Raw genomic sequence first — 144,179 nt, forward strand, 5'->3', positions numbered from 1 at the left:
CGCCCATTCCAGATACAGGCTCCACACCCACTCCCAGCTCCACACCTACACCAGGTCCTGGCTCCCAGCCCTGCCGAGTTTTCACCATGCCCCCGACCTCCCCTCTCCCGGCGTCCCCAACAGTACTTTTCCACTGACACTCTCATTCGTTTGGCTGAACTGGTCCTCACCCTTAACAATTTCTCCTTTGAATCCCCCCACTTCCTCCTGACCAAAGCGGTAGCCACGAGAACCCGAATGGGCCCCAGCTGTGCCTGTCTTTGCTCACTACATAGAGCAGTCCATCTTTCGTAGTTACACTGGCACCACTCCCCACCTCTTCCTCCACTACACTGATGACTGCATTGGCGCCATCTTGTGCTCCCGCGTGGAGGTTGAGCAATTCATCAACTTCACCAACACCTTCCACCCCGACCTTAAATTCACCTGGACCATCTCAGACACCTCCCTCCCCTTCCTGGACCTCTCCATCTCCATTAATGACGATTGACTTGACACTGACATTTTTTTACAAACCCACAGACTCCCACAACCACCTGGATAACACCTCTTCCCACCCTACCTCCTGCAAAAATGCCATCCCATATTACCAATTCCTCCACCTCTGCCGTATCTGCTCCCAGGAAGATCAGCTCCACCACAGAACACACCTCCTTCTTTAGAGACCGCAATTGCCCTTCCCACATGATTAAAGATGCCCTGCAACGCATCTCGTCCACATCCCGCCCTTCCGCCCTCAAACCACACCCCTCCAACCGTAACAAGGACAGTTTTCCCCCCCTGTACACACCTTCCACCCCACCAACCTTCGCATAAGCCACATCATCCGAAGACACTTCCGTCACTTCCAAACGGAACCCACCACCAGGGATATATTTCCCTCCCCACCCATTTCCACTTTCTGCAAAGACTGTTCCCTCCATGACTACCTGGTCAGGTCACACCACCCAACAACCCACCCATCCTTTCCAGGTACCTTCCCCTGCCACCACCGGAATTGCAAAACATGCGCCCACACCTCCTCCCTCGCTTCCATCCAAGGCCCCAAAGGAGCCTTCCACACCTGCTCATCCACCAATATCATTTGTTGTATCCATTGCTCCCGATGCGGTCTCCTGTACATTGGGAGACTGGACACCTCCTAGCAGAGTGCTTTAGGGAACATCTCCGGGACACCCGCACCAATCAATCCCACCGCCCTGTGGCCCAACACTTCAACTCCCTCTCCCACTCTGCCGAGGACATGCAGGTCCTGGTTCTCCTCCACACCTGGAGGAAGAACGCCTCATCTTCCGTCTCAGAACATTTCAACCCCACGGCATCAATATGGATTTCATCAGTTTCCTCATTTCCCCTTCCCTCACCTCACCCCAGCTCCACCCTTCCAGCTCAGCACCGCCCTCATGACCTACCCAACCTGCCTATCTTCCTTTCCATCTATCCACTCCACCCTCCTCTCTGACCTACCACCTTCATCCCCACCCCCATTCACCCATTGTACTCTATGCTACTTTCTCCCCAAACCTCCTCTCATTTATCTCTCCACTCTGCAGACACCCTGCTCTTTTCCTGATGAAGGGCTTTTGCCTGAAATGTCGATTTTTTTTCCTGCTCCTCGGATGCTGCCTGACCTGCTGTTCTTTTCCAGCACCACTCTAATCTAGACCCGCCATAATACTAGAATCCTGACGGTGTGGAAACAGGCCATTTGGCCCAACAGGTCCACACTGACGCATTCCCCTATTCTATTACACCACATTTACCCCTGACTAATGCATCTTCTATGGGGAATGTAATAATTCTATCAGGAACAAAGAGATCTTGGAGTGCAGGTTCATAGCTCCTTGAAAATGGAATCACAGGTAGATAGGATAGTGAAGAAGGTAATTTGGTATGCTTTCTTTTATTGGTCAGAGCATTGAGTACAGGAGTTGAGAGGTCATGTTGCTGTACAGGACGTTGGTTAGGCCACTTGGAATATTGCGTGCAATTCTGGTCTCCTTCCTTTCCGAAGGATGTTGTGAAACTTAAAAGGGTTCAGAAAAGATCTACAGGGATGTTATAGAACATAGAACAGTACAGCACAGATCAGGCCCTTCAGCCCACGATGTTTTGCTGACCATTGATCCTCAAATATGCACCCTCAAATTTCTGTGACCATATGCATGTCCAGCAGACTCGTAAATGTCTCCAATGATCTTGCTTCCACAATTGCTGCTGGCAACGCATTCCATGCTCTCTCAACTCTCTGAACCCGCCTCTGACATCCCCTCTATACTTTCCTCCAACCAGCTTAAAACTATGACCCCTCGTGTTAGCCATTTCTGCCCTGGGAAATAGAGTCGATAGCCAGAAACTATCTATGCCTCTCATTGTCTTGTATACCTCAATTAGGTCCACTCTCCTCCTCCTCCTTTTCTCCAATGAAAAAGGTCCGAGCTCAGTCAACCTCTCTTCATGAGAATAAGCCCTCCAGTCCAGGCAGCATCCTGGTAAACCTCCTCTGAACCCTCCCCAAAGCATCCATATCTTTCCTATAATAGGGCGACCAAGTGCAGTCTAACCAAAGTTTTATAGAGCTGCAACAAGATCTCACGACTCTTAAACTCAATTCCCCTGTTAATGAAAGCCAAAACACCATATGCTTTCTTAGCACCCTGTCCACTTGGGTGGCCACTTTTAAGGGATCTATGTACCTGCACACCAAGATCCCTCTGTTCCTCCACACTGCCAAGAATCCTAACCTTAATCCTGTACTCAGCTTTCAAATTCAACCTTCCAAAACGCATCACCTCGCATTTATCCAAGTTGAACTCCATCTGCCACCTCTCAGCCCATCTCTGCATCCTGGGTTGGAGGATTTGAGCTATTTGGAGAGGTTGAATAGGCTAGGGCTGTTTTCCCTGGAGCATCAGTGGCTGAGGGGTGACCTTATAGAGGTTTACAAAATTATGAGGGGCATAGACAAGATAAATAGACAAGGTATTTTCCCTGGCATGGGGATCTCCAGAACTAGACGGCATAGGCTTAGGGTGAGAGGGGAAAAATATTAAAAAAGTCTTATGGAGCAACTTTTTCACACAGAGGGTGGTATGTGTAAGGAAAGTGCGAGAGGAAGTGGTGGAGGCTAGTGCAATTGCAACATTTAAAAGGCATCTGGATGCGTATTTGAATAAGTAGGTTTTAGTAGGGATATAGGCCAGATGCTGGCAGTTGGGACTAGATTGGGTTGTGATATCTGGTCGGCATGGGCCAGTTGGACCAAAGGGTCTGTTTCCGTGCTGTACATCTCTATGACTAATTCACCTGACCTGCCAGTTTGGATTGTGGAAAGAAACTGAAGCACTCAGAGGAAAACCACACAGTTAGGGAAGATGTATAAACTCCACACAGACAGTCTCCTGAGGAGGGAATTGAACCCAGGTGTCTGGCACTGTGAGGCAGCAGTGGTATCCAATGAGCCACTGTGCCACCCAAATTAAACTAGTCCCACCTACCTGCTCCTGTCCTGAATCCCTCCAAATCTTTTCTATACAAGTATCTTTCCAAATGTCTTGTAAACATAATTGTGTCCGCATCCACCACTTTCTCAGAATGTTCATTCCACATGTGAATGACCCTCTGTGTTTGGATGTACAGGAAAATCTCTGCTGGATATGGAAAGAACTTTTGGGGACTTGGATGGAGGTATGGGTGGAGGTTTTACTACCTCCTGCAGTGGCAAGGGAAAGTGCTGGGTGTGGAGGGTGGGTTAGTGGAAGGAATGGGCTTAACAAGGGAGTCATGGAGGGAAATATATCCTTGGTGGTGGGGTCTGACTGTAGGTGACTGAAATAGCAGTTGTACAGGGCAACTCCCGTATCTGCTGGTCCTGTTATCGCGGTTTCAGTCACCCGCAGTTTACCACAGCCCAAACATATTACATGGAACATTCCAAAACCAGGGGTGCCGGAAAGGTAAATTTCCCATTTAAATGAATGGGTTTGCTACGATCCGTGGGTTCATGCTTCCGCGGTACGTTTTGGAAAGAATCCCTCACAAATACAGGAGGGCTTGTCTCCAGATTGAATTATCTCTGTGTTGGTATGTCTTGGACTGAAGTATTCCCAGCAAACCTTGCTTTTTGGCAGATTTCTGTGCCTCGTTTATTTCGGTTGCCTTGCCTGTATATTACTTGCTTTATGATTGTTGTTAGTGGTTACATTTTAATCATTTTATTTTACTTGAGCAGTCAGAGGCTGCTACATCGCTCCTCCTTGAAAAGAGCATTAGCAGATGTCATTTGTTTTCTAAAGGTACAAAGCTGATTTGGGCTTGTCATGAGAGAGAAGTGTTTATGAGGTAAAGGTGATCTGTAACATAAGCCATTGTAGATGTGAATCAGGTACTTAAATGAGCATGTAAAATAAGTGTGGCACATCACAGCTACACATACTAATTTTACATGGTTACATGTAACAGTAAGTCATTGCGATACTTCACATTATTGTAATACAGTATTCATAAAATATCACTCTATACTGTACATAATTTAGAATTTTAAAAAAACTAACATAATAGGAAGGATAAAAAAAATCAAGGGAGTTTCTTGTATCCTAGGATCTCCTAACTTTTGGCATATACATTATTTAGATTACTTAGATTAGATTACTTACAGTGCGGAAACAAGCCCTTTGGCCCAACAAGTTCACACCAACCCGCTGAAACGCAACCCACCCAGACCCATTCCCCTACATTTACCCCTTCACCGAACACTACGGGCAATTTAGCATGGCCAATTCACCTAACCTGCACATTTTTGGATTGTGGGAGGAAACCGGAGCACCCGGAGGAAACCCACGCAGACACGGGAGAATGTGCAAACTCCACACAGAGAATTGCCTGAGGCAGGAATTGAACCCGGGTCTCTGGCGCTGTGAGGCTGCAGTGCTACCACTGCCCATGGTGATTGTGTCAACCTTATGGAATACCTAGTTATTTGTCTTTATGTTTTTAAATATCAAATACATTGAAGTAACTGTAATTATAATGACAGCCAGATAGGAGAGGAGATGGATCTGAATATCATCTGCATTCATTGATGAATAATTTGAAGACGGTTGTGCCGAGGACTGTACTTTGAGGAACCCTGCAGAGATGCCCTTCAACAACCACAATTTTTTGTGTCAGGGATGACTCCAACAGTGGACAGTTTGTCCCCAATTCCCATTGACTCTGGTTTTGCTAAGGCCCCTTGATGCCATGCTCAATCAGTGCAGCCTTGGTGTCAAGGGCTGTCACTCTTCCCTCACCTCCAGAACTCAGCTTTTGTCTATGCTTGAACCAAGGGTGTAACGAGGTAAGAAGCTGAGTGGCCCTGGCAGAGCCCAAACTGAACATCTCTGAGTGAGTGCTGCTTGATAGCACTGTTGATGATATCTTCCACCACGTTACTGATGATCTAGAGTAGATTAGTGGGATGATAATTGGTAGGATTGATTTGTCTTGTTTTTTGTGTACAGGGCATATCTGTGCATCTTTCCACATTGTCATGTGAATGCCAGTATTGTAGCTGAAGTGGAACAAGTTGCCTTGGGGTGCGGTACGTTCTAGAGTATAAGATTTCAGCACTATTGCTAGAATGTTGTCAGAGCCCACAATCTTTGCAGTCTCCACTGCCTCCAAGCATTTCTTGATATCACGTAAATGAAGACTGGGATCTGTGATGCTGGGGATCTTTGGAGGAGGCCAAGATGGATCATCCACCTGGCACTTCTGGCAGAAGATTGTTGCGAATGCTTCAGCATCATCTTTTGCACTGACATGCTGGGCTCCCCCATTATTGAGAATTTGGCTGTTTGTTGCACCCACCCCTCCAGTGAGTAGTATAATTGGTGACTAGCAGCAAGTCTCCTTGCCCAAGTTTGTCATAATGCCATGAGGCTTCATGGGGTCCAGCAGATGGAGATTAATTTAGATAAATGTGAGATGCTGCATTTTGGAAAGGCAAATCAGAACAGGACTTATACATTTAATGGTAAGATCCTGGGGAGTGTTGCTGAACAGAGAGACCTTGGAGTGCAGGTTCATTGTTCCTTGAAAGTAAAGTCACAGGTAGATAAGCTAATGAAGGCATTTGGTCTGCTTTCCTTTTTTGAACAGAGTATTGAGTATAGGAGTTGAGAAGACATGTTACAGTTGTACATGACATTAGTTAGGCCACCTTTAGAATATAGCTTGCAATTCTGGCCTCCTTCCTATCAGAACGATGTTGTGAAACTTGAAGGGGTTCAGGAAAAAATTACAAGAATGTTGCAAAGATTGGAGGATTTGAGCTACAGAGAGAGCTGAATAGGCTGGCCCTGTTTTCTCAGTAACATTGGAGGCTGAGGGGTGACCTTAGAGGTTTATAAAATTATGAGGGGCATGGGTAGGATAAACAGACAAGGTCTTTCCCTTGGGATGGGGAATCCAGAACTAGAGGGCATAGGTTCAGGGTGAGAGGGGAATGATACAAAAGGGACTTAAGGGGAAACTTGTTCATGCAGTGGGTGGTGCGTGTATGGAGTGAGCTGCCAGAGGAAGTGGTGGAGGCTGGTACAATTATAACATTTAAAAAGCATCTGGATGGGTATACAAGTAGGAAGGGTTAAGATGGATATAAACCAAGTTCTGGCAAATGGGACTAGATTAGGTTAGTATATCTAATTGGTATGGACGAGTTGGACTGAAGGGTCCGTTTCCGTGCTGTACATCTCTATGACTCTGACTCTTGCAGCAGTTGCCTCTTTACTGTCTGCCAGGTCAGGACAGATGATGATGGTGTAGTCTGGGATGTTTTGTGCATCATATGATTCTGAGTATGACCATGTCAGGCTGATTGACCTCCTTGCCATTCAAAAAAAATCTCTCAGCCTTGAAAATATATTCAATTTTCAAGTCTCCATTGCTCACGGAGGGAGAGAATTCTAAACTTGAACAACTCTCTCAGAGAAATTCGTCCTAATATACTACTTGCTATATCTGCATGCTGACTTTTTGTGATTAGCATACAAGACACTCGGATCTGTCTATGATGCAGGACTCCGTAGTCTCTCTCTATAAATAATGTTCTTCTTTACTGTTCTTCCAAGCAAAATAGGCCATCTTTCACTTTCCCACATTACACTTCAGCTTGCACACTCACTTAACCTATTTTTGTTCCTTTGCAGACTCTGTGACCCTCCTAACATTCAGACCTTTTTTTGCATTATCAGAAACTATGGGTACAATAAAGTTGGTTCTTTCATTCAAATTATTAACATAGATTGAACAGTTGAGGTCCCAGCGCTACAAGAATTCAAATCAATCTGTCAAATATGACTCCCTTTCATAAAGCCGTATTGACTGTTTCTAATTTTTGAAATGTTCTGCTGCTACAATGTTACTTTGGAATTCTAGTATGTGTCAATGGCAGACATTGGGCTAAATGACCTCTCATAGAGACGATAGATTTGCAATTTTCTAATCTGGGAGGACCTTTTCAGAGAATTTTGCAAGATTACTAATGCATCCACCACGTCAGCAGTCACTTCTTTTGAAAGCCTAAAATGTAGGTCGTCAGATCCAAGGGATGTGGCAGCTTAATATCCAACAGTTAACCCATTACATTTTATCTGATGATAATGAATGTTTTAATTTCCCTCTAAATCTCCACTACTCTTGAATAGCATTTTGTGTTTTTACTGTGAAGATGAAATCAAAATACTTGTTCAAATCCTCTTGTATTTCCTCATTTCCCATTAATGCCCACAAAACGAAAGACAAATGAGTAAAGTAACTGATGCTCATTGTTACTTAATGAAAACCTAACAAGATCATCGTCCTGTCTGAGCCCAAAGCACAAGGTTTCTGTGTGGAACTGAGACACATTGGCTTTTCTGGAGCTAAAACATGTACCAAATTTTAGAAATCATCTCATAAAGCCTTCATAATTATGACAAGCGGCAAAAAACATGCAAACATGAATATTTGTTTTGCCAATTATAACACTTTGATTTGTATAAAAGAGATGCAGAATACTTTCTTTAATGACATGATGTAATACAAGAACTTATGGGAACAATAAGTCATTGGAATCTTTACTTCAGTTGGTCAATAGGTTGCGAATCACCTTATAGATTTAGATTATGATTAAGACAGGGATTAGGAAAATGCACTGTACTATCCTATTGACACAAGCACAATCTTGCACAAGTGTTTCTTTAAATTCTAAACATTTAGTAAAATCCAGAAATTGAATGCTTGATGAATAGAACAATCACTTCTACCTAACAACATAATAGAAGACAAGAGAATACTAAGCTGGGAAAGTGCTGGAGAAAGCAGAATTCTTTCAATCAGTTTATTGATGATTAAATTATCCCATTAAATTAACTTGAGTGTCCATTAACATACATTTAATTCTGAAAACCAAACAGTGTAGCAGAAGAAAATTTATTTTTAGAACTGCTTTTCTGACTCTCTGACTATTCATCTGGAAGGTAAAACTCAAAGTGAAAAATTGTCATAACAAAGAAGCTAAACATTTAACATTATTAGTAATTTCATCCAGTATATTAACAAGGTGTAAATTCAAGCCAAGCTGAATATGTTGTCTGTTTATACAAATGTTGGAAGAATCAGAGTTATTTTTATCATTCATATTGATGATAAAAGGGATTTGCATCACTGTTTCAAAAGAGAGAATTCTTGTTAAAACAGTACAGACCACACCTAGAATACTCTGAACAGTTTTGATACCCTTATCTAAGGAAATATACCATGGCATTGGAGGCAGTGCAGACATTCACTACGCTTATTGCAGGTATGGAGGGGTCACAGATTGAGTACATTGAGTCTGTACTTATTGGAGATTAGAAGAAGGAGTGCGGCCTTATTTAAACAAAGTTCTTTAGCTGACTTGACACGGGAAATGTAAAAAGGTTGTTTTCCCTTGTGGGAGATTCTGGGAACAGAGGGCATAATCTCAGACTATGGGACATATATTTAAAACAGGGATGAGGAGGAATTTGTTTTGTCAAAGGGGAGTGAATTTGTGGAATTCTTTATCACAGGCTGGAAAATTAAGAGTGTTGAAGGCTGGGAAAGACAAATTTTAGTCAATAAGGGAGACAATGATTTTCGGAAAAATGCAGGTAAATGCAGTTAAGGATTATCCGTTTAGTCTTGATCGCAGTAAGTGATAAAGCAGCCATGATGGACCAAATGGCTGCTTCGATCCTAAATCTTATTGTCTGATGACCAGATGTTGAGGGTCTACGCCATCCTGTTCTTCCACTGGAAATTGTATTTCTTTCTTTATATTCTGAAGGGTTTCCCTATATAGAAATTTCACAGATTAAATCCCAAATATCAATATACACTAAACATGTCTATGTAAATAAACTGTACAAAGGAATCTATTTGCAATATATCGTGACAATAAGATGTAACGTAATATCCAGCATCATATTTTCTAAACTTGTGGGGTTACATTCTCTTTTCCTTACCAGGCATCCTCTGATATAGCATAGTGTGTTGGGACTGCATGAAAACCATTGAACATGGTTGAGGTGCTGATGGTGTATGCTCCATTGTTTCGAAAGAGCAACCAGTCTCCAATCTCCAGTTCAGGCAGCTTCCAAGTATCGGAAATATGATCCCATGCATCACAGGTGGGTCCCCAAATCCTGGTGTTATACAGCTTTTGGTCAAGGGAGTGTTTCTGTGAGAAACAAATACCAGGTCAACTTTCCTAAAAATGTAATCTGTGGGTAAGAAAAATATGGAGAGATGTAAAATGTAAGGCTGATTCACTACCACCCATTTTGCATCAGCACGCAAAGACAAGATCCTGTTTATGTTGGTCATTGCTATTTTCTTTCTCATTGCTATAAATTTATGGGTTCTCATTCCTTTGTTAATTACTGTATGAGCATGTTTAAGTTACAAAGCTAAATACAGATGGCAAAGACTGTTTCCCAGCTGAGCTCAACTTTGCACCATGTCACTTGAGAGCATTCTCCTACCTCCTGAATACTCCAGAGTTTTTTTTTAATGTCCCAAGTATCTGTTCATTATTCAGATTATCATGAATTATTTTCACATATAGAAGGTCATTAGAAAGGCATTTAGCATGCTTGTTTTGAATGCTGGGACCTTTGAGTATAGAAGGTGGGACATTACGTTGCAGTTGCACAGGATGTTGGTGGTTGGTGAAGTCTTTTCTGGAGTACTGTGTCCAGTCTGGTCACCCTGTGATAGGAAGGATATTATTAAGCTGTAGAGGGTTCAGAAGACATTTACCAGGATGCTGCTGAGAATGGAGGGCTTGAGTTATACAGATAGGCTGGGATTTCTTGCACTGGATCATAGGGAGTTGAATTATGTGAGAAAGGTTTATAAAATAATAAGGGCTACAGATAAGATGAATGGCAGGTTTCTTTCCTATATGAAGGGGGATTTCAAGATGAGGGGGATTATTTTTAAGGTGAGAGAAGAAAGATTTTAAAAAGACATGAGAGGCAATTCTTTTCCACAGAAAATGGAGCATGTGTGGAATGAACTTCCAGAGGAAGTGGTATATGCAGGTATAATACAGCGTTTAGAAGTCTTTCAGGTAAGAACGTGAAAAGAAATGTTTGGAGGGATATGGGCCAAGCACAGACTGGTGGGAGTAGTTTAGTTTGGGAATATCGGGAGCATGAACTAGTTGGACTGAAAGGTCTGCTTCCCTGCTGTATGATTCTGTGACTCTATCATTGCATACTAGGTTCTTGCCCGTAAGTATTTTATGCCCAGGTTCCTTTGTCCACTGTTGTTGAATGCGATAAGCTCAAGAGGCAGGAATAGGCCATTCTGCCCATTGAATCCATTGCATCATTCAGCATGCTTGTGGCTGATCTGATGATCCTCAACTCTACTTTCCTTTCTTACGCCCGTAACTTTTGATTTCCTTTCTGATCAAAAATCTGTCTGGATCAGACTTGAATAGATACTTAATAATCTAATCTTGACCTGCATGGTAAAACTTTCCATAGCTTCACCATCCTCTGACAGAAAAAAGATTCTTCCTCATTTTTGTCTGAAATGAGGATTTCTTACTCTGAGATTTCACCTTCTGGTCCTAGACTCTCCCACAAGGAGAAAGAACCTCTTCATGTTTACCCTGCCAATCTGATATGCTCTGATAAAGTCTCCCCTTATTTATCAAAATTGCCAAGTGTGGGTTTCAAAAATGATGTATTGGCAAAATAGCCCTCACCCTGATGCATTGTCCTCCATGCCTTGACAGTATTGATGACTATTGGGCTATGGCAATATTCTTTAACTATTCTCATTTTATCTAAGAACAGCAGGCTAATAAGGGGGCATCTTGCCTGAGATGTTTCGATGTCCAGCCAAAGTGAGTGAGGGTCCCCCCGTGTCCAATCATTCAAGTAAGATAGCAATGAGCTTAATGGATATTGATATTTGAGAGGCCCACTCCTCCCAGTCTGTAAAGTAACAGCAATTTAGTCAATTTAATTAGGGGCCGCTTGCGATATCAGATAAAAGAATTAAAACAGCTGTTCCGTCTTAAATATTTGCTTAGTAAAAAGCAGAGGAAGTATTCACATAGGAAACAACAGGCGAGGCAGAATGTTCAGTTTAATGATGGCTATCCAAGAGATTGGAAGTACCTCCCATTTATGAAGGTCCTGCTTGATTTTGTCGAATAAATGTGCAAAATTGGCTTTAAATAGCTGATCAAAAACGGAAGTAATAAATATACATATATAAAGAAAGCCTTCCTGCGACCCTTTAAGAGGAACCAAGATCCGTCTTCAGGATCAGACACTCTCGGGAGACCGAGGGCATGGCCTCTGACTTCGCAAAATTGATCTTACAACCCAAGAAGCCACCAAATAAATTGATACATTGTATCATGTTTGGTACCAAGACTGTGGGTTTGACATGAAGACAAGAACATCATCCATATACAGTGCAATCTTATGTGACTTCATTCCCACTTCTGGAATGGTTATATTGGGATCTCTGAGTATTGCCTCTGCCAGTGATTCGATCACCAATGTGAAAAGCAATGGTGACAAGGGACAGCCCTGTCAACTGCCCTTACAAATATTAAAATTGCTTGACCGTACACCATTGGTGAGGACTGCGACAAGAGGATCACAATACAAAACCTCTAACTACCTAATGAAGGTCTCTCCCAGGCCAAACTACTTCAATGTATGAAAAAGATATGGCCACTTGACCCTGTCAAATGCCTTTTCAGCATCTAAGGAGATCACCAATCCCTGTACTGATTGCTGTTGACATACGTGAATCATGTTAAGTAATCTCCTGACATTATCCATTGATGTGCGATCCTTTATGAACCCTGTCTGGGTCCTCTTTAATGATGGTGGGCAGTACAGTTTCTAACCTTAATGCCAGAGTCTGGGATAGAAGTTTGAAGTCAACATTCAGGAGTGAAATGGATCTTTAGGAAGCACAGTCCTTCAGGGCCTTCCCTTGTTTAAGAATGAGAGAGATGTTTGCCGCTCTTAGAAATGGTGGGAGGCGGCCACGACTATGTGAGTCGTTAAGCATGCTAAACATTGACCCTGACAATATACTTGTAAATTCCTTATAGAACTCATTGGGGAGACTGTCAGGACCCGGCGTCTTCCCATTCTGGAGCTGCCTAACAGCCTCCTGCATCTCTTCCTCTGACAATGGGGCATTGAGGAGAGACTCTTGTTCAGGGCTCACTCCCGGAATGTCTAAATTTTTGAAAAAAGACTCCATCCTAACCCGCCCACTCTCTCAGCTTTCAGATTGGTATAAGTAAGAGTAAACATTCCAGAATGCTGGATTAATCCTTTTAGAATCGAAAGTCAAATTTTCAGTGTCGTTTCTGATTGATTGAGGTAATGGCTTGAGGGAGCCATTATGCTAGATACTTGCCCAACTTACCCCCATGCTCAAACAGCCTTTGCAAATGTAAGCTCCCGCTTGACTGTCTGTGAGAATATGGAGTTCAGTGTAGCCCGAAGCGCCGTGATTCTCTGCAGTTTAACCACCGGAGCGCCTGTCAAAATATGCCTCTTCAGCTACTTTCAGACACGTCTCGAGCAAGTGTTGCTGTTTGCCCATCTGTCGCATCTTACTAGCTGAATAGGAAATAACCATCCACCTAGCAACGGCAAAGAATGGTTGGGCTGCTAGCTGAGCCTGAATGAACATCTAAAAAAGTCCTGAACACAGTAGAAAATAAGGATAGCAAATTTATTGAATTGAGGACGAAGAGGTCCAGTTGTCAGTGCCTCCAGCCTACCACCATATCTTTACTCCTATCCACTAAATACACTGGGGTGTGATTGGAAATAGTGATATTGCCAATTGTACATGACGCCACCAAGTCCAGATGTGCTGCGAGGGTCAGATAAAGATCAATCCTGGTTTGGCATTTATGTGGGTTCGTAAGGAATGTAAAATCCCTGCCAGTACGGTGAAGGGGTATACAAATATCTATCAACCCCAATTCAGCACATGAATCCCTGAACTTTTTCGATCGCAAAGAAGATACCAGTGGGCCTTTGGGCAATCTGTCTACCATAAGTTCTATGAGACAATTGAAACCCCCTCCTATGATGATATGTTGAGTTGCAAGGTTGACTAGTCTAGAAAGTGTGTATGTCAAGAATTTAAGGGGATGGGCCGGGGGACAATAAACATTTAAGATCCTGTATTCTTCGCATGTGTCAAAGTTTTAGGGATTACAAATCTCCCATGTGTGCCTTTAGTGTACGCTAATAACTTAAATGGGAGTTTCATATTAACTAAAATGGCCACCCATCTACTCGTATTGAAAGATGAGAAATTAACCTGGTCATACCCATTTTGTTGCAGCTTCAAATGTTCTGTATCATCCAAGTGTGCTTCTTGTAATAAGGCAACATCCGCTTTCTCCCTTTTAAGGCTGAAAAGTACCTTCTTCTACTTGACAGGCAAATGACTCTACTTAATATTCCAGGTGTACCACTTAAACACATCCATGGCTATAACCTTCCAATGCACCATCTAGACTCCAGTGAGGAAGAACCCGAACTGCAGTTTGCTGAGCTTTAATGCCAAAGAATCCACAGAACCCCAAAACTACACAGACTAAAATAATCGACAAAACTTACAAAAATTACGTACAGCAAAAACAGAAAAACAAAATATTGCCAAAGACACTGATTTGAGGAAGTTACCCCCCATTTAAAAGGGGTATTTACATATCCTACAATCCTACTAACCATCCCAACTGCCCTCTCAACTTCTACCAGATAGGGTCATGCCACATAAACCAACCACCCAGTAGAGACAAAAAAAATCCAAGAGCAAGGTTAGTACTATAAATAAGTAAACTAAAAATAAATATGTCACCAATCCCTTAACATAACCTAGAAATTAAAAATAAATACTCTATCTGCCCTGGACATCATTTCACGCAACTTATTACCAGACAGGAGACTCCACCAACTCCTTGTTTTAAAAAAAAGCAAACCCAAACAGCTCTGTCCTCTACGCCTATTCAGCTGTTTGACTTAAGTCAATGTGTCCACAAAGTTCTTCGCTTTCTCTAGTGAGTTGAAGAAATGTATGGATCCATTATGATTGATCCGAGGCACTGCTGAATATTTTAAAGAATACTGGATACCAAGCTCTCTCAATCTCCTCTTGATGCCAACCTAGGACTTCCTTTTCCAGACCACTGATGCTGAGAAGTCCTGAAGAAACATGACCCTGGAGCCGCCACATACCAATGCCCTCTGATCCCTCCCCTGCTTGTCTTTATCATGATTGAACCTTACCAAGACAGAGCGTGGGCACTGATCCACATCTGGTTTTCGTGCTGCAGTCTGGTGGGCTCTTTCAATTGTTATCCTTCCCTTTTCAACCTCCAACCCAAGGAATTCCAAGAACCACTTCTTGAAGAGCTCTGCCGGCTGCTCACATTCCGTCCCCTCCAGTATGCCAAAAACGCACAGGTTCTTTCTTCTGCCTGTTTTTGAGATCGTCTACCAGATCCAACAGACCATGGACCTGTGTTTCCAGGGCTTCAATCCAGCTGTTTGAGGAGTCAGTCTCTGGCTGTATCCCTGCAGCCTGGCGCTCAAATTCATCGCTCCTTTTTCCCAAGTCTTGCAGCATAGCAGATACAGGAGCCAGCTTCTCCTCAATTTTTTCCTGGATCTGCTTCCTCAGGACCTCGTGAGATTTAGCTAGCTTCTCAACCAGGGTCTAGTGAGTAAGCAGGCCCGCTACTTCAGAGGGCTGGACCATGGCCCTGGCCCAAGGCAAGCTTCTCCATTTCTTTGGCAATTTCCAGCTGCAAGATCATAGGTAAGTAGATTTTTTTTCAGGTTTCTAGCTCCTCTCCTGTGATTTTACTCACAGTTGTTTGGGATGGGTTCTGGCTCTGTCATGTCAATGTTGCAGGATGCCACCATCTTGGATCCCCATGGTCACATTATTTACTCCTTCTGTGACATATGTGTCAGCTGATAAAGCTTTCCTTCCTTCTTAAGAAGGAATATTCCCTACTTCGAATATTCCCTAATGTCAAAGAGTGCATTTTCTGGCAACCAATTAATTAAGTAATTTCAATTAATCTTCAATAGTTTTAGGGTTAGGGCTAACCTCTACCCTTACTCCTATTGTCACAGCTTTTAAATTGCTCTCTGAAAAATATTCCAAAATATCAGGGAAGCATCTACAATACAATATTTTTGTTTGTTATTTCTATGGTCCTATATGTGATCCAGCACAACCTCAGGTCTATTTCTGTACTGGACCAGCTCATCTTCACCATCCATATCCTTGTTCGCTTGACTATTTCAATACTGTCTTAGCTGGTTACTTCTATACTCTGTAAATGTGAGCTGTTTCAACATTCGACCTCCTGTTCACCACTGGGCCTACATTGTACCGAGGACAGGAATATTTTGATTTTAAAATCTTCATCGTTGTTTTCAAATTCTTCAATGGCCCCATTCTTCTTCATTTCTGTAACCATCCAGCTTTACATCCCTCACTGATCACTGAGCTCCTCTGATTCTGGCTTCCTTTTTTGTGTCTTTTTCTTACATAAGTCTGATTTTAATTCTTCCAATATTCTCAGCTGGAACTTCAGCTGCCTTGGACTTAAGCTTTCAAAGTCCCTCAAAAAACAGTGCAAATTTCCCAATCTCTATTTTAATCTCTTTTAAGAAGCTTCTAATAACCTAAGTCTTTGAACATGTTTTTGTTCACTTCTTGTTGGTGCTAAATTAGTAGAAATAATTGATCTTTAGTAGGCTGTAACAATTTACAACGATACATTATCCTTATACAATACTTATAAAAGTTTTTTCTAAAATTCTTACTTCATAGAAGGTTGGCTTCAATAGTTCACGATATTTTGCAAAGTTATTGAAAGAACCATATACTCCGTCATTTAAATAATACATCATGGTCTTCTCATTTCCGGCCTCCTCATCTAAGGAAAAAAGACTTATTGTAAGACTCACAAATAGATTTCTAAATTGCCATTGTGATGGTCAAAAAGGATTATGAAGGTAAAGAAGAAAGTTGTTCTTTGTTGACATTTGTGCAACCTTGTCTCCCACAATCAGGAAAGATGATTGGTAGAACAGGTGCCTGATTTTTATTTTAGTTTCTAATGTTTTCCATTTCTGGAAGGAATTGTCTGCTTGAGTGCTGCCAAGATACAGCATTACTTCTCAGTTGTCATTGTTTACATGGGCTGCATGTGTCCAAATTACTGGATTGTGAACTAGAAAGATTTAATGATAGTAACACATAAGTGGAAAAGGACTATTGGTTCATTTTGATGTTGCACTAAACAAACAGCGTATACTCTTACCCTCAGCTGACACATCTTTTTATGCAAATTACAATAGGCTACATTCATCTACTATGTAGAGTTTGATAGGGTAGGAGAAACAATTTTCATTGTTAGTTTGACAAAAGAATTGAATAAATTCTTGAAAAGAAAAGAATTGTAGGGTTATGAAGAAAAAGAACAGTGGGGAATGAAACTAATTAAAATGCCAGCACAGACGCAGTGGACTGAATGGCCTCCTTCTTTGCCATATAATTTTATGCTGGATGCATCAGATGCTAGTCTGATCCTGTCTGTTTCAGAAAACACATTCAAAATAAGTTACTGAACAACAATGAAGGAGTGAGAGCCTGACGAATTTTAAAATCAGATTGCAATCCCTTGCTACTGATTTCCACTATGACAAGGCACTGTCAATACTTCTGAATCCAGCCTCTTCAGAAATGTGGAGCAGACCAAATACCAGCATCCTCCTTCGTCAAGGAAACCAAGCCTGCTCCCTTATGGCACTAGATGGCATATTCTGGTATTGGTTCAATCATCAGCATATTCAAATATTTTCAAAGAATTTCAGCAGCTTTCCACTGTGTTAGTGAATGAATGTGAATTGGTGAGATGGCATGATGGTGGAATGGCATGTTGGCAGCTGGATGGGTTGGTGAAGTGTTTGGCGGTATTGGGTAGAGTGGCAGAGAGTGAGGTTGAGTTGAGGAAGATGGGATGAGACATATGGTCAACATGAGGATTTGGAGGAGGGCATATAAGATTGGAACGTCAAGACAACAGGGGTTTGAGGAAGTTGGAAGGTCAGAGGGAGCAGTTGGACCGTCAGAGGTCAATTTTCAGCAAACAGGTGTCGGGCTCAGGAATGCAGCTTATCGTAAATATGATTCTTTTCTTCTTATATTGATGACCACCCAATTCTTTATTCATGCAAAAGTGACTGTGACAGTGGCGGCCGAGGTGGCTGGTGAGCTCTGAGCGGGTCTGTGGCAGCAGTGTCAAGGAAGGATCTGGCAGAGGAGCAAGCACACAGCCAAACATCAGCTGCATTAATTGAGGCAACATCGGCCCAGTGGCAAAAGATGGTGCCTGTGGAGCAGTGCACTGGCGTCACTGGCAAAGCAGTGGCAGAAGGATTACGGGCTCTCTTTTAAGTGTATCACTTTTTTTGTTATTCTTAAACTATTTTAAATGGCACTGGATTATGGTGACAATGGAAACTTTTCACTTGAATTTTACAGTGAAAAATATAGTAAAATAATGAGACAATAAAATCCATCTGTTTATCCCTTTTATTATGAGCAAGAACAGCTAATCTTTGCATTCCTTTATATTCACTTTGGTAGGTGCTTCCATTTAAAAAAACAGAATCTTCCTTTTACAAAGCTATGTTGATGCTTCATGTTGATCATGTTATGAGTTTCTGTCAGTTGCTATAATCTCCTTTAATAATGGAATTCAGCAATTCCCCAAGGGATGTTAGGCAATGGCTACCTACTTCCTTGAACAGAGATGTGACATGAAATATGTCCCAATCTGGTGGCATCCTTCCAGAACATAAGGAATTTTGATTAAACCTAAGATTAAAATCCATTCATTCACTACCTCAGCTGAGATTTTACAGTCGTCCTAGAAAGCAGGGCACCCAGTCCTGGGGACTTTTCAGTCGACTTGTTGTTTTCTGAGCATCTGTTCTCTCTTGTAGATTGCTCCCTCCCATTCAAGCTTCATTTTCAAATATCTTTGAGAAGTCGTCTTCAGTGAAGACAACTATATAATTACAGCTCCACCATTTCCCTACTTCCCATTATCAATTGACGTGTTGCATTCCAGAAGTGAGGCAAGGCTGACAACTCTTGACATCAAGAGTGCATTCCCCTGAGTGTGGTATGAGGGGGCCCAAACAAAACTGTAATCAATGGGAATCTGGGAGGGGGCGAGATTTATTGCTCTAGTTGCTCTTGAGAAGGTGGTGATAGACTATCTTCTTGAACCACTGCAGTCCACGTGTCAAGATATAACAACAATGCTATTAGAGAGGGTATTTCAGGATTCTGATTCAGCAACATTGAAGGAATTGTGATATATTGCCAACGTTAATGGTGAGTGCCTTAGAGAAGAATTTGCAGGTGGTGTTCCTATGTATTTCGTACCTCTTCCTTCTAGATAGAAGTGGTTTTGGGTTTGGAAAGTGCTGACTAAGGAGCTTTAGTGAATCTCTGCAGTGCATCTTGTAGATGGGTGTACACTGTGCCACTGAGCATCAGTGGTGGAGAAAGTGGATGTTTGTGGATGTGATGCCAATCAAGCGGGATGTTTTGTCCTGAATAGTGTCATGCTTCTTCAGTGTTGTTTGAGCTGCACTCATGTAAGAAAGTGGGGTGAGTTCCATTGTACTCTTGTGGATGGTGGACAAGCCTTCGGGAGTCAGGAGATGAGTTATTTGTACATAGGAATCCTAACCCTTGATCTGCTCTTTTCCCTATTGTATTTAGTTTACTTCGTGGTGAAAGGTCAGTGGACTCAAATTGTTAACTGTGATTTCTCCCACTGATGCTACCAAACCTACTGAGTGTTTCCAGCAATTTCTGTGTTTGTTTCTAAATATCAGGTAAGCAAGATCTCTCCCAAACCCCTCTAACTCCGAGATGGAGACATTTGCACAGATCCTGGCATTTTGGCTTAGTGGTTAACACTGCTGCCTCAGAGCGCCAGGGACCTGGTTTTGATTCCAGCCTCAGCAGTCTGTGCAGACACCACATGTTCTCCCCGTGTCTGCGTGGGATTCTTCTGGGTGCTCTGGTTTCCTCCCTGATCCAAAAATGTGCAGGTTAGGTGAATCGGCCATGCTAAATTGTCCAGGTGTTCAGGGATGTGTAGGTTAGGTGCATTAGTCAGAGATAAATATAGGATAATAGGGGAGGGTCTCAGTGGGTTACTGTTTGGAGGGTCGGTGTGAACTTGTTGGGCCAAAGGGCCTGTTTCAACACTAGGGATTCAATGATCCGTAAATTTTCATCTTTTGATGCAGATGGAAATTACCATTGGAGCTGGCGTGAGAATTTTCAATTATTTTTCTAGCGATGATATTTACAACCAGTGTGAAAGATGAGGTCACATAATAACGGCCTGGTTCAGCGATTATCTGTACTTCAGTTTTGTCAGGAAAATAAATGTCCAATGCAGGATTGATCTCAGCTGCTACCTAAAACGAGGAAAATAATGAGAGATTATGGTCAGATATTCATATTTTTGGATCATTGGAATCTCTTTTGAGGTACAAGTGACCTGTACAAGAAGGACGGATTGCACCTAAATTGGAAGGGGACTAATATGCTGGCAGGGAAATTTGCTAGAACTGCTTGGGAGGATTTAAACTAGTAACAGAGGGGGGGGGGGGGGGGGGGGGGGAGATAGTGAGGAAAGAGATCGATCTGAGACGGGTACAGCTGAGAACAGAAGTGAGTCAAACAATCGGGGCAGGCAGGGACAAGGTAGGAATAATAAATTAAACTGCATTTATTTCAAAGCAAGGGGCCTAACAGGGAAGGCATGGTTAGGAACTCAGGGCATGGTTAGGAACATGGGACTGGGATATCATAGCAATTAAGGAAACGGCTCAGGGATGAGCAGGACTGGCAGCTGAATGTTCCAGGATACAAATGCTACAGGAAGGATAGAAAGGGAGGCAAAAGAGAAAGGGGAGTGGCATTTTTGATTAGGGATAGCATTACAGCTATGCTAAGGGAGGATATTCCTGGAAATACATCCAGAGAAGTGATTTGGGTGGAACTGGGAAATAAGAAAGGGATGATCATCTTATTGGGATTGTACTGTAGACCCCCTAATAGTCAGAGGGAAATTGAGAAACAAATTTGTAAGGAGATCTCAGCAATCTGTAAGAATAATAAGGTAGTTATGGTAGGGGATTTTAACTTCCCAAACATCAACTGGGACTGCCATAGTGTTAAAGGTTTAGATGGAGAGGAATCTCTTAAGTGTGTACAAGACAATTTTCTGATTCAGTATGTGGATGTACCTACTAGAGAAGGTGCAAAACTTGACCTACTCTTGAGAAATATGCAGGGCAGGTGAACTGAGGTGTCAGTGGGGGAGCACTTTGGGGCCAGTAACCATAATTTGATTTGTTTTAAAATAGTGATGGAAAGGGATAGACCAGATCTAAAAGTTGACATTCTAAATTGGAGAAAGGCCAATTTTGATGGTATTAGGCAAGAACTTTCGAAAGCTGATTGGAGGCAGATGTTCGCAGGTAAAGGGATGGCTGGAAAAGGGAAGCCTTCAGAAATGAGATAATGAGAATCCAGAGAAAGTATATTCCTGTCAGGGTGAAAGGGAGGGCTGGTAGGTATAGGGAATGCTGGATGACTAAAGAAATTGAGGGTTTGGTTAAGAAAAAAAAGGAAGCATATGTCAGGTACAGACAGGATAGATCGAGTGAATCCTTAGAAGAGTGTAAAGGAAGTAGGAGTATACTTAAGAGGGAAATCAGGAGGGCAAAACAGGGACATGAGATAACTTTGGCAAATAAGAGAATCCAAAGGGATTTTACAAATTTTTAAGGTCAAAAGGGTAACTAGGGAGAGAATAGGGCCCCTCAAAGATCAGCAAGGCGGCCTTTGTGTGGAGCCACAGAAAATGGGGGAGATACTAAATGAATATTTTGCATCAGTATTTACTATGGAAAAGGATATGGAAGTTAGAGACTGTAGGGAAATGGATGGTGACATCTTGCAAAATGTCCAGATTACAGAGGAGGAAGTCTTGAAACAGTTAAAGGTGGATAAATCCCCAGGACTTGATCAGGTGTACCCGAGAGCTCTTTGGGAAGCTAGAGAAGTGATTGCAGGGCCTCTTGCTGAGATATTTGTATCATCAATAGTCACAGGTGAGGTGCCGGAAGACTGGAGGTTGGCAAACGTGGTGCCACTGTTTAAGATGGGTGGTAAGGACAAGTCAGGGACTATTTCCTGAAGAAGGGCTTATGCCTGAAACGTCGAATTTCCTGTTCCTTGGATGCTGCCTGAACTGCTGTGCTTTTCCAGAAACACATTTTCAGCTCTGATCTCCAGCATCTGCAGACCTCACTTTCTCCACTATAGATCAGTGAGCCTGACCTCGGCGGAGGGAATCCTGAGGGACAGGATGTTCATGTATTTGGAAAGGCAAGGACTGATTTGGATAGTCAACATGGCTTTGTGCATGGGAAATCATGTCTAACAAACTTGATTGAGTTTTTTGATGAAGTAACAAAGAAGATTGATGAGGGCAGAGCAGTAGATGTGATCTATATGGACTTCAGTAAGGCATTCGACAAGGTTCCCCATGGGAGACTGATTAGCAAGGTTAGATCTCATAGAATACAGGGAGAACTAGCCATTTGGATACAGAACTGGCTCAAAGGTAGAAGACAGAGGGTGGTGGTGGAGGGTTGTTTTTCAGACTGGACGCCTGTGACCAGTGGAATGCCACAAGGATCGGTGCTGGGTCCTGTACTTTTTGTCATTTACATAAATGATTTGGATGTAAGCATAAGAGGTACAGTTAGTAAGTTTGCAGAGACACCAAAATTGGAGGGGTAGTGGACAGCAAAGAGGGTTGCCTCAGATTACAACAGGGTCTTGACCAGATGGGCCAATGGGCTGAGAAGTGGCAGATGGAGTTTAATTCAGATAAATGCGAGGAGCTGCATTTTGGGAAAACAAATCTTAGCAGGACTTATGCACTTAATGGTAAGGTCCTACGAAGTGTTGCTGAACAAAGAGACCTTGGAGTGCAGGTTCATAAATCCTTGAAAGTGGAGTCACAGGTAGATAGGATAGTGAAGAAGGCGTTTGGTAAGCTTTCTTTTTTTGGTCAGAGTATTGAGTACAGGAGTTGGGAGGTCATACTGTTGCGGCTGTACAGGACATTGGTTAGGCCACTGTTGGAATATTGCGTGCAATTCTGGTCTCCTTCCTATTGGAAAGATGTTGTGAAACTTGAAATGGTTCAGAAAAGATTTCCAAAGATGTTGTTAGGGTTGGAGGATCTGAGCTACAGGGAGAGGCTGAACAGGCTGCGGCTGTTTTCGCTGGAGCGTTGGAGGCTGAGGGGTGACCTTTATAGAGGTTTACAAAATTATGAGGGGCATGGATAGGATAAATGGACAAAATCTTTTCCCTGGGATTGGGGAGTCCAGAGCTAGAGGGCATGGATTTATGGTGAGAGGGGAAAGATATAAAAAAGACCTAAGGGGCAACATTTTCATGCAGAGGGTGGTACGTGTATGGAATGAGCTGCCAGAGGATGTGGTGGAGGCTGGTACAATTGCAACATTTAAGAGGCATTTGGATGGGTATATGAATAGGAAAGGTTTGGTAGGAAATGGGCTGGGTGCTGGCAGGTGGGACTAGATTGGGTTGGGATATCTGGTCGGCGTGGACAGGTTGGACTGAAGGGTCTGTTTCCATGCTGTACATCTCTATGACTCTAAGTAGACTAGGCATCCCCAAAACTAGTTTTTATGATGATAGTGAGCAGAGTCTTGGCCACTGATAGGAATAACCTGCATGGACCATTTATGAAAGTTTTCCAAACAGTTAGCACATTTCAGTAAACATGTGATTGCTGTATCAGAAGATGTTGTTTCTGAATTAATCACAAGACTTTTAGTTTTCCATTGTCTAACCCACAGGACTAACAGAGTATCAGAAAATGATAACTTGAAAGTAATTTGCCATATTTACTTCACAGTTTCAGGTCTTGACCTCCTGCTCTTTCAAATCTGCAGAGTCCCCAACGCTTCCCAGTGAATTGTACAGCCATGCTACTGGCATATTTGCACCTGGGAGGCACATGTAAAATAGGACGATGGTAAACGATCCGACTTTCTACTCAGTCACAGCTCCCCTGCCCATCAAATGGAATACTTTTGGGAAAGTGGAGCATCGTGCAGCCTGTTCCCTCACAAACCAATCAATAGCCAAATTAAATGTCTGTATACAGACCTGCTGTAATACAAAGTAAGGCTGAGAAAGGTGCAACGAAGAAGGCAAGCCCACCATTTTATCATCCCAGCTATAAAAATGGGAAGGAAGGGCGTAATCTCCACTAGTGGCTGCTGTATTCCAGTTGAGGTTCCCCTCTCCCAGGACATTCCTTCCCCTTTCACTTTAGCCTCTTAAACCTCACTGTGCCTCCCATTCTTCTCAGGCTTTCTAAAGTCTCTGATTCCTTCTTGACAATCAAACATGAACTCACCGTAGACTGGTATACATTTTGGTCTTCCTTCTCAAGATGTCTTGTAGTCTCAGCAGTAGCCAGTGCTAATCCTGACACTGCCAGGACTGTTCAGAAAGAAACTTTGAAGATTAATTCAAGAGTAAAAGGGCAAATGGAGCTGAAAACAGAGGGTAATGTGAAGTTTAAAAGAGCAAATGTGTGTGTGTATGTGCTTGTGTACACATTCAATTTCAAATGTTAATAAAAGAATATTAATGCAACTTCAATATTATTTTAAAGATTTGTATTCTATGTTGAAATATATGTCTTTTTTGTAGTGTTTAGATTTTAAACTAGTGATATTTTTGTGTAAGGTTTATAAATTAATTCGGTCAATCCTTCCAGAACCATGAATTTTACAGCAGTTGTGTCAGGGAGCAGGTGACTGCAAGGATGCCAAATGTTAATAGGAGTCGAGATTGTGATTTGGAAAAGCACAACAGGTCAAGCATCATCCAAAAAGCAGGAGAATCGATGTTTCGGGCATAAGCCCTTCATCAGGAATGAGCCTCAATCTTATGCCCAAAATATCTATTCTCCTGCTCCTTGGATGCTGTCCGACCTGCTGTGCTCTTCCAGCATCACACTCTCGACTCTGATCTCCAGCATCTGCAGTCCTCACTTTCTCCTCCGTGATAACAGGAGTTTGCTAACACTGAGGAGGTTTACCACGAGAAAGAAAAAACCAAGCCATCAGAATACAGATTTTGCAAGCATTTGTTTTGATATCGTCAGATGTTTTGGTTCAGTTTGATGGAGACTTAATTGGGTTTGGAAGTTTGTGCAGTTTATCCTAGACAAGAATCTTGTTCAAAGCAGTTAAAGAGAGTGAATGCCCCCAGTGAAAGAGTGCAGTTTGTGAACCATCCCTTTGAATTTTGCAATAATTAAAAGTTGAAGGAAGTTTAGTCTCTCAGTTGTGGGAGTATTCAAGGAAAAAGACTTCACAATCTACACAGCAGCAAGTGAGAAGGAGCAGTTAAGTCAAATCTATAGACTGAATAGGAAGAAAAAAGTTATTGATGAAGTGTGAAGGGATGGTTAAAAATATTGGACTTTTTTTGCTGTGTTTTGAATCTTTCGAATTTTATTGTGTTTGGATTGCTTGGTTTGTTAAATTTTATCTTTATTCTTTGTGTACTAAATTTCTGTTTTATAGTTAAAATCACATCTGCAGCCTTGTGTGCTTATGTTTCAATGAAAACATGAACAAATATGAGCAATCAAGCCAGGTATCATTTTGGCATCATAACTGTTCTACCTCTTCAAATGTAACTTTGTCTTCTGCAATTCCTGGAAAACCACCGCCAATATCAAGTAAATACATCTGAAATCCAAGATGAATCTGTAAAATAGGGAAATAGGTATCCAATTTGGACATAATAAATAATGATCAAGCATCAGATTTTCTCTGGTTTCTCATGCAATTATACACCACGGTTAATGGGATTCACAATGTTGATTCATCACCTCCATATCAACCCTCATTGTTTGTAAATTTAGTGGATGGTTATTGCAGTTGGTTGCCCTTCTTGTTGCTAATACTCTTTCATTTACCTCGGCTGGGTTCAGCAACTGCAATATAATCACCTGGATTTATCGTTAATGTAAAATTTACTGTTTTTGTCTCAACCACCAAGTGTTGTAGTTTCAAAGTTCAAGAGGTTATAAAGTTTGTTTTTTTAATAATTGTAGCAAAAGGATCATTATAAAATAAATGCACCGATTACTAAAATGACACAAACGTATCATTGAAAATTTTTTCTTGTTCATCTTTCAAATGAAACTCCAAGTAAAACATACCCCAATATCAAAGACAACATGTGCATCAGCTATAGCCTGAGCAAAAATCTTTGGATCAGTACAGCCACTTCCAACATGAAAACTGTGAAAAGAAGAGATATCATCAAGCTCCAACTGAAATCCAGGACTTTTAAAATTTGTTTCATGAGATGTATGGTTGCTGGCTTGGCCAGTATTTATTGCCCACCCCTAATTACCCAAGTGTTGATATGGGCTTGGAGACAAAAATAGGCCAAGCTGGGTAAACATGGCAGAGTTCCTTACCCAGAATTTGTGAATTAGATAGGTTTTGCAACAATCAATAGTGTTAAATTGTCAGCGTTAGACAAGCTTTTTTATCGCAGATTTTTATTGACAACAAACATCACTCTCTGTCATAGTGAGATTCAAATCCATATATCCAGAACATTAGTAAGAAGTTCTGGATTACTTGTTCAGTGACTATGCCACCACCTAAGGAATGTACAGACATTCATTTTCTCTAAATGTGTTCAGCATCAGCGTACGGTTTGACTGGAACTCTTAGCCACACATATCATTTCTAAACTCAAATGTAACTTGTACCTGCCAGCAGTGCACACAAAGATGCCCAAATTCCCATATTTCAAAATATAGCACACTGTATTCGACCTTAATCTTCTCCATCTATTTCAGAATCCTACTTTCCTCGAACTACACCCGCTGCATATCAGAAATAGAGGGCTGCATTTTACAGACAGAGTCCAGAATCAGACCTCAAGTAGTTTTCTGGATCCAAGTTTGCTCATGGTCATTGTGCAGGAGGCACCCAATTACTGTTTCATCTCTTCAGTTATCACCCAGCTCAGGATGGCAGCCACATTCAAGAGGCAAAAGCTTCATTGACAGACCCTTTTAGATGGACCTCCATCAGCTGTCAATGTGGCTGTAGGCAGATTGATTAATAACTAAGCGTACAAGACTCTTTGTGGTCACGGAAGTGCAGATCAAAGAAGCAGCGTAAACTACCTCGAATTTATGTTAGGAGGAGTAAAAATTGCGAGAAGTGTATTATTTCTGGAGAACAACAGGAGGAAGCTATCCAGCCCGAGTAGTAGGGCACACATGACTAAAGGATGTTAAAGGAGTGAGAGGTGACAGTGTGTGATCAGTATCTGCATTAAATGCAGGAAGTCCCTCAATTCCTCTCTGATATACCACAAACTGAGTAAGATGCTGGGCCCAGTGACAGTCATGAAGTAGCTGCATGATCTGAACCTCACCACCTAACAAAGGAGCAGTTCTCGGAAAGTTTGTGATTTACATAATCCTGTTGGACTGTAACCTGGTGTCATGTGACTTCTGACTTGGACTTCACTGAGCACCAATTGGATTTCACAACAGCCATTGCATGTGTGACCATGTAAACCTCACCTGAGGGAAGGTCTCACTCTGCTGCAGCAGTTTGAGAACATTGACTACTTGCTTGAATTAATACATGCAAATGTGTCTTGTGATGATCAATTAGAGATTATTGCAGCCTTAAAGACTCTTGATCTTTACACAACAGGGATAAAGAGTATGTAATACTGGCCAGAGGAGTGGGAATGGGCAGCTAACCTCACAATTTTAATGCTGAGAGGGGAAGAGTGTTTACCTGTAATTGGCTTCTTGCAATAGGGCCTCGTGTAACAAGGCAATAAAATAAATAATTTTGTAGCATTTGCACATCATCATTGTAAATGGTGCAAATCTTGTGATTGAAGCAGCATTTTCCCACAAAGAGGGAATAATAACACTGATAAACTCTTACCTGGTGTATGTAAAATCATAAAAGCGACCCAGTAAATTCAAGAGTACATACAGATAGGCAATCAATGCTGGCTTTGCCAGCGATCCTCACTTCCCATGAAAAAGAATTAAGAATGAAAAAAAGCAAAAATATGTGTCCTACCTAACACCAATGATGTCCAAATTCAAAGCCTTTGCATATTCCATTAGCAGTCTGCACTCACTTAGTGATGCTCCAAACTTTTCACTCAAGGGCGAATGGGATGTAAAGTCATTTACAGCAATGCGCACAACCATTCTGAAACAGCAGTCGGAAAATGAATTTAGCAAAGAATCATCTCAAACATGGAGATCAAACCAAAATGAATGACAGTGTTTATTACCTAGCATGCCTCTGTAATGTCTCTCATATTGATTTCTGCTCATCTTACAATGCGCATTCCTGAACAACTTGCCTGTCTGTCAAAATGTTGGCACCTCTTACATTTATGCCATGTTTAGAAAGCTACTGTCCTCCTGGATGAGCACTGGCAATCCAAATTTGCGCAGCTCAAACAGAGGTGCAGTGGTAACATGGCAGAGAAGAGTTATTAAACTGGAGAGGGCTCAGAAAAGTTCACCAGGATGTTGCTGGGAATAGAGGATTTGAGATTTAACAATAGACTGGATGGGATGGGAATTTTTTCCACTGGAGCTTAGGAGGTTGTGATTTAAGATCATAAGACACAAGAGCAGAAGTTAAGCCATTCAGCCCATTGATTGTGCTCTGCCATTCAATCACGGCTGATAGATTTCTCAACCCCATTCTCCCTCTTTCTACCCATCACACTTGATCCCCTATCTATCTCAGTCTTAAATACACATAATGACCTGGCTTCCACAGTCTTCTGTGGCAGTGATTCACCATTCTCTGACTGAAGAAGTTTTTCCTCATCTCCATTCTAAAAGCTCTTACTTTTATTCTAAGGCTGTACCCTTAGGTCCTAGTCTCTCCTACCAAAGAAAGAATTTTCCCTGCTTCCACTCTGTCCAGCATTCAGTATTGTGTAAGTTTCAATTAGATCCCCCCTCATCCTTCTATACTCCATCGTGAATAATCCCACAGTCCTCAAATGTTCCTCAGATGTTAAGCTTTTCATTCCTAGGACCAAACTCGTGAACATTCTTTGAACATGCTCCCAGGGCCAGTACATTCTTTCTGAGATATGGTACCTAAAACTCCGCACAATATTCCAAACGTGGTCTGACCAGAGTGTTACAGAGCCTCAGCAAAGCATCCCTGCTTTTATATTCAAATCCTCATAAACTTAATGCCATCATTGCATTTGCCTTCCACTACTAACTCAACCTGCAAGTTTACGTTGAGAGAATCCTGGACCAGAACTCCCAACTCTCTTTGCACTTCACACTCTCAATTTTCTCCCCACTGAGAAAATAGTGGGGATGCCTCTTCTTCCTACCAAAGTGCATGACCTCACACTTTTCCATGTTTTACGCCATCTGCCACTTCTTTGCCCACTCTCCTAACCTGTCTAAATCCTGCAACCTACCTGCCTCCTCAATGATACCTGTCCCTCTACACATCTTTGAATCTTTTGCCAACTTCGCCAGAATGTCTTCCGTTCCTTCATTTAAATCATTAATGCATTAAGTGAAAAGTTGTGGTCCCAACACTGAACCTTGTCACTGGCTGCAATCTTGAGAAAGATCCCCTTATTCCTACTCTCTACTTACTGCCAGACATCCAGGCTTCTCACCATGCCAGCACCTTGTCTCTAATACCATGAGCCCTTATCTTACAGAGGAGCCTCCTAAACTGCATCTTATCAAAGGCCTTCTTGAAGTCCAGATAGATAACATGCATCGACTCTCCTTGGTCTGACATGCTCATTACTTCCTCAACGTTATGGTACTTTTACGTAACCACCTGATGAAGAGACAGCACCTCAAAAGCTACTGCTTCCAAATAAACCTGTTGGAATATAACCTGGTGTTGTGTGAATTTTATCTTTGTGCACCCTTGTCCAACACCGGCATCTCCAAATCAAAGAATTCTATCAGATTTGTCAGGCATGATCTTCCCTTGATGAAACCATGCAGAATTTGCCCAATTTTACCATATTTCCAAGTATTCAGAAATCTCATCTTTCACAATGAATTTCAGTACCTTACCTACAACCGAATTTAGGCTGATCAGTCTGTAATTTTCCATCTTTTGCCTTACCCCCTTTTTAAACAGGGTTGTAACATTCACAATTTTCCAGTCCTCTGGGACCCTCCCTGATTCTAGCAATTCCTGAAAGATCACCACAAATACTTCCACTATCTCTTCAGCTATCTCCCTTAGAACTCTGGGGCGTAGTCCATTTGGTCCAGGTGATTTATCCACCTTCATGTCATTCAGTTTTTCTAGCACCTTCTCCTTGGTGATGGCCACCATACTCAGTTCTGTCTCCTCACTCTCTTGAATGCTTGGGATATTACTCATTTCTTCCACTGTGAAGACTGATGCAAAGTCTTTGGTTCCTCAGCCATTTCCTTTTTTCCCACTAATATGTCTCCAGTATCAAAACCAGCGATCCAGTGTCCATTTTAGCCTCTCTTTTGGCATTTATATATCTAAAGAAACTCTTACAGTCTTCCTTAATATTATTGGCTCGCTTACTTCATATTTAATCGTCTCCCTCTTTTTTTGGTTGCTCTAAAGTTTGTGAGAAGATTTGTAGCTCGGGTGCTCGTTCGCCGAGCTGGGAGTTTTTGTTGCAAACGTTTCGTCCCCTTTCTAGGTGACATCTTCACTGCTTGGGAGCCTCCTGTGAAGCGCTTTTGTGCTGATTCCTCCAGCATTTATATTGGTTTGAATCTGCCGCTTCCAGTTGTCAGTTGCTGTCCGCTGCAGTGGTCGGTATATAGGGTCTAGTTTGATGTGTCTGTTGATAGAATTCGTGGATGAGTGCCACGCCTCTAGGAATTCCCTGGCTGTTCTCTGTTTGGCCTGCCCTATAATGGTGGTCTTGTCCCAATTGAATTCGTGTTGTTTGTCCTCTGAGTGTATGACTACTAGGGATAGCTGGTCGTGCCGTTTCGTGGCCAGTTGGTGTTCATGGATGCGGGTTGTTAGCTGACTTCCTGTTTGTCCTATGTAGTGTTTTGTGCAGTCCTTGCATGGGATTTTGTACACTACGTCGGTTTTGCTCATGCTGGGTATCGGGTCCTTTGTCCTGGTGAGTTGTTGTCTGAGAGTGGCTGTTGGTTTGTGTGCTGTTATGAGTCCTAGTGGTCGCAGCAGTCTGGCTGTCAGTTCAGAAATTCTCCTGATGTATGGGAGTGTGGCCAGTCCTTTGGGTTGTGGCATGTCCTCATTTCGCTGTCTTTCCCTAAGGCATCTGTTGATGAAATTGCGTGGGTATCCGTTTTTGTTGAATACCTTGTATAGGTGTTCTTCTTCCTCTTTTTGTAGTTCAGGTGTGCTGCAGTGTGTTGTGGCCCTTTTGAATTATGTCCTGATGCAACTTCGTTTGTGTGTGTTGGGGTGGTTGCTTTCATAGTTCAGGAATGCTCTGTTGCTTTGTTGATCTTTGTAAGCTTCCCAATCTTCTGGTTTCCGCCTTCCCCTTTGCAACAAAGTAGGCTTTCTCGTTTGCTTTCACGCTATCCCTGATGTCCCATGTCCGCCATGGTTGCTTCATCCTCCCTGTACTGTGCTTTTTTTTCCTGGGGATGAATTTCTGCTGTGTCTCCTGAATTACTCCCAGACACACCTCTCATTGCTATTCCACTGTCTTTCCTGCTTGGCTCCTCTCCCAGTCAATTTTACCCAGCTCATGCTTCTATAACTGCCCTTATTCAACTGTAATATCGTTATCTCTGATTCTATCTTCTCCCTCTCAAATTGCATCATAAATTCAATTATTATCACTGCCTCCTAAGGGTTCCTTCAACTTCCGCTCCCTAATTAAGTCTGCCTCATTGCACAACACTAAATCTAGTCTTGCCTGTGTCCTGTTTGACCCCACCAAATATTGCTCAAAACCAATCTTGTAGATATTCCCCAAATTCCTTTTCTTGCAATCCACTACCAACCTGATTTTCCCAGTCCACCTGTATACTGAAATCCCCCATGATTACTGTAACTTTGTCTTTTCTACACATCTTTTCTATCTTTTGGGTGTGTCTTGCACCCCAGCTCCTGACTACTGTTTGGAGGCCTGTACATAACTCCAACTATGTTTTTTTTAACCTTTGCAGTTCCTCAATTCTACCCACACAGATTCTACACCATCTGACCCTACTTCATTTCTTACTATTGATTTAATTTCATTTCTTACTAATAAGGCAACCTCACCCGGCTGTCACCAGCCTATCTTTCCGATAGGATGTATATCCTTGAATATTCCGCTCCCAATCCTGATCTCTTGCAGCCACATCATACTTGCCAATTTCAACCATGCCACGAGCTCATTTAGCTTGATCCTTATACTGCGTTCACTCAGAGAAAACACATAGAACATAGAACAGTACAGCACAGTACAGGCCCTTCAGCCCTTGATGTTGCACCTGCCATTTATCCTACTCTAAGGATACCTACATACCCTTCATTGTACAGTCTTCCATATGCCTATCCAAGAGTTGCATAAATGTCCCTAATGTATCTGACTTGACTACAACTGCTGGCAGTGCATTTCACACACCCACCACTCTCTGTGTAAAGAACCTACCTCTGACATCTCCCCTAAACCTTCCTCCAATTACCTTAAAGTTATGACAGACACTTCCGCCATGGGAAAAAGCCTCTGACTGTCCACTCTATCTATGCCTCTCAACATCTTGTACACCTCTCATCTTTCTTTTCTCCAATGAGAAAAGCCCTAGCTCATCAACCTTTCTTCATGAGACATGCCCTCCAGTCCAGGCAGCATCCTGGTAAATCTCCTCTGCACCCTCTCTAATAGGTCCACACCTTGCCTATGATGAGGTAACCAGATCTGAACACAATATTCCACATGTGGTCTAACCAGGGCTCAAAAGAGCTGTAGCATAACCTCACAGCTTATAAACGCAATCCCCCTCCAATGAAAACCAACACACTATACACCTTCTTAACAACCTTATCAACTTGGGTGGTAACTTTGAAGGATCTATTGACATGGACCCCGAGATCCGTCTGTTCCTCCAGACTGCCAAGAATCCTGCCTTTAACCCTGTAATCTGCATTCATACTTGACCTTCCAAAGAGAATTACTTCACACCTTTGCAGGTTGAACTCCATCTGCCCAGTTCTGCATCCTGTCAATGTCCTGTTGCAATCAGCAACAACCCTTCACACTATACACAGTGCCACCACCCTTAATGCCATCGGCAAATTAACTAACCCACCCTTCCACTTCCTCGTCCAAGTCATTTATAAAAATCACAAAGAGCAGAGGTCCCAGAACCCATCCCTGCAGAACACCCTGGTCACTGAGCTCAAGGCTGAATACTTGCCATCCAGCACCACCCTCTGTCATCTATAGACCAGCCATTCTGTATCCAGATAGCCAGATTTCCCTGTCTCTTATCAAACTATGGTTTTCCAAGTTATCATAAATCCTGTCTCTCAGAATCCTCTCCAATACTTTGCCCACCATTGACGTAAAACTGACTGATCTGTAATATCCGTAATTATCTGTAATCCCTTTCATGAACAAGCATCACCACCCTCCCGTCATTTGGTACGTCTCCAGTGGACAGTGAAGACGCAAAGATCATCAAAGGCGCAGCAATCTCTTACCTCACTTCCTGTAGTAACCAAGAATATATCCTGTCTGATCCAGGGGATTTATCTATTCTGATGTTTTTATAAATTATCAGCACATCTCCCTTCCAAACATAAACCTGTTCTGGCATATCAGTCTGTTTCACGTTGTTCTTAGAAAAATCAAGGTCCCTCTCAGTAGTGAATACTGAGCAAAGTATTCATTAAGGACTTCTCTACTTTCTCCGACTCCGAGTGCAAGTTCCCTCCGCTATGTATGATCAGTCCTGCCCTCATTCTGGCCATCCCTTGTTCTTCACATAAGTGTAGAACACCTTAGGGTTTTCCTTCATCCTACCTGCTAAAGCATTTTCATGCCCCGTTCTAACTCTTCTAAGTCTAGTCTTCAGTTCCTCCCTGCAATCCCCATTCCTGTCCACTAGGGGAGCAAAGCTCTTGAACCTGTTGAACAAGGACAGGGGAGGACTCTCCTGCACCTCTATCTCTTGGACCCCTCTGCCTGTCTCACTCACAGCCACACCCTCCTGTCCTTGACCATAGGACAATTTGGAGTTAGTTAGTCTAAGAGGTGTGACTGTCTCCTGAAACACAACATCCAGGTAACTCCTTGATATGTGACAATGTTTGAAGCTTAGACTCCAGCTGATGACTCTGAGCAAGATTTCTTCCGGCAACCAAGATTCACTAGAGAGCTGGTCACTGGGAACTTCAAATGGGATCCACCAGCTCCCACATCACGCAGAAACAACACGTCACCTGACCCTCCATCATTTTTTTAATTGGGAATCTTTAAAAAGAACTTAACTGTTTTTATATCTCTACAAGGGTGACTTTGTAGAGGTTTATACAATCATGAGGGATGTAGATAAGATGACTACCAAAGAGCGTATTTTTAAGGTGAAGGAGAAATATTTAAAAAGACATGAGGGGCAACTTTTTTGACACAGAGAGTGGTTAGTATGTGAGATGAACTGCCAGAGGAATGGTAAATGCAGGTACAGTCAGAAACATTAAAAGACATTTGGTTAAGTACATGAATTGGAAAGGTTTGGAGGGAAATGGGCCAATTGCAGGCAGGTGGAATTAGTTTAGTTTGGGAACATAGTCAGCATGGACTGGCTGGAGTGAAGGATCTGTTTCTATGCTGTATGAATCTATGGCACTCTGTGTAGAACATCAATACTTCTTGATCTTTTGGAGAATGGAGAAACAGAGAGGTTGGAAATATCAGACTCTCTGGATTCTTGGCTGCTTGCAAATGTCTCTGCAAGTTCCAGCTAAATGGGGAGAGGTAGAGGAATGAAGGCTTATGATTCTATCAAAGTGCAGCTGATGAGTAACTATCCCATAAATTCATGTTTTGCTGGGTTGCCATCATCCAGCAAGCTGTTTGTCCTGAAATCTATGCCATTAATTTTGATATGTTCATATTCATCTATAGCAATTTCCCCAGGTGGTTTCCTCTCCTGTATCCTGGGAGCTGGCATATATCTCCCTACCCCAATACTGTATGCTCCAAGCCCATGTCACCCTCACTGCTATTTTAAGTTTGCCAATTTACTGTCTCTCCAACTTGCTGTTCTCACAGGTTCATCAACGACTGCTCACCCTCATCACGCTTCTCATTTCCTTCCCTTTACTTCCCCCTCATCCAGCTCTGCCAGCATTGCCCCTGCTGGCAGAGCTGGATGAGGTGGAAGTAAAGGGAAGGGTGGATCCCATTGTGGGTTCCAGTGACCAGCTCCTCTCACACCCCAGCATCTCACCATGTCAAGTCTGCCAAACTCTCCAGCCCTTCTTCTTTTATATGTCTGCCACTCAGCCCCACTATCAATCCATGAACATGCTGACATACCAATTTCAATGCCAAGGAGACCTTTAAATTATTTGTCACCTTGAGCATGTCATGTCAGTGAATTTCACTCGGAATCTGGAGGCCACCTTGGAACAGGAGAAAGAGGAGGCAGGGGACTACGGAAGCAGCAGGCATTCACTCCCGACAGACTGTTCAAGAGGGCTTGTGGAAACTCTGCTCCTCATGTAATAACTTCCTTTTTGCCACTCTCACTCCATTCTTTTACTGTTTTGATTCCTGTAAATTTTCTTGCATGTTGGCTGCCAGTGTCTTCTCAAATCTTTTCTTTACTGTTTTTGCAATATTATACTGTTTTCCTTATATTTCTATACTCAGTGATAGTGGAGTATCACATTAACTTCATAATCCCAGTTTAGGGAGAAAGTTGAACAGTCAAACTGAACTTTCACTCCTAAATTGAAAGTTTTCATACCGACTTTAAGGGATGTGATCTGATCATTGGCACCCACTGTTCAGTAGCAAAAGTCAAGAATGACAACTTAACAAGTATCATAACTTGCAATTACATAGTGCCTTTCAAAACAGAAAATATCTCAAATCATAGAATCCCTACAGTGTGAAACAGGCCCTTTGGCCCATCAAGTCCACACCCACCTTCTGAAGAATAACCCACCCAGATCTATTATCCTACCCTATTTTTCCTATAGTTACCTCTGACTAATACACCTAACCTACACATCCATGAACACCATGGGCAAGTTAGCATGGCCAATTCAACTAACCAGCACATCTTTGGATTGTGGGAGGAAACCAGAGCATGCAGACACAGGGATAATGTGCAAACGCCACACAGATGTTCACCTGAGGCACACAGACATTCGCCTGAGGCTGAAATCGAACCTGGGTCCCTGGCATTTGAGCAGCAGTGCTAACAACTGAGCTACCATACGACCCCAGTGTGGAGGATTTGTAGTGGAAGATTTTGGTGAAATGTCAGAAAGCATTTTGAGAAGGGTTTACGAAGAGGGGGAATGTCGTGAGGCATAGAATTTACAAGATAGAGTTCTAGAAAATAGAACATGACAACTGATGTTTTCTGCCATTTGTGACAGGGAATACAGAGAACTGTGCATACGAGATTGGAATTGAAGATGTGAAATCTAATGCGACCTGGATTTTTTCATTTGCAGTTCAAAATTATGATACAGGAGCAGAATTAGGGTGTTCAGCCCATCTTGTCTCTCCTCCATCTTTTATTCATGACTGGTCTGATTCTTAACCACATCACCCTGCCTCCTCCCCAATAACCAATCTATCTCTGTCTCAAATACACTCAATGACTTGGTGTCTACATCCTTCTGCAGCAATAAGTTGCACAGATTCACCACCACATGGCTGAAGCAGTTCCTCTTCATGTCAGTTCTAAGGGTCATCCCTTCACTCTGAGGTCATGCTCGTGAGTCCTAGTCTCTCCTACTAATGGAAACATGTCCACATCTAGTCCATCCAGGCCTCTCTATAAGTTTAAATGTGATTTCTCCCCCTCCCACCTCATCCTTCTGAACTCCATGAAGTACAGACCAAGAGTCTTCAACTACAGCTCACACCACAAGCCTTTCAACCGCAGGATCATTCTTGTAACCTTCCTCTGGACCTTCTCAAACGCCAGCACATCCTTCCTTAGATAGAGGGCCCTGAAATGGCTCACACTATTCCAAATTTGTGGTCTGACCACAACCTCAGCAATACATTTCTGCTCTTATATTCTAGCCCTCTCGAAGTGAATGCTAACATTATATTTGTCTCCTAACTGCCAAATGAATATAAGTGTTAACCTGAAGAGAATCCTGAACTAGGACTTGCAAAGCCCATTGTACTCTAGTTTGTCCTCATTTAGAAACCACAGTGTATAACCTCAAACTTTCCCACACTCTCTTCCATCTGCCACTTCTTCACCCACACGCCTAGCCTGTCCAAGTCCTCTTGTAATGCCCCTGCCTCTTCAACATGACCTAACCTCTAACCTTTATGTTATCTGCAAATATAGTGACAATGCCCTCAATTCCTTTGTCCAGATCATGAATGTATAATGTGAATAGTTGTGGTGCCAACACATACTGCTGTAGAACTCCACTTGTCACTGCATGCCATCTTGAATAAGATCTCTTTATACCCACTCTCTGCCTTTTACCATTCAGACAATCTTCTGTCTATGCCAGTATCATACCCCTCACACCATGGGCTGTTATTTAGCAGCCTCCTGTGCAGCATCTTTTCAGTGCGGTGAGTGAGTTCGTAGTCCCGAACAAAGTTTCTCATGCTTTCTTTAGTTTTCATCTATTTTAATTATGCAACTGAGCTGTTGTATACAATTTACAGGGAACCCTGTGATGGGAAGACAGAAGTCCTCAGCAATGGTGAGACCTCCTATATTATATGCATCTGGGAGCATGCCTAGTTGCATTGCATGCCTAATGCTGGAAGCCAGGTTATACCTCTTCAACTGCCGTGCTTGACCCTGAATTTAACAGTGATGTAGATGAAAGGCAAAGCAGCTGCTACTTCCAGGTCAGAGATCTGGAGGTGCTGGACAGGAGGGCTGTTCTTGTTTCTGCAGACTGATAAGGAAATCATGTCAACAGACCCAGCCAGGCTGGACCCAAACAGCAGCATGTGTTAGTGAGAACATCACCGATGTCCTGCCCTCTCTGAGGATACCTTCTCTTTAACTCTGCCAATGCACATCTTAACTGGTTTGGCAAGAGAAGAGCCCAGTCACTCATTTGGATATCGGGACAGTCCAGCAGGCAATCGACCCACTCAGTCTCATTGTGATGTGCTGTGCAACTCTACCATTACCACCAGTATTAAGCCATTCTAAAAAATGCACAATCTTTCATGCATCTTCCACAACTAAACCCCTTTCTTACGCAAGCAGCACCGGCATTCAGCGAACTGCTGCTTAGATGAGGCCTGCACTGAGCAACCTCAGCTCTGGCTCCACCTTCAGGAAGCTAATGAACCGTCAGAGGATGCACTGGGAAACCTTTCACCTGCATCCTCCAAAAGCTCAGCAAATTTCATCTCATCTTTGTAGATAAGTCTAGTCAACACAATCTGGTGATTACGCCATTGATATCTCTCAGCAGCTGGTCAAGGAAGGTCTCTGACAGTCACAGACTGCCAGAGGATTGGTACACCTCCCTCTTGCTGCTGTTTCTATAGTCTACATACCAACAAGAATGTGCCTATAGCTGGCCAGGAGACTGTTAGCATACCTGGGCCATCTCGGCTAAAAGGTATTGGTGGATGACCTATAATATCATCAAGTTCAATAGGGTAAACCACAGAGGAAACTCCCTCCGTGCTGATACACATGACAGCATTCACGCCAACTAGTCCACATCAGAAGAATTGAAGCTGGCCTTTGAATCCTGTCCTTATGTATTCTTCAAAGTGAAAAACACAATGTGCCAATATTTTGGAAATATATTCTGCAGGAAATGGCTTGCTGTTTAACTTATTGTCTTTGTAGTTTCAACACCACAGACTAGTCTGCTTTGGATTTCCTCTTTCACCTTTGAAGGAACATTGTTGGAAATTCCTTTCACATCCACAGGTGTGACATTTTGTGGGTATCTCTCTCTGCAGACAGCTATGTATTTTACATCTACAACCATTTTTGGCTGTACAAGCCCTCTTTTAAAAACATATTTGGAATTACAAGTGAAAAATTTCACCAGCACTTCAGGGCTGTGATCCATGGTCATGACCTGAGCATTGCTTATCTCTCATATAGACTGGAGGAAGCTTCAAATGTCAGGTATCCTTAAATACTGACATTGAGGACAGCAGCCAAGGTGTTCACTTTTCATGAAGAAATCATGGAAGCTAAACACAATCAGTGGAGACTTTACTGGGGCTTAGTCAGACATACCAACATATACACCCACCTCATGAGTGAGAATACAGAATCAGTAATGATATCTGCAGTGGAGACTACATTTTCTGTCACAGCTTTCAAGGCAGACCACTGGCATTCAAGGTGGGGAGATGTATAATGGGCAGTTCACAGATCCATTCACCTCAGTACAATTGTCAGCCAAGAGCAACTGGACAAGCTGCTGCATCTCACAGGTTTAATACTGCCCTGGAAAATGCTGAAAGCATTTCAAATTTAGCCGTCTACACAAGATGTAAAATCTGAAGGGTTACTGATGATGGAAGAGACAAAACAAAATTTCTCAGGATTTCTGACAACCTGGTGGCAATGATTCTTGAAATGATACTCCGATATCATAGCTAAACAGATGTAAGAGCTACATATACTTAGATCCATGCAATGTTATTGAACTGTCTTACTACTTTTCCATAATGTTCATGCAATGTATCCATGTGCGGATATATCTGAAAGTAGGATCAGATGAGTGGTTCATGTACTCAATCAGATGGATGTCAAGGCATTTATTCAGCAACATGAAAGGTCAAAGATGGCTAAATAATAACAGCAAGGATCTCAGTGCTTGGGCTGCTTGACTCTCTTCAACAAATGAGAAGAACTTGAACAGCCTGGGGGGATCCTCTGGTCAATGCAGTTCACCTCCATTATCCTGACTTTGGTCTACATCCCACCCAATGCCATAGTGAAGAGTTCACTTGATAAAATATACAATGCTGCCAACAGTCTTGACATATAATTGCTTGAAGCCTTGTTCATCGTAGTCAGTGACTTCAACCAGACCAACCTGAGAAATGTGCTACTAAAATTCCACCAACACCTCTCCTGTCCTACCAGTCATCCAAACATCCTTGACCATTGCTTCACAACCATAAAAGATGCCTACCCTCTATTTCCTGTCCGCATTTTGGAAAATCAGAAAACAATGCTGTGCTCTTCCTCCTGATTTATAAGCAGAAATTGAAGCCTGAGGACACAGTACAGAGAGTATTGCAGTGCAAGGCTGAGGAAACAGAAGGGCTTCTATGGGACTGCTTAGAGTCAGTGAACCGTGCCAAAGTCAAGAATTCAGTGACTAACCTAAACAAGTACGCCATTACTATTACAGAATTCATTAGTCAGTGTATAGTTGACTGGATGCTGAACTTGTTAATTCAGACATTATTTGGATTAACCTGAATATTTACATCCAGGTACAATGTTCATAAGCCCATCAGAAATGCCAAGAGGCAATAACAAACTAAGCTTGAGATCTAGTCTAATCACATGGACACCGACCATTTTATGCCTAGGCTTATGTATCATTGCAGCTACAAAACAAAATTATACAGAATCATGGGCATCAGTTCACCCCTACCTGAATGCATTCTACGCTCACTTTGAACTTAAAGACAGTGAAACGATGTCACCTGTCCCACTAACTTTGAATGCACCTGTTCCTATTAGATTGGACTTCTTCAGGGTGAACCCACGGAAAGTGACCAGCCTAGATGAGGTGCCCAGCTGTGCACTCAGCTCTTGGGTGGACCAGCTGGCTGGAGTATTTTCAGACATTTTCAACCTTTCCGTAGTACGATCCTTAGTAAATCCCCACCTGCTTCAAGAAGACAACCATAATCCCAGTGCCAAAAAAAAACATACAGCATGTCTCAATTACTCCCTCAATATTGCTCTGACATCCATAATTATGGAGTGTTTTGAGACGTTGGTCATGGCTCACATCAACCCCAATCTCCCAGTCTCTTGATCCTTTGCAATTTACCTATTGGCGCAACAGGTCCACGGCAGACATTATCTCCCTGCCCTTACACTCATCCCTGGAACATCTGGAGAACAAGGACACCTACGTCAAGTGCCTACTAATTGACTTCAACACCATAATCAATACCATAATTCCAAACAAACTCACTTCCAAACTTCTTGTAATTGGATTCTCAACTTCCGACCAACAAACCTCAGCCAATAAGGAGAGGCGACAACACCTCCTCCCAAATAATCTTCAAAAACCGATGTCTGTTAACAAGACTGTGTAGTCAGCACTTTACTATTCTACTTATGTACACAGGACTGGGCAAATTCTGCACCAACTCTATTTACAAGTTTGCTGACAACACCATCATTGTAGGTTGGATCTCAAACATCGAATAGACCAAGTACAGCACGTAAATAGAGTGCTAAACAGCACTGTGAAAAAAACACAAATTTCTCCATCAATGTCTGTAAAATAAGGGAACTGGTCACTGACTTCAGGAAGCGGAGTGGAGGGCATGACTCTGTGCATCAATGATGCTGAGTTGAAGGTGGTTAAGAGCATCAAGTTCCTGGGAGAAATCATCACCAACAATCTGTCTTTGTCCACCCACGTTGACACTATAATCCAGAAAGCACGGCAATGTCTCTACTTCCTCAGGAGTTTAAGGAAATTCGCAGGTACATAACGATTGTTATAAATTTTTTGTAGGACGATAGAGAGTATCCTGCCTGGACACGTCATAGCGAGGTATGGCAACTGCTCTTCCCGAGACCGAGAGAAACTACAGAGCGTTGTTTTAATCCATCACGCAAACCAATCTCCTATCCACTGACTTCATCTATACTTCCCACTGTATTGCTAAACCAAACAGCATAATCAAAGATCCCCCGGCATCCGCTTATACACTCTTCAATCCTCTTCCATCGGGCAGAAAATATAAAAGCTTCTGTTCACATTTGAAAAGATTCAAGAACGGCTTCTTCTCCACTGTTATCTAACATTTGAATGGACATCTTTAAAGGCATAGAGTCAAAGAGATGTACAGCATGGAAATAGACCCTTCGGTCCAACTCATCCATGCTGACCAGATATCCTAACCCAATCCAGTCCCATTTGCCAGCACTTGGCCCATATCCTTCTAAACCCTTCATATTCATTTACCCATGCAGTCACCTTTTAAATATTGTAATTATACCAGCCTCCATCACTTCTTCTGGCAGCTCATGCCATACATGCACCACCCCCTGCATGAAAAAGTTGCCCGTTAGGTCCCATTTATATCTTTCTCTTCTCACCACAAACCTATGCCCTATAGTTGTGGACTCCCCCATCCCAGGGTAAAGGCTTTGTTTATTCATGTCCCTCATGATTTTATAAACCTCTATAAGGTCACCCCTCAGCCTCTGATACTCCAGGGAAAAAAAAGCACCAGCCTATTGAGCCTCTCCCTTTAGATTAAATCCTCCAACCATGGCAACAACCTTGCAGACAATTTCTGAACCCTTTCAAGTTTCGCAACATCCCTCCGATAGGAAGGAGACCAAAATTGCATGCAGTATTCCAAAAGTGGCCTAACCAATGTCTTGTACAGCTCCAACATGGCCTCCCATTGCTGTGACCAGTAAAGGAAAACATACCAAATGCCCTCTTCACTATCCTATCTACCTGGGTTTCACTTTCAATGAGCTATGAACCTGCACTCCTAAGTCTCTTTGTTCAGCAACACTCCCCAGGACCTTATCATCAAATGTACAAGTCCTGCTCTGATTTGCTTTTCCAAAACGCAGCACCTTGCATTTATCTAAAATGAACTCCATATGCCACTCCTCAGCCCATTGGACCATCTGATCAAAATCCCATTGTACTCTGAGGTAACCTTCTTCGTTTTCTGTAAGTGTGTGATCCTGGTGTCACATAGAAATGTGTCCATCTCCTGTCTGACTGTTTAGTACTCCCCACAGTCACAAGCTGCTTTCGTTTCCATCTGCTCCAAAAGCTCCAATCCACAGAGAGAGGCTAGGAGCCTGTAACTGAGCTCCATGGACCTCGTGCACCAAAATGTGACCTACATAGAGATTGTCAGCCCATAGGCTCATGCTGACGTCATTGTGCTCTAAGAAAATAATATGAAGTGGATAGTCTGGCAACTTTCAAAGAAGCACTGAAGTTGTGAGTGCTAAGAAGACAAAGTAGGAGACAGTAAATACATGACCATTTTAATCAGAAAATTTCGTGTCAAAAATCTTTGCACATTAATGTGACAGACCATGAAGGGACATGCACACTAGAATGAGCCATCCACATCAAAAATACAGCAGACCAAGAAAAAGAAAAGTCCATCCCTACAAGAAAACTTCGACAAGCTCACACAGAAGAACACCACAGAGAATTCAGAAGCTTGGAAGAAGAACCTATCAGACCGACCACTAACAAACACGGAAAAAGCCATCCTAGTAAGAGGATGTACAGGGGTGTAGACAAAAAAAGGACTTCTTCGCAGCATTACCTGATAAATACAGTCCGCCGATTCTGAAACAACAAGCCCAAACAAGTAAACACAACATAGGCAGCAACTCTAGCCACACTACCATACATCAAAGACATCTGAGAAATGAATACCAGACTACTCTGACCCCCTGACATCCTGGTAGGCCACAAACCTACCATCACACTGAAACAGCTACTAGTGAATCTAAAGGTCCCTACACCAACAACTAGCAAAATAATGTCATTTTCAAAATACCCTGCAAAGACTGTAAAAAAACACTACATCGGACAGACAGGCAGAAAGCTAGCCACCAGGACACATGAACACCAACTAGCCACCGAAAGACATGACCCACTATCACTAGTATCCTTACAAATAGCCAAAGAAGGACATCACTTCAACTGGGACAACACATCCATACTAGGACAGGCTAAACATAGACACGACATGAATTCCTAGAGGCCTGGCATTCAAACCAGAACTCCATAAATAAACACATTGATTTAGACCCTATTTACCAACCTCTGAGAAAAAGAACTGGAAATGATTTCACTCACCTTAACAGACCAAGACACATAAATAGAAAGTGGGACATAATACCAGTGCTTCACTGGAGTCTCACTGATGATGTTACCTATCATGGTGACAAAACATCTGAAAACAAACCTGCCAGCTCAGCAAGCAAACTTACAACTTGAAGCTCAACCTGAACTAACAAATCTTCTCAAAATTCACAAATGACCATTGCAGCGTGAAAGATGAATGACTGTCGCTGTGTACAAAGTGATCTGTCAGACATTTAAGTCATTGGTGTCATTGAACTCCAAAGTGTTTAAGGGCTTAAGTGGTGTGTGAGTTGGTCCCACAGCAGGCACAATGAGGTGATGAGACTGATGGTTTGTGAATACAACTTGCATGGATGTAGATTCAAGGAAGATGATGGCCATACAGCATGCAGCAGTGTAGTTCAGTAGAAGTTTATGATAGCCAAGGCAAGCATTCTACAAGCTGGAGTCACTAGGTACCCCGTCCCAAATTATCTATTGAGAATTTGCACCAATGATTCCTTAGTGGAGGAGAGGAGGATTGGAAGTGAGGTCTGAATAAGGTGGGATTTTAATGAGGTGCAGATGCATGAAAATATTTTTCCACCTTTCGTAACACTGATCAGGCCACAACAGAGAGAAAAACTCCACTAATAGTTACTGTTTACTGATTCAAGGTGTTGCAGCGATATGTAAATAAGAATGATTACAATGCATTTAATATGTTCTGCACAAAGAGCAGAGAAGGTATGCAAGAACAGGCATATATCACAGAACTAAACTGAAATTGCTGAATTTAACATGCAATTCAGGCAGACAGAGAGATGCTGCCAACTTACTTGGCAGTTGGATAGATCATTGCAACTTTGAGCAGTTCATCTTTGTTATCAAATGTCATCATCTGCACTCCACGGCTCACAGCATATTTAATATGAGAGACCTCCTTGCAGGGATTTGCATAAATGATTCTCTCTGCCGGTACACCAATATCTAATATTGTCGCAATTTCATTCTGGTTGGGAAAAAAAAGCAAGTTAGTTTACATAGTAAGCAGTGTTGTTCCTAGTTTTGAATGTGCATTTGCCACATATTAGAGCCAGGGAAAATAATTTGAAAGGGATGTGGAAACCATAGACTCAGCATTCACAATACGGTGATCTAAATGAGTGGTCACATGGGGCCTCGGAGTCATGCACCATACAACACCTCAGGGTCTGCTTTACTGTGGTAATTCCTTTTGATGAGATGTAATGAAAGGGATATGATGTGAAGCAAGTATTGGAGATGGTATGTAATCGATTGTTCTTCCGCATTATATATCCTCCACAACAGGCAGCATCTTTAAGAAAACAATTTCAACTTAGAAAGCCAATCAGGCACTGTAATCCTTTTTTGATTGGTAGGTTTATCCAGGGTTAAACAACAACCTTTGCCACTATGATAACTATAGTGATTGTAACGAGGTGAATCAGGTAGGTTTCATAGAATGAGTTCCCAATTTGGACTGTTAATCTGGTCCATCAAGGAGCCCTGTCTGATAGATAAAATCAGGAGTGTTAAAGGTTCTGTTCACTCTGAAAGCTGTCTGTAAGGAAGCTGGATCAGTGTCAAGGACTCTCCACATATAAATGAAGGGTGACTTGGTTACAGGATACCAGCCTTTGCAGAGTTATTTCAATAAATTTCTTTAATAAGTTCAACAATAGATGTGAACTTTTGTTTTTAATTCATTCATGAGATGTGAATGGTGGTAGCTAGGCTAGCACTTATTGACATCTCTAATTGCAGTGAAGAAGGTGGTGGTGAGCTGTCTTCTTAAACTGCTGCATTCCTCACGGTGTTGGCACACACTATTCATACTAGTTGGAAGAACACTGCAGAATTTTGACCCACTCACAGAGAAAGAACAGCAATGTACTTCTAAGTCAGGATGGTGTGTGGCTTGGAGGGCAACTTGGAGACAGTGGTGTTCATAAACTTGTTGTCCTTGCCTGTATCGATGATACAGGTTGTGAGTTTGGATACTGCTAATTCACCTAGCTTTTCCTAATCTCTACATTCTTGTAGACTGTAAGATTGTGTGATTTAGACTTTGGCCTGCAAGTCAGGCTAATTAAAAGTAACAGTGAAAATTTTATTTGATTAAAGAATCTCAAACTTACACCTTCTCGATATAAGAAGGTAAAATTCTGACTCTTCACAAACTGTTTTAATCGTAAAACCCAACCAAGAATCATTGTTTATGTATTCACACAGTTTCAACCATCAATACAAATTATAGTCTACCTCTTGATGAGCTGAGGTGAACTGATGATTTGTTGGATTTGTTGGCTGCAGTTGAGGTCGCTCCATCAAACATTGCCTCCTTGAAGGCAGGGGATTTCCCATAACCTGGCAGATTGTATTACACCAAAGATCACAGGGTCATTTCTGGGGTGACCATGTTCATTCCTGGGCAAATTTGGGAGTACTTTTTGAAACCCCTGCATTGAGAACTCCAGCATGGATAGAAGGATACCTCAGGACAGCTGATCTGAATGGTAGAGAGGTGCTCATAAATCCTTTTTGCACTCCTTACAGAATATCAGCCACTCCACCATGCTTTTGTTGTTTGCCAACCAACCAGTAGACACTGCTGCCACTCACGTTGAGGTGGCGCAATGAATACATTATACCACAAAAAGGAAACTCATTAATTAACTTCTGGCAGGACAGTAAATCCCATGTCACACCATTATTTACATCCTGCTCTTGGCATAACAAGAATTTTCACAAGAACCAGTACAAAAACATCCCAAGTTCCGATCGATTCACTCCTCCCCAAATAAATTGAGTAGTAACACCTCATATTGTCACAATCACTTTTCTAATGGATTTTTAGGTCTTTAATCCACAGGAACTGTCTTCAACCAGAGGACATCCCCCTTCCACAAACTGCTTCTGTAGTTTGCATAGAATTTGCAGTTTCTTCTTTCTGCTAAGCACACTGGCTGTTGTCCTCATCCAATATGTACAGGTACTCAGTATACAATACACACTCAGCTCAGGCAAAAGCTTCAAAATATTGCCTCTGATTGAACTGTCATTTTTCATTATTTATACATTTTTGATCTGCACTGACTCACAACACTCGACAACGCTGCCAAAAGAACTTCAGGCTCCAGCAAAGACCGAGATTTGACTGACTGACTACCAAAGTTTGGAGCATTGCAATCACCAACAGCATGATATCACAACAAAACCAAATATACTGCGGGACAGTCACCTCATCAAATCACCTCTTCATCCACAGAATTTGTTTCTATTTGGTTATAATTTATACCCAAATTTCTACAGAACTGTTTATGCTGTCTGTGCTATTTGCATGTGAATCAATGGATGATGGATTTAAAGGGGATATAAGTCTGCATATTAATAATTAACAATTCCTTTTTTCTACTTGTTAAAGGACAAGACTTATTTTCTTCTTTATTGATGAAGCCTGATGTGAGTCACTTTATACTAGTCAGCAAACAACATCTTAGTTATTCAATTGGTCACGTATATATTTGTGGTAGATCATGGAATAATGGAGCATGATTATCAGCACAATCTTATCCCCAGCATATTGCCAATCCAGTACATATACATAACCTGGACATGGTGCACAGAGCATGATGGCATGGAGTGAGGGCCAAAGTTCAGTCTCCTCACATACTGAAGGACCCCTTATCTATAGCCAACAAGACCTAGACAACATCCAGGCTTACAATGATAAAATAGTGAGTAATATTCATGCCAGGTAATATACATCTCAAATAAGGAGTTTAAATTATCACCCCTTGACATTCAATGATTTTTACAAATACTGAATCATCCTGGAGGGGTTGCTATTGACCAGAAGCTTACTTATATTTATATGGGCCTGATGTGAAGGTGCTGATGTTGGACTGAGATGGACAAAGTCAGAAATTTCACATCACAGGTTATAATCCAATAGGTTTAGTTGAAATTACAACCATTTGGAGCATTGCTCCTTCATTGGGTGAAATTCACCTGATAAAAGGAGCAGTACTCCAAAAGTTTGTGATTTCAAATAAACCTGGAGGGGTATAACTTGGTATCATGTGATTTCTAACTTTATATGTACCAGTTATGTTCATACTGTGGCTACAAAGAACCAGTCATAGGCTAGGAATTCTGTGGCGAACAACTCACCTCCTGTTTCCACAGTGACTATCCACCATCTACAACTCTGGAGTCAGGTGTGTGATCTAATACCTTCCACTTATCTGGAAAGTTCCTCCATCATCTCAAGAAGCTTATCTCCATCCCAGATAAAGCAGCCCACTTGTCTGGCCCCATTCCATTACATTCAGTCTCTTCACCACTAACACATAGTGGCAGCTGTATCATCTATGAGATGTACTGCAGTAATACAACTTCTGGTGGCATTTTCTAAACCTCTGAACCCTCTCCTTGGAAGGACGTACCAGCACCGCAAGATGGCTTTCAAGGCATGCATCAGCCAAGTGTGAAACTATCTTGTTATTCCTCAATACTGCTGGGTTAGCACCCTGGAATTTTATTCATAGTATTGTATGCACCTATACTGCTCGAACTGCAGCAGTTCAAAATGGCAGCTCACCACCACTTTCTCCTGGGTAGTTAGAGAAGGACAATAAGCACTGGTGCAGCCATTGATGGCCACATCTCATGAATGAATAAAAGAAAATTCATGATTTTAAAGTCCTCTATTTTATGTTTTGTGTTGAATCTAATGACTTTTTAGCTAAGTCTGAGTTGTGCTGAAGTTTTGGGGATTTTTCACCATGAGGCTCTGCTAGTTTTTTTTTATTAAAATATCCACGTTCATTGCCTTATAATGTTTCTTATACCCGATTTCTGTTCATCTTACAACTCACATTCTCATAACTTACCTGTCTGTGCTTTTCTGCCAAAAAACTGGCACCTCTTACATCTGTGCCATCTCTAAAAAGCCACTGTGCACCTGGATGAGCATGAGCAGTCCAATGCTGCCCAACTCATTCAAAGACAGAGTTGGAACATGGTAGAAAAGCAAAGGATATTATTCAACTTAAGAGGGTTCAGAAAAGATTTACCAAAATAATGCCAGGAATGGAGGGTTTGAATTAGGAAAATAGGCTGGATAGGTTGAGACATCTTTCACTGGAGTGTAGAAAGTTCAGGGGTGACTGTTCAGAGGTATATAAAATCATGAGTGACATAGATAAGGTGAATAGCAAAGATCATTTCCCTCAGTGGGGGAGTTCAAAATTAGGGGGTGTATTTTTAAGGTGAACAGAGAACGATTTGAAAAGGACATAACGGCAACTTGTTTTACACAGTGTGGTTTGTGTGTGGAATGAATTGTCAGATGCAGGTATAGTTACAATGTTTAAAAGATATCTGGGCAAGTACATGAATAGGAAAGGTTTGGAGGGATATGGGCCAAAAGCAGCTAGATGGAACGAATTTAGTAGTGGAAAATGGTCAGCATAGAATAGTTGGACAGAAGGATTTTTTCCCATGCTGTATGACTGCGTCTCTATAAAAATAACCTGGAGGTCAGGTGAATTGGCCATGCTAAATTGTCCGTAGTGTTAGGTAAGGGGTAAATGTAGGGGTATGGGTGGGTTGCGCTTCGGCGGGTCAGTGTGGACTTGTTGGGCCGAAGGGCCTGTTTCCACACTGTAAGTAATCTAATCTAGTCTTGGTGGTCTGGAGGAGAGGTGTCGTCTTTCCAGAGAACTGGCAGAGGAGGCTGTACTGTCTGCCCCTGCCAGCCTAATCAATGGTTGCCACCTCAGAATTGCACTAAGCATCTTCTCTCATTTGTTCTCACCCCGAACCTCCCACGCCATCAACCTCGAATGCCCTCAGTGCTGCCTCCTCATTGCTTTGGGAGACCTTGTTTTTCCTTTATTCATCACTGGCTAGACAGCATTTATTGCCTAGGCCTTATTGCCCAGAGGGCAGTTAAGAGTCAATCCATTGCTGTGGCTCTGGAGTCACACGTAGGCCAGACCAGGTATGGTTGGCAGCTTCCTTCCCTGAAATACATTAGTGTGCCAAATGGGTTTTCCCAACAATTGGCAAGGATTCATGGTCATCATTAGACTCTTAATTCCAGATTTTCATTGAATTCTAATTCCACCATCTGCTGGGGTGAGATTCGAACCTGGGTCCCCAGAACAATGGCTGGATCTCTAGATTATCGGCCCAGCAACAATACCACTAGGTCATCACCTCATCACAATGGCCCACATGCACCAGGACAGTCAACCATCTCACTCATTCCTCCTCTTTCTATTGATAGAGAATACAGCCCAATGCTGAACAGCATAAACTCATGTGGGTGTCCACATCCAGATCCTCAACCTTTATGAGGAGAGAATCCTTGTCCTTGCAGGAGATAATGGGGACCATTCCTTTGTCATTGAGATGGCCATGTCCTACCAAATGAGTAGGTATCATTCTTCATTCCTTCGCCATTCTCACAGTAACAATGCTGTCAGTCTCATTCACTGCACATCACTTCAAACCACTGGCCACAATACCATCTTTCTCTTGTTCTCTGACCTCTGCAGAGAAACAGCCCGATCCTCTGGAAGTGCCGTCCTGGAGCTCTGAGGATGGAATTATTTAAGGGTCAGAGGAAGCTCTCTTCTGAAGGAATGCTCCGGGGGAATAATAATCAGAGAGAGTGTGGGAGCACAATTTGGTGAACACATCACAGCGACAGCTCTACAGAAAGTGGAGCTCTCGATGGAGGTCTGTGCTGCGAGTATACTACTGCATCAACTGGAAGTAGGGAAGGTACAATGTGTAGGCAAGGCTTCGTGCCATGTTGAGACCTTTGATCCTTCTCACACAACATCCCAAACAGTCCCTCTGTGTGTAAAGGTGTACCCATCAATGAATCAATGCTGAGGGATGTCCAGGAAGTAGGCAGCCTGCGTGCTTGTGTGCTGTACATTGTGAGGGTCTATGACCAATGTTCTCTCCCTTTCAGAGCGCTATGATTGGTGGTTGCAACAGACCTTCCCTCACAGGTGAGTCAAATCCAGGTGGGTTCAGCTATTTTCTTCCCCATTGAGCACTTTCAGTTGCCAGCACGATGTAAGGTGACATTGAGTGTTCATTTACCTCAGCTTGAATGTATTGGTGAGCCGCAAAACATGCACATCCCCTTTCTATTAGCTCATCCTGAACACCCACAGACTTTACATTGCCATAAACCTCCACTCTAACTTTCACATGCCCCTATAGCTGCCTATCTTTAACACCCAGACATTGGCATATGAGGTAACCATACTAGGTGCAATCATATATTGCTTCTCCCACTGAAACCAGGTATTCCTGACTATGAATGACATCCACCACCCACATTACACTCTATCCAGCCATATTTTAATGTATTCCCCTCCCCAACCCATTGTTCTGCTACCGTTCACAATTGTACTTGAAATAACTCCACAGAGGCTGGTACCCTGTCACCAGGTCACCCTCTTGATTACACATGCATAGTACCTGACACTGACCTAGCTAGCACAGAGCTAGCTCCTAGGTTGAGCAGTAATCCTGTCAATCCTGTTTATATCTGTCAGCCAGGATTCCGTTATTGAACCAAGTTGACTGCCCCAATCAGGAAACTCATATTCTATGAGGGCCACCTGACTGACCTTGTTCCAATCACAATAGCGACCCTTGCTCTACATTCTGGGTCATAGGTCCATTCTTTTTCCAGTGACATCCTCTGAGGCATTTTCACACCAATCTGATGTCCCTCACTCAGCCTTAGATGCTGTGGGCATGTACCAGACCTTAGCCCACCTCTTGCACCTAGAGAGTCTCAACCAAATATCATCTTCAGGGAATAACAGTGTCAATATTGCAACATCTGCCATGTCGCTCTGGTCCTCGGAGTTTCTTTGATGCTTGGCAGACAGGAAGAACCCATGGGTTCTCTCAGTCTTGCCAGATGTTCAAGGGGCCAGGTGTGTTTTACTTCTGCCCTGTTTGTATGGTTACTGCTTTCATGTGGTCTACGTGCCTGTTCAGGTCTGTCTCCTCTGCTAGAGCTTAAGCTTGCATTGACCATGCCTCTTACCCAAGCAGGGTATTCCCATGGTTTCTACACCAACTTTCATCCCCTGAAGAAAACTGCCTCCCTCACATAGATGGGTCTTGTGCCCAGCACTGGCATTCCTGATGGTGTATCACTGTCCGCCACAACCCACACAGGTCCAGGAAGATCAGGTTTGACCTGATGCGGAGTCTTCTCCCTATTAGTAACTTTTCTGGAGCTATCCCTGTAGTTGAATAACATGTATTCCAAATAGAAACCAGGACAGTTTGGCTTCTTTAATCGTCTCAAAGTTTGGACTTCTCTTTCTGCCAGACCTTTGGACAATGGATGGTATGGAGGTGTCCTTGAATGTCTTTTGGAAATCATTGAATTCCTAGCTGATAAATAATGGCCCATAGTCTGTGACCAATACATCCGTTTGTCTATTACAAAGGATATTCATGGTGACTAAGAAAATTAAGCGCATAGAAGGACCGTCAAAGTTGATATGTAACGAAATCCAAGGTTTACCTGGCCATTACAACAAATATGAGGGACCTGCTGATTGTGATTTTTGACCATGTTGCACTCTTGGCACTGCCCTACCCCATCCTTGCAGCTATGACCGCATCCAATCGTGACTACAAGGCATAACCTCTCAACAACATCTTCATTTTGGAAACACCTCAATGACGCTGATGGAGTTCAGCCAGTACTTGGTGGTGTTATTTGCTTGGGACAATTATTCTTGCTCCTAATTACATGCAGTCCTCTATGATGATCTCGTCTCGACACGTCCAGAAAGGTTTCAGTTCTAGTTGCAATGACAACTTCTGTTTCCCCCATCAACACCAGCTATTTTAGTTTGGCCAGGATGGGACCTTTTGTGTCCACAATCTAATATTGTCAGCAGTGACCGTTAAGGAGTCCAGAAAGTTTAAGACCAGACTGGACTCTTCCAGTCGTGTCACCAGCAGTGGTGTATCTGCTAGTGGAAATCAGTTCGAGGCATTTGCCACTTGGCCATCTGACCACCTGGACGGTGTTCCAGTTTGTAATTGTAAGCACTCAGAATAGGAGCTTCCCACTGAATTTGACCTGAATCTATGGGCAGCTTGGCCCTGTCCTTTTAAATAGCCCAAGCAGGGGTTTGTGGTCCGTCACTATTACAATTTTACATCCTTTAAAGGTATCGCAGGAACTTTCTCACATCAAAGATGACTGCCAAACTTTTCTTGTCTATCTGGGCATATTTTCATTTAGCATTAGCCAACCTCTGGGGAACATATGCTATCAGGCATTCCTGTCCACGGGTCCACCAGTGAGCCAACACTTCCCCAATATCATATGGGCAGGCATCACATGACAACACCATATCTTGCTTGGGATCATGTGTGCCAACACCTTTGATAACACTAGCTGTTTCTTGACTTCTGTAAAGACTCCACCTTGGTTATGAGACCTTTTGTAAGAATGAAATTTTTGCAATAGCAGATTTCAGCCTGCCACAATGGAAGCCAGGTTACATGTGAATTTTCTGTAATAATTCACCACCCCAAGGAAAGACCTAAGCTCCAATACAGACATGAGAGCCGGGAACCTTTGATCAGCTTCATTTTATCTTCCAACGAGTATAGCCCAATGTAGTCGACTGCGTAATCCAAGTAGGTCATTTCAGTGTCCGGAACACACAATGTTTCCCTTCTAAGGCATATGCCCGCTTGGGAGAAATATTTGAGCAACAACTTCCCCAAGTGGTCTTTAGTGGTCTTCCCAGTCATTAGCACATCATCCAGCAAACTAGCTACCTGGGATTGACATTGTAAAATATTCACCATCATCCCGTGGAAAATGGCACAGGTTGATGATACCCCAAAAGGCAATCTCTTGCACATTGGTACAAACCCTTCTGGCATACTCTTGGGAATCATCATCGAACTGCATTCCTGAAGAAGGGCTTATGCCCGAAACTTCGATTCTCCTGTTCCTTGGATGCTGCCTGACTTGCTGCGCTTTTTCAGCCACACATTTTCAGCAGCTGCAATTACAAGTACACAAGGCTCATGTTTGGCTTTCTTAAAAACAGGACCCCAGCTAGTTTTGTGTATAAATTATCCACGTGTGGATTGGGTATTTATCCAACTGCAAAAAGTGGTTTACCGTTTGTTTGAAATCCCCACAAAAGCGAACCAACCCATCAGACCTCATAATCGGTAAGACAGTGCTGTCCATTCTGCGAACTTATTGGTTTGATGATTCCTTCGCTTTCCAGCCTTCTGATTTCTGCCTCTACTTTTGCACATAAGCCAAATGGCACTGTGTTGGCCTTGCAGAATCATAGTATACTTTTTGGTCAACCAAACTTGAAAAAAATGGTGTCCCTTCAGAGAGAAGTGGAAGATCAATTGAGGCCATTGAACATTATTTCAAAAGGGAAGATGGTTAAAAGTGGGAGGGGGCGCAGAGTGGGGGGAGGGGGTCGTGAAGCTCACAAATTAGGGAAGAAATACAGAAGAAAGGGATATCCCCCAGTATTGGAACAGAAACAGGAAGGAACCAAGCTGTGAGTTATAATCAACCGTAACCTGTGCTTGTGGGGTTGTACAGTTAGAGACCATTCAGATAAGGTGCAGCAAGACCATAAGAGGGATTTGAAAATGAGGAGAATTACCTTAAGTTCTGTTTACGAGACACACCTAGCAAGTGTAGAAGACATGAACTGTTCAAACTCTGCATATATGATTGAATTTGTGAACAGTAACCTCTCACAAGAAGAGCATAAAGGAAATCACTTCTTGACATGAAACTGGGTTTGACAAGTGGAGGTGTGAAAGTGACAAAATCATCTTAAGTAAATACAGACATAATTTTGCCAATGTCACTTATATAGTATGGGAAGTATTATACGATGTGAAAATAATGTAGTTATCAGACATTCACTTCTGTAATTTTCTAAGCTTTTTACCCAGTCCTACCTTACTGGCACAGTCAAAGCCGAGTCCCATTTGAGCAAGAATCTGAGCCACTGGTTTGCTGTTGTTACATTTCACAGCGTAGAAAGGTTTCACTCGGGGCAGAGCCTTCTGCCATCGCAGATGCTGATGTACAAGATCACCCAGATCAGCAACAGAGAAAGCATCTGTGTTCTCCTGTAATAACAGAAACTACACTCAACTCAATATGATACACATACTTCTTCAGTGTTCCTGTGTTGTACAGTAATTGTTCTTCACTGGACATCATAATTTCAATGCAAAGTAATGAGTAGGTGATGAGAACATAATTATTCAATTCAGCATTTCAATGGTTTTATTAAAATAATTCCAGATGTTCGTTCCAGGACTTAGCTTGTAAATTTGCTGCTCATCAAGGAACTCAAACAAAGGTCGGAATGGTGCTAAGATAAATCTGTGAGCTGTTCTGGATTACACTTTACCATTACTAACTTGTTAATATTCTTAAATAGGCTGACTTGAATTAACCTGTGGATGACGGCAGGTTTATAAACTTGACATCTGGAATACTAAATCAGACACAGCCTGTGATGAAGGCTGCACAGTAGAAATACTGAAAGTACAATCTTTCAAGATGGCAGTTACAGTCAGAATACACTCCTCTGTTTTATTCATCCTTTTTGTCCTTTTGTGTAGTTTCTTCAGTATTGTTGGAACTGCACTAACACAGGTGAGTGAAGAGTATTCTACAGAATTCTCATCCTCTTAACTGTTGTTGTCAACATAGAATAAATGTAACTGTTAAGTTCAGTTTCTGGTGAATGTAACCTCCAGAATGTTGATAATGATATTTTCTTTGCGGAATCCCTCATTAAATGTCACAGAACATCCAGATCTTGTTGTATACGGATATGGACTGCTAATCAAATTATGGATGGTGTTGGAACATTGTGTAATCATCAAGTGAACATGCCCATTCCTGACCTTATGATTGATGAAATGGCTGAAGATGATTGGGCTGAGAGCATTACCCTGAGGAACTCCTGCAGGTTTGTTCTGGAGCTGACATGACTGACCTCCAACAACCACAAACATCTTCCACCTAATTTCCATTGATTTCACTTTTGCTAAGATGCCTTGATGACACATTCACAAAACGGACATAAATAGGAATCAAAGGGAAACCTCTTTGCTGTGGTTTGGGCAAGAGATGCAGGCGAAATGTGAAAGAGAAAATTTTATACAGGGGCAGTAATAATCTTGAATCTGCTGTCTACAAAGTTGGTGACTGCTGAAAAAATAAGAAATCAAACATTTGAAGAGGAAATCTGATGGGCACTTGAAAGAAATCAATGTGCAGGGCAATGGGGATTGAGAAGCACAGTGGGACTGACTTGATTGCTCCATGTACAGCTGCCATGAATTGAATAGAATGAATGGCCTCTCTTTCTTTGCCATAAATTACTCTAAGATTGAATGCCTTTTTTTTAATTCACTTATGGAAATGTGGTCACTGGCTGGCCAGCATTTATTTTACATCTCAGGTTGCCCTTGAGAAGGTGGATGTGAGCTGCCTTCTTGAACCACTGCAGTCCATGAGCTGTAGGGTGACACATAATGCCTTTAAGGAGAGAATTTCACAATTTTGGCACAATGACAGTGAAGGAACAGAAATATTTTTCCAAGTCAGAATGGTGAATGGCTTAGATGCAAGCTTGCAAGTAGTGATTTTTCTATGCATCTGCACCCTTGTCCTACTGGATGGAATTGGTCGTGGATTTGCTATCTAAGGATCTTTTGGTGAATTCTGTCGTACATCTTGTAGATAGTACATAGTAATGCTACTGAGCGTTGATGCTGGAGAAAGAGAATACTTGTGGATGTGATACCAATCAAGCATAATGCTTTGTCCTGGATGGTATCAAGCTTCTTCAATATTGTCAGAAAGTGGGGACTATTCCATCACACTTCAGGAGTCAGGATGTGAATTGCCTGACACAGTCTTCTTCTGCTTCTGACCTGCTCTTGTAGCTACTGTGCGTATGTGATGAGTCGTTAGCTTCTGGTCAATGGTATATTGATTATGGGGTATTCACTGGTGGTAACACCATTGAAAGTGGTTAGATTGTCTCTTTTGAGGTAGTCATTGCCTGACATTTGCGTGGCGCGAATGTTACTTACTATATTTCAGTGCAAACCCGGATATTGTTCATATCTTGTTACATTTGAAAATGGACTGCTTCAGCACATGAGGAGTCACAACTGATGCTGAACAGCAAGCATGTATTGGTGAACATCCTTATGATGGAGGAAAAGTCCCTAATGATGCAGCTGAAGATGGTTGGGCTTAAGACACTATGCTGAGGAACACCAGTAGAAATGTCCTAGAGCTGAGATGACTGACTTTCAACAACCACAACTATCTCTCAATGTGCCAGCAGAGAATTTACCCCCTGATATAAATTTATTCCAGTTTTTCTGGAACTCCTTGGTATAATACTGAGTGAAATGCAGCCTTGATGTCAACGACTGTCACTCTCACCTCACCTGTAGAATTCAGCTCTTTCGCTCAAGTTTGAACCAGGGCTGGAAATCAGGAGCTGAATGGCCATGGCAGAACCCAAACTGGGCATTCACTGAGCAGGTAATTGGTGAGCACGTGCTGCTTGATAGCATTATTGATGACACCTTCCATCACTTTACTGATGATTGAGAACAGACTGAAGGAGCATAACTGGCTAGGTTGGATTTGACCTGCTTTTTCTGTACAGGATATACCTGGTCACTTTTGAACATTGTTGGGTTGATGCCAGTATTGTAGCAATACTAGACAACTTGGTAAGGGGAATGGCAAGTTCTGGAGCACAAGTTTTCAGGACTATTGCTGGAACTTGATCCAGGCCCATTGCTTTTGTAGTATCCATTACTCCAACCATTTCTTGAAAACGTGAAGTGAATCGATTTGGCTGAAGCCTGGAATCTGTGGATGCTGAAGACCACTCGGACAAATCATCCATCTGGCACTTCTGATTGAGGACTGCTGCTGGACATGGTCATTCAGTTGGTTAAGGGCACCATTTGGTTTCGAAATGTATGTTCTGATGTCTCCCTTAATAGTGGCATCCCTAGACTATTTCTGTGACCTGAGATCAGTGCTGTTAATGGTTATTTCTGGTCCTTCATAATCTCTGTTTGGTGCAGTTTGAAATGTTACTTCAGTCTTGGGGAAATTGATATAGAATCTGATGTTTTTGAGAGCCTTTGTGAATCTCTTTGACGTAGTCTGGATGCCTTCACTGTTGTGAAAAGCTAAGGGACAGGAATCTGTTTTCAGACTGTCTGTCTTTGTTGCCTCTGTGACCTTGGGGGGACCTGCAGAGATTGAATAGCTGCCTTGGACCAAATGTAATGTTGGCTGCTGTAGGTCTGTCATCAGTGTCATACGTGTTACAGCAAAGGAGAGGTTCAATGAGAATTTAATTAGAATATAGATAGAAAGAATATAGCTGAAATAAATGCTAGTCACTTAAGAATGGGAATTAATAATGTGAAACAAAGAAAGGGCAGCAAACTAAGAAAAATATTTTGTCGAATTTTACAGTGGAAGACACTGAAAGTGTTTCAAAAATAGTAGATAATGTGAGAGCAATTTTCACCTGAGAAAAAATGTGAGATAAGTTCAGAGACCAAAGGCTGACATTTTCCTGGTTTTGATGGCTTGCTTCTTAGGGTCTTAATATGGCTAGAGAGATAGTGGATGCTTTAGTTATAATTTTCCAGAATTCCCTAGAGTCTGGAAAGATCCCTGTGGACTGTAAAGCCACAAGTATAACATCTCCATTCAGAGAAGAAGGAAAAAACAAACCAGGAAACAATAGACCAGTTTGTCTACTGAGAACAGTAACCACTGCTATTCACCACTGTACAGTCTGCAGAGAGCTCAGGAGGACAAGAGTTACCAAGTCAAAGAAGAGCTTCATGTGAAATAGGATCCTCAGACTTCAATGTAGCTACCTCCAGATGAGTGACTGCCAGAGCAGAACATGCCTCAGGATGATCCATGTCTCTGCCAAATGCTGGTCAAAGTGCAGTCACTACCTGGTTACCCTAAAGGTAACACTGCCCTTTGTTTCGGAAGCTGCTGGGGGCCTCTGTAGCACTTGGTAGATACCACCTCTTTCAGACCTCACTGATTCTCTCTTCACAAGAACTGACTACTGAATTTATTTTAAACAAAAACAGACGGTGCTAGAGAAACTCAGCAGGTGTGGCAGCATCTGTGCAAAGAAAGCTTATGATGAACAGTTACCATACTCCAAAAGTCAACTCTCCTTTCTTCTAGGACATATTTTATTAATTTAGCCACTCAACTCATCTTTTTTAAATGTCTCTTGGGCCACTGCAATTCATGAATTGTCGCTTCCATGTCAACCATCATTTTTGTATTTCAAGGTTTGTTTTTAAGTGTATGCCCTACTTGCTGCCACCCTCCCCATTTATATGTGGACTCGAACTGATACACATTGTTTTGCCTGCACTCAATTTGGACTCTGTCCCAACCAACAAGTCCTGGAGTCAGACTTGAATCTGAAGACTTCTAGCTGAGAGGCAAGAAAGTTACCACTTTAGTTCCTGCTTCTTCAGTTTACACATAAAGCTAAGTGAGTTAATGAATAGTTAACTGAGGAATATTTATTGTTGTATATGTAGGTATTACTTTTTTAATACAAAGCGAGATGTTATATTGTTATAAAAGGAGTCAGGAACTGTACTGTTACGTTGATGTAAAGATATATCTCCAGAATGCCACATTAAAACAAGCATTGTTCCAAACATATGAAGAGTTCCGAAGAAATACACTTGACAACAGCTTCAATGTTTGTGTCTAAAAGTGTGACTATTTTAACCTTCTACCATAAGACATAACACACTTTACATTGACAGGATTATTGGACCTCTGTTCAGAAAAGTACAGAAGTTTTAAACAACTGTTTGATTCCATTGAACTAATGAAACAAATTACTTTGCATAAAGTGTTAATACTGTGCGTAGAAGATCATTTACTTTCTCAATATTTATCTTTTCATCAACAAGCTGCAAATCCCTGCAATTTCAAACATTGCAGAAAATGGTTCAATTAAAGATTTTGAGAGGAAAGAAAAGCTACAATGAGGAGAAAGAAAGAAGACTGAAGCAGCCTACTCTGCTGCCATCTTGAAACTACTAGGCTATATTACTGGAATTTCAGATGTTTTGATAAAGTTGAATGAATATTAATCAACCTACTGATCATGCCTAACAATGAAAATTAATAGATTACTGCCAGCAATTACCATTGTATCAACACTCACCCTAAGCATTTGCTCTTTGATCTTTTGATCAATGATATCCATTATAGTGACACCTTTCTCCAAAATGACAAATTCAGATCCATTCATGATGTTTTCCATTTCTCAGCTTGCAAAGGTTTGACTTCAGACTGTAAAAGAAATTAGAAATTCTGAAAAATCCAAAACCATTTGTAGTATGACAATAGGGAACAGAAGTAAATGTTTACTAAGCATCTAGCTTTATATTCCAGATAAAGCTTCTCCCTCCCACTGTTTAAAGATTGATATGGAATACAATGCAGTTTCATTTCAGAACATTTGAATAGTAGGGTCCTATGAGTGTTGCCAAACAAATTGACCTTGGAGTCACTGGTAGACATAGCGATGAAGAAGATGTTTGGTACTTGCCTGTATTGGTCAGTGCATTGAGTTTAGGAGTTGGGATGTTATGTCGTGGCTGTATAGGAAATTGGTTAGGCCATTTTTGGAATATTGCATTCAGTTCTGTTCTCTCTGCTATAGGAAAGATGTGAAACTTGAAAGGGTTCAGAAAATATTTACAAGGATATTCCCAGGATTGGAGGTTTGAGCTATAAGGAGAGGCTGAATAGGCTGAGGCTAATTTCTCTGGAGTGTCAGAGGCTAAGGGGTGACCTTATTGAGGTTTACAAAATCATGAGAGGCATGAATAGCCAAGATCCTTTCCACTATGGGGGAGTCCAAAATTAAAGGGCATAGGTTTAAAGTGAGAGAGCCGTAAGGGGCAACTTTTTCATGCAGAGGGTGGTGCGTGTATGGAATGAGCTGCCAAAGGAAGTGGTGGACGCTGGTAGAAGTACAACATTTGAAAGGCATCTAGATGGGTTCATGAATAGTAAGGGTTTAGAGGGATGTGGGCCAAATGCTGACAAATGGGACTAGATTAATTTAGGATATCTGATCAGCATGGATGAGTTGGACTGAAGGGTCTGATTCTGTGTTGTACATCTATGACTCTAAATGATCTCTTCTCGACCAGAATATACAATTGTATGCATGACAGCATTTTAGATATAACAAAATTATTACAAGAGGGCTTAATATATCTTCTTAATTCTATGGTATCTGTAGCAAGCCATTTGTGCTGTCCTATTAAAACTTGTTTGAAATTATCTAAAGAGAGTTTCAGTCAAACATAAGGTTCAAGATAAATTGTTATCAGAAGGAACACCAGTTACTGGTGCTTCTGCTGTGTTTTTTTTTTGTAAACATTTATGGAATGTAGGTATGAGGAATGCCCCTGTATGAAATTAACATAAAATGGCTGAAAGTGGTTCTCAGTTGACATAAGTGCCTGGGGAAGATTTTTGGCTGAAACAGTAACTCGCTCATTCTGCTGTTTCGAGTCAAACTGCAGGGAGTATATACTTGGTAATAAGATTAGAATAACATTCAAAGGATCTTATGAAATGCATACAATGAATTTTGTTGAAATAAAAAAAACAGCTGCCTGTATAAAGGTTGTTTGATAAGGTATAACCTTGGAAAATGCTGATAGAAACCTTCATACCAGATTGGTCCAAGGTTAACATCCCCCCGACGCCTGAATCATAGCCACAGATGATATATTTTTAAAAATGGAGTTTTAAGTGTGCAGGCATTAAGAAATTTGACTGCATTCTCATGGATTCTCAGACTAGGGTAGAGAAGCTCCCTTTCATTGAGTAGGTGGGTACTGAATAACTGGTGCAGAAGCTAAAGCCTGGAATATAGTTGAACATGATGTATTGTGGAGGCCCAAAAGTAAAAGATAAGCCTGTCTAGTAAACATAAAACCATGGGAAGTGCGAGAACTGCCCATCAACAGATTACATTGTCACATGATTAACCTGATGGATCTATATGTAATCAATTAAAAATAATGAGTGGTTTGTAACAACCAAAGGCAGGCTAAAAACAAAAGGATAAAAAGTATATTTCCCTTTGTCCAGGGGAGCATTGGTTCTGCACTGCCAGAGGTTTCTTCCCACTGGTGTAAAATGATAAAACTGTCTGTCACTAGAAGTGGACCTTGGAGTTGAGTGGTTCATTTCGTCATTTTGCCCTCAAAGTAAGTATCATTGGAGAGGTCAACATTTATTGCTTATCCCGAAACTAACTGGATTGCTTGGTTAGATAAAAAGGTATTGAGCTAATTACATCGTTGCTTGTCTGTAGTTACATTATAAACAGATCAAAGTGAACATGTTCACATATTCCCACATTATACTCCATCTGTCAACATTTCCTACTCACGTAACCTATCTATATCCCATTACAGACTCATGGTATCATCTTCCATACTTATTTTTATGTCATCAGCAAATTTAGCATCTATGTATCAATCCTTCCTTCCAGGTAATTTATATGGATTATAAATTGTAGCAGTCCCTGCACTGATTCCTGTGGCGCTCCACTTGTTACATTTTAACAGCCTCAACATGAAGTATATATGCTTACTCTCTGTTTCTTGACAGCTAACCAATCCTCCATCAGTGCTAGCATTTTATCCAGTCTACCATGAGCTTTTACTTTATGTAGTAACCTTTCATGTGAAACCTTATCAGTTGTCTTCTGGAAATCCACATTTATACATTCCCTTCATCCACCTTGTTTGTTTACTTCCTCAAATGAATTCTAATAACTTAGTCAAACAGTTCTGTATTGCAATGTCACAGTCTTAAATTACAAATCTGTATAAAGCTATATTTCTCTTTAAATAAAATCTCTTTGAATTTATTATCTGAACTTATGAGTTTAAAGTTCATTCAGATCTGAGCATTTAAATGAATTGTTGGTGAATAGGTTTGATCCCAATTTGGCAGCCATCTAAAAATCATTACAAAATATAATTGGAATTATAGCTACAAATTATAAAAGCTGGGTGTCCTGTTTTGAAAAAAAACTTTGGTGATCTTATAGAGGTCTTTACAATTCTGGAAGGTTTTGATAGTGTCAGTTTAAAGAGAATGTCTCCTCTTCTGGGACAATGCTATCCAATAGGTATAATGAAATCCAACAAGGAATTCAGTAGTTACAGCTTCATCCAAAGAGCAGTAAGAATGTGGAATTCTCCGCCAAGAGAGTAGCTGAAATGAATAATGTTGATGCATTTAAGGGGCAATTAAACATATATTCGAGGAGGAAGGAACAGATGGTTAACAATAACAGATTTAGATAGGAAAAAGATAGGAGAAGACCCAACTGAAACTTAAACATTTGTGTGGACAGACGGACCGAATAGCCTGTTTCTGTGCCATATATCCTATGCAGTCCTGAGTAATCATAAGTCGAAGCATCTGCATTACACTGCGTCAATCTTCAACAATCCCCAGTTCAATTCCCAATAAACATGTTAATAATATTTCTTGCTGCATTCCTGACACAGCACCCATAAATGAACTGTACCTCTGCAGAAGTGCTTTTTTTTCTCACCAAATCAATTTATTTGGGGAAAGAATCCAGAAAAATGTTTAACAGCCAGGCAAGACTTTTTTTCTGAGTTACAGTGCTATGGAATAGTGGGAGCCTGGGGTGTCAGATAATATAGGAACATAGAAGTAAATAATTCATCCCCCTCCATGGCTGATTATCCAGGGCAGTGCCATATTCCTACACTAGCTCCATATTCCTTGATGTCGTTAGTAAGTAGGAATCTATCAATCTCTGTCTTGAATTTACTGAATGACTGAGCTTCCAGAATCCTCTTGGATACAAAATTTTGAAGATTCTCCGTCCTCGGAAGTTCCTCCACATCTCAGTCCTAAATAGCTTAGTTTACATTCTGAGATCTTGTCCTCTGTTTCTAAACCTTAATGGTCCGGGGAAACATCCTTTCTGTATCTACTCTGTCTAGTCCTTTAAGAATTTCATAATTTTGTATGATGTTGTCTTACCTTTTGTTTTGAAGTCCAGAAAATATAAACCCAGATTCCCCAATCTCTCCTCCAAGAAAGACCCACAATCCCATGAGTCAGTTTGATGGATCTCTGCCCAACCCTGCCTATCATAAGAACATCTTTCCCTATTCAAGGGAACCATATTGCACACTCCATGGGCAATCTAACTAATGTTTCAGGCAATTGAAGCAAGATTATTTTGCTCCTGTACTCAAACCAGCTTGCAATAAAGGCTCACATACCATTTGTAGTTTTAAGTGACTTATAAACTGAGGTCTCTTTCAACATCAACATTTCCCAATCTCTCACTATTTAGGAAATACCCTGCAAATCCATTCCTTCTTACAAAGTGGATAATCTCACACTCACTACATTGCATTCCTTCCTTTGTTCACTTAGTCTGTTAAATCTCCCCGAGCATCCTCATTACAACTCATATTCCCACAAAGTTTTGTATAATGTGCAATTGATCCCCACATCCAGATCCCCCAAACAGATTGTGAAAACTGGACCCATGCATTTACCCTTGTAGTCCACCACTGATCACAGCCTGCCAAACTGAGAATGATCTATTTGCTCCTATCCTCTATCTTTGCTGCTTAAACAATCCTCAATCCATTCTAGTATAACCAAAACTCTGTTTACTAATCTCCTGTGAGAAACTTCATCAAAACTTCTGAAAATCCAAATACATCATATCCATTGGTCCCTCTACCTGGTTCTGCTAGTAACATCCTCAGAAAACTCATCAGTTTTGTCAAACATTATTTCCCCTTCATTAATCCACTTTGACTCAGTCTAATCAGAAAATTAGTTTCTAACTTACAATAATTACGTCCTTTGCAAAAGATTAAAGCATTCCTAGCTCGCTGTCTATTCCTCTTCCTCACTTTTGATGATTTGCATTGTCTTTAATGGCCTTTGCACATAAATTAATCAATTAGGAAACATGGTCAATTTACTGGTGGTGGTGGTTAAAGGAGGAGAAAGTAATCACCATGGATGATTTGGTGATGGGGAAAAGAATGTTCAGTTGTGTGCACGAGCACTTCTGGATATAGAAAAAAGATAAGATCCTAGTATTTTCCATGTTACCGATGTCAGGCAAGTAGGTCTGTAATTCTCCCTTTACACCCTACTTCTTTTGGTGCATTGCCAACCCTCTAATCCATAGACACCATTGCAGAATAAATAGCATTTTGAGAGATGATCACATGCACTCATTAACTCTGTAGCCATCACTTTCAGCAGTCTACGGTGAAGGTAATTTTGTATCAGAGATTTTTAACTTTAGTTTCCATTCATTTCTCCAATGCTGCTGTCTTACTTATATTTTGTTTCTCAGTTCTAAACTTTTTGGGCTGCATCCTTCATTTTTTTTGGCTGAGTGGACTGTTTCTCACGACGAAGCCTAATGAGATAAATTGCTGTACCTTAACAAAATCGTTAAATACCTACTCTGCCCTTATGATTTGCATTTATGCTACTCTGGGCTGCATTTCAGATCTGTCATTGGGAAACAAGTTGAACCAGTTGATTTTACCCAGATGACATCAATCACTGTCCTGATGTATTTGTGGGAGCATGACAAAGAGATCCCACACAGATCACCCATCTTTCTCTGGAAGGAGCTAACAGACAGAAGTTCAGAGCAGCAGTCACCTTCACTGAAATCATAAAAGGATGGCTCCCCACTCCTGCTGTCCTCAGGTCCCGCTCTAGCATCTGGCACAGTTCCACCATAGTGTTCTTAAACATATGGAGTCTGGGCCAAAAAGCTTTGGTCCTCTGGCAGATTCCGTGAGGCTGTGACCTGTCCCTGGGCTGGCTTTGTGACAGCTGCCCACTGCTTCTGGAATTGTCATTGACCCTGGTCCCCCTGCATCCACCCTCACCTTCCCATTAAGACAGCCAGTTGTACCTGGAGCTAATTCAGATTTAAGTCAGAGTCAGACAGACATATCTGGTGAAGTGGAAAGTTCAGTTGAAGGTTAAGGACAAAAACCATCCTTTACAAGAAACCTTCTCCTCAGTCTTAGGTTTCACCATATTCTAAAAGTTTGAGTCAAGCAGGGAGGTACCCTCTTAGAAATAGGTTAATTACAATTTTTTAAGTTAGGTTTGCAAATAATTGGAAAAAGGAGATGTATTTAAGTTGTAGTTAAGATGCTTATTAATCTTTAGCTTCTATGCATCAGAGGAAACATTCTTTTCCCCATTCTACAGACCATTCTAAAATTAATAAATTACTGAAATATCTTTTTTGATCAAGATGTTCAAAATCACAAGGGATACTGGCGGAGTAGAGAGGGGGAAAGTGGTTGCACAGTTGGAAGGATCAAGTACAAGAGGGCACAATTTTAAGGTAATTGATAAAAGAAGCAATGAGGACATGTGAGAAATCATTTCCAGGGGACATGAGTGGTTTGGATCTGGAATGCAGTGTCCAAGAATGAGAAGGCAGCTTCAATCAAGGCTTTTGAGAGCAAATTGGATTATCTGAAAGGTGAGAGGTTACATAATGAAGGTCAGGGATTAGCTTAAGGTGAACTGATCATTTAGTATAGTCAGTGTAGACATGCTGAGCTGAATGGCCTCCTCCTGTGCTGTAACCATTGTGCGATTCTCTTAGTCAACCTCTCAAAAGCATTACCTGCAGGAGGGTCAACTATGTGACGTTTGATCTAAACAATGACCATGAAATTTTTAGTTTTAAACAGCTATGTATGGTAAATAGAAAACTTTATATCCAGTTTTTGTTAGCAAATGTGGAATTGTGGCTGGGACAACGTACCATACGCACCCCTTACCAAGGGCAGCACAGTGGCTCAGTGGTTAGCACTGCTGCCTTACAGCGCCAGGAACTTGGGTTCAAATCCAGTCTCAGGCAACTGTGTGTGTGAGTTTGCACACTCTCCCTGTGTGGGTTTGTTCCCATGGTCTAAAGATGTGCAGGTCAGGTGAGTTGGCCATGCTAAGTTGTCCACGGTATTAGGTAAATATAGGGGAGGGGAATGGGTCTGGGTGGGCTAGTCTTTAGAGGGTCGCTGTGGACTTGTTGGGCCAAAATCCAATCTATACAACGAGTGAAAATGCACACTATTCTAAAGGGATCCGTGCCTGGCTTGACTGAACACCCGTCCATACAAACAAGCTCAGGACAGTGTTTAGCATGAAGTGGAAGCCCAGTTCTGTTCAACTATTTTGTATCAGATGTAGCACTTCTCTGTGCATCAAGTCCAAATGTCAGAGCTACCTGGTTATTTTAATTTCTTACACTTCATTTATATGATATAAAGCACTTTATCAAAATAAATGAGGTCTTTTATCCCTGTTACTGTTTTCAGTTCTAACATCAGACTCCTTGATGGTGAGTGAGAGATACAGGAGAGAGATTTGCATTCACTGTACATGATCACCCACTTTAACTCCCCCTCCTACTCCGCCAAGGACATGCAGGAGTCTTCCGCCTAGGAACCCTCCAACCGCATGGGATGAATATAGATTTCTCCAGCTTCCTCAATTCCCATCCCCCCACCTTACCTCAGTCCCAACCCCCGGATTCAGCACCGCCCTCTTGACTTGCAATCTTCTTCCTGACCTCTCCACCCCCATCCCCTCTCTGACCATTCACCCTCACCCTCACCTCCTTCCACCTATCGTATTCCCAACATCCCCCCCCACCCCCCACCTTTTATCTCAGCCTGCTTGGCACACCAGCCCTCATTCCTGAAGAAGGGCTAATGCCCGAAACATTGATTCTCCTGCTCCTCAGATGCTGACTGGCCTGCTGTGTTTTTCCAGCACCAAACTTTTCAACTGAGATGTATCCAAGGATATTGAATGGAGTGCAAATGAAAATTGTAGAAATACTAGTCATTTTTCCTGGATTCAGGAGTGGTGCTGGAGAAGTGGAGAATTTGGAACGTAATTCCCTTGTTCAACAAAGCTTGTAAATACCACTTCAGCAATTATAGACCATTAACAGTCTGTATCCCAGTGAGAGACAGCACTGACACTAAAACACTGTATCCTAGTATGAGACAGCACTGGCACCAACACAGTCTGTATCCCAGACAAAAACAGCACTGGAACTAATACAGTGAGTATCCCAGTCAAAGACAGCATTGGCACTAACACACACTCTATCCCAGTGAAAGTCATCACTGGCAGTAACATAGTCTGTACCCCAGTCAGAGACAGCACTGGCATGAACACATTCTGTATCCAAGTGAGAGACAGCATTGCCACTAACACAGTCTATATCCAAGTGAGAGACAGAACTAGCATTAACAGTCTGTGTCCAAGTGAGAGACAGCACTGACACTAAAACACTCTGTATCCCAGTGTGAGACAGTACTGGCACCAACACAGTCTGTATCCCAGACAAAGACAGCACTGGAACTAACACAGTCAGTATCCCAGTGTGAGACAGCACTGGCACTAATGGACACTGTATCCCAGTGAAAGACAGCACTGGCCATAACATAGTCTGTACCACAGTCAGAAACAGCACTGGCACTAATGCAGTCTGTGTCCCAGTCAGAGACAGCACTGGCACTGATGCTGTCTGTGTCACAATGAGAGACAGCACTGGCACTAATGCAGTCTGTATCACAGTGAGAGACAGCACTAGCATTATCATTGTACCCCAGTGAGAGGCAGAACTCGCATTAACACAGTCTGTACCCCAGCGTGAGACACCACTTGCTCTCACAGTGTAAGTCAGTCAGAGACTGCTCTGGCCCTAATACAGTCTGTTCTGAAATTAGGGACAATAAATAAACATGAAACCAAGGCTGAGTTCAGTGATTTTCAAGGGCTAGGCAGTTTGGAAATTTCCCTTTTGTAATGCAAAAGACTGGAAAATAACGGCAATCCTGGGAGCACTGTTTCGAGATGGTATCAGCAACTGATATCTCATGGTATCAGCAATTGGTTCCAGATGGTGTCTCACAACCTAGGAATCAAATCAAAGCTCTGCAGTCTTGCTAAGGCTCCTTGATGCCACACTTGGTCGAATGCAATGTTCATGTCAAGAGCTGCCACTGCCATCTCACCTCAGAATTCAGCTCTTTTGTCCAGGTTTGAATGAAGGTTGTCATAAGGTCAGGAGCTGAGTGGCCCTGGTGGAACCCAGACTGTACATCACTGAGCAGGTGCTGCTTGATGACACTTTCTATCATTTTACTGATGATTGAGAGTAGACTGATGGGAGATAATTGGCTGGGTTGGATTTGTCCTGCTTTTTGTGTACAAGTCACATCTGAGCAATTTTCCACAGTGCCGGTTGGGTGCCAGTATTGTAGCTGAATTGGCACAAGTTGCCTAGGGATGCAGTAGGTTCCAGAGGACAGGTCTTCAGTACTATTGGGGTGGCATGATGGCTCTGTGGTTAGTACTGCTGCCTGACAGCACCAAGGTCCCAGGTTCAATTCCTGTCTTGGGAAATCATGCTTGACTAATCTTCTGAAGATGGACGAGGGAGATCCGGTAGATGTAGTGTACCTGGACTTTCAGAAAGCTTTTGATAAAGTTCCACATAGGAGGTTCGTGAGCAAAATTAGGGCGCATGGTATTGGGGGCAAAGTACTAACTTGGATTGAAAGTTGGTTGGCTGATAGGAAACAAAGCGGAGTTATAAACGGCTCCATTTCAGAATGGCAGGCAGTGACCAGTGGGGTACCGCAGGGATCAGTAGTGGGACCGCAGCTTTTTACAATAAATGTTAATGATATAGAAGATGGTATTAGTAATAACATTAGCAAATTTGCTGATGATACTAAGCTGGGTGGCATGGTGAAATGTGATGAGGATGTTAGGAGATTACAGGGTGATCTGGACAAGTTAGGTGAGTGGTCAGCTGCATGGCAGGAAGGCAGATTACAACCTAAATGGAATCACTTTAGGTAAAGAGGCAGTACAGAGAGATCTGGGTGTTCTTGTACACCAGTCAATGAAGGTGAGCATGCAGTTACAGCAGGTAGTGAAGAAGGCTAACAGCATGCTGGCCTTCATAACAAGAGGGATTGAGTTTAGAAGCAAAGATGTTCTTCTGCAGCTGTACAGGGCCCTGGTGAGACCACACCTGGAATACTGTGTGCAGTTCTGGTCTTCAAATTTGAGGAAAGACATTCTGGCTATTGAGGGAGTGCAGCGTAGGTTCACGAGGTCAATTCCTGGAATGGCGGGATTACCTTACACTGAAAGACTGGAGCGACTGGGCTTGTATACCCTTGAGTTTAGAAGACTGAGAGGGGATCTGATTGAGACCATATAAGATTATTAAAGGGTTGGACACTCAGGAGGCAGGAAACATGTTTCCGCTGATGGGTGAGTACCGAACCAGAGGACACGGCTTAAAAATATGGGTTAGACCATTTAGGATAGAGATGAGGAGAAACTTCTTCACCCAGAGAGTGGTGGCTGTGTGGAATGCTCTGCCCCAGAAAGAAGTGGAGGCCCAGTCTCTGGATTCATTTAAGAAAGAGTTGGATAGAGCTCTCAAGGATTGTGGAATCAAGGGTTGTGGAGATAAGGCAGGAACAGGATACTGATTAAGGATGATCAGCCATGATCATATTGAATGGTGGTGCAGGCTCAAAGGGCAGAATGGCCTACTCCTGCACCTGTTATCTATTGTCTGTGTGGAGTTTACACATTCTCCCTGTGTCTGTGTGGGTTTTCTCTGGGTGCTCTGGTTTCCTTCCACAGTCCAAAGATGTGCAGGTCAGGTGAGTTGGCCATGAGAAATTGCCCATAGTATTTGGTGCATTAGTCAGAGGGAAATGGGACAGGGTGGGTACTCTTCGGAGGGTCGGTGTAGACTTGTTGGCCTGTTTCCACACTGTAAAGAATCTAATCTAATCTACAGAATGCTGGCAGGGCCTTAAGGCCTTTGCAGTATCCAGTGCCTTCACCATGTGGACTAAATCAAATTGGGTGAACACTGATTTCTGTGATACTGGGGATCTTTCGAGGAGGCCAAGATGGATCATCCACCTGGCACTTCTGGCTGGAGATTGTTGTGAATGCTTCAGCCTCATCTTTTGCACTGACATGCTTGGCTCTCCTGTTATTGAGGATTGGATGGTTTGCGGAGTCTACCCCTGCAGTAAGTTGTTTAATTGCCAATCAGCAGCAAGTTTTGTTGTCATGCTAACGTAATGTCGTAAGACTTCATGGAGTCCAGAGTTAATGTTGAGTACTCCTACTCATACCGGACAGCATGATACACTCCTTCACTCCCAACACGTGCACACCATCAAGCGCAACCCCCATCACTACCAATGGCACTTCCACTGCAACCACAGAAGGTGTAACCTTTCCTCCCTCCTCATTATCCAAGAGCCACATTTTCCAGCTACACTTCACTCAATCTAGTCGACTGCATTTGCTACTCACAAGGTGGTTTCCTCTACATTGGAGTGACTGCTTTGCAGAACACGTATATTCTATATTCTGTCCAAAATAAGACCCTGAACTTCCAGTTGCCTGACATTTCAACACACTACCATGTTCCCTGGCCAACATCTCTGCTTCAGGCTTGCTGTAGTGCTCCAGGGAAGCCCAGTGCAAGCTGCAAGAACAGCACCTCATTTTCCACTTGAGAACTCTACGACTTCTGAACTCAATATTGAGTTCAACAATTTTAGGGCATCAGGCACCTTCTCCCTTGTCCTTACTGCAACCCTAACACACCGGGCCTTGTTATCACATGGTCTGCTATTTCACACAACTCAGCCCCCAGTAGTAGCTATTCATCCTCCAAGACTGATTGTTATACACTCTTTTGTCTGACCAACTGATCTTCTCTCTCTTTGGCTCTATTTTCACTCATCCTTTACACCTTACCCCCTCCCCACCCCACCTTCTGCATAAAAATACATTTTTTTTCCTCACTATCATCAGTTCTGAGGAAGGATCTCTGGACCCAAAATATTCACTCTGATTTCTCTCAACAGATGCTGCCAGACCACTGCATTTTTCCAGCAGTTTCTATTTTTGTTCTCTCCTGATTGTCTATGTTAGTGCCACCGGGTCTTCAGGGATGGTGTTGGTGTTGGTGTTGGTCTGGAATGTTTTGTGTCAAGTATAATTCTGTAATATGCCTCCTCCAGACTATTGCTTGACTAGTCTGTAAGGTAGGTCTCCCAATTTTGGCAGCAACATCCAGGGGCTAGTAAGGAGAACTTTGCAGATTCAACAGAGCTGTGTTCGCATTTGTCATTTCTGGTGACAGTTGATCAGTCTTTTTTTTTGTTTTTTCCTTCACAGAGTCATAGAGATGTAGAGCACGGAAACAGACCCTTCGGTCCAACCCGTCCATGCCAACCAGATATCCCAACCCAATCTAGTTCCACCTGCCAGCATCCAGGCCATATCCCTCCAAACTCTTCCTGTTCACACACCCATCCAAATGTCTTTTAAATGCTACAATTGTACTTGCCTCCACCACTTCCTCTGGCAGCTCATTTCATACACGTTCCACCCTCTGCGTGAAAAAGTTGCCCCTTAGGTCTCTTTTATATCTTTCCCCTCTCACCCTAAACCTATGTCCTCTAGCTCTGGACTCCCCCACCCCAAGGAAAAGACTTTGTCTATGTAACCTATCCATGCCCCTCATGATTTTGTAAACCTCTACAAGGTCACCCCTCAACCTCCAACTCTCCAGGGAAACCAGTCCCAGCCTGTTCAGCCTCTCCCTATAGCTTTCCAATAGGAAGGTGACCAGAATTGCACACAATATTCCAACAGTGGCCTAACCAATGTCCTGTACAGCTGCAACATGACCTTCAACACCTGTACTCAATACTCTGACCAATAAAAGAAAGCATACCAAACGCCTTCTTCACTATCCTATCTACCTGTGACTCCACTTTCAAGGAGCTAGGAACCTGCACTTCAAGGTCTCTTTGTTCAGCAACACTCCCTCGGACCTTACCATTAAGTATATAAGTCCTGCTAAGATTTGCTTTCCCAAAATGCAGCATCTCGCATTTATCTGAATTAAACTCCATCTGCCATTTCTCAGCCCATTGGCCCATCTGCACCCCCCAGGTCATCTCCTCTGCACAGAAGCTCTTCAGCCGGCCTATCACCCCCACCTTGACCTCCTTCCACCTATCCCACCTCCATCGCCCCTCCCCCTAGTCCCTCCTCCCTACCTTTTATCTTAGCCTGCTTGGCTCTCTCTCTCTTATTCCTGATGAAGGGCTTATGCTCGAAACGTCAAATTCTCTATTCCTGAGATTCTGCCTGGCCTGCTGTGCTTTGACCAGCAACACATTTGCAGCTGTGATCTCCAGCATCTGCAGACCTCATTTTTTACCCATCTGGTCAAGATCCTGTTGTAGTCTGAGGTAACCTTCTTCGCTGTCCACTACACCTCCAATTTTGGTGTCATCTGCAAACTTACTAATTGTACATCTTATGCTCACATCCAAATCATTTATGTAAATGATAAAAATTAGTGGACCCAGCACCAGTCCTTGGGGCATTCCACTAGTCACAGGCCACCAGTCTAAAAAACAACCCTCCACAACCAACCTCTGTCTTCTACCTTTGAGCCAGTTCTGTATCCAAATGGCTAGTTCTCCCTGTATTCTGTGAGATGTAACCTTGCTAACCAGGCTCTTATGGGGAACCTTGTCGAATGCCTTCCTGAAGTCCATATAGATCAAATCTACTAATCTGCCCTTATCAATCCTCTTTGTTACTTCTTCAAAAAACTCAATCAAGTTTGTGAGACATGATCTCCCATGCATAACTGAGTGGTTTCCTCAGCCATTTCAGAGGCACATGTGAGGTAAAATTGCCATGGGTGTAAAGTCACACGTAGACAGTTTGTTGGTATCAGGTAATGAGTTTGTTTAAAGTCCACATAGTTTGGCCACACACAAAGTAACCATTTCACATCAGCAACTTGTGGGTCTTTGTACTTCCCGAACTATTACAGCCTTGGGAATCATTTACATTTGAATTGCTGTTTCTTTAACTATGGGAATAAACGATTAGATATTTAAAAATGACTAGAACTCCCTCCACAGTTGTGGCAATGTACTTTAGCTTTTAAAGTCACAATGTCCATGTTACACAGCAACTTGAATGATTAAATCTAGGTAACTTCCCTCAAGCCCGGATCTACATTTCTGGAGTTTAGATTGATCATGTCTCTCCAAACATCTTGCTACTTGTTTATCTTTGGAATCCAATTCTCCTGAAATGTTTGTTTCTCAATCACAATGAGCAGCATCTGAAATTAAAATAAATCCTCCCAAATCTCTGAACAACTGTGATAGAAGCCCAAATCTTTAAATCCTTAAACTTTGCGACACATTTTAACCCCAAAGTCTGTCCAACCAATGCAGAATTCGTTACAATTACTCCAACATTTAAACACATTCATTTGTTTCAGGTGGAAAAGCCGAGCATGTGTTTTGAAAATGAATGAAAACAGACAAATCAATCGTGATAGCCTAAGCAGCAAACTGCTTTAAAACCATATCCACAATGTCCCAGAAAGGGAACACACATGGAAGTGACAGACGATGACACGCAAACCACAAAACTACAGAAGCTGCTTCTCGCCCTAAATGGTTTTAACCGAGTGTTTCAGATTCAGCGGCAGCCTGTAACAGTCCGTCTCTGGCGTGTATTCACCGCGAGTAATTGATTTCTCTCTGCTCCTGTAACTTGCCTTTACAACTACCTGGGATTCAGTCACATCATGCATGTCTTGCACTGAACTCGTCTTTCGACTGTAAACCCCGATAGGTGGCCTCTCTCTCTCTTTCTCCTGTTCTATTTGAATATTTTCTCATTCAGCTCCCTCCTTTCATCGATATTGCAGCACTTCAGGAACCTCACTTTGCCAGCTCACTGATCTGTTCGGCAGTTCTGAATCAGTCTGTGCCTCGTTTATCCCTTCCTTTCTGGAATAGATCCTGCACAAAGAGACAAAACATCGACACAGAGACACATAAACTCTTTTGTCTTTTCCAAAGTACTGAGACAGCCGCGGTAGTTGTATGAAGATAATTTTTCACAGCCTTTGCCAGACTCCTGTGTGACTTTGTTTTAGCTCCTCTTCACCCGCTCCCCTCCCCAGACCCTGAGATTCCAAATCGTTTTCTTCGTTTTATCTATTAAAGTTGTTCTTTAATCCACCTGAAATGTAGTTACTGAGACCTCAGTTCCCCAACTAAAGGTGTCATCTTAGACATGGCTCTCATTTCGCCCCTTAACCACCACCCTAAAAATGACCTTCACTTCTGGCTCTGTCCCGCGATGATTCTCGATCCTGTCTCACAAAAGTTACTTGATCTAGCCGCTGCTGATTCTGGATCCGAATTGTGGACGTGGGTTCACTAAGTTGGCGGATCCGCCCAACTATGTGTTTGTCTCCTGATATGCCTCCGCCTTCAATTTCACTGCCAACTGTCCTCAAATCTCGCTGCCTGACAGACTTCAGTCTTTTTGTGAAGGAAGTAAAGGCACTCCTTCCTTTCCGCGTCTACTTGCTTCAAAGTGTCAGCTCAGAGAGCTCTATCATGTTTACTCTGCCAATTGATCGATTCTAACGTGATACTGCAGTCAGAGGCAGTTTATTGAAATAAAATAGGGCAACGGGTCTATCCTCCACCCACACACTGGGTTTAGGACTCCAACAGACTGCTGCCTCCCTGAGCGTCATTTGAGTCACATATTACTGCACTTTACAGTCTCATTGGTTGCGCAGGTTTCTGTGGTATCATAATATGGTAGCATAATGTGCAATGAGTACACAGTTTGCAAAGTCCTTAACAATATGTCTGCTTAATGTGTTGTATTCTCCTATCCTGATGGACTTTCCTCAGCCCTGACTCCCTCTTTGTCCTGATAATGGAGCCCCTGAAGTTGTGCATTCCACAACAGTGGGCATCCTGAATGTTTTAGACAGCACCCCACCCCACTCATAATGAAGACCATAAGACAGAGGAACAGAAGTAGACATCCAACCCATTGAGTCTACTCTGTGATTAAACAGTTTGTACTGATGTGATAATCCTCAACTCCACTTTCCTTTTCCAGTCATAGAGTCATACAGCTGTACAGCATGGACACAGATCCTTTGGTCCCACTCGAATTTGCCGACTAAATATCCAAAATTCATCCAGTCCCATCGCCAGCATTTAGCCCATATCCTTCTAAAACCTTACTATTCATGTACCCTTCCTTTTTAAATGCTGTAATTGTACCAGCCTTCACTACTTCCTCTGGCAGCTTATTCCATATACAGACCATCCTCTGCATGAAAAAATTGCCCCTTAGATTCCTTTTAAATCTTTCCCCTTTCACCTTCAACCGATATCGACCCCCCCCCCCCCCCCCACCCTGGGAAAAAGATCTTGGCTATTCATCTTGTTCATGACCCTCTTGATTTTCTAAACCTCAATAAGGTCACGCCTCAGCCACCGATGCTCCGGGGAAAATAGCCCCAGCCTGTTCAGCTTCTCCCTATAGCTCAAACCCTCCAACACTGGCAACATCCTTGTAAATCTTTTCTGAACCTTTTCAAGTTTCACAACATCCTTACTATAGCAGAGAAAATAGAATTGAAGACAGTAAAAGTGGCCTAACCAATGTCCTGTACAGCTGCCACATGACCTCTCGATTTCTATACTCAGTGCACTGATCTATTCCTGAGATGCTGCCTGGCCTGCTGTGCTTTGACCAGCAACACATTTTCAGCACTGGTCAATAAAGGCAAGCATGCCAAGTGCCCTCTTCACTACCTGCTCTACCTGTAACTCTACTTTCAAAGATCTATGAGCCTGCACTCGAAGGTTTTTTTGTTGAGCAACACACCACATAAGCTTATCACTACATGTACAAGTCCTGTACTGATTGCATTTCCAAAATGCAGCACCTCATATTTATTTAATTAAATTCCATATGCCACTCCTTTGCCCATCAGCCTATCTGATCAAGGTCCTGAGGTAATCTTCTTTGCTGCCCACTCCACCATAAATTTTGGTGTAATGTGTAAATGTGGATGTACCTACTAGAGAAGGTGCAAAGCTTGACTTAATCTTGGGAAGTAAGGCAGGGCAGGTGACTGAGTTGTCAGTGGGGGAGCATTTTGGGGCCAGTGACCATAATTCTATTAGTTTTAAAATAGTGGTGGAAAAGGATAGACCAGATCTAAAAGTTGAAGTTCTAAATTGGAGAGAGGCCAATTTTGATAGTATTAGGTATGAACTTTCAAAAGCTGACTGGGGACAGATGTTCGCAAGTAAAGGGATGGCTGGAAAATGGGAAGCCTTCAGAAATGAGATACCAAGAGTCCAGAGACAATATATTCTTGTTAGGGTGAAAGGAAAGGCTGGTAGGTGTTGGGAATGCTGGATGACTAAAGAAATTGAGGGTTTGTTTCTGAAAAAGAAGGAAGCATATGTCAGGTATAGACAGGATAGATCAAGTGAATCCTTAGAAGAGTATAAAGGCAGCAGAAGTATACTTAAGAGGGAAATCAGGGGGCAAAAAGGGGACATGAGATAACTTTGGCAAATAGTTAAGGAAAATCCAAAGGGTTTTTACAAATACATTAAAGACAAAAGGATAACTAGGGAGAGAATAGGTCTCCTCAAAGATCAGCAAGGCGGCCTTTGTGTGGAGCCACAGAAAATGGGGGAGATACTAAACGAGTATTTTGCATCAGTACTTACTGTGGAAAACGATATGTAAAATATGGAAGGTCAGGAAGCAGATGGTGACATCTTGAAAATTGTCCATATTACAGAGGAGGAAGTGCTGGATGTCTTGAAACACATAAAAGTGGATAAATCCCCAGGACCTGATTAAGTGTAACCTAGAACTCTGTGGGAAGCTGGGGAAGTGATTGCTGGGCCACTTACTGAGATATTTGTATTACCAATACTCACAGTGAGGTGCCGGAAGACTGGAGGATGGCCAACGTGGTGCCACTGTTTAAGAAGGGTGGTAAGGACAAGCCAGGGAACTGTAGGCCAGTGAGCCTGATGCGGTGGTGAGCAAGTTATTGGAGGGAATTCTGAGGGACAGGATGTACATGTAGTTGGAAAGGGAAGGACTAATTAGGGATAGTCAGCATGGCTTTGTGCATTGGAAATCAAGGTTTTTGAGGAAGTAACAAAGAGGATTGATGAGAACAGAGCAGTTGATGTGATCTATATGGACTTTGATAAGGCGTTTGACAAGATTCCTCATGGAAGACTGGTTTGCAAGGTTAGATCTCTTGGAATACAGGGAGAATTAGCCATTTGGCTCCAGAACTGGCTCAAAGGTAGAAAACAGAGGATGGTGGTGGAGGGTTATTTTTGAGACTGGAGGCCTGTGACCCATGGAATACCACAAGAATTGGTGCTGGGTCCACTATTTTTTGTGATTTATACAAATGAAACGGATATGAGCATAAGAAGTACAGTTAGTAAATTTGCAGATGACACCAAAATTGTAGGTGTAGTGGACAGTGAAGGAGGTTCCCCCAGATTACAACGGGATCTCAATAAGAAGGGCCAATGGGCTGAGAAATGGCAGATGGAGTTTAATTTAAATAAATGTGAGTTGCTGCATTTTGGGAAATCAAATCTTAGCAGGATCTATACACTTAATAGTAAGGTCCGAGGGACTGTTGCTGAACAAAGGGATCTTGGAGTGCAGGTTCATAGCTTCTTGAAAGTGGAGTTGCAGGTAGATAGGATAGTGAAGAAGGCATTTGGTTTGCTTTCCTTTATTGGTCAGAGTATTAATTACAGGAGTTGGGAGGGCATGTTGCGGCTGTACAGGACATTGGTTAGATCACTATTGAAATATTGTGTGCAATTCTGGCCTCCTTCCTATCAGAAGGATATTGTGAAACTTGAAAAGGTTCAGAAAAGAATTACAAGGATGTTGCTACTCTTGGAGGATTTGAGCTAAAGGGAGAGGTTGAATAGATGAGGGCTTTTATTCCCTGGAGCGTTGGAAGCTGAGGGGTGACCTTATAGAGGTTTAAAAAATCATGAGGGACATGGATAAGATAAATAGACAAAGTCTTTAACCTGGGGTGGGGGAATTCAGATCTAGAGGTCATAGGTTTAGGGTGAGAAGAGAAAGATATATAAGAGACGTAAGGGGCAACATTTTAATGCAGAGGGTGGGACGTATATGGAATGATCTGCCAGAGGAAGTGGTGGCGGCTAGTACAATTGCAACATTTAAAAGGCATTTGGATGGGTATATGTATAGGAAGGGTTTGGATGTATATGGACCAGGTGCTGACAGGTGGGACTAGATTGGGTTGGGATATCTGGTCGGCATGGACAAGTTGGACCAAAGGATCTGTTTTTGTGCTGTAGATCTCTATGACTCTATGAGTCTACTGAACATACTTCCTATATTCACATCCAAACAATTTATATAAATGTTGAAAAGCAGCGAACCCATCATCTATCCTTGTGGTAAACCGTTGATTACAGCCTCCAGTCTGAAAAGCAACCTTGCACCACCACCCTCTGTATCCGACCTTCGAGCCAGTTCTGTATCCAAATGGCTAGTTTTCCCTGTGTTCCATGTGATCTAACCTTGTTAACCAGTCTACCACATGGAGCTTTGTCAATGCCTTACCAACGCCAAATAGATTACTTGCACCACTCTGCCTTCATCAATTCAATTTGTTACTTCTTTACAAAACTCAATCAAGTTAGTGATACATGATTTCCCATATATAAAGCCATATTGACTATCCCTAATCAGTCCTTGCTTCTCCAAATGCATGTAAGTCTGTCCCTCAGGATCCCCTCCAATAACTTGCTCACCAGTGATGTCAAGTTCACCAGTCCATCGCTCCCTTTACCACCTTTCTTAAATATTGGTATGATGTTAGCTAACCTCCAGTCTTCCAGCACCTCACCTGTTGTTATCGATGATACAAATATCTCAGCAAGGGCCCAGCAATTACTTCCCTAGCTTCCCACAGAGTTTTAGAGTAACCTGATTAGGTACCGAGAATTTATCCACCTTTCTGCATTTTAAGACCTCCAGCATGTCTCCCTCTGTAATATGGACATTTGTCAAGATGTTGCTATGTTATTTCCCCAAGTTTTCTAGCTTCCATACACAATATTCAAAAAGGGAGGTAGACAGAAACCAGGGAATTATACACCAATTTCCTGAACATTAGTAGTGGGGAATATTCTCAAATCCATTATATAGGAGTTTATAGGAGAGCATTTAGAAAATGGCAGGATCAGACAGAGTCAGCATGAATTTATGAAGGGGAAATCATGCTTGACAAATCTATTGGAAATCTATGTCAAGAGTGTGGTGCTGGAAAAGCACAGCAGGTCAGCCAACATCCGAGGAGCAGGAAATCGACATTTTGGTCAAAAGCCCCTCATCAGGAAGGACTTTTGCCTGAAACATCGATTTTCCTGCTCCTTGGATGTGGCCTGACCTTCTATGCTTTTCCAGCACCACACTCTCGATTCTAATCTCCAGCATCTGCAGTACTCACTTTCGCCCTGTTGGAATTCTATGACAGTGTAGCTAGTAGAGTCAACAAGGGGGAACCAATCGATGTGTATATTTGGACTTTCAGAAAGTGTTTGACAAAGTCCCACATAAGAGATTAATGTGCAAGATTAAGGTTCATGAGATTGAGGAAGTGTATTGAGATGGATAGGAAACTGATTGGCAGAGAGGAGACAAAGATTAGGAATGAATGGGCCTTTTTCAAATTGGCGGGCAGTGACTAGTGGAGTGCCATAGGGATTTGTATTGGAATGCCAGCTATATATATATCACAAAATATATTAAAATGTTTGGAACAAAATGTAACATCTCAAAGTTTGCAGATGATACCAAGTTGGGTGAGCGGATGAACTGTGATGAGGATGCAGAGATCCTTCAGCATGGTCTGGACAAGTTGAGTGAGAGGGCAAATCAATGGCAGATGCAGTATAATTTGGATAAATAGGAGGTTATTCATTTTGGAAGTAAAAACAAGAAGGCAGATTACTACCTGAATGGCTGTAAATTGGGAAAGGGGAGCATGCAGCGGGTCCTTGGTGTACTTGTACACCAGTCACTGAAAGGTGCAGCAAGCGGTAAAGAAGGCATATGGTATGTTGACCTTCATTAGGTTAGGAATGCAGGAGCAGGGATGTGTTGCTGCTTTTATAACGGGCCTTGGTGGGGCCACACCTAGAATGTAGTGTGCAGTTTTGGTTTCCTTTCCTGAGGAAGGATGCCCTTGTTCTCGAGGGAGTGCAGCAAAGATTTTCCAAGCTGATTCCAGGGATGGTGGAATACTGAGGGACTGACGAATGAGGAGAGATTGACTCGGCTTTAATAAGCTGTGCTGGACTTCCGATTAATGAGGGGGGGATCTCATAGAGACTTATAAAATTCTAATAGGACTAGACAGGGTAGATGCAAGGAGGATGTACCCAGTAGTGGGTGCATCCAGAATCAGGGGTCACAGTGTGAGGATTCAGGGTGAACCATTTAGGAAGGAGATGAGGGTATTTCTTCACCCAAAGAGTGGTGAGCCTGTAGAGTTCATTACTACAGGAAGTAGTTGATGCAAAAATATTGAATGTATTCAGGAGGTGGCTAGATTTAGCACTTAGGACAAATGGGATCAAAGAATTTGGGAGAAAGCAGGATTAGTTGGATGATTTGCTATTGAGTTGGATGATCTGTCATGATTGTGATGAATGGTTGGAGCATGCTCAAAGGCCCAAAAGCCTCCCCTTGTTCCTATCTTCTATGTTTCTATTTTTCTCCACAGTAAACACTGCAGCATATTCCTTTAGTATCTACCCCATCTCCTGCAGTTAAGTGATCATGCTGATCTTAAAGGGACCCTATTCGCTCCCTAGTTATTCTACTGTCCTTAATGTATTTGTAGAATCCCTTTTAATTTTCCTAAACCCTATTTGCCAAAACTATCTTATCTGCCATTTTTTCCTTTGAAGTATACTTCTACTACCTCAGTCTTCTAAGGATTCACTTGATCCCTACTGTGTATACCTGACGTATGCTTCCTTTTTCTTGACCAAAATCTCAATTTCTCTAGTCATCCAACATTCCATACACCTACCAGCCTTTCCCTTCACCTTAACAGGAACATACTAGCTCTGGACTTCTGTTTTTGAAGGATTTCCACTTTCCAGCATGACCCTCTACTTGCAAACATCTGAACCCCCCATCCCCCACCAACTTTTGAAACTTCTTACCTTATACCGTCAAAATTGGCCTTTTTTTCAATTTTTAGACTTTGCGATCCTTTTCCATCACTATTTTAAAACTATTATGATCACTGGCCCCAAAGTTCTCTCCCGCTGACACTTCAGTCACCTGCCCTACCTTATTTCCCAACACTAGTTAGTTGGATCCACATGTTCAATAAGAACATTTTGTTGTACACACTTAACACATTCCTCTCCATCCAAGTCCTTAACACTATGACAGTCCCAGTTTATGTTTGGGCAGTTAAAATCCCCTACTATAACCACCCTGATATTCTTACAGATAACTGAGATCTCCTTACTTCACAATTTCCTGCTGATTGATGGGGGATCTATAGTACAATCCAAAAAGGTGATCATTCCTTTCTTATTTTCCACTTCCACCCAAATAACTTCCCTGGATTTATTCCCAAGAATATCTTCCCTAGGTACAGCCATAATGTTATCCCTCAACAATCCCGGGGAGGGATTAGACAACCATGGCTGACAAAGGAAGTCAGGAAATGTATTAAAGAAAAAGAGAGCTAAGATAAAGTGGCTAAGAACAGTGGGAAATCAGAAGATTGGGAAGGATACAAAACAAACAGAGGATAACAAAGAGTGTAATAAGAAATGAGAGGATCAAATATGAAGGTAGGCTAGCCAGTAATATTAGAAATGATAGTAAAAGTTACTTTCAGTACATAAGAAACAAACGACTGGCAAAAGTAGACATTGGGCCACTTCAAACTGATGCAGGAAGCCTAGTGATGGGAGATAAGGAAATAGCAGGAGAACTTAACAAGTACTTTGTGTCAGTTTTCACAGTGGAAGACATGAGTAATATCCCAAAAATTAAAGGAAGTCACGGGGCTGAGTTGAGTATGGTTGCCATTACGAAAGAGATAGTGCTAGAAAAGTTAAAAAGTCTTAAAATTGATAAATCTTCTGGCCCCGATGGGATACACCCTAGAGTTCTGAGAGAGGTGGCTGAGGAAATAGCAGAGGAATTGGTTGAGATCTTTCAAGAGTCACTGGAGTCAGGAAAGGTCCGGATGATTGAAAGATGGCTGTTGTAACCCCCTTGTTCAAGAAAGGATCAAGACAAAAGATGGAAAATTATAGGCCAATCAGCTTAACCTCGGTTGTTGGTAAAATTCTAGAATCCATCATTAAGGATGAGGTTTCTAAATTCTTGGAAGAGCAGAGTCTGATTAGAACAAGTCAACATGGATTTAGTAAGGGGAGGTCATGCCTGACAAACCTGTTGGAATTTTTTAAAGAGGTAACAAGTAGGTTAGACCAGGGAAACCCAGTGGATGTGGTCTATCTAGACTTCCAAAAGGCCTTTGATAAGCTGCCACACGGGAGGCTGCTGAGCAAGATGAGGGCCCATGGTGTTCGAGGTGAGCTGCTGGGATGGATTGAGGATTGGCTGTCTAACAGAAGGCAGAGAGTTGGGATAAAAGGTTCTTTTTCAGAATGGCAGCCGGTGACGAGCGGTGTCCCGCAGGGTTCAGTGTTGGGGCCACAGCTATTCACATTATATATTAATGATTTGGATGAGGGGACTGGGGGCATTCTAGCGAAGTTTGCCGATGATACGAAGTTAGGTGGACAGGCAGGTAGTACTGAGGAAGTGGGGAGGCTACAGAAGGATCTAGACAGGTTGGGAGAGTGGTCCAGGAAATGGCTGATGGAATTTAGCGTGAGCAAGTGCGAGGTCTTGCACTTTGGCAAAAAGAATAAAAGCACAGACTACTTTCTAAATGGTGAGAAAATTAGTAAAGCCAAAGTACAAAGGGATCTGGGAGTGCTAGTCGAGGATTCTCTAAAGGTAAACATGCAGGTTAAGTCCGTGATTAAGAAAACAAATGCAATGTTGTCTCTTATCTCAAGAGGGTTGGAATATAAAAGCAGAGATGTGCTACTGAGACTTTATAAAGCTCTGGTTAGGCCCCATTTGGAGTACTGTGTCCAGTTTTGTTCCCCACACCTCAGGAAGGACATACTGGCACTGGAACGTGTCCAGCGGAGATTCACACGGATGATCCCTGGAATGGCAGGTCTAACATATGAGGAACGGCTGAGGATCCTGGGATTGTATTCGTTGGAGTTTAGAAGATTGAGGGGAGACTTAATAGAGACGTACAAGATAACACATGGCTTGGAAAGGGTGGATGCTAGGAAATTGTTTCCGTTAGGTGAGGAGACTAGGACCCGTGGACACAGCCTTAGAATTAGAGGGGGTCAATTCAGAACAGAAATGCGGAGACATTTCTTCAGCCAGAGAGTGGTGGGCCTGTGGAATTCATTGCCATGGAGTGCAGTGGAGGCCGGGACGCTAAATGTCTTCAAGGCGGAGATTGATAGATTCTTGTTGTCTCGAGGAATTAAGGGCTACGGGGAGAACGCTGGTAAGTGGAGTTGAAATGCCCATCAGCCATGATTGAATGGCGGAGTGGACTCGATGGGCCGAATGGCCTTACTTCCACTCCTATGTCTTATAGTCTTAAAAAGAACATTCCCCCTCCTCTCTTGATACCCTTTCTATCTTTCCTTTTGCCATCTATACCCTGGAACATTAAGCTGCCAATCCTGTCCTCTCTGATACCACAGTCCCATGTTCCCAACCATGCCCTGAGTTCACCTGCTTTACCTGTTAGGTCTATACCATTGAAAGAAATGGAGTTTAATTATCAGTCCTACCTTGTTCTCAACTTTGTTTCTGCCAGACTGTTTGACTTGCTCCTTTTCCCAGCTGCAACACTCTCAGACTGGTGCCTTTTCTCAGTATTTCCTTGGGTATTTATACCTCCCCCCACTTACTAGTTTAAATCCTCCCAAGCAGTTCTCACAAATCTCCCCGCTAATATGTTAGTCCCCTTCCAGTTTTTGTGCAAGCTGTCCTTCTTATTCTGGTCACTTCCGGCTCAGAAGAGATTCCAGTGGTCCAAAAATGTGAATTCTTCTCCTTTGTACCAGCTCCTCAACCATGCATTCATCTACTCTATCTTCTTAGATCATGGCACCAAAAGTAATCCAGATATTACTACCTTCCGGAATCTACTTTTTAACTTACTGCATAATTTTCTATATTTTCTTCTCAGAAACTCATTTTCTTTTCCTATGTCATTAATTTCAATGCATACAATTGTTTCCTGCTGGTCCCTCTGCCCTTTGAGAATATTCTGCACCCTCTCCAAGATATCCTTGAAACACATCATTCTGATGTCTAATTGTTGGCCTCAGAAACACCTGTCAGTGCCTCTGACTAGAGAGTCCCCCATCACAATTGATCTAGGAGAACGTAAGGACCGCAGATGCTGGATATTAGAATCGAGAGTATGGTGCTGGAAAAGCACAGCATTCCTGACCTACTATTGTTTCCAGCACAACACTATCACAATTAATCGTTTGGAACCTAACGCACCCCTCATGATGGTAGAGCCAATCTCAGTACCAGAAACCTGGCTATCAATGCTACATTTCCCTGAAGATCCATCGTCCCCTACATTTTCCAAAACAGAGACAGGGATAGCCATAGGAGACTCCTGCACTACCTGCCTTACTCTCCTATCTTTCCTGGAAGTAACCCATCTACCTGACTGTATCTGTGGGTTTTTTTTACCTTCCTGAAACTGCTACCCATCACACTTGAGCTCCTATGAATTCCTCCTTGCTTCTAAATGAAGTTCCAACCCATCCATGTGATCTGATAGGCTTCACAACCAAACACTCTTCTTGCAGACATAAGCGTCTGGAACATTGAAATGTTACCTAATCCTCACATCCATCAGGACTAGCAAATCATTTTTCTAAAGGCTATCTTTGCACCTTAACAATTTACAATCCAGGAAATAGCACTGTCTTACTGCTCTAAAAACACTGCTCAAGAATAACTTAGAACTTATGTTTTATATTTTCACAGTTTAATCAAGCTATAGAGCTCAATAAACTATATGTTCAAACAACCACACTTTACTTGCTATGGTGAATTTACCAAATCAATTTTTCCCATTCTCTATCTTCGATTGTCCAGAATCCTTTATTCCCATAACCATTGATTCCATGACTGATTATTGTAAGTTGTGGCAATCACCTTCATCCCTAGGTTAAATATATCCTTTCACTTCCAAAAATTAATGGGATCCCTCTTCTAATTTGTTGCAAAGGAATTTGTCTTTGACTCATCTTTCCCTATAGCCCTTCAGTAAATTACAATGAGTACCTAGCAGTTCATGACAGAGCATTCCAATCACGATGCCTCTTTTGGAATTTAAACATTAACTCTCGCAACTTCTGCAGAGTGAGAGACAGACCTGCTGTGATTTGCGACACGTTCTGTTTGTGGTACAGATTTCTAGTATCCACAGTTCTTTGTTTTTATGATAGAGTCTCTTTGTATGTGTAGAATGATTATATTTCTTCTTATTCCATTTACTGTTAACATTACTCTAATGTTAAATGAATCAATTACAACATGCACAATCAAGTTCTCTTACCTTCTTGTTGATATCGTTAGCTTTGTGACATTTATTTGAGGCTTAATTTCTTTGTCTATTCTTTCTATGTTAACTATTTGACTGGTCAGGGAGAAAGTGAGGACTGCAGATGCTGGAGATCAGAGCTGAAAATGTGTTGCTGGAAAAGCGCAGCAGGTCAGGCAGCATCCAAGGAACAGGAGATTCAACGTTTCGGGCATAAGCCCTTCTTCAGGAATCTCCTGTTCCTGAAGAAGGGCTTATGCCCGAAATGTCGAATCTCCTGTTCCTTGGATGCTGCCTGACCTGCTGCGCTTTTCCAGCAACACATTTTCAGCCCCGTATTTGACTGGTCAGAAAGATAAGGGGTAGAGACACTGCTGCCCTTCCAACACCTGCATTCACGAAGTTCCAGGTAAGAAGGATAACAACAGTCTTCCTCCCCAGAGCCAAGATGATGCTCCTGAGTAGTCACTTCAGTGTCTCATCATGACCAGTGATTAATGAGGATCTCGAAATCCAGGAGGCCACCAAACAAAGTCTTCAGATTTGGCAGCATCTTAACAAGAGGTGGGGCCATGGCATGGAGGGCATGGTGCCTAGCTGATGGGTATTTTATGTCTGACTGATGGGCTTGGCATTGAGAATGCTGAAAGCCATTGTTCCTGAACTTATTTTCTACCCCCTTAACTCCAACATTCTGATGCTTCTTTTAAATATGTTGCCTGGACATTGCCCTTGAGTTAGTGACAAGGTCACTTATTTCCTGACCAACCCCTACCCAATTGGCCAGGCACCTCTTCCATGGCAATATGATTAAGCATGTCCAGCCTTCCTGCCTACAAAGAAAGTCTTACAATTGCACAGCTGTAAGTGGGTATCATTTCAACTGCCCTCTATATCAAGTAGTTAATTAATGAATAATTACTAATTAAATACTTGACAACCAGTACTTACACCTCCACAAAAGCTTTAGCATTGTATTGTTCTAATCCTGATAAAGTGTACACTTTCTAATAATAGTAGTTATTAGCACATTTGGAGAAGATTTGTGGCTCAGGTTGAGGTTCTAGATGTCAGTTTGCTCGCTCAACTGGAAGGTTCATTTTCTTATGTTTTGTCACCATACTATATGTCCTCAATGAGCATCCATTGCAGCACTGGTGCTAGTGACCCACTTTCTATTTAGGTTTCTATTTAAGTGTTTACATTTCCTTGGTTGGTGATGTCATTTCCTGGTTGACATTGTTGTGGAGAAAATGTAGAGAATCACCAGGAGACGCAGAGAGCTCTTCAAGAAATAGGTCTTTTATTTGCAAACAAAAAACCATGACACTGAGAAAGCAGATTTTTGGATGCCCACGAACCTCAGGGTCTGTCAGTTTTTATGTCTATTTTTATCATGTTTCTGTTAGCTTATCAGCATGTCCAACTATATTAATCAAAGGACCTCACTCTAGCTACACAATAAACCAGTGATGTTAGTTCCCACTATCTCTTTAGTTGTACATTGTACTTAATGTTATTCTAATGTCTCGGCTAGATACTTAGTGCTAACTCTTGCAACGATGGTCTTTCATTCCAGACCCTACTTAATATTTTCCTAATGTCATGATTAGGTATTTAAAATCACCTCTGCTACAGTGATCTTCTGTTCCAGACTAACCTGTCATGATAGATATTTAGCTATTCCATCTATTACAATAGTCTCCTGTCTCAAGCTGACTCTACTGACTATTAATTAGATATTTAATGTCATGTCCCAAATATTTATGGTCCCAATCTTGTCATAATGAAACTTAACAGGGAAACTGGCTCTACTAACTGTTATCTCATCTCGCCATAGAGACCTTTCAGCTTCAACCTTACTCTGCTAATTGGTGTAAAAGCATTCCACTATTCTCATCCCATCCTGTCTTCCACAGACCACAGACTGCCAGTAATCTTCATACTTTAACCCTTCCCACGCTTTCTATAACATCAGGTTCTGTGGTGATGTAATTTGCTGTGATGATGTAATTTCTTGTTCTTTTCTTCAGAGGGTGGGAGGTGGGGTCCAAATCAATGTGCTAGTTGATATGTCTGGTTCCAATCAGAACTCAATCTACAAACACGTTGATTTGGACCCAATCCAGCACCCTCTGAGAAACAGAGCAGGAAATTACTTCACCACAGCAAATGATATCACCACAGAAACTTGCGCCACCACAGGAAGTGGCATCAGCAACCCAAGGAAACCAAACACATAAATAGAAAGCGGGTCGCTAACGCCAGTGCTTCACCGGAGGCTCACTGATGATGTTAGCTAGAATGGTGAATGCAACATCTGAAAACAAACCTTCCAGCTCAGCGAGCAAACTTACATCCAGAATAGCAGTTGTTGATTTACCTGCTCCATTAAATGCATAAAATTGGGAATCAAATGCCGGAGACTGAAAAAAAAAGTTGAAGAAAAAATACTTCCTCCCTTCCTTCATCCAGGACACTACTTTTTGCTGAAAACATTATTTAAAGAACCTCTCTAGTCTATTGACTAAATTTCCACTTTGAACTCAACTCCTAAAAATGGTCATTGGTCTCTGCCTTGCACAAGTGGCATCCCCTGCACATTGACTTCCTTACCTTGTTAGGTTTAGAGTTCAAGCATTCAGCAAAACATTTGATAAATATCTGTGCAGACAACTGCTCAGAATCACTTCTCCACTGGTCCCACAAACACTGGGTATCATCACATTTTCGAGTGCGTTTGTGTGGTATTGTGTGTTAAAAGATGCTGCCACATTATTCTGTCCTTAACAGGGCATAAAGGCTATTTGAATTATGGTAGTGGAGGAACAAGGCTTAATGAAGGCTTAACAAGAAGAGACTCTTGGCTGATCAAGATGAAGTTTACTGCATGATAACAATTAGGTGAAACTTATATTAGCATGGCAGAATTTGTTACTTATACTTTTGGCAAACATATATGATACACCTGGAGCCTACAAGATCTAAAACTACTTTCCCAATTTTCCCACATAAAAATGTATGACAACAGGAGACTGGATTATGTCTCACACAGTCTCCAAGATTAACCCTTTCAGAATCACTACCCTTTACAACTTTCCCCCACTTTCACTGCTTTCTTTATCACTAAAGTTAATATTTATACATTCATGAATCTAATTGCATTTATCTCTACCCCAATTCTTCCAAGAAATCCCGTTTCTCACAATTCTTCCAGGTACATTTGCTTTCAACTCTATCAATAAAGACATCGATTTGGACCGACTGGTTGGTTCTTGGGTTGAGGACTGTTGATCCTGAATCTGATTTTCTTAATGGTTCAGATCTTGACTTCCCATGTTCTCTAAAATGTCTGTTTTTTGGATGAACTTCTATCTTTTGGATGCACTTCACAGAAAGTATCACTCCATTTGACCCAGGGAGTTGCTTCACTGTCTTATCCGGAGGACATGTAATCTATTGAATGTCTTTCATAGGGGAACCTTTCCCTGCTGAATCTAGCAGTTGCCCATGACAGCCTCTGGGGGACCTTAATCTCATGAATTTCCAACATGAAGATGGCTGCTCAGCGGAAACAAATACTTTATTCCTTGCATTTTCATGTATTTCATAACTCAATTTTTTTTCTTCGGTTTGACTATATCCCAGAAATCTGGAAATATTGGTCATGTTTCGCTGGACTTATAGGCAGCTAATCTTCAGTTTGTGCAAGTAAATCTTTATTCTCAATCTGCTGCTAGATCTGTGTTGAAGTAAATAACCTCCTTACTTCAACCTATTGCTGAGGTTGGACATCTTCATTCCCTTTTTGTGGTTGATGTATTGCTGCATCATCATTTTCCTATCCTCAGTCATGACACTGAGGATTGCTGCCTTTTATAGCATGACCTCTGTCACTGGTACTGATAACACTACTTTGGAATATGAGAAAGTGAAATGTTCCTTGATTTTTTTTTGTCATCTCATTGTATAACACCAAAATCAAATTTGCAATAACAATTTGCTCTGCAAACAAATTCTGTTCCTGATCCCTCGATGAGCTCACCTGGTTGTACTCTTCATTTTTATTGTCAGTATTTGCTTCAGCTTGCAAACACCTCCACCATCTGAGAGTTCATCAGTGATGATAGGAATGAAAAATATTGCCACCATTCATGTACTTCTTACTGTTAGCAGTTTGCATCAATTCTCTCATGCCAACATGGGTAATGTCTTTGGATTGCGTCTTTTTGCATTTTGCTATGCGTCTGTGAGGCCCAGTAAAATCTTCTATCAGTTGCCTGTTAATTTCTTAGATGATTAGAGTTTGTTCCTGACTGGTTTCTCTTTGTGGAGGAGCAAGCGAGGGCTGCAGATGCTGGTGATCAGATTCGAAGGGTGTGGTGCTGGAAAAACACAGCTGTTCAGGTAGCGTCTGAGCTTCCTGATGAAGAGCTTATGCTTGAAACGTCGACTCTCCTGCTCCTCGGATGCTGCCTGACCAGCTGTGCTTTTCCAGCACTGCACCCTTCGACTCTGGCTTCTGTTTGAATAGATTGGCCATCATTATGGTTTTTGTTGATTTGTTCTCTATCTCTTTGAACTCGCTGAACAGCTTCTGCTCCCTCAAGGACATTGAGGTCAAAACATATATGTTCACTCAAAAGTGGAAGTAGTTTTTGTAAATTATATGTGCATTCTTAACTCTCTCACACTCTGTGTGGCAGACAGACCTGTACAAAACTTGACAGTGATACCACTGGGGTAATAGTTTCATATCTGTTGACTGTAAATTTTACTTCTTTAAAAAAATTTTGATGTTATAAGATAGAGACAAACACCTGAATATAAAGTTTAAAATGAATGAAACGTTATTGACAAACAGGTTCTGTTGAGCTCAAATCTCTTGGAACATGAAATTGCCTAAAAATGCAGTTTCCTTTTTTCTAATTTTCTAATGCTTATGGTTAGAATATCTGTATTTTCTAATACTTGTGGTTCTCCCACATTAAAAGCATTACAGAAGTTGGCATTTGACATTTTACTGCTCTATATGTCTATGATATCTCTAAACATCTTTTGAAAATCCTATAGCTTTACAAATTTAGCATTTTATGGTCTTAGTGGACACTGCTTGTGCTTGTGAGGTTTATGCTGTTCCAAAACACTGACACTGACATTTAGTATATGTTGCATGGTATAGTTTTTGTGTTGTGTTGTCTTGTCACATGCCTTTTTTAAGTATTTAAACCTTATAAACCTTATAAAGTGATGCTGTCCTTTGATAAATCTGCCATCATTTCAACATTTGTTTGTGATTTTCCTGGTTTCAGTTACCAGCACAGTCTAAATAGTTTTCTCCCGAGTGGTATGTTGTTTGAACTGTAATAATTATGCTGAGTCATTCAGGTCTGCTAAGATTGCAGGAATTTAGGAACTATTGTTACTTGTAAATAAGGCATAAACTGGACAAAACATTCAGGATTGGTCCTCAATTGAGGAGGGCACATTTACAGACAAGTATCATTTGCAATTCCCATGGCCTTTGAGCCAAGTCACACATTCTCTGAAATTTGCAGTAGATCTTCACAGAGTTCATGCTGAACCTCCATCATCCGCTACCTCATGGATAACTCTGGAGTCATCAGCCAAGGGCTCAGCCGGAGCCTGACTTTCCATATCAGCCCAGCCACATCCAGTTGTGAATGATGGTGGACAATTAAATGACTCACTGGAGGGGGAGGCTCCATCTTCCGCCATTTGAATCAAGTTGTGGATCCATTTTAGACTCCATAGGCAATGTGTCAATCTTTAGCCAATTTGATTCACTCCACATGATATCAAGAAAGGACTGAGTGTGCTGGGTACTGCAAAGGCTAAGGGCCCTGACAACACTCTGGCAATAATACTGCGGATCTGTGCTTTAGAACTTGGTACACCCCAAAGCAAACTGTTCTTGTTATTTCCATGGAGTCTGGCTTGGATTCAGATTGTGAAGGTGAGAAATCCTAACTAGGAACTGAGGTTAGAGCACAGTTCAACTAATACAAAACAAGAGATTGTCTGGAGGGCTTCATGTTTGCAACACTTCTCTCAGAGCCACAGGCCCTAAACTTATCTCAGCATCAACATTTCTAAAATACTCCATGAACTAGGGTCAATGAAGAAGAGATGAGTTTTTATAGCATTATACATTTTACTACAGAGGATAATCAATGGAAGATCGATATAACATAATACCTCAGAAATATCAGAATTCCTAGCCGAGTCACTGGCATTAATTTATCAAGTACTTGTAAATTTAAACAAAATGTTAAGAAGTTACAAATACGGGTGCACAATCATTTATCTGAAATGCTCTGGACCAGCTGATTTTCGGAATTCAGAATTTTTCAAATTTCGGAATAAGTGGCAGTTTCATGGTGAAATTTGAAAACGTATTTCCAAAGAACAGATTTACTGTGAGTAAAACAGACCCTGAAACAAAATTTAGGCTTGCCTGCGATGGGCCATGCCACCACAAGTCACATTTGAGTGACACACATCTAATGGGTTTGGAGTTGGGTTTGCACGCCAAACAACCTGTTAATGAGAAAAGAACATCACAAAAAAACCTTCAGACTTTGGACCTTTTCGGATTTTGGGATTTTGGATAATGGGTTGTCTATCTGTATGTGAATCAGGAGCAGGAGTATGAAATTTATCCCATTAAGTGTGCTTCACCAATCAATAACATCGCTGATCTGTTTGTAACTTGATTGTAACCTGAGAAGAAATTTCACTTAATCTCCATTTTAATAAGTTGACTCATTATTTTTAAAAGGTGCACCCTTCTTCTAGATTCACCAATAAATGCAAACATCCACCTCACATTTACCCTTTCAAGACCCTTCTGAATTTTATGTTTCAATCAAATCACTTCTTATGCTGCTAAACTCCAGCAGGGATAGGCCCAGTCTCAGAAGACAACACTCCATTTCCAGGTATTAGTTCCAGAATTCTTCTCTGAATTGTGAAATTATTCAACAGAGGCTGGTATCCCCAGTCACCATGTCACCCTTTATTTATATGTGGAGAGTCCTTGACACTGATCCAGCTCCCTCAGAGCCAGCTCTCAGAGTGATAAGGATGTCTGACACTCCTGTTTATATCTGTCAGCCAGGGCTTCATGACTGAACCCAATTAACAGCCCCAATCAAGGAACTCCTATTCTATGAGGTTGACCTGGCTGACCTCATTACAATGAGTACAAACTTCCCCAAGAAAGGTAATCCTTCCCTAAATAAGATGACCAATCTTGTACATGTACTTAGGATGTCATTTCCCCAGTGCACTGTAGATAATACCTTGATTGTCCAAACAAGCTGAGTGGGCATTATTTTGTTCAGATAACTGATTATTTGGATAATCTATTTTTCTTAAACATGGGAAGCCATACTGATCTAATGCTGTGCTCTACCAGAGAGTCAGTTTAAATCTATAATTTTGATGAGTCTGCTATTTAAATAAACTAACCTTTGCATTCTGCAAATTACAGGTTAAACTGAGAAGGACTAGACCCTTACCATCACATAAGTATATGAAATCTCAGCATTAAACAAGGTCCTGCACAGCTTCTACAATCGTAAGAGCGTTTGTCAGTTTCTGTGAACTCCGTGTCACGATAGAAAGACAGAAGCACAGCCTCACGCATGCGTTTACTTTCTCTGCCATTCTTTTCATGAACGCCCAGTAAAGTGACAGGAATAAGGCACTTACTTTTGTAAAGGGCTGTGTAACTAACCCTTACGTGAAAAATATCCAGATTGAGGTGATTGTGTTTCTTTATTTTTGCCAGTGTTTTCACATATTCTTCAGTACGGTTAATCCAAATCAATTTACCTCTTTGATGTAATGTTTTTGCAGGACCTTGAGATCTTCTTTGGATAATCTGAAATTTGGATAATTGATATTCTGATAATCGAGGTTCCTCTGTATTTTTCTTTGTTATACTTGCTTCCAAAATGAATGATTTCACATTTTCCCATAGTATATTCCATTGTCTGATCTTTGCCCACTCACTTAGCCTATCAATATATTTTTTAGCCTCTATGTGCACTCTTCAAAGCTTATTTTCTGACCTATCTTTGTGTCATCAGTAAAATTAGCAATCATATCTTGCAATCCTTTGGTAAGTAATTTACATAAATTATAAACAGTTGAGGTCACAGCACCAATCCTCAGGGCTTGGAGATGCCGGTGTTGGACTGGGTTGTACAAAGTTAAAAATCACACAACACCACGTTATAGTCCAATAGGATTAATTGGAAGCACACTAGCTTTTGGAGCATCAGGTGATTGTGGGTTTTTGGGTCTGAAAATCTGTCAACAAGATATTGCAGGTGAAAATTAAACAATAGTTGTTTTTCCACTTCAAAGTAACTCACTGTATAATTGCATGTTTTGAGGCATTCCAGAGAGCCAAGGGAATGATAATGTTCTGATTTCAAATGTTCTTCAGTATGAAAAGCTTGTTGGGCAAGGTTTTCTATGTTTGTTCTCTATCAATAATGCACTGAGCTCAGGACTTTACTATACTGCCCTGATGTCAGAAACAAGTTGTTCAGCATATTTCCCTCCCATTCAATGCATATTTCATAGAAGTCATCCTAAATCATGGCACGTGTTATGAACCCAGGTGATGTTCTTAATGGATAAATCAGATCCTATACTGAAATCTGGCTTGATAGATCATGTGTTATTCTGTTTTTATTTAACAAGTTGGTCTTTCATGGAAAACAGGCATAATGCTGCAGGTTTGATCTGACCAATAAAATAGAAGTGTATTTCACAAAAGAAATGGCAATAAAATAGAATAAACTAAAACATTTACCTATAAAACAATTTGAAAGATTTGAAAGAGCTGAAGGGGAGGGTGACTGAGGAAGGGTCACCAGACCCAAAACGTTAACTCTGATTTCTCTTCACAGATGCTGCCAGAAATACTGAGCTTTTCCAGCAGCTTCTGTTTTTGTTTCATATTCTGTGATATCCACCTGGCAGTCCTCATTGCAATCACTACACACATGATATTGATGGTTTCTAAAGAGCCCTTCATATTTTTAAATAATATATTGTTCCACACTCCAAAGTTCATAGGCTTTGGGTCTGAAACTCTGTCAATTAGATATTGCAGGTGAAAATTAAATGCTTTCCTACACAATAGTTGTGCTTACACTTCAAAATAACTCACTGTATAATTGCATGTTTTGAGGCATTCCAGAGAGCCAAGGGAATGATAATGTTCTGATTTCAAATGTTCTTCAGTATGAAAAGCTTGTTGGGCAAGGTTTCCTGTGTCTGTTCTCTGTCAATAATGCACTGAGCTTGGGAGTTTACTATTCTGCCCTGATGTCAGAAACAAGTTGTTCAGCATATTTCCCTCCCATTCAATGCATATTTCATGGGAGTCATCCTAAAAAGTTACTATTGATTCAAAGTTTCCAACTACACAGGAATCTTAACCTTGCTCGAAACTTAAAACGCATGCCTTCAGCAAAATTCAAAGATGTAGAATGCTATGAAAATAAAGTCCTATATAAGTAGATGAATGCTTCTGCATTCTTGATTTCTACTTTGCTCAGGCACTGGGAGGAGATGTTAATCTAATTTTAAAGGGTTTCACCCTGTGTGAATGTTTGTTTTATTGTGCAAGCAGCAGATACAGAAAAATATCTGTTGTCTAATGGAAGACACACCTGTCATATTATAGTGAGTGGCACAACCCTTGCCTGACCTTTATTTGTTCCCAAGATAGACATCCTAACACCATTTAATTTATCAGCTGGAGTTCATTTAAATCATCATATTAAAGCAGACCCAGCAAGGTCTGATACAATTATAGCCACTTTGAACCCATTCGATTGAATTTCAACCTGAATAGTGCAAAAAATGAAAACTACTCCCCTGTACATCTCTTCAGTTTTTTACAGCTATCAAACACCTTTTGGATAGATGTAGGCTTGGACTAAGATTACCCTCTGATCACTTTTCAGAATAGTTGTGGGGACAAAATGGGGGCATTTTTTCTGTACAGACTCTCCACAAGGTTTTGAAATAGCCATCTGACAGACTAATATGATATATGCATGCTGTAACGCACACAGGAAAAATATACAAGTGACATAAATTATGGCGTACTGACAATTATATTTAAAAAGCAAATTTTATAGTGATATTGAAATAAAATTTGAACATGTCCTAAAGTTACCCAATTTTACAATGTGTAGATTTAGTTAAAACTGAAGCTACCAGCTATTGTGGGCACATGTACAAATCAAATCCTAACTGCCATGTAGGGAAAGGGTTAAGACAAACATTATTGGAAAATGTTTAGTGCTATAGGCAATACAATCATAAATGTAAATTGCTTCAACACTGTCCCAATAAGACCTGTTTGTAAAATGGTTATAAAGGCTCACCCTGCTGGAATTTTGACTCAAAGTCTGGAGCAGCTCCCAAGCTTTGATGTCTGTGTAGTTGTCACTTGTCCTACACAAAGGGCTTGTGTGGAAATAGCCATTCCAATGTCCTCAGCAGTGCAAAGTTCTATAACTAAAGTGTATCATCAGGCTTTGCTTTGTTCAGAAATGTCTGTGCTTGCAAATTGCAGAGAATGAGATTCAAGTTGTATCATTGTATGTCCATTACATATATTATTTTGTTGAACCGGAATTCTGCCAACACATATCCCTGACCATGCTGAGAAATTATCCACTAGTAAGGGGATGGCTGAAATGAACACAAATGATGCATATTCCTCACTCCCTACTAACTTATTCAAAGGACTGCAGCTATCAGAACAGCATAATGCAGAAAGAACGTTAATCAAAAGACACTGCAAAAAAACAACTGACCATGTCATCTTCGGAAGAGATATCTGATCAAGCAACAGATTTCATCAGCTATGACTGATTAAAACAAGCAGGGAGAAAATTGATTGATTTCACCCTGTCACCTCCTGAGTGCATAATGAGATGTTATCCCATACTTTAAGGATAAGATACAGTGAATCTCACATACATCCTTCAAGTACCTACTTTAGGCTTCCCCCACATTATGACGTACTAGATGCTGCGATGATACTTACTTGCTGAGTACTATTAGATGTAATTATGTGTCAATGGTTTATGCCTAATTTGTCAGAACCTTACATATCTTGTTGACATAGGTTTGAATAAATGTGTTATGCACTACTGAAAATCTTTACGGTGATGTTGGGATCCTATTTTACTATTTGCGGGAACTCTGAATGATAATATTGACATGGTCAACATTCAGCACAGCTGGATTAAGAATTTGTGGGCTCATAGATCTGAAGAAAATTTGGGACTTCTCTGCAATCCCGCATCTTTACCTCCATACACAGGAATGTGGTGAAATGTCTGAAGGAATAAGCTGGAAAAATGTTTAATCACTGCACCAGTGAGGAAAATTGTAGTGAAAGTTCAATATAATGTGCATCAATACACCACAAATCCACTCAGAGCGCGTAGATCCCATGGCATATTCCAAATGGAGTAGGAATGGCATTCGAAATTACATTTGTATATTTTCCTTTGATATCAGAAAGATTTCAGCATTGCAAGGTAAATTATAAAATCCATGTACAATCCTAACCTTTCCACTACCAAACAACTAAATCAAATATGTGCAAGGGCCACATATTCTCACAATTCATCTTGGTAACCACTACATTCACTCATGATGATGTTCTTTCACCTTCATCTTTAGGTTCTGCTTCAGACTCACTCTACTCCTACCTCTTTCTGTCAGGGCTGTTTTTTGTACTGATTGTGCTAAATGTGGCCTCAGCAATGAAAATCTTATCTTTGGCTGTCTCGAATGTCCTTTACTCCTTTCATTTCCATGAATTTTATGAAATTTTCTGTCATCAGGTGGTCAGACATAATTTCCTCTGGGAACCCATATTGAGTGAAGAAACTGGGCAACATTTGTTGGGTTTTGCTAGCTGTTTGATTCATGATAAATCTCTCAATGTATTTTGAATGGCTCTGTATGACAACAAAAACTATGGCTCTTTTTATTTTACAAAATCTATGTGTCTTGGATCGCAGAGTGCATCCAAGCAGTTCTTTTGAATTTGGTTAAACGTAGTTAAGAGAAGAGTTGACAACAGTAATTTGCTTAAATATGATCATTTATTGGGTAATAATAAAAGATGAAAAATGAAGGAGAAATAAAATTCTGAACTATGACCATCTATTAAGTAATAAATAGAGACAAAAAGGGAAGGAAAAGAGAGCAATGAGCCTCATGCTGTCCTGCACATCGGGGACCCCTCAATCATTGGCTGGCCTGGAGGCTTAGGTTTTTTGGTGGCACCATTCCCAATCCAGGTCTGAGGTGAAGTCCAATAACTTGGAACGAAACTTTCTCACTCTTATATAAACAGCCAGTACAGAAAACAACACGGGAAGATAACTTTGATTATGCTGTCTTTGACGTGTACAGGAATGTTCACAGGACTCATTTGAAGTCATGCAGATGTTGAATATCACCAACAGGCTTAGCCCTTCAGCTGATCTTATACACTATGTATAGCCTCTGCCACATTCTGGCTAGCCATTTCCAGTGTTGCAAGGGTACCAATGGTGACTCCTTTCCTACTGTCTGATTTATCTACACTTTTTCACTGTGTCTTCTATGTCTTTATGTTAGAGGAGAAAGTGAGGTCTGCAGATGCTGGAGGTCAGAGCTGAAAATGTGTTGCTGGAAAAGCGCAGCAGGTCAGGCAGCATTTAAGGAGCAGGAGATTCAACGTTTCGGGCATAAGCCCTTATTCAGGCTTATGCCCGAAACGTCGAATCTCCTGTTCCTTGGATGCTGCCAGACCTGCTGCGCTTTTCCAGCAACACATTTTCAGCTCATGTCTTTATCTTAGTCTGGCCATCAAAAATAGCTTCTTGCTAAACTCTTTGTCAAGCTCATCCCAACGTGTTCATCATAGCAATAATATAGTAACAAGAATCTATATTCTTTAGGAGTTTAAACTTTGGCTCCCATTAAGATGGCTCATTCTTACGCATGAAATATGGATGGATTTCTAAACCCATTATCTGTGTCGACCATCATTTATGAGATAGTTATGAGACCCGGGTTCATTTCCCGACTCAGGCGACTGACTGTGTGGAGTTTGCACATTCTCCCCGTGTCTGCGTGGGTTTCCTCCGGGTGCTCCGGTTTCCTCCTACGGTCCAAAGATGTGCGGGTCAGGTGAATTGGCCATGCTAAATTGCCCGTAGTGTTAGGTAAGGTTGTAAGTGTGGGGGTATGGGTGGGTTGCGCTTCGGCGGGTCGGTGTGGACTTGTTGGCCGAAGGGCCTGTTTCCACACTGTAAGTAATCTAATCTAAACATCCTCCTGATTGGGCTCTTATAGACTTGGTAATCTAAATATAGCATTTGCTTTTCAGTAATCTTTTTCTCCTGATCATCTGTATGTAATGTTGTACTGATCAACAGACAAAAATCAAAGCCCGTCTCCACATTTAGTTCGCAACGAAAGTGAGTTCATAGAGTTTGGAGTCAAAATAACTTTCGGTGACTTCAGATCAGTTTCTAATGTAAGACTGTGACTGGATAAGTCTCTAAGCCAGGAGGCTGCACCAGAAGTGTGAAATAACATCTATGAACAGGTTGATTTAAAATAATGATGACTACATAAGTAGACTTCTTATTCCAATGAAATCAAAAAGAAGTCTTCACTGTGTATCAGGGCATCATTTTACTCATTAGTGCTAAGGGTGCATGCACTAAATGCAATCCATCTCTCCTCACCAATATTCACATGAGAGAATACAGCACCAACACCATTTGGAGAGGCATCATGTGCTAGACTTTTCTTTTAGGACACACCAGAATGTAGAAACGTTGTACCATCTACTAATGCATGCAACCGGAATGCTTTGTTACACTACCTTGTTCAATTTCATAGACCACCCTTCTTCAAAAGTTCATTCAACAAATGCAATAATTTTTAAAAATTTTGGATGAATTTCCTATATCAGTTCATTAAACCCTAAAAATGATCTGAACTCAGAGATAATCTGAGGCTATAAAACATTTTTAATTGCTTAATACTGACTTACTCCTGGTAGAATGCAATCCATTCTTACCTAACCTATGACCCAACTGCAGAATTTAAAAATACGGATTGCAAAAATTAAAGATGTATGTATGTATTAATGATCAACTATGACTTTGACTAATCAGTAAACTGCAGATAGACATCTTTCATACCTAAGATTGACAAAACCTGGTCTCCTGACGACATTGTGAGGAGATATTCCATATTTGACAAAGTATCAGATGGATTATATTTTAGGACCTGAGTTTTTTTTTCCTTATAATCCCTATATAATTCCTGCACTACCATCTGAATGTAGTGCTACACTATGGGATTACAGGTAGTTCTCGTATAAAGCGTGTTTCGGCAGTACAATCGGCTATAACATCGCCGAAGAATTAGTGAACAGTATTTTCAAGAACGCATACCTCTGTTCACAACAGCATAATTCCAGCAGTGATCATTTCACACACTTCGATCTGACCATGAGCATGAACCCCATTATTTCTATTAAGCGATGTTCTAGTAAGCAAGGTTCTAGGAGAACTACGGCGTTATAGGAGAACTACCTATATCTCCTCTTTTATACTTTAGACATAATGGGTAGAATCTTACTGGGGTCTGAACAACATGGACCATGGTGGGATGTGTGACAGAATTGGGCAACAAGTGTGATAATGCTCATCTCCATGTCAGGAACAATTCACGCCATCAATTTCCTTTTCACAGGTGGCATGATGGAGTTCTCACTAGGTAGCATTGAATTGGCAGTTGATGGTGGTTATCATAAATTAAACACCATGTTAAAAGCCCAACTTGTCTCTTTAGTGTGCAGCCTCCCATCTAGCCCAACTTGCCAAAGAAGCTTGATGTTGGGAAAACTCAACAAAGAAACTAAAGTGAGTACCTGGCAAGTTCAGCTTGGCACATGTTCTAAATAGGCAAAACTGAGGACTGCAGGTGCTGGAGATTAGAATTGAGAGTGTGATGCTGGAAAAGCACAGCAGGTCAGGCAGCATCGTAGGAGCAGAAGAATTGATGTTTCGGGAAAAAGACCTTCAGGAATGAGGTTGTGAGCTGAGGGGATGGTGAGATAAAATGCTCTGAATGACTTCCATGTTGAACACTGGACACTGACATTTCAGAGCATACTCCCTGGGCACCTGCAACATGCATCCCACATCCACATTGGTATTCAATTTCTACCAGCCTCTGAGAACCCTCATGGCACATCTCCAATAGATTGCTTCTGCATTCAAACACTACACCTGAGGCTGCATGGGCAATTATCATTGTAATGCTGCAGCAAGCTCAAGGGCATCCACTCAGCTCAGTGACTGGATCCAACTGCATTTCTGGGCTGCAACAACCCAGTGCTCTTTCACAACTGTATGCCATGTTTGTATTCCCTTCAGCCAGCATTTTCTTTGTTTACATTTTTTTGATATGTCTTAGCAAAATAACCTTTATCTTGCTGCCACAGTATTCTTCCTTCTATCCCCAAATTCACAATTCTATCCCCCAAAACAGCAGAAGTTGTTGGAGAAACTCAGTAGGTCTGGCAGCATCTGTGGGAAGAAAACAGAGTTAATGTTTCAAGTCCAGTGATTCTTCTTCAGAGCTGGAGAACAGAATTTTATCATCCAATATTGATCTAAGTCCTGGTAACAGGGTTTAGAAGTTCTATAGCTGCTAACTGCAGCTTACTCACTTCCAGCTTATTTTCTTCACCAGATGACTGGTGGCTGTTATGACTTCTTTTAAGTCAAGTTCTGCGATACCTTGGCAAATTAAGTTTGGCAAACTATGTCAAAAATAACCTTGGCAATATAAATAGCTTACTATGAATTATTTCACGTTTTAAATCACACACAGATCTGTCCTGAAATTTTCTCTCTGCAAATTACAATACATGAACAACCTGTTCAAAATCACAATAAACTCTCCAATGTCCTCACTATTCAACTGATTTTTAGTGCAAGTCAATAGCTTTCCGCAATCTTGCGTTCCTCTGTCTCTTTTAGTTCCCAATTTACAGCTTTTTCCAGAATGCTACTTGTATCCTGGCTAATGAAGACTGATGCAAAAAGGTAGTGTCTCCCATTGTGGGGCAACTGCAAATGCACGCTCACTCAGAAACGTGCCCACACATGGTGCCACACTCTCTAATAGACTAGATGAATGGACGGGGATAGAACAGAGGTTCTACCATTTTTCCACTACTTGGGAATCACCCTCTCACCCACCTCCCACCACCAACCAATCCCCCACCTCTGGCCACTCTAGTTTTCTCCCCAACAAGATCAATGTCTTCCTTACTGAAACTGTTCCCGAATTTGTTTATGTGCAAGGGTGTATTTACATAGAACAGCGCCCATGCTCCGTGATGTCAGCACACGTAACCTTACTTGTTTCTTTCTAAAGTGTAAAATGTAGGCAGAGTTTATTAAAACATCAGTCCAGCTTTCTATCTTTAATAATATGAGGTTTGTGTCTCCTGAATAAGGGCTATGTGTCAGGGTTTGGGGACTAGGGCAGGTTGATTTCCTGACCTGCTAGAAGTCTGCTGAAAAGAGGAGAACCCCAGATTAGCTCTTTCTGTTTTTGATGTTTTTGTGTTATCACCAGAACCGAGGTGAGATTCCCCAATTGCTTATGGTTACAGATGGGATACCACAAACTATCAAGCTTAGTTGCTTGTAGTAAGGTAATTTAGAAAGGATATCTTCTCTTCTGGACAATATTCTCCCAGATCCAAATGAACTTATTATTTAAAATGGTGCCAATTTAACTCAACCTTCTTGATTTAAGGGAGTGAATCTACTAATCAAAAAAATTAAGATGAATTAGTAATGTCATACAAATACAACAGATTAGAAATAACAGGTGAGATTGTTTACCTGGAACACCAGGGTTCTAGAGAGAATTCATTAACTGTGGCGTTCATAGTGTACTGACACTTAAATGCAGTCTGGTACACATGAGAGTATTCACTCCCACTAGCCTATTCCAATAGAGTTAAAGACTTTAAAAATTTAATCTTCATTTTGTATTGTCCTGGAGAGTATATACAAATGGTGGCTTTCTGCTGAGAGGGGACAGATAATCCCCACCTCCCTGTTTGAAGTGTCCGTGTTAATTGACATGTGTGATTTTCCATGGACTTCATGCTGGACAGTCATTGAATTTAAATCCACAGCTTTTCACGATAAAACTGCACAGATAGGGAGAAACCGATCCCACATCTAAAAGAATCAAGAACAAGAAAGATTTGAGAGGATTATGAATCGTAATTCATTTGGAGAGAACAGGAAAGACAGGTTAAATCCAGAGTCTTTTTTCCACAGCTTGGGGATTCTAGAATTAAGGAGCACAGTTTAAAACTTAAGGCTAGACCATTTTGGAGAGATGCTAAGATACACTTCTACATACAAAGGTTGGGAGAGATTAGATTTTCCATAATGGCAGTTGATGCTGTAGATCATTGTTCATTTCAAAAATGAGATAGATAAATTTTGTTAAGCAAAGATATTGATTGATATGGCCCAAAGGCAAGGATGTGGAGTTAGGCCACACATCAACCATGATGTCATTGAGTGGTAGAACAGACTCAAAGGGCTGAATAGCCAACTCCTATTCTAGTCTTCCTATGTTCTGTTATTGACTAGACCAGACCCCCTCAAAATATATTAAGAAGATAATCTACCTCTAAGTTTTCTTATTTTAAAGGTAAGTATAAGGTGCCACATTCCAGCTGCAATTTGATTAGTCAGCCTAATCGATGTTATGCAAAACACAATTTATTCATACACTGTCGTTAAAATACAACAAAAGTTAAAATACAACAAAAGAAAAATAAAAGAATTGGCTGAGCTGTAACTCTGTAACAAAATAATTGATGCAGCAATTATAAATAATTAACTGTTCCATAAACACACACAAAAAAACAGAAGTTGCAGGAAAAGCTCAGCAGTTCTGTCAGCATCTGTGGAGAGAAATCAGACTTAACATTTGCGTTGATTGGCCTTCCCTCAGAACTGATGATATGTAGGAAAATGTCAGTATATATGCAGACATATTGGGTGGTAAGGTAAGGCATAAATGATAGATGGGGATAGAGCTCAAAGAGAGAGAACAGTTGGACTGACAAAGGAGTGGATAATAATCTGGCTGGGAAGGTGAATAGACTATTAATGAGATTGTTTGTGGCTAACAATGGGTTATATGTAGAAACAGACGATGTGACAACAACTGATGAGGGGCTTATTCCCGAAACGTTGATTCACCTGCTCCTTGGCTGCTGCCTGACCTGCTGTGCTTTTCCCCCACCATGCTCTCAACTCTGATCTCCAGCATCCGCAGTCCTCACTTTCTGCCGATGTGATAACAAGGCTTGGTGTGTGGAAGTTGGGATAAGGACATAGGAGAGCACAAGCCCTAAAATTGTTGAATTCGATATTGGTCCAGAAGGCTGCAGGGTCACCAAGTGGAAAATTAGGTGCTGTTCTTCCAGCTTGGACAGGTGGACATTTTAGAGGCTTCCTTGTTGAAGTTGTCAGATGGAATCTAGATGGAGGAACTGGGAGAATGGAATAGAGGCTTTATAGAAAGCAGGGTGTGAGGATGTGTACTCAAGGTAACCGTGGTAGTCAGTGGGTTTATCATGGATATTGGTTACCAGTCTATCTTAACAAATAGAAACAGACATCTCTGGACCAGATGAAGGTGAGAGCAAGGAAATTGGAAGCTAAATTAATTAACTTTTCTAATTCTGACAAGAACAGAAGGCAACATCAATGTATCATTAATATACCGGAATAAGCGTCGTGTGTGGGGGCCAGAATACGACTGGAACAAGAAATATTTCACACATCCCACAAAGAGACAGACATAACTGGGGCCCATGTGGGCACCCGTGACCACACCTCACTGCATCTGGGAATTTAAGGGACCCTCTGAAATGTCCACCATCTTCTTCAGCACTGTTGTTGACAGGGCCCTTAGCTGGGTGCAAACAATCTCCTGCACATCAATCCTCACCTCTCTCTTAATTCCCACAACAGCAGAGATCCCCCTCGTCCTTAATTACTATCCACTGGCACCCACATCCAGAAGATCAGTAGACACCATTTCTGCCACCTTCAGATGAAGATCTAAAATCTGGAGTTAGACCATTGTCAGGAGTAATCATTTTTATGCATGCTTTTATTAATCACAAAATAGCTTCTTAATACAAAGTAACATAACAAAATGGCTTAACCATGCAAATTATTATTGTGTTTAAAATGGCTTCTTAAGGCTGCATTCCTGCATTGCTGTGCTAACTGAATTAAAGATAAAGCAGAACAATGGACCCTTCACAGCATGAAATCAACTAAGCTAGATAGGACATTACTAACTATTTCAGTTAATCTTGAAATGCAGGTGGGAAGAGATAAATGTTTAGTAAACAACTTTGTTTTCCAGAAAATACCATTGAGCTAATCTGCTGTCCATTATGTTATTTGTTATATTTTATTGGATTTATTCTGTAATTAAGGCTGTACTATTTCTTAAGAAACATATAAAAAATTGCCTTATTCTAAGTGAATGTGCGCTGCTTTTCCAGAATACACAGGGGAGTTTAATCTCTGTGTTGCTGGATAATCTATGCCAGGCATCGTAATAAATTGTTCAAATTTGCTGAAGCAGACCACAAACAGACACAGACCATGATTATTTGACCGATCGCAGAGCCGAGAGACCCTCTCCTGGGGGTCGAGATCTACACAGCAAGATACCACCACCAAACACACACTCCCTCTCTCTTGTCACTTCAGGACACCCTTGACAATTCTTCCTTCACTTTCAACACCCATCCCACAGCATTACCGCACCTTTTCCTGCAACCGCAGAAGGTGTAACTCCTGTCCAATTATTTCCTCCCTCCTCAGTGTCCAAGGGTTCAAACCCATCTTCCAGGTGAAGCAGTGCTTTCACATAATCCAGTCTATTGCATTTGCTGCTCACAATATGGTCTCCTGTACGTTGGGGAAACAAAGCATAGATTGGGTGACCACTTTGCAGAACATCTACTTTCTGTCCACAAAAAAAAGATCCTAAGCCTCCAGTTGCCTGCCACATTAACATAACATTCTGTTCCCTGGTCAACAGCTCTGTCTCAGGCTTGCTACAATGAGGCAGCGATTCCCAGCACAAGCTGGAAGAACAGCATCTCATTTTCTGATTGATGACATTGCAGCCTTCTGGACTCAGTATTGAGTTCTACAGTTTTAGGGCTCGAGCTCTCCCTTACCCCAACCCCCACACACCAAGCCTTGCTATCACATGGTCTGCTAACATACACAACCTGTTGTTAGCCACTAATAGCTATTAATAGCTATTCACACTCCTAGCTAGATCGTTATCCCCTCCTTTGTCTATCCAACTGTTCTTCCCTCTGTTCGGGCTCTACCCCAACCTAGTGTTTACTCCTGGCTCCATCCACCCATGTTTACCTCCACTCTATCTTCTGCATACATACTGATATTTCCTGGACACCATCAGTTCTGAGGAAACCTTCACACTGATTTCTGTCTGCATATGCTGTCAGACCTGCTGAGCTTTTCCAGTAATTTCTGGTTTTGTTTCTGATTTACAGCATCCACAGTTTTTCAGTTATTATTTCATGAACACACCTCAGGCAAAAGGCAAGTTCATGAAACAGATTGTCTCACGTGCAACTGCAGCAGCTCAGGAGGAAAAACATCCAGAGACCTCTATGAGAATGCAGCAGGGAGAGATATACTGCAGCAACAACTGCTACTAAAAAACTAAGAAACTAAAAATCCTGATTCTGTGAGAGTTTGACCACAACCATTCAGGTTGCTTCTGTTTTCAAAAAATACTGGAGGCCTCACAAGCTGTTTATGAGTTTTCAGTAGACACCTTGGCACCTTTCTCCTGAAGTCTTCCAATAAAGAAGGATGAAAAGACCTCCTGAAGTCATAGTATTGACACAGTTGTTATGAGAGACAGTACATGTATGATGGGCTGAATGGACCTCTTCTATGCCATGACACTACTGTGGTTCAGTCCTTCTTTTAAAAAGCAACCATTTTAAATTAAAAGTAAACAATATGGTATAATAGCAATAATTGTATTCAAATAGTGTCAATAAATACTTTGGGGTTCTGATTCATCATCATAACTGTTAGATCTTCCACCCTCACAGCCCCCCCTGCTCCCTCCAACCCCCACTCTTGAGTCCTGGAATTGCCCTGATGTTCCATTGACTTGTGAAGCATTGTTATTATCTCTTTAAGTTCTAGCTTTTTTGACTTCCTGCTTCCAGCTGTGTGTGGCTCATTTGCTTTCTGTCAAATTTAACTGTTCGGTCAGTTTTATTATATTGCCAGCTGCACTCCTAATTTAAATACCACTGAACTCAGCTTCTGCAGCACTGCAGCAAGGTTAGTTCAGAAGCCTTGTCTTTAACAAGGTTTTAGTGAGCAGTTAGGGTTTGGACTGCATTCCCTGGAACCTTGCCAGGATGCAGGTTAAAGTGACACATTCAAGAGGACATTGGATGGTTGGGTGAAAATAAGGTTCAAATCATAGAATCCCTGCAGTGTGGAAGCAGGCTGTTCAGCCCCTCGAGTCAACACCAACCTTCCAAAAGCATCTCACTCAGACCCAGGCCCCTGCCCTATTTTTGTAAACCCACGTTTACCATGACTAATCACCTAGCCTGTACATCCGTGGATACTATGGGCAACTTAGCATGGCCACACACACGGGGAGAATGTGCAAACTCCAAACAGCCAGTCGCCTGAGGGTGGAATTGAATCCAGGTTCTTGGCGCTGTGAGATGGCAGTGAGTCACCATGCTGCTCACAACATATGCAAAAAAAAGCAGGAGATTAGCACTACTTAATGATACTCATTTAACAAGGTGGTGCAGGCACAATTCCCCTGCCTTCTCCTCGTAACCTTTGATCCCCATACTCATTGAGAATCGGCTGCCATCCTGAAAAAGACCCCTTTATATGGTGAGGAATTCCAAATGAGTGCATAAGCAGGCAGGGTCCATGTAGGGGTTAGTCGTGTATAGGATTTGGTGACTGAAAGCAAGTGAGGGAAAATGTTAAATGCAATAGTGAGAGTGGTAGAACAGGAGCCTTTGTGGGAGGTGGCTATATGAGCAAAGACAGAATTAGTGTGACGTAGAAGCAAGAGGATGGTGGTGGTTTCTATTACGGAGTGTAGAAGGTCTTGACCTTCTTGTGGAAGGAAAGAGATCATTTGTCCCATCGAGTCTGCAGCAACCCTCTGAACAGCATCCCACCCTGATGCAGCCCCCTACCTTATTCATGTAACCCTGCATTTACCCTGGCTAATCCACCTAGCCTACACATCCCTAGACGCTATGGGGCAATTTAGGATGTCGAATCCACCTAACCTCATCAGATCCCACATCTTCAGACTGTGGGAGGAAATCGGAGCACCCGGTGGAAATCCATATTGACAAGGGGAGAACATGCAAACTCCACCCAGTCACCCAAGGCTGGAATCATACCTATATGAATCAAATTTAAGAGGTTCCTGGCACTGTGAAGCAGCAGTGCTAACCACTGAGCTAGCATGCCCTCCCCATCTCGACTGTGAACATTGGACCAGATTTGGAGGGTCTGTTGCTATGGTCTCCTTTGCGGGTCCTGGGGGAGGAGGATTGCCTTCCTCTATCAATCTGCTTTCACTCCACCCCATCCATCAGTACCTGCAGGTTTGTATCACCAAAGTCAGGTATCAGTTGTCCCTTGTCAGATGTGTTTTGGATATTACAGACTGTGCAGATCTTGCATAGTGACTCAAAGTGTGCATGTTATCAATCTTGGTCAGAATGCCTTTTCAACTCCTCTTCTTTTCGAATTCAGCCCAATTCCCTCTAACAGCAGTGTGCAGTCAACTCAAGTTCCATGGGCCCAATCTTCCCTAAAACTGGTATTGTTTGCAGCACCTCCGTTACCTTAATTATGACAGTCTAGATTGTGGATATTCACCAGTTTTATCGACAAATGTATGGAATAGCATTAGCAATTATATCTTTGCTTCCTTTTAGCCTCTGGGTTAAATCTCTGCTTCTTTTGCCTGTCTGTGCTGCACCACTGGAAGTATCATCATCAACGGAGCTCAGAAGGCTCTCTGATCTGTTTTATATATATTTCACTAGTTGCAGTGTCTCCAGAAGTTTTGATTTTTGATCTCGATTTCAGTCTTGGTTTTCATCAAAACTGGAAAGGTCAGCTGCCTTTCTGAGGTTCTCTTCCTAGTTTACAGTTTTTCTTAGAGTGTATCACAATTTTATAAAATGACCAATTACTTCAGCTTTCAGCTGCTTTCTGAAAATAAAAAGAGAATTGATCCCAATGATTTGGGCTTTTCTGACAAGACTGTTTTTGCGAGGGCAGACAAGTAATGTATGATCGGAGCCATCAAATGGTGATTTAATGAAATAGGAAATCTTGCTGGATGACTCACTTCCATTATTCTCCCACCAACACCATTGGCTTTAATTATTTTTTTTCAATTACGAGCAGAAGATTTGAATGAAGCAAATTAGATGAGGTGTCAGTGAAATGTAAGCTTATTTGATCACCAATGGATACCTCAATAACAAGAGGTCACGCTTTCAAGGTGAGAGGTGAAAAGTTTAAGGGGATTCATGCGGCAAGTACTTTACACAGAGGGTGGTGGGCGTTTGGAACGTGTTGCCAGCAGAGATAGTAGAGACAGGCATGGCAGATTCATTGAAGATGCGTCTGGACAGATAGGTTGGGAGCAGAGAGATACAGATGTTTAGGAATTGGGTGACAGGTTCAAACAGTAGATTTGGATTGGCTCAGGCTTGGAAGGCCGAAGGACCTGTTTCTAGGCTGTAAATTTTCTTTGTTCTTTCTTTTGTTTTTGTTTTTATCAACTCCATTAACTGCTCTGAAACTGAGTACCAGATTATACAAGATAGATTATACAAGTGAGAGAGCAAACAATTGGCAGATTTGGTTGGAATTTCATTGGAATTCATCTTTTATTTAGTTCTTTGCAAAATCTGAGAGTGTAAATCAGAAACATCCAAACATCCTGTTAGGGCGAGGAGAAAGAACTGCAAAATTGAGTTCAGATGACAGAGATTACCTTTTCAAAACATTTCTGCTCTTGTATTTCCACAGTTGAGCTCCACCTGCTGAAAACACCAAGGAACAGCTTTAACATTGATGTGAAATCAATTGTGCAAAACCGTTTTAAAAATTGAAAAGGAAAATTTAGAGCTGGGGGTCTGAAATTCCTTCCTAGGAGATGATGGATGAGGTGGTGAAAAGGGGAAATAATTAGGAGAGTTGGCTTGGAATGATAACTCTTTCTCCTCAGCAATTAATTGCTGGATGAGAAGGTACATGAGGGACCATCACAACTTGTCACCAATTAATGCTTGTCAGTGATCACTTAATGGCCACCTAGGAGCCAACTCTAAAAGTAGGCTTTAAACTTTTATTAAATTCCTCTTTTGTAACAATGACCAGTTTTAAATTTAATCAACTGATTTAGATCTTTGAAGCAGATAGGTATGTGGTAACTGGCAACCACACCTGCTTAAATAATGCAACGCCCTTCCAAGCTCAGTGCTATAAAAGCTGTTGAGAAGCAGTTTGTGGCTCTTCGCCTCAGGATGACTTACACATGATTTTTAATCATCTCAGAAAGGATTTGGTGGAAAATCAAGAAACAACAGCAACAGAGACACTGAGGAGACAGCAAGTACTCAAAGGAGGGTGAGGTTAGGGTCTTCATAATTTCTAGCAGTTCCTGATTTACCTTCAGCCCTCTTTTTACTGGCCAAATTCTTGCCATTTAACTTTAAATAAAACACAAAAACAAGCCAATTTATTGATTAAACCTTTGCTCAGAAACCAGTTGGACCAGTGTTGGAACAGTTAACAATTCTCCATCTCCTCCAAAGCCAGTGTGAATAACCAGGTGCAGAGCACAGAATATGTGGATTTGAAAGACACTTCCAAAATGTCATTTGTATCTGATCTCAAGAGACCCCAATAACAACACAAATTCTGGTTCTAAGGTGCATCACTGGGCCAGGGTAGACATTTTGAAATCAGATTGTAGTGATTGAACCGCATAGAATATGAGTTCCCCGATTGGGGCTGTTAATCTGGTCCAATCAGAGAGCCCTAGTAGGAGTGTAACTATTAGAGATGTTGAGCTGGAATTCCTGACTCATTGAGAGGCTGTACTGTTGTCAAGGGCTAAGCACTTATAAATAGAGGTGATTGATGATAGGATGCTGGCCTCTGAAGATTTATTTCAGTGATAAAGCACAATCCTGAAGATTCTCACTTCAGCTGTCATTTTGAAGATGAGGGCAAGCATTTTCTTACATTGTGCCTCTGTTTGGGGACTTGACTCATTCCATCGAGGACAGGGCTCAGTCTGCGGAAAGATTGCATCATATGTTTAGAGCAAATGATATTGTGGCAGATGAAAAAACATAGTTCTCCTGAAAGCCTGTTGAGTTGAAGCTTTTTCTGTCATTAGCAGCCTAACTTTTCCTGAGGCACTAGACACTAAAACCTTTTCAAGAATTGATTGATATAGTTAAGGAATATTATGACTTCAATCCCAACTCCAATTCTGAGATTTTATCATTCTTATTCAGCAATTTGAGAACCAGCAGAATTCAAATAAGGGTTTTTAACTACAGTTAAGATGACTGGTTGAAGCAAGAACATTAGGTTTAACCCTTAATGAGATGTTTAGCGACCATCTGGTATGCAGGATTAATGCTGTGACTATGCAAAATCATCAACTGATTGAAGCTCAACTGAACTGTCATTGGAAATTGTGGCAAGTAGAGCAATTGAGTTGCAAGGTATACCAAGTGAAATAAGCATCCTTGCCAGTTCACCTGAGCTTGGGGAACACCACTTCAGTGCAGATAACTGCGAAGTCTCACTCCGGAAATACCCTGATAAGAGTAACTCTAGGCCAGCCCACGGTAAAACCTCAAAACAAAACCAAGTTTCGACCAAAAAGTTATAACTTTCTTCAGGAACCTACCCGGTAAGTCATTATAATTGTTTTTGATATGTGGATTCAGGAGAGCAAAACAGCCCTCTTGGCTTAAGTGGAGTAAGTTAACTCACAGGAGGGTGTCATGGAGAGTTCAGACCCTGGAAGCTCCACCTGTATCTGATTTGGAACAGGCAAATTGCTTAGCAAAATCCAAATCAGAACTAGTCATGACAAATGTCTGGTTAAATGGCCATCTAGTTCATATGACCAGTGTGGCCATATCAGTGATCCAATAACCAGTTTTTAATAAAATCCACTTTGGACTCCAGCCCTTATATTTGCACAAAACGTCAACTAAGTTGAGAATCTATACCGTGGAATCTTTGCAGATTAAGGCTACAACCTCTGTTCCAGTCTCTTATAAATGGCAGCTGGTTTGTTTACTGGTGATTGTAGTAGAAGTCTCAGCCAAAAGTTGTTGGGGCAAAATTGGTTGCGAGAGATTTATGTAGATTAGTTAAGCATTTTTTGATTAAAAAATAGCTGCCAGAGTGAAGTTCTACTTGAATATCCGGAGGTTTTCCAGGAAGGTCTGGGGACTATCAGAAGAGCCAAAGTGATTTTGCACGTTGGCCAGAAAGCAATCTGTGATTCTGCAAGACTCATCCAGTGCCATTTGCCTTACAGGCCAAAGTAGAGGCAGAACTCAGAACACTGGAAATACCTGCCCATATGGCATTAGGTGGTATTAGCTTGTAGGTGGCCACTGGAGTGGAAAGTCCAACAGCTAATGCATCCAGGACTTTGGCTCATGCAGAACACAAATATGCCCAAATAGAAAAAGGATGGTGATCATGTTTGGAGTCAGAAAGTTCCATCAAAACCATTATTGGCACAAATTTGTGATAATTATGGTCTCCAAACCCCTACAAGGTCTGCTTAAAGAGGTCAAGGCAGTGTCATCCAAAGCTTCAGGCTGTATTCAGCAGTTGCCTCGAATATTAGGTTTATAATTGCAAATTGGATCATCATCTGGAAGGCCAAGTTGCATCAAGCTGCCTTCAGTTAGTAAATACATCATCTGTGGTAGCCCCAATGAAAGAGTCAGTCATGACATTGTAATTTCAGGACACACTACTGGTCACAGCTAACAATATCAGGCATTGAACACAAAAAGATACAGTCCTTTCCAAACCTGAAACAATTGGTATTAATGGGGGAAACCAAATAGCCATCACGGATAGAATTAAAACCATTTTAGACCCTGGGAAATCAGTTCACAGTAGAAGATGGCATATTGCAATGGGGAGTCAATATGATACCAAGCTTGTTTGATTATCGAACCATCCCACATGCAACTACAGAGATAGCTCCAGCAGTGTTGCTAATGGGTAGAAGTCTCCACACCAGATTAAATCTAATCTTCCCAGACTGTTGTGGAGGAGCAGGATTTGAAACAGCATCAGGAAATCCAATGCCAAACCCAAGGTTCCATCAACTGTTCGATACAGGGGACAAAGTTTGGTACAAGTTTGGCCTTGCATGGGTAAGAGGCATGATCGACATGGGATCAGGACCAGTGACTTATAAAGTTTGGGTATGTGCAATGGTCCTGAATAAGTATGTAGGCCATTTGAAAACTCGATATTCACAGATGTATGGGAGTAAATCTTGCCCTGCACCTTGGAGCTTTCAGAAATACTTCAGGGACCCAATGATTCATCCTCTCCATCAAACATTGTTGAGCCCTCTGAATCAGAGATGGACATGATGGAAGTAGCTGCCTTGATGCTTCTACTTCCGAAAGAAGGGAGTGAAATTCTACCGAAGCACTCCAAATGCATGAAATGTGCTTCCGTTCATCAGATGAGTTGGAGGAACCTGACCCAGTGTTTAAGTACCCCAGGAGGCTCTCTAAGGAATTGGATCACCTTGTGTCTGTGGACCTAGAAGGGGAGGGATATCGTGATTGTAACAAGGTCAGCCAGCTAGACCTCATAGAATACAAGCTCCCTGATTGGGCTGTTAATCTGGTCCAAACAGGGAGCACCCCCAGTCCTGAAGAAGGGTTACGTGTGAAATGTCGACTCCTCTACCTACTGATCCTACCTGGCTTGCTGTGTTCTTCCAGCCTCCTGCCTGTATATAAAAGGTTGAATGTCAAGGAGATGGAGTTGGAATACCTGATTCAATAAGAGGCAGTGCTACAGTCAAAGGCTATGCTTCTGTAAATAAATGGTGATTGGTGATGAGATGCTGACCTTTGAAAAGTTATTTCATAGATATTCTTGTCATTTGTTCTAACGTGATTCCTCCTTCGGTTGACATGCAACTGTGCAAAGATGTTCACACTCTGATAAGGCACCATCCAAAACTTTATAATATTTGAGCCATTACACCTGAATTGAGTCCTGGTTTCCAGATTCTTATGAATGACCATGGTCTATCACCGATGCAGTTTGTGACCATGGACTCAAGTGCAAAGGAAAATATTGCTGGGAATGAGATGTTTATCATTTTGTTGGCAGTAATTATATGCGTCTGTTCTTATAGTTTTCCTGGTGTATAAATAATTTTTTGTTCTCGAGGACATTGGAAACACATTTATCTCTGCTGAAATCGATCACTTTATTTGTTCTCTTTTGAGACAACAGAAATTGTTATAATGCAATGTTTTTTTTGTTCTTTATGAGAGGTCAAATTCATTCAGAATTGTCAAAACAATTGTTGATTCATCTACAAATCTTAAAATACCTGTGAAATAATTGGTTATTATTATGTTGGGTTGAGTTGTAGTATATAATGTGTATCTTATTTGGCTTGCTGTGATGGTCTTCTTATAGGCTCCTGAATGGTGTGCACTATGGCAAGAATTGTGGCAGGATAGTGCGAAAAATCCAGTGACTATTCTGAACAGTGGAAACTCTCACTAGGTCACAGGAAGTTGTCTATTTAGGGAATAATGCATGGTAACAACCTTATTAACTGCATGTCTTGATCATTAATATGCAGCTTTCTAAGTTTGTGAGAAGATTTGTAGCTTGTGTGCTCGTTGTTGTGATTCTGTTTGCCGAGCTGGAAATTTGTGTTGCAGACGTTTCGTCCCCTGTCTAGCTGACATCTTCAGTGCTTGGGAGCCTCCTGTGAAGCGCTTCTGTGTTGTTCCCTCCAGCATTTATAGTGGTTTGTCTCTGCCACTTCCAGTTGTCAGTTCCATCCGTCCACTGCAGTGGCCGGTATATTGGGTCCAGATCGATGTGCTTGTTGATAGAATCTGTGGATGAGTGCCATGCCTCTAGGAATTCCCTGGCTGTTCTCTGTTTGGCTTGTCATATAATAGTAGTGTTGTCCCAGTCAAACTCATCTTGCTTGTCATCTGCGTGTGTGGCCACTGAGGATAGCTGGTCGTGTCATTTCGTGGCTCATTGGTGTTTATGGATACGGATCGTTAGCTATCTTCCTGTTTGTCCTATGTAATGTTTTGTGCAGTCCTTGCATGGGATTTTGTACACTACGTTGGTTTTGCTCATGCTGGGTATCGGTTCATTTGTCCTGGTGAGATGTTGTCTGAGAGTGGCTGTTGGTTTGTGTGCTGTTATGAGTCCTAGTGGTCATAGTAGTCTGGCTGTCAGTTCAGAACGGCTGGAACTGACAACCGGAAGCGGCAGAGACAAACTACTATAAATGCCAGAGGAAACATCACAGAAACGCTTCACAGGAGGCTCCCAAGCACTGTGGATGTCACCTAGACAGGGGACGAAACATCTGCAACACAAATTCCCAGCTTGGCGAACAGAACTACAACATACAGCTTTCTATTGTACCACCCATCATGAGTAAACTGGATATTGAGACATAGATGTGGTACCTCATGCTTTCAGCTCCAATTCTTATTAAAGGACTACCCACATTGGATACTGGACCCCAACATCTCAGGGCATACTCTGTAGGTATGGTCACATGCACCCCAATGTAGGCATTGGCATCTGACAAATTCAACTTCTAAGAACCCACATGGCACCTCTCAGATCTGTGTACTTCAAAGCTGCACTTTGAGGCTGAATGGTAACTATCATTGCCATGCCCCAGAAAGTACACTGCACATTCAGGGACATACGCCCAGCTAATGGATTGGACCAGGCTGCATCATTAACAGCACCCTCCAAAAACAGGCCAGGAGCTTGGACTTGGCCAGTTAGCTGTGCAGAATGGTCAGAGTCAGGATCCTTTCCTCAAAAGGGGTTGAGGACCCAAATGTCAGGCTGCCCACCATCCACCTAAAGTCTTTCCGTCTTACTGGGCTGCTTTCCTCCTGCAATGAGAGAGAGGCTGGTATTAAGAAATATATTATTTTTGGTGCAAGTGAGAAGTTTAATGAGTGAGTGAGGAGGCATTGTAGAGGGTGTGCAGAGTTGGTGCTGTCAGAGGTTCAGGGTGGATGAGAATGGGTGAGGGAAGATGTTGCAGGTAACAGTGAGAGTCGTAGAGTAAGTGTTGGTGGGAAGTGGGTTTAGTACTCGATATATGAGGGATTGGAGAGAGGATGAAGGCACTTACACTGGCAGAATGGAGATGATCATTGACGTCCTTCTGACATGCAACATGTCTCTCCAGCCAACTGAGACTGAACTGATCCAGGGGGCAACCTTGGACCAGGTTGACATGGTTTGCTGTCATGGTCACTATTATTGGTCCTTGGAGAAAGAGTGGGCCATCAAAGCAGCAGAGTCAACCTACAAACAATTTGCAATCTCAGGGTCTGGCATATCCCCAAATCAACTATCATCATCAAACTGGGGATCAATCCTGGTTCAATGAACAGTGCAGGAGGGCATGCCAGGAGCAGCACTGGGCATATGTAAAAATGAGGTATCAACATGATGAATCTCCCAAACAAGATGACGTGCATGCCAAACAGCATAAGCAGCAAGTAATCGATAGAGCTGAGCAATTCCACAACCAGTGAATCAGAACTAAACTCTGCAGCCTTGCCATATCTCTTTACGAATAGTGATGGACATTTAAACAAATCACTAGAGGAGGGCACTTTGAAAAATCCCTATCCTCAATGATGGAAGAGTCAAACACAACAGTGCAAAGGAAAATGCTGAGGCATTCGCAGCAATCTTCAGCCAGAAGTGCCAAATGGATGATCCATGTTGGCCTCCTCTAATTGTCTCCAGCATCATAGATAACAGTCTTCAGCCAATTTGATTCACTCTGCATAATGTCAAGACACGGTTGAAGTCACTGGATACTGCAAAGGCAATGGGCTTGACAACATTCCGGTGATTAGATTAGACTAGATTCCCCTACCGTGTGGAAACAGGCCTTTCGGCCCAACCAGTCCACACTGACCCACAGAAGAGTAACCCAACCAGACCCATTTCCCTCTGACTAATGCACCTAACGCTCGGGCAATTTAAGCATGGCCAATTTATCTGACCCGCACATCTTTAAACTGTGGGAGGAAACCGGAGCACCCGAAGGAAACCCACACAGACACAGGGAGAATGTGCAAACTCCACACAGACAGTTGCCCGAGGCTGAAATTGAACCTGGAACCCTGGTGCTGTGACGCAGCAGTGCTAACCACGATAATGTTGAAAACTTGTGCTCCAGAATTTGGCACTCCTCCAGCCAGGCTATTACAGTACAGCTACATCACTGCAACAATGAAAAATTGCCCAGGCATGTCCTGTATGCAAAAAGCAGGATAAAACCAACTTGTCTAATTATTCCCTTTCAATCTTCTCTTGATCAACAGTAAAGTGATTGAAGGTGCCATCAGCAGTGCTGTCAAGCAACACCTGCTTAGTGATAACCTGCTCAGTGACACCCAGTTTGGGTTCTGTCAGAGCCAATCAGCTCCTGACATCATTGCAGACTTGGTTGAAACACAGAAGAAACAGCAGAATTCCAATGGTGAGGTGAGAGTGATAGCTCTTGACATCATATAACAGTATGGCACAGGAACAGGCCCTTCAGCCCTCCACGTCTGTGCCAACCATAATGCTATTCCCATTTGCTTTTCCACAGTCCATATCTCTCTTCTTCGCAGCTGGAACATTGTATCCCACACTCTCTTCTGTTACCCTGATGCACTTGTATAGTACGGGATAAAAACAATGACTGCAGATGCTGGAAACCAGAGTCCAGATTAGAGTAGTGCTGGAAAAGCACAGCAGTTCAGGCAGCATCCGAGGAGCAGTAAAATTGACATTTCGGGAAAAAGCCCTTAATCAGGGATCAGGGATCAGGTATTGTACAATCTGCCAGCAAAGCACATAAGGCAACACTTTTCAGTATGCCTTGGTACACGTGACAATAATATATCAAATCAACTCAAATCAAATCTGTTCCCTGCTTGTTCATGTGCCTGTTTAAATGTCTCTTAAACATTGCTGTTGTATCTGCTTCTACCGCTTTCCCTGGCAGTATGTTCCAGATACCTACCACCCTCTGTGTAAAACTTGCCTTGAACACCTCCTTTATAATTTCCTCATCTCACCTTAAACCAATGCCCTCTTCTATGACACATTTATGCCATAAGAAGAAGAAGATTTGACAATCCACCTTATCCATGCCACTTATAATTTTATATAATTCTACCACGTCACCCCCTGCACCGCCCCTCCCCCCCCCCCCCCCCCAATCTTCTAGCAAAAACAATCCAAGTTTGTCCAACCTCTCCTTAATAGCTATTACACTCCATTGCAGGTAACATCTTGGTAAACCTCTTTTGCAACCTTTCCAAAGCTTTCACATCCTTCCTAATGTATGACGACCACAACTGTACACAATATTCCATAACAGATGTTTCATATAGCTGCAACATAACTTGTTAACTTTTGTAGTAAATGCCACAAGCATGCCATACGCCTTCTTTACCACCTGATCCATTTGTGTTGCCACCTTCAGGGAACAATGGACTTGAACCCCAAGGACCTTCTGTACATCAATGCTCCTTCAGGGACTACCATTAACTGTGTAATCTCCTCTTGACATTCCAAAATGGATCACCTCATACTTGTCCAGACTAAACTCCATTTGTCATTTCTCTACCCAACTTTTCAACAAGTCTATATCCTGCTGTATCCTTTGACGATGCACAACTCCACCAATTCTCATGCCATTTGTACACTTACTAATCAGAACCACCTACCTTTTCACCCAAATCATTTACATATATTGCAAACAACAGAGGTCCCTGCAGAACACCACTGCTCACAGACCTCCAGTCAGAATAACATCCCTCCACAACTGGATAAAAGCAAATTACTGCGGATGGGGGAAATCTGAAAGCAAAAAAAGAGAAAATGCTGGAAAATCTCAGCAAGTCTGGCAGCATCTGTAAGGAAAGAAAAGAGCTGACATTTCGAGTCTAACTGACCCTTTGCCAAAGCCTTTGACAACTACCCTCTGCCAATTCTGTATCCAACCTACCAACTCACCATGGATCCCATTTGATTTAATCTTCTGCACATGCCTACCATGAGGGACCTTGTCTTTAGTAAATTTTTTAAAAGGTTAATGTAGACAGCAGCATCCACTGCCCTACCCTACCCTCAATCAATTTCATCATTTCCTCAAAAAACTCAATAAAGTTGGTGAGCTAGGACTTTTCCTACATAAAGCCTTGCTGACTATCCCTAGTAAGTTAATTCTTTTCCAAATGTGAATAAATCCTGTACCAAAGAATCTTCTCCAGTAATTCCCCTACCACTGATGTAAAACTCACAAACCTATAGTTTCCTGGATTATCCCCTTTGCCCTTCCTCCAGTCTTCTGGAACCTTGCTTGTGGCTAAAGAAGATATGAAGATCTCAAGCAATCTATTCCTTTTCCTCAGTATCCTGGGATAGATCCAATCAGGCCCTGGGGCATTATCTACCTTAATGTTTTGCAAGATACCCAACACCTTCTACCTTCTTAATATCAACTTATCCACAATATCAACATACCCCTTCCTAATCTTGCCATCAATATTCTCTTCCTTTGTGAATCCTGATGCAAATGCTTTATTAAGGACCTCATCTACTTCCTCTGCTTCCATCCATAAATTTCTTCATTGTCCTTGATGAACCTAGTCTTGCCCTAACTACCCTCTTACTCCTAATGTACATATAAAATGCCTTGGGATTCTCCTTAATCCTACTTGCCAAGGACATTTCAAGCCCCTTTTAGCACTCTTTGCTTAACTTCTTTCCTACTTCCTTTATATTCCTCAAGGGTCTTGTCTAATTTCAGTTTCCTAAAATTCAACTTGCCTCCTTTTTGCTTTTTGACTAAACATTCAAGATCTCTCGTCACCCAGGGTTCCTGAATCTTGCCATCCTTATCTTTCATAATGACGGGAACATGTTGGTCCTGAACTCTGATGGCCTTTAAAAGACTCCCATATCAGATGTAGTTTTACCCTCAAACAGCCACACCCAAACTAATTTCTCTAGTTCCTGCAAATAACGTTGTAATTAGTCTTTCTCAAATTCAGCACTTTCACACTTAACCCATAACTATAAACTTACAGAACAGTTTTGGAATCCCTCTTTCTGTAAAACTGATTGCATTTTGCAATTATATTATCGTTACTGCTACCTAGGGGTGCATTCACTGAGAGATCATTAATTACTCCTATTTCATTGCACAATACTAGGTCTAATATAGCATGTAACCCCTTTTCTTTAATTTCTCTTGTGGGATATGAGCATCAGTGGCTGATTCAGTTGCCCTCAAGGAGGTGTGGTGAGCTGCCTTCTCGAGCTGCTGTAGGTTGGCCCACAATGTCCTTAGAAAGAGCCTTCCAGGATTTTGACTGAAGGCACAGCAATACATTTCCAAATCAGGATGGCGAGTGGCTTGGAGGGAAACTTGCAGGTCGTGATGTTCTCATTCTTCTGGATGGAAGTGAGCTTGAGTTTAGAATGTGCAGTCTCAGGCTCTTTATGGTGAATACATCTTGTCAGTAGTACAAGCTGTTCCTTCTCCGAGTGTCAGTGTGGAGAGAGTGGATACTTGTGAACATGATACCAATCAGGGGGCTGTTTTGTTCTGGATGGTGTCAAGTGTAATTGTTGTTGGAGCCACACCTATCCAGGAAATAGGGGAGTATTTCATCATATTTCCTGATGTATGCCTTATAACTGGCAAGCAAGCTTTGGGAAAGCAGGAGGGGAGTGACTTAATGCAGCATTCCTAGCTTCTGACCTGCCGTTGTAGCCGTTGTGTTTACGTGACTAGTCCAGTTGAGTTTGTTAATGATTAGCCCCACTATCAACATCCTAGGAGTTATCCGGGAGGGCATTAACATTGTACATCAAGGAGGGGTAATTAGATTGTTCAGCATTTGAGTAATGTGAATGCTGCTTGCCATTTGTCATCCCAAGTTTGGATACTGTCTCAGATCTTCGTGTATTTGAACATAGACTGCTTCGGCATTTGAGGAGTCACAAATGATGTGGAACACTGCACAATCCATCAATCAATCGGAAAACATCCCCAATCCTGACCTTACGATGGAGAGAAGATCATTGATAAAGAGCTGCAGATCATTTGGGCTAGGACACAACCCTGAGGAACTCCTGCATAGCTAAAAGCAAAAGCTTTTTAGGGTAAAGCATAGCCCAGTTAGATTACTTTGTGGTTTAATTTTACCTGCTAAATTTACTGTATTGTTAATAGATTTGCAGTTCTTGCTTTAAGATACAAACAGGCATCTACAATTGATTATGCAGAGTCTGGGACTGGTTATTTAAAAAGGCTGGTTGGAAATCATCGGTTGTCAATCTTGAGAGTCTTTGAAGGTTTTAATTTTACCGTGTTGCAAATATCAGTTCTGCAATCGGTCTCCATGTTGTAACATGCTGCAAGTGCAGGAGGGTAGGGTGCTCCCTGTTCTTTTCTGGCACAAAAACAGCTTTTCACCCTGAATTATCAGACCATTCAAAAATCAATTTGCGAAGTTGATCAACACGTCTCCTTAAGAACCCAAATTTATATTCATTTAAAGAAGGAACGCATATACTACAAGCAGCAAGTATTTTATTAAGCATCAATGACAACAGCTATCAAATATGTCTGATTTTAAGCAATGTCTCCACATTTAGACATGTACGTGTAAACTGTTAAAAATACTATTGTTACAAGATAAATCAACCTAAATATAGAGGTTGCAGTACCAAGCACAGAATGATTAGTGAATAAAAATACTGTTACAAATTATTTTTCAATTGCTTTTGCTGAAATGTCTACTTCCACTCAGTGGGCACAGTAAACATCAAGAACTGTCCTCCAAACTGATGCGACTAACCTGAGAACTAACTGCACAAGCTACAGTACTTCAGTACTAATTTTAACATGTCAAAGTTAGTGACCTCAACAATCATTTTGTCAGATGCTAAGATTATTAAAGCTACTTCAAAAAAGATACGTGTAATAACTGAAAAACAAACTTCATGTTGACAAATATCTGTAACGCTACAAATTTGGTATAAATTGCTATTAGTTTTTCAAACTATTGAATGTTAAATTTGTAATATATTCTTCTTTCAGAAATATAAAATTACTTTTCAATAGAACAGTGTTTAGGCTTAGTGGAATTATACTCCTTTAAAAGTAGTCAGAAATTCATATCAATACTCAGCAAATGCAAACATGGACTATTCTGTTAATGGTTAGTTACCATGGTGTACAAAATCCCATGCAAGGACTGCACAAAACACTACATAGGACAAACAGGAAGACAGCTAACGATCCCCATCCATGAACACCAACTAGCCACGAAACGACACGACCAGCTATCCTTAGTTTTTTTTTTAGGCACACACTGCCACTGGTCCAATTCCTGACCGGGAAAACACCTGAGTGGCCAGTGTCAAAAAAATGCTGCTTTTTGTTTTGGTTTTTTTTTTCCCCTTCACGTCAAAGGGCAATTCTCCTGTTTATTTTTTTTGTGTGTGTGTGTGTGTGTGTGTGTGTGTGTGTGTGTGTGTGTGTGTGTGTGTGTGTGTGTGTGTGTGTGTGTGTGTGTGTGTGCGCGCGCACGCGTATAGGTGTGAGAGACACAAGGTGTACGAATCTTTATTCAATTTCCACCACCAGGAAAAATAGGAAAACACCCAAATGGCCAGTGACAAGCAGTGCCCTTATCCCCTATTTGTTTTATTTTCCCTCTTATTTTTTTTTCTCTTTTCGTGAGACACAGTGAGAGACACAAAGTGCACAAATCTTTATTTAATTTCCACCACCAGGAAGATTGGAAAACACCCGAGTGGCCTGTGACAAGCAGTGCCCTTCACATCAAAGGGCAATGCTATGTGATCAAAACAGTGAAGGGGAGGGCAGGGACTAAATCAAAATAGAGTTGGAGGGGGAAAATGATGCACTCCACTCCCTGCGGCGCCCACCTCTCCCTGAACAACTCCAGGGTGTTAGTGGACACCGCGTGCTCCTTCTCCAAGGACACCCGGGCTCTAACGTAACCGCGGAAGAGGGGCAAGCAGTCGGCCCTAACGACCCCCTCCACGGCCCGCTGCCTGGACCTGTTTATGGCCAGTTTGGCCAGCCCTAGGAGCAGACCCACGAGGAGGTCTTCAGACCTGCCCTCCCTCCTCCGCACCGGGTGCCCAAAGATCAGGAGTGTGGGACTGAAGTGCAACCAAAAACAGAGGAGAAGGTTTTTCAGAAAAATCAAAAAGGGAGTGCAAACGCCCACACCCAATATACACATGGTCCACAGACTCCACAGCACCACAGAACAAGCAGTTGGGCTGGGAGTCCGTGAACCACCGCAATCTGTGGTTGCAGGGGACTGCTGCGTGCAGCACCCTCCACCCCAGATCCACGAGAGAAAGGGGGAGGACTCCTGCGTAGAGGGCCCTCCACTGGGGATCCCCACCGCCCGGTGGCAGATGGGCACGCCAGGGCGTGTCCGGGCGGTGGATGAGGGAGAAGAGGTGGACGGTGTGCAGCAGCAGTCTGTACAGGGCGCGCCTTTTAACATCCTTGAACGTGACAATTAAAATTTCAGAAGCGGCTCAGGTTGTGGGGCACAGGCTCCCGCAGGAAGTGCGGGACCTTGGGGCCAATGTGAAATTCCGTCCGGGCAGGGGTGAGCGCGGACGGGATCCCACCGCACACCTGAGCGTCCTCCAACTGGTGCACTACGTCGGGTCCGAGCACCGCCGTTTTAAGGCGTCGGATGCCGGTGGCCACGTACCGGACGTCTACCGCTGCCCTGCTCGCTATATTTTGCGGCAACGTCCAGCCCAGGCCGCCGGCACCCAGCACGTCCCCGACCCTGGTAACCCTCGCCGCCACGGCCCTCCCCTCCGACAGCCACTCGAACCCACGAGCACGGAGGTGCTGATTCCTGAGCAACGGCTCCCTGACGACAGCCGCTACTCCTGCCGGAGGGTAGGCACGACGCGATTCGACCATGTTCCAGACAGTGATCAGGTCCTGGTAAAAGACAGGCAGCACCTTGAGGGCGACCTCCAAACCGTCATGATCGACGAACAGGAACTGCGTGTCGTAGTTGAGGTTACGCACCTGGTGGAAAAAATACGTCGCCAGGGCGCACCACCTAGGAGGAGGCTCGACATAAAGGTATCGCTGCAAGGTCTGAAGGCGGAAGGTCGCGACCTGGGTGCAGACGCACACCAGCGACTGACCGCCCTCAATAGGGAGACTCAGAACCTGCGCAGCGACCCAGTGCATCTTTTTGTCCCAGAAGAAGTCGACCAACGTTCTCTGGATGTCTGCGACAAAGCCAGGAGGAGGGACCAGAGTGACCAGCCGATACCACAGCATGGCAGCCACCAGCTGGTTTATGACCAGTACTTGGCTCCTATAAGATAGCACTTGGAGCAGTCCTGTCCAGCGGCCTAGGCGAGCCGAGACTTTGGCCTCCAGCTCCTGCCAGTTGGCCGGCCAGGATTCCTCGGTCGGGCTGAGGTAGACCCCCAGGTAGAGGAGATGGGTGGTACTCCAGCTGAACCCCCGAAACTCCTCTGGCAGGGAGTCCACCCGCCACAGACCCACGAGTAGCCCGGAACATTTGGCTCAGTCGATCCTGGCGGAAGACGCCGCCGAGTACACGGCCTGGCACTCGCGCATCCTCCCCAGGTCGGTGAAAGTGAGGAGCACGTCATCGGCGTAGGCCGAAAGGACCACCCCCGTGCCGTGCAGAACCAGCCCCGACAACCTCCTCCGCAAGAGGCGCAGGAAAGGCTCCACGCACAGGGAATACAGCTGGCCGGACAGGGGGCAGCCCTGACGCACTCCTCTCCCGAAGCGAAGGGGCGCCGTCAGGGACCCGTTAACTTTAACCAGACACTCTGCGGCGGCGTACAAAAGTCGGATCCGGGCGACGAACTGCGTCCCGAACCCGAATGCCCGCAGAGTCCCGAGCAGGTACTAGTGATCGACCCTGTCGAATGCCTTCTCCTGATCGAGAGACAGGAAGGCGCTCGGCAGACCAGCCCGTCGACAGAAATGGATCAGGTCCCGGACCAGATGGACGTTGTTGTGTATCCTCCGGCCCGGGACCGTGTAGGACTGGTCCGGGTGAATCATGTGGGCCAGCACGGAAGCCAGGCAAGAAGACAACACCCTGGCGAAGATTTTGTAGTCCGTGCTGAGGAGGGAGACCGGACGCCAGTTCTTCAAAGAACGAAGGTCCCCCTTCTTTGGCAGCAGGATGATGACCGCCCTGCGCCAAGAAAGGGGCAGCTCTCCGGCATTTAGACACTCCCCCAGGACCTGTGTGTAGTCGCTCCCCAGAACGTCCCAGAACGCCCTGAAGAACTCCACAGTCAGCCCGTCCAGCCCCGGGGATTTGCCCCTCGAGAGCGCCGGTCAGCTCCTCTAAGGTGACGGGAGCGTTGAGCCTTCTGGCGTCCTCCGGGCTGAGCTGCAGCAGGTCCTCCCACAGAACTCTGCAAGCATCCTCACTGGACGGATCCGGAGAGAACAGGGCCGCGTAATAAGATCGGACGTGGGCCCTGATACCTTCTGGATCCGAGACGAGGGACCCGTCGTCGGCCAGCAGCACAAGGAGCTGCTGACGGGTGCCACGCCTTTTTTCCAAGCGAGTAGAAGAAGGGGGAGCCGCGGTCCAGGTCCTGGAGGAGCTGGAGCCGCGACCTCACGTACGCGCCCCGAGCCCCGACGAGCTGCAGGTCCCGGAGCGCGGCCTTCTTCTCTTCGTACACCCCACGCAGGGCCGGGTCCGCGTCGGGCTGACCGAGGTAGAGCATCTCCCTCTCCAACTCCCCCATCCTGGATTTCCGCCTCTTTGTCGACCCCCTCACGTACTCCTGACAGAAGACGCGGACATGAGCCTTGCCCACGTCCCACCATAGCCTCAGGGAGGGGAAGCTTCCCCGCTTCCTTCTCCAGCCGGCCCAGAAACGACGAAACGAGTCCCGGAACCGCTCGTCCTCCAACAGCAGGTTGTTAAAGTGCCAGTACGCGGAGCCCAACCTGGCACCAAACGGAAGGAGTTCCGCCCACACCAGGTGATGGTCCGTGCACGACACCTGCCGCGTGGAGGCCTTCGGAAAACAGGAGGCGTACGTCCCGCGAAACGTACAGGCGGTCGATTCTGGACGCTCCGACCCCAGGCCTCACGAAGGTGAAGGCGATGGAGTCAGGATGGAGATTCCGCCAGACGTCCACCAGGTCCAAGGACTTGATCAAGTGCCCCAACCTCCTCCCCGACGCCAAACTCGTGCGGGCACCGCCGTGGTCCCTGCCCTCGAGGACGCAGTTAAAATCTCCCGAGGACGACGCACTGGTTCTCGTCGATGGAAGCAAGATGAGCGGACACTTCTTCAAAGAAGCTCGCTTGCCTCGGCCCGGCCAGGGGAGCGTAGACGTTCACCAAGTGAAGCACCGCGCCCCCCCAGCCGAACCGTCAGGTGAAGCAAACGGCCTGGCACTGGCTCCCTGACCCCCAAGATCTCCGGCTGAAAATGCAGGGCCAACAGGATAGCCACCTCGCCAGATCTGCGGGTGAGGTGACTCATGTAGACCCCCCCCCCCCCCCGCCACTCCAGGAGCCAGGTAGCTTCGTCTCCCGGGGTAGCGTGGGTTTCTTGCAGGAGGCACACCGCATACCTCCCGTCCCGAAGGACCGAGAGGGTCTGGAATCTGCGCTGTGACTCCCTGCTGCCGTTGATGTTGAGGCTGGCTATAGTTGCCTCCACGTCGGAAGTATAGTGCAACCACCACCAGTACACACAGTTAAACTATATACATATTTACTGGGAGGACGAGAGAGGGGCACAGAAGTCCCTCGCCCTCACCAGGAGTGCTCCCAGGAAGTTCCTGACTCGCTTTCGCTCATTCATGTCAAGCCCAGGCGCCTGGCGCGCAGCGTGGGCCGACCAGTACACTCTTTCAAAGGAGCTCCAGCGGTTGAGCGCCAGTTGGGCTCTATCCTGGCGACTCCGAGTTTCCTCGACAAATTCCTGGAGTTCCTCGAGGGGGATGAGGGGGAGATCAGTGGGGGGCACCTGGGACTCAAACATCTCGCTGGAGACGGACTCCGCGTCGTCCCCGGTGTCCACCACCAATCCAGAACCCTCCTCCGGGAGGTCGCCTTCAGTCACCGACCCCTCCCCCACCGAGAGGATGGGGGCTGGACCGGCACCGCCAACTGGCCTCAAACCTCCAGTGACCCCACCCCCAGGGTCACCTTCAGTACCTTCCTCGGCGCACCTCTTCCCAGAACGCCCCGAGTTCAGGTCGCCGGGCGGCAGAGACTCGGAGTCCCGCTCCTCTCCAGGACGCCCGGCTCCTCAGGGAGAAGGTCCTTCCCCAGGGCCAAGGCCCCCGGAAAAACAGTCTGGGAGGGAGGAGCGAGGATAACACCTTCCTCCCCTCCACCGCTCGACGACCCAGCAGTGAATAAAAGACTGTCATCTGCACCATGGCCCGTGTTGTTATTAAAATCCTCCCCAGGGGCTGGAGGAGTTATGGCAGTGGAAGGCCCGGCTGTCGCCCCTGGGGGTTTGGGCAGGTCAGGCCATGGTGCAGGACAGTGGGGAGACACCGTCAGCTCATCCCCTGGAGAGGGGAAGCACACTGATAGGATTTCTCCCCCCTCCAAGGGCCAGCACCTCTTCCCTAGAGAGACAGGGTGGAATTTATGGGTCTTCCCCTCCCCGCCCGCCTTGGTGGTCATGGGGCCCGAGGTCCAACCCCCCCAGCCTTTCCTGGAATACGATTGGCTGGGGGAAGGCAGGGGGCGTAGCCAGGGTGGGGAGGGTCAGCTGTGTCACTTCCTGCCCCACCCCTGGTTTATCAGGTGATGGCGGGCGGGGCAGGGGCCCAGTTTCCTCTCCGGGGCCCAGAGACACGGTCACTGCAGGAAATAGAGCAGCAGCGGTTCCCCCCAGGTTAGTGCCAGGGGGTGGCTGGGTGGGGGCGGGGCTCGGTTTCTGGAGGAGTGGTTGAAGCCCCAGGCGTTCCTGTAACGAGGTGGGGGTCGGGGTCGGTGGGACTGGGATCAGGTACGGGTTTGGGGGTTCGGGGGTCAGGGTTCCCGCGCCGGGGCGATGCTGGCACGGCCGCAGGAGCATTGTTGTGCTGGGGCGGGGCAGGTCGTGGGCTACGTGGAGGGGAAGGGGATGGGGATAGGGTGGTCTCCCTGTGGGCGGGCTTGACGCGTTGCGTCTTCCTGAGCGCCTTCTGTCCGGTCGGACGCTCACCCCCCCTCCCTGCCAGAGGCTGAGGCATTGGGAGCCTCCGGCTTAGCCCCCGGTGCTGGGGCTTTTGGTGTTGACTTTGGGGGAGGGGGAGTGGGTGCGGCAGCACCACCTGCAGCCGTTGGTGTGGGCTGGGCAGCCTTCTGGGTGGGGCAGTTTTTTCTAATATGCCCCACCTCGCGGCACAGGTGGCACTGCACGCTGTCTGCCGTCCTGAAGGCGCGCCCTCGTGGAGGACAGTGAACGAGCCCTCCATGACCTCCTCCCGGGCCAGGCAAATAAACACCTGGCGTCGGAAGGAGTATACGTGACGGAGGGCGGGGTCCTTAAGACCGAGCAGGAGCAGTTGAACACCTGACCGGATCTCCCCCAAGGTGTTGAGGTGGGGAAGAAGGAGCTCACTGGCAGTGAAGGGCGGGACGTTGGAGATTACAACTCTCTGGGCCGTGACCTCCAAAGGGTCGACGGGCAAATGTGTCCCGCCCACAGTGAGCCCCCTCTCCACGGCCAGGTGGACTGCCTGCTCGGTCTTAAGAAAGAATACGGCCTTCCCGTACATGCGGGCCGCAGCGACGATGGCCAGTGGGCCGACCACACCAGCCATGGCCTTACTGCAGGCCTCGACGGTCATGTTGGGATGGGGATAGGCCTTTACCCCCAGGCGTTTGGTCAGGTGCCTGAAGGGGGGATGCGGTTGCGGCCAGGGTTGGGGCAGCCAAGCCTAAGGCAGCAGCTACCCCCGCGTAGGTCCGGCTGGGCCCTGCGACCTTCGGGCTCGCCATATTCTGCTGCTGGAGGTGGGCCTTAGGCTGTAGTAGTGGCGGAAGTCCTGGGGTCGTGCCCAAAGCCAGTCACCCGAGGAGAGTCCCAGGCAGCGACGGTGGAAACCGGCCTCAGGCAACGGCAGTGGCAGAGGCAGAGTTAGGCTTCGGGCGAGTCCCAGGTAGGCCCTTGGTTACCGGTAGGGGCAGGCCTGTTGGGGAGGGTCCCCAAGACAAGTCCCAGGCAGCCCCAAAATTAAGTCCTGGGCAGCAGTGGTGGAGGTGGGCCTCAGGTCGCAGCAGTGGTGGAGGCTGTGGGGAGTCCCAGGCTGCAGTGGTGGAGGCAGGCCTCAGGCGACAGCAGCAGTTGAGGCAGGCCTCTGGCGAGTCCCAGGCAGGCCCTCAGTTGGGGAGGGACTCCCAGGCAGCGGTGGTGGAGGCAGGCATCTGGCAGCGGCAGCAGTTGAGGCAGGCCTCTGGTGAATCCCAGGCTGGCCCTTTGTCCCAGCAGTGGAGGCAGACCTGTTGGGGAGGGACTCCCAGGCGAGTTCCAGGCAGCGGCGGTGGAGGTGGGCCACAGGTCACAGCAGTGGTGGAAGTTGTGGGAAGTGGCCTCAGGCGATTCCCAGGCTGCGGTGGTGGAGGCAGGCCCAGGCGGGGTCCCAGAGACCAGCAGTGGGAGTGGGCCCCAGGTCAGCTCAAACACTAGGCTCAGAACACAAAGCTCTCACCTCCTTCCTCCACCTCCTTGTTCTTCTCTTTCTCCTTCTTCCTTCTTTCTCTTCTTTCACAGGCACACACTGCCACTGGTCCAACTCCTGACTGGGAAAACACCCGAGTGGCCAGTGACAAAGCAGTGCCCTTCACGTCAAAGGGCAATGCTGTGTGCCCACTCCTGTTTATCTCTACCAGCCAGGGCTCCCTGATTGGACCAGAATAACAGCCCCAATCAGAGAATTCATATTCTATGATGTCCACCTGGCTGACCTTGTTACAATCTCTACAGTTTTACTCCCCCAGTACTGCATCTGCCTCTCTGCATGTTCCCAACATCTCTCAATGCGTTTGGACCTTTCCACATCAGCCTTCTCTGAATTGACCTATCAAAGGCTATGGCAGGGATGTTTCACATCTTCAAGAATGTTTTTAGGATATTTCTAAATACTTTCTACTGTCCCCTTTAATGTCTCCTGGAGTGACTATTTTCCAAATAGTCTGTTATCAGGGACTGAACTACACAACCCTTACACCTGGACTGGTTTTACGTGATTGGTGCCTCAATGTTAAACAATTCAATTTGGGAGACAATGCTGTTGACTGGATCAATTTTCTTGTCTGGGATTTGGAGGATCTTGTGAAGTAACCACTCACAATAATACTCCAGTGATTTGATTGCCTGATCAAGTTGTCCAAGTCTCCAAACATATATAGCAGTGCAGGGATCAGTACTTAATGATTTGATTCCCTACAGTATGGAAACATGACCTTCAGCCCAACCAGTCCACACCAACCCTCTAAAGAGTAACCCACCCAGGCCCATTTCCCTCTGATTAATGCACCCAACACCATGGCAAATGAGCGTGGCCAATTCATCTGACCTGCACAACTTTGGATTGTGGGAGGAAACCCATGAAGACACAGGCAAATGTGCAAACTGCACAGTCACCAGAGGCAGGAATAGAATCTGGGTCTCTGATACTGTGAGGCAGCAGCGCTAACCACTGAGCCACCATGCTGCTTAATCTTGGGTTTAGGATCTTGATCCTCAAATATACATTTTCTCAGTCAGTAAAACTCTGGCACAATGGAGTCAAAAAGTGTTGCACTGGAAAAGCACAGCTGCTCAGGCAGCATCCGAAGACCAGGAAAATAGATGTTTTGGGCATTAGCCCTTCATCAGGAATGTAGGGATGTGGAAGGGAGCTGAGATATAAATAGGAGGATGGGGTTGGGGGGGGGGGGGGGGGGGGGAGGGAAAGGGGTAGCTGGGAAGGCAATAGGTAGATGCAAGTGTGGGGGGTGATAGGTTGGAAGGGATAGGTAGGAAGGAAGATGGACAAGCAGGACAGTTCAAGAGAGCAGTGCTGAGTTCGAGATTGGATTTGAGATGAGGTGGGAGGAGGGGAGATGAGGAAACAGGTGAAGTCCACATTGATGCTATGTGGTTGGAAGATCCCAAGGCGGAAGGTAAGGCGCTCTTCCCCCAGTTGTTAGGTGGCCGGGATTTGGCGGTGGAGGAGGCCAGGACCTTGGCAAGTGAGAGGGGGGTGTTGAAATGGTGTTTGGATGTGCAGGAAAATCTCTGCTGGATGTGGAAAGATCCTGTGGGGTCTTGGAAAGAGGTGAGGGAGGAGGTGTGGGTCCAAGTTTTAACCTCTTGCAGCAGAAAGGGAAGGTGCTGGAAGTGGAGGGTGGGTTGGTGGAGGCGAGGACCTAACAAGGAAGTCACGGAGGAAATGGTCTCTACGGAATGCGCATGGGGTGGGGAGGGAAATATATCTCTGGTAGTGGGTTCTGACTGTAGGTGGCAGAAAGATAATGTGTTGAGGTTCCCTAATTACTTGGCAGCTGAATGGTTCATTGCAACTTTGAGTTATTCATCTTCATTATCAAATCTCATTATTTAATATGATAGACCTCCTGGCAAGGATTTGCATAAATGATTCTCATACAGGGATGCAAATGTTTTGTATCGCTACAATTTAATTCTGGTTAGGAAGTAAAAGTGAGTTAGGTTACACGTCAGATGGAGCTGTCTTTTATCTTTACTCACCACACATTATAGACATGGCACAAAGCTGGACAACTGCTGGGGAAACAACACACTGAGTAGGCACGTCATAATGATATAATTGAATGGTGTGATATGTGATCTCCAAGCTCTGCACCATGCAAAATGCCATGTTGAAACTAAAATGAGAGTCACCTCTTCCTCAAAAACTAATGATTCAGCATAAAAAATCTGCAGATTATAATAACATGTTAATTATTATTAATGTTAAGATGCATAATTTGATTAACTACCTTGAACACATTATAAAGAGAGACCAATAGGAAACTGGGTCATAGAGAGACATTGGATATTTGTGATGTTGCATTGCATAAACAAATCTGACATTAAGTAAAAAATATTAGTGCCTGGTGTCTTACTTCACTATCTGACTTCAGAATGAATTAATAAGGTAGCAGAGGATAGTTGCTTAATTGTGCAGTTTGGAAACTTAAGAACATTTTTATCAGACTCGAATGATTTCCCTCTTTTTGTAAGCATTCCTTTGTGTTACAGAAGACAGCATTCTGTGAGAATATAATGTTCAAGGCACATTTCATTCCAGGTTATTACTTTTGGCTGCTTCAAAATATTTATTACACTCAATTCTGTTTAGGAATAGATTTAGGATTAATTGCAAAGTTTTCGACAGGTCACTTAGGCCAGTTAAAGGTCATTGAAGAGAAGTTCAAAGGAGACAGATGAAGTCTGGCAGTTTGTGAATACGTCAGGGAGCGAGAGAGAAGACTCCATGTCCGGTGCTTTCATTCTGTACCTCTGGGAAGATAGCTGAACTACACACAGATTCTGTGCAGGGAATTCAATAAGAATTCCCAAGAGCTGTTGGATGTGTCTGTGCTGTTCGAATTCAGGCAGAATTTTAGGAGTTAGCAGCAACAATGTGTCAAGTACTGGAAGCTGTGGGGTCTCAGAAGAATCTGTGTGCTATGAATAGTTCTGTACAGCTGCAAATAGAGGTTTAAAAGCCACAAGTGTTACTTACTGGGGTGCAGCTGTAAAAATGAGATCTCAGGGTGATATTTCCTGAATCCAAATTTTATGGTCAGTGAATAACTGAAGTTACGATGTGGACATGAGTTATGTACTTTTTGAGCAGAAAGTAAGGAATGGATTTGGAATCGCTGCTGTCTCTCCACAGATGCTGGAGACCAGCTACATTTTTCGAACAATTATTGTTTTTGTCTAGGAATAGACAAGTCTTTTTTTGAATGGGAGGTAGCCTCTAGTGAGGTATCAGAAGGATCAGTGCTAGAATCCCAACTACTCATGATATGCATCAGAGTTAAATGAAGGAACTAAATGAAATATCTCCAAGTGGCAGATGACACAACGCTGAGTGGGAGAGGGAGCTGCGTAGAGGATGCAGAGATGCTTTGGCAGTGTTTTGGGCAAGCTGAGAGAACGGGCAAATGCAGTATGATGTGGATAAATGTGAGGGTATCCGTTTTGGTAACAAAAAACAGGAAGGCAATTATTATCTGAATGGTCATAAACGGAGAGGGGAATGTGCAACAAGACCTGTGTATACATCAGTCAATTAAGGTGCAGCAGGCAAGAGGATTGAAGTACACGACAGGAGTGTTTTGTTGCAATTATACAGACCACTGATGAGACCACACCCGGAATATTGTGTGCAGTTTTACTCCTTATCTAAGAAAGGATGTTCTGATTATACAGGGAGTGCAGCGAAGATTTACCAGACTGATTCCTCAAATAGCAAGAATGATGAATGAGGAGACATGGACTTGGTTAAGATTATATTCACTGGGTTCAGACAAATGAGGGGAGATGGCATAGAAACCTACAAAATTCTAACAGGATTAGATAAGGTGAATGCAGGAGAGATTTTCCCAATGGTGAGCTAATGCAAGACCAAGGGTCACAGTGAATAAATATGGGTTGCACCATTTAGGATTGAGATGAGGAGGAATTTCTTCACCCAGACAGTGGTGAGCCTGTGGAATTTGTCACCACAGGAAGTTGAGACCAAAACATTGTATGATTTCAGGAAGGAGTTGGATATAGCACTTGGGCCTAAAGGCATCAAAAGATGTAATGAAAAGGTAAAAACAGGCTATAGAGTAGGATGATCAGCCATGATCATAATGAGTGGTGGAGCAGTAACAGAGGGCTCAATGGACTCCTCCAGCTCGTATTTTCTGTGTTTCTATGGATTCCATACAAGCTGAACATTTGAATCTAAATTAGGTTTATTGTCACACGTACGCACATGAGTACAGTGAAAAGTTTACAAGTTGCCACTTGCGGCGTCATCTTAGATACAAAAGCTATCTAGGTACAGAGTCTTAGTTTCAAGGAAAATAAGGAAAACAAAATTAAAAAGTTAAACATTACAGTCCTTTTCACTAAACTGTGTTTCTTTGTTTTTCTACTTTTAACAGTTCAACACCACATTCCATAAATGCCTGGCTATGCTGGGCTCGCACTCCTCACAAGGGCTCAACTTTGCCCCCACCTGCACCCCAGGCTGCCTGCTCCTGCTCTCGCCTCTGACCACCCCAGGTCACCTGATTTTGCTAATGCTGCCTTCAATCATCGTTGCCGCCTGTTAGGGCTGCCTATAACTGAGAGACATAAAATGGCTAACAGCTAATCTGTCCCTCCAGCCATGCAGAAAATAGCTGACAAGTGGTTAAACAGAATGAAAATTCTGATCCAGCCTTTGTGAGATCATGAGTTGACACAATGGTATTTTTGAACCGGGGTTATACCAAGGTAAAGAGAGTCTTGCACAAAACAACAGCTGTAAAAGGTTTGTTAGAGACAGTTTGAAGATTTGTAACATTGAAGGGAAACACAAGTGAACGAATGGGTTTATGGTTCATAAAATCTAGAGGATCAAACAACTGCATTAAATTATATAACAGTGATTGACTCCAGTCTCCCTAACGAAAGGATATTGTCTTTTTAGGCGAAAAGAATTAGTTAGGACAAGGGGTGTAAATCTCATCCCAGAAGACAGCATGCAGTCAGCCTCGGTCACAGTATGGCTGCGAAAACGACGAGCAACAGCATTTTTGCAGTAATTAGTTGTTTCTATGAAATTATTCACAATATTAAGAAGTGGGTTCTAGTCAAAGATTCTTTGGATAATCAGAGATACATATTAACATGATTATAAATACACATATATAACAATACAAAGATCACTAAAGCCATTGGGGAAAAGATGCAAATATAGATGTGAGTGTTAGCTGGTCTCAGATAACTTTCCCTTTATCATTAAAGGAATGCTTAGTGCACACTGTGAGAAACAAATTGTTCACAACTCATTAGCTAAAGAATGCTAACAGGAGGGGTAGATATAAAAACTTTACATACAACTAAATTTCTGATAGAACTAGTAGTATGAATCGTATAGCAGTTAGTAAGAACCAATGATCTTTTGTATCTATTATAATTAGGACAGTGGGATATATAAGAGGAGTAATGCATTTGATGGAGATAGCAAATGAATAACAGAATTCAAGCAGTCCTTAGAGATAAGCAAGTCTGGGACATGTCCGAAGGAGTATAGCTAATAACTTTAGAATGCAAATTAGTAGATGCATTGAAAGATCTCAAGACCGGGTGATTACAATGTAACTTGAATATCATGAGATTACGAGGAACTTAGGGCAGTCCATCAGAATATCCATCATTGACTAAGTACTTCACAGGATTGGATGTTTAGAATAAGGGGAAGGGCACGGTAACCATGTTGTATGTAATTAGCGTTATAGAAAATGTATTTAGAAAACTATGTCTTATTGGGAAAATCAGAGCATCATTGACTTCTCTTCCAATCTGAGCCAAAGACTACGGGAATAATTGTAGCGTCACACAGAGGCCAGATGTGAGAGTGGTCTTTGGCTCTCTCCCTGCATGACCCTGTGACTGCTTGAATAAAGACTGCCATGTGTCTGCCTCCTGCATCTTTGTCCCAGTAGGGGTTTTCTTTCCTTTCCCTCAGAAAAGCTGATGATGATGATGAAGAAAAAAGGGAAAAATAAGGATGCAGCCAACCTGCTTTTGGAGAGTGGATGGGCTTAGGTGTCAGAACGCTGCCTATCCTGCTGCGGCCATCCTGGCAATTGAGAACATAAACTCAGTACTTTTAAAATTTATATGTACAAAATTAAATCCCAGTGAATTCTAAGCATTTTAATTGCTTTCCTAACCTGCAATGCTGCTTTTAGTGACCTGCTAATCTACATTCCTAGAATCCTTTGATCTTCTACCACATTCAGTTTCCATTTTCTGAAGTATAGGTGGTAACAGGACATGGGGAAAAACACAATACGTTGGGTGAAGTCACTATGGATTGATCAAAGCTGTTAGAATGTTTGAGGTTATTGGTATGGGTGAGGGTTCGCCATGGAGTGGATGATTGCGCCATATTCTGGTCTGTCCTTCTCAAAGGCTCAGTTTGTGTCTCCCCCCAAAATGTGGCTTTGAGAGATTAGGGGTTTGAGTTTTTTTTAATACTTATTTGGGCAATTAATGGGGATGTTGTGGTAGGATTAGCTGGTTGACAACACAGTGTTTCACATTGAGTCCTTCCATGGCTAACAAATGCTGGAGTGAGACTTAAACCTAGAAAGCCAAGGTCAATGGCAGGGGCACAACGAACAGAAACACAAGATGGCCACTGTTTCGGGGTAACACCAAATCGCAGATTGAAGTTGGTTAAAGGAATAGGAATACATGAATCATTTTTGTGTTGGTATGATATAACTAATCAGATTATTTGAAAATCCAGAGATTAGAAGATGGCCGTATGAGGAGCAATTGAGTACTCATACCCCATGTTCCTCAAAGGTGACCTCATTGAAATGACTAAAACGTTTTAAGGGCCTCTGTCGATAAATGCTCAGGAACATTTCCTTTAGCCAGAAGTCTAGAACCAGGTGGGGCCCAGGTATCAGAATAAGGAATTAGGTAATTCACACTGAGATAAAACATTTCTTCATTCAAACTGTTGCAAACCTTTGGATGCTCATTTGAGTACATCAAAGATACAGATAATAGATTTTTGGATACTAAGGGAACCTATGGATAAGGGGATGATGTGGGATGATAGCAATGAAATAGAAGATCAGTCCACCATAACCCCCCCCACTAGCTGCTGTGGCCCCTGCCACCTAACTTGGTATCAGTTGCACATATGAGTATTGAATTAGGATCCTAAATCCAGATTCAGATAACAGTAGTCCCAGCTCTGACCTTTGTGGAAGACCACTTTCTACCTTTGCAGTGTATGGCTTGATAGCTTTATGCTGAAGCTAGAGCACATCAGCACTGACATCAGATCAGATAGAACTGGAAACTAAGTGAAGACATTGCCTAGTTGTACCAGGCCTTGACATATGGTGTAAATAGTTAATAAATGTTTATCCAGTGGTGTCCAGTCCTCGTCTTTCAATGGCTTCTCGAATTTGCCTGTGAAATTAATATATCTTCTTCCAAGTACCATTACTTTACTTTGTTTTCCACATTTTTCCATTTGGATTTTGAACCTTGTATCAGCGGAAATTAAGCAACTTCCTTTTCCCATACAATGTTAAACTCCTGAGGGCTGCTGTACCTGTATTCAGCCAGTTCCATGAAATTCCATCAGCTTTCTGATTGGTGGTTCACAGATGGTTAAGAGCTTTGCAAACCCCGAGCCAAGTGACATTAAAAGTATTAACTTCTGCCATTCCCTTTTCACCTTTTAATGATTATTTGGGACTACAGATTTAAGAGGGAATTCACTGATGTTGGTGCTGTTGAAATTCAGTATTGGGGTAGGTTGTCTCTTGTATGAGGTGGTCATTATGACAAGTATGTGGCAGGAATATTGCTTAACAACCCAAGACCAAGTACATCCAGGTCCTGTTGAAGGTTGCCTGGGCTGTTTCAACCTGATCCATTTGCTCTCTTGATTCCCCTATGTTAGTTCACAACAAAAATGGCATAAAACCTCCGGGAAAACTAACTCTCCTTGAATTTTTTTTCAAAAGGACAAGGGCATATAACAAGCCGATTTGATACTGACCTGGAAAGAGCAGATGTGTGATGGAGTCAGCAGAAAATGAGCTTAGGCTAGATGCTGGGTGGAAGGTTCAGCTCAAGCTGGAGTAGTTGCAGATGCTCTATGTTTAGCCTAACATGGCTATTGGAAAAATTGGAGGACTCAAAGTCGATTTAACTTTGGAAGGAAATAAATCCCTGTAGCTATACACTCTCAACTTTTAAAATAAATGTGCAAGTGCTTTTTAATCATTGTCACATTGCAATACCTGAAACATTTTAAGACTTTGATAAAATACTATAGTTTCACGTACACATTATTAACAATATTAGCAGACATAAATATGTGCAGGTTTCTAATAGTTTTTCACCCAATCCTACCTTAGTGGCACAGTCAAAGCAGAGTCCAATTTGAGCCACTGGTTTGTTGCTGTAACATTTTACAGTGTAGAATGGTTTCACTCAGGACAAGGGCCTCTGCCACTGGAGATGCTGTCATACAACATCACCCAGGTCAGCTGGGACACTTCACCTGACGAAGGAGCAGTGCTCTGAAAACTTGTGATTTTAAATAAACCTGTTGGACTATGGCCTAGTATTGTGTGACTTCTGAATTTGTCCATTCCAGTCCAACATCAGCACCTCCACATCATAATAATTTTGAAGCAAAGTATAGAGCATAACATGGAAACACTATACAGTTCAACATTTCTATGTCTTTATTTGAAGGGTTTTGTTAAGCAGGAGTGTATGCTGACTTGGTGACTGATGGACAGCCCCACAAAACCACATCATGGATTCATTAGAACCTTTTATCTACCATGTAATGTAGAACGTATCCATACTGAGTAGTCTAATTTGGCTAAACTGGTGTGTGGTTTGCCTGCCCCGTAGAATATCTATCCATCAGTGAAGGTGTTGACACCCCACTCACCTCTATCCACATTAACGGTGGTGTGGAAATCCACTGCAGCTGGAAGACACTCATATGGATGAAATATTGAGGCAATGGTTTGGTTTGGCGGTTACTTCCAGATCATGTGGAGTTATTGCCAATATCCTATGGTATGGCCATGTTACCAGTCAATACAGGAACTTTAGCGGAGTATGTGCACTATGAACTATCAACTTGCTGAAACCAGGATGTAGGTGAAAAGCTGATGGCCCAGAATGTCTGGCTGACAGGGATTTCTCATCAGTCAAATAAGTAGGTTCAGACAGGAAGCACTTTTCTCTGAATCACTTTGCAGGTGTGTAACGTTTTGGTGTTGCACCAACTTGTTCAGGGTTGGGAGCAGTAAGACATGCTGTCTGGGCAACAGCTCTTTTCTGCTGTATAGTCTCCTCGGTGGACGTTTGAGTCCATTCCGACTAGACTTGGTCACCACAGCCTTTATGTGGTGTATGGGGTTGTTTCCAGACATTGAAGAATAAAAATCCAATGATCCTCCACTAGCCCAAGGAAGGAAAATTGTGCAGTCTTTGAGATAGGCAAAGGCAGGTGTTGAATAGTCTCTTTTCTGTGCCCACCAGCGCTAATACCAGATGAACCAACGTGGACACCCAGGAAGGTTGGTGATCCCATATTATAGACAATAGGTGCAGGAGTAGGCCATTCAGCCCTTCGAGCCTGCACCGCCAATCAATATGATCATGGCTGATCATTCCTAATTAGTATCCTCTTCCTGCCTTATCTCCATAACCCTTGATTCCACTATCTTTGAGAGCTCTATCCAACTCTTTCTTAAATGAATCCAGAGACTGGGCCTCCACTGCCCTCTGGGGCAGAGCATTCCACACAGCCACCACTCTCTGGGTGAAGAAGTTTCTCCTCATCTCTGTCCCAAGTGGTCTACCCCGTATTTTTAAGCTGTGTCCTCTGGTTCAGCACTCACCCATCAGCGGAAACATGTTTCCTGCTGCCAGAGTGTCCAATCCTTTCATAATCTTATATGTCTCAATCAGATCCCCTCTGTCTTCTAAACTCAAGGGTATACAAGCCCAGTTGCTTCAGTCTTTCAGTGTAAGGTAATCCCGCCATTCCAGGAATTGACCTCGTGAACCTACGCTGCACTCCCTAAATAGCCAGAATGTCTTTCCTCAAATTTGGAGAGCAGAACTGCACACAGTACTCCAGGTGTGGTCTCACAGGGCCCTGTACAGCTGCAGAAGCACATCTTTGCTTCTATACTCAATTCCTCTTGTTATGAAGGCCAGCATGCTATTAGCCTTCTTCACTACCTGTTGTACCTGCATGCTTGCCTTCATTGACTGGTGTACAAGAATACCCAGATCTCTCTGTACTGCCCCTTTACTAAACTGATTCCATTGAGGTAGTAATCTGTCTTCCAGTTCTAGCCACCAAAGTGGATAACCATACATTTATCCACATTAAACTGCATCTGCCCACTCACCTAACTTGTCCAGGTCACCCTGTAATCTCCTAACATCCTCATCACATTTTAACCTGCCTCCCAGCTTTGTATCATCAGCAAATTTGCTAATGTTATTGCTGATACCATCTTCTATATCATTAACATATATTGTAAAAAGCTGCGGTCCCAACACCGATCCCTGCGGTACCCCACTGGTCACTGCCTGCCATTCCGAAATGGAACCGTTTATCACTACCCTTTGTTTCCTATTAGCCATGCATTTGTGGATGGGTTTTAAACCCAGCCTTCTGGAGTGACTGCAGTCATTCCTTCGCGAGGATTAAGTGTTGGAGGCAGTCTTCACTGGTTTTGAGGAGGGTGTGGCCCATCAAAGTAACCAGGAGAGCCGATAAATTTATGTAAGATTGGATGGGTGTTAACAATCTGGTGGCAAGCTTAACTTGGTGTATCTCTGGCTTCAAAGGTGAAAGCAAACTTAAAATGGTTCTTCTTGTTTCACTGAATATATTTCAAATAACATTTGATAGAGTCATAGAGATATAAGGCAGGGAAACAAACCCTTCGGTCCAACCTGCCCATGCCGACTAGATATCCCAACCCAATCTAGTCCCATCTGCCAGCACCCAGCTCATATCCCTCCAAACCCTTCCTATTCATATACCCATCCAAATGCCTTTCAAATGTTGCAATTGTACGAGACTCCACCACTTCCTCTGGCAGCTCAGTCCACACATTTCACCAGAGATCTTGATATAGTGACAGTGTAAAAAACCTAGAATAATAATCTAGTCTAATAGCAACATTGCACAGTTTACTGTCATTTAAAAGATCTGGTTCAATAATACCCTTCAGGGACTACTGTCCTTACCTTGTCTGGCCAACAGGTGACTCCAGACCCGTAGCAATATGATTGACAACTGCCTCCCCCCGCTCCCCCACCCCAGAAACTCATTTGTCCCCTCATTCTCTTGTGAAAAAAACAATATAATTATTTTCATTTCACATTTTCCTGACTCCCCTTCCAAATCTACTGCCAGGCCAAACATAACTTCTCCAAAGTCTGAATTGGGGATATCTTTGACCCGTTGAATAAATCATATTAGCTCTTTAAAACTGCTGAGCAATGAAATTGCTTAATTTTTTGCCAGCAATTATCATCACTTGGACACTCATACTGAACATTTTTAAAAAACTCATTCATAGGATAAAGCAGGACAGGTATCAGTGGGGGAACACTTTGGGGCCAGCGACCATAATTCTATTAACTTTAAGATAGTGATGGAAAGGATAGGCCTGATCTAAAAGTTGAAGTTCTAAATTGGATGAAGGCCAATTTTGACGGTATTACACAAAAACTTTCAAAAAGTTGATTAGGGGCAGATGATTGCAGGTAAAGGGATGGCTGGAAGATGGGAACCCTTCAAAATGAGATAACGAGAATCCAGAGATAGTATATTCTTGTTAGGGTGAAAGACAAAGCTAGTTGATCGAGGGAATGGTGGATGACTAGGAAAATTCAGGTTTTTGGTTAAGAAAAGGAAGAAAGCATATGACAGGTATAGACAACAGAGATTGAGTGAATCCTAAGAAGAGTATAAAGGCAGTAGGAGTATACTTAAGAGGGAAATCAGGAGGGCAAAAAGGGACATGAAATTGCTTTGGCAAACAGAGTTAAGAAGAATCCAAAGGAATTCTATAAATACATTAAAGGCACAAAGGCAACAAGGGAGAGAATAGGGGACCTCAAAGAATAGCAAGGCAGCCTATGTGTGAAGCCACAGGAGATGGTGAGATATTAAATGAGCAGTTTGCATCAGTGTTTACTGTGGAGAAGGACATGGAAAATACAGAATGTGAGGAAATAGACAGTGACATCTTGAAAAATGTCCATATTACAGAGGAGGTAGTGCTGAGCGTCTTAAAATACATAAAGGTAGATAAATCCCTGGGACCTAATGGGTTTACCCTGAAACTCTGTGGGACATAAGGGGAGTGATTGAGCTGGTGAAGACTGGAGGTTGGCTATCATAGTGCCACTATTTAACAAAGGTAAAGAAAGGCCAGGGAACTATAGCCAGGTGAGCCTGACATCGGTGGTGGGTAAGTTGTTGGAGGGAATCCTGAGGGATTGGATTTGCGTATATTTGGAAAGTCAAGAACTGATCAGGGATAGTCAACATAGCTTTGTGCGTGGGAAATCATGTCTCACAAACTTGATTGAGTGTTTTGAAGATGTAACGAAGTGGATTAATGAGGGTAGAACAGTGGACAGTGATCTGTAAGGACTTCAGCAAGGCGTTCGACAATGTT

At 42.8% G+C, this 144,179-nt stretch overlaps 1 protein-coding gene across 3 annotated transcripts; it reads right to left on the reverse strand.

Annotated features, from left to right (window-relative positions):
- Nucleotides 1-8,488: 8,488 nt before the first annotated feature.
- On the reverse strand, nucleotides 8,489-75,885 carry LOC132815632 (ornithine decarboxylase-like). Of its 3 annotated transcripts, none has more exons than XM_060824588.1 (12): nucleotides 75,568-75,885; nucleotides 75,014-75,248; nucleotides 60,407-60,534; nucleotides 55,077-55,250; nucleotides 44,870-45,042; nucleotides 27,879-28,013; nucleotides 25,967-26,048; nucleotides 25,425-25,508; nucleotides 19,922-20,084; nucleotides 16,398-16,510; nucleotides 9,510-9,724; nucleotides 8,489-9,338 (listed from the first exon to the last, which is right to left on the reverse strand). In XM_060824588.1, exons 3-12 carry the CDS (start codon nucleotides 60,503-60,505, stop codon nucleotides 9,248-9,250), a joined length of 1,329 nt encoding a protein of 442 aa, XP_060680571.1. In that variant the 5' UTR covers nucleotides 60,506-60,534; nucleotides 75,014-75,248; nucleotides 75,568-75,885; the 3' UTR covers nucleotides 8,489-9,247. The 3 variants fall into 3 exon arrangements, with proteins under 3 accessions (XP_060680571.1, XP_060680570.1, XP_060680572.1); XM_060824587.1 differs by having other exon boundaries at nucleotides 75,002-75,248; XM_060824589.1 differs by lacking the exon at nucleotides 8,489-9,338 and having other exon boundaries at nucleotides 9,628-9,767; nucleotides 75,002-75,248.
- Nucleotides 75,886-144,179: the final 68,294 nt, after the last annotated feature.

This window comes from Hemiscyllium ocellatum, chromosome 5 (assembly GCF_020745735.1).
Source record: "Hemiscyllium ocellatum isolate sHemOce1 chromosome 5, sHemOce1.pat.X.cur, whole genome shotgun sequence".
Taxonomy (NCBI): domain Eukaryota; kingdom Metazoa; phylum Chordata; class Chondrichthyes; order Orectolobiformes; family Hemiscylliidae; genus Hemiscyllium; species Hemiscyllium ocellatum.

What these genes read in the sequence shown, in the direction of transcription:
- LOC132815632 (XM_060824588.1), bottom strand. Translation starts at nt 60,505, where the DNA reads ATGGAAAACATCATGAATGGATCTGAATTTGTCATTTTGGAGAAAGGT. An exon ending in ATGATCTATCCAACTGCCAA is followed by an intron (nt 28,014 to 44,869) that starts GTAAGTTGGCAG and finishes CTGCTGTTTCAG; the next exon opens with AATGGTTGTGCGCATTGCTG. An exon ending in TGAAGCCAACCTTCTATGAA is followed by an intron (nt 9,725 to 16,397) that starts GTAAGAATTTTA and finishes TGTTTCTCACAG; the next exon opens with AAACACTCCCTTGACCAAAA.